Genomic DNA, 121896 nt, shown 5'->3' with positions numbered 1-121896 from the left:
TGTATGCGCATGTGTATAGGTGTGTGTATGCGTGTATGAATATAGGTGAGTATGCATGTGTGCATGCGAGTATGAGTATTGAAGTGAATGTGTGTATGGATGCATTTTTGTGAATGTGTGTCTGTCAGTGTTGGTGTATGAGTGTATGCGGTATGTGTGTGGATGTCTGTGTGCTTGTGTACATGTATGTGGGGTGGGGGGCACTGTACCTGGTGGGGGGATGGGGCACTGTACCTGGTGAGGGGGATTGTGCTTTGCAGGGGTGGAGGGGAGTAATCTGCCAATGATAGGGAAGAAATTGCCTGTCACCTGTAGCCTTTCCGCCAGGGTTTTCGTGACGGTGCTATCGCCGCGGAAACCCTGGTGGAAAGGCGGCTCCTAATATCGCTGGCAGTCTCCTGTGGACCGCCGGGTCGGAGACGGTCATCTCCGGCCCGTTGGTTCACACTGCCCTGGCGGTATGAATGGGGATGTGGCGGGTTGGCAGAGGCCAACCTGTCACACTCATAATTTGGCGGTCTTCACTGCCAGCCTGTTGACAGTGAGACCACCACCATGGCCCTGGCAGTCTTCAGACCGCTAAGGTCATAATGAGGGCCTATATTTTTCTGAGATAGAAACACCAGTTGGGGAGATTCTTTTGGAAGTTTAAGCTTGAACAACCTACAGCATCTATATATAGGTGCTACTTATATAGCTGAGGAGGATATCGCTAATACCATGGGTGTCTCCGTATAAAGTAATTAGGGTGCCTTTAGCACATAATAAGACAGAGATACTTGGGAGATCTGTAAAGTTAGTGCCTATCCAACGTTGGTGGTGCAATGTTGAAGGACTCCCATTGTAAGAACAAGACTGCTGGATTTGGGTGCCAGCACCACTGAGCATGGAGGACTGTGTCTGATTCCACACCGAATGATAGCTGTCTGCCTAACTCTTTCAGCTAGTTAGCAGCACCTGACCAGTACCCCGGAGTAAAGGTGATTTTGTGGCAGCCCATCGCATGACACTCTAAGACTCCTCAGGGAAGTCCTGGTGGAACAGATTATACCCATTTCTCTCAGTTATACACGTCTCATACATGTGAAGACAAACAGAAGCAGGATTTGGTTCAATACGTTTTATTGAAGCAACTGCATTCTACATAAAAAGGCATGCATTGCAGTTTCCAGGATAATAAAACACAGCACTGTAAGAAGCTGTCTCTGTATATACTATACCAAAATGAGGTACAGTGTGCATAGATTCCAGGCGTTCTCCAGGCGCTTAACAGAGACTAAAGTAGATAATACCAATGCTCTCTCTTGTGGTAGTGTGGTCAAGCAGTTAGGCTTATCAGAGGGTAGTGCAAAACATTTGTTGTACACATACAGTCAAGAAATGAGGCACACACTTAATGACTAACTCCAGACCAATTGTTTTTATTTAGTAAAAATATATTTTGTTACTTTATGACTAGAACCAGAAGAACTTTGTTGCAGGTAAGTACAGTTGTAAGTAGGTAGCATGCATATGTATCAAATGTACTTTGTTTGGTTTTAGAAGATAAACCAGTTTATAAGGAGTAGTAATTTCAAAAGTTGTCAGTGCAATATTGTTTTAGGAACCAATGCAGTTCTAGGGGAGGAAAAGTATGAGTATGTTTTGAAGGTAAGTACTTGGCTTACAGTTTCAGTCTCCAGGGCTTAGGATGTCCACAGATCAAAGTTCAAGATGACCCCAAACATGCACCACCAGCAACACCTGGCCAGCTGGGTGCAGAGGTCAAAGTTGATGTCAGGTTTAGAATGGGATCCTATGGAGACGGGGGGCACTTGAAGAAGATCTCCTGGCAGGCAGGTACCTGCATCCTCAGGGAGCAGACCTGGAGGGTTTGGAGGAGCACCGGGTGGGCACAGGTCTACACCAAACCCACACCCACACCCTCAGCGGCATAGAGGCGGCCGGGTGCAGGGTGCAAACACAGAGCTGGGCGCCCAATGCTTTTCAATAGGGGGATCCCGGGGCTCACAAAGGATGCTGCAGGCTGGCTGCAGGGGATCGGTTCCGGGAAACCAAAGGCTGGGCAGGCAGGAGAGGTACCCCCTAGACGTTGCCGGACCATGGGTCAGATTCCCCAAGGCCAGGGGCTGCGGGTGCAGGGGTCTCCTTGGGTGTCGGATATCTTTATCAGATCTGGTAGAGGGGAGCCTCGGGATGGAGGCTTCAGGTGTCGTTGTGTTGGCCAGTGGACTCAAGGTCGGAGTCACCTGGAGACCTTTTCTGGACCGTTGGGCCGCCAGCACTCGGGCCGTGGGTGTTAGATGCAGAGTGAGCAGGGCATGCGGATCCGGGGCAGTTCTGGAGTTCTTTTGGTGACTTCTTCTGGACAGGGCCGCTGACCTCGGGAGTTCTTGGTCCTCTGCTGGACAGGCAGTACTTTTGGGGTTTGTAGAGGTTGCTGGTCCTGCAGGATGAGTTGCCTTCTTGGAGCAGGAGTCTTTGAAGTTGCAGATAGGCCGGTAGGGCTGGGGCCAAGTCAGTCGTCTTCTGGAGGCTTCACTGCTGGGGGTCGGCTTAACAGTCCTTCTTCTTTCTTCTTTCTTCTAAGGTTGCCAGGAACTGGTGAGTAAGGTTCAGGGGAGCCCCTAAATACTAGATTATGGGGTGTTACAGGGTTAAGATTGCACTAGCCAATGGCTACTGTCCCTTAGGGAGGCTAAACCTTTCCTGTGCACACTTCCTTTGGGGAGGCGGGCACATTCCTAACCCTACTGATCCCTTTCTTTCAAACCAAGATGGAGGATTTTGCAAGGAGGGGGGTCACTTCAGCTCTGGACACCTTAGGGGTGGTCTTGGCTAGAGTGGTCACTCCTCCTTGTTTTATCTAAATTTCCCGCCAGACCTGCCGCCAAAAGTGTGGCCTCGTCTGTCCAGGGGTGGAGGGGCATCTCCACTAGCTAGAGTGCCCTGGGGCATTGCATTAAGAGGTGTGAGCCTTTGAGGCTCACCTGCCAAGTATTACAGTTCCTGGCGGAGGGAGGTGTGAAGCACCTCCACCCAGAGCAGGCTGTGTTTCTGACCCCAGAGAGCACAAAGACTCTCACCCCATGGGGTCAAAAACTTGTCTGTTAGTCGCAGGCTGGCACTGACTGGTCAGCCTTGCACTAAAGGTTTGGTTAAAATACAGGGGGCATCTCTAAGATGCCCGCTGTGTGCATTTTATAATAAATCTAACCCTGGCATCAGTGTGGGTTTATTATGCTGAGACGTTTGATACCAAACTTTCCAGTCTTCATTGAAGCTATCATGGAGCTATGGAGTTCATAATGACAAACTCCCAGCCCATGTAATTAATATGGCCAAACTGCACTTACAATGTCTAAGAATAGACTTAGACACTGTAGGAGCATATTGCTCAAGCAGCTATGTCTTCACCTGTGGTATAGTGTACCCTGCCTTAGGGCTGTACGATCTTCCAGAGGGGCGACTTACCTATGCCACAGGCAGTGGTTTGTGGGCATGGCACCCTGAGAGGGGTGCCATGTCGACTTTATCTTTTTCATTTCACCAACACACACAATCTGCAATGGCAGTCTGCATGTGTTTGGTGAGGGGTCCCTTAGGGTGGCATAATACATGCTGCAGACCTTAGGGACCCTCCCTGGTCACCGATCCCTTGGTACCACTGGTACCTTTTACAAGGGACTTAGCTATGTGCCAGGGGTGTGGCAATTGTGGAAACAATGTTACAGTTTAGGGAAAGAACACTGGTGCTGGGGCCTGGTTAGCAGGATCCCAGCAGACACTCAGTCAAGTTAGCATCAGATATCAGGCAAAAAGAGGTGGGTACTGCAAGCAAGGGACCAGTTTCCTAGAAACACCATGGTTGTGGTGACTAGAAAAACGAAACAGAAGAAAAGCCCCACCATACTGTCACAGTAATTATTCTAAAATCCCTACCTGCGCTACTTAGATTCTGGACATCATTATGAACATGGCGGTCTGGTCCGCCATATAATATACATGGGGAGACCTTCACAGGCGGAACTCCACCACCGCCAGGCTTCTGCCGCCAGGCAGCCTGATGATGGCGAAATTCCTTTTCCGAAAGGGCAGCGCTGCAAGCAGCGCTGGCCGGCAGGTAATACAGTGATATGCGTGATGGGTGCTGCTGCACCCGCCGCACTGCTACATTGCCGATGGCTCCATGTGGAGCCATCAGCAATGTACAGGCCCAGCATTCCGCTGGGCGGCTGGCTGAAACACTGTTTCCACCCACCGGCCAAGCGGAATGTTGTTTATTGGGCCGGCGGGTTCTTCAACGTGCTGGCGGTTGTTGTTTCGACCACCAGCACCGAACTCGGCGGGATTTCCTGCCGAGGTCGTAATGAGGGCCTCTGTATGAGAGCAAAAGCAGTGTTAGCCCTAATCTGCCCATCTAGTCCCTAGAAGGAAACCCATCCCTCATACCTGTGCTATAGGTAGAGAAGGTGCTGCTGGGCTGCTGGGAGTCCTCCCACGTGGATGAAGAGAAGATGCAGAGTTTCAGCAGAAACTGCAACAACAACGTGCAGCTTAAGATGGCTGGCTGGCTAGAATGTCCTCTCTAATGTGGTGGGGGCAGTGTGGTGTTTTTATAATAAAACATCTGTTGTTCTAAGAACTGCCCTGATGTGACAACATATATTCTTCTGTGTATCTGTATTGGGTAGACAATGTGCTCTTTGAACCGGCAATACCCGGTAGCCTTGGGTTGAGCACAGGATGAAAATGCAGTGCAAAGAATATCAAATTCTGCATGAAAGGACAACTGATAAAGAATAATAAAACATCTTCACTAAAATGAAGCCTTGCTAAAAAAATAAAAGAAATAATAACAACATGTAAATAGGTGAGAGGGCAGGAGACTCGGGCCCAGAGCTAAACTAATGTGCCTGTGTAAATGCAAAAATAACATCACAACAGTGAGAGCTTCCTACTCATAGAACAGGCACATTGGGGCTTCAGCAGTGCAAGCTTCACTTGCTCATGGAACAGGGCATCAGCAACTTCACACAGAAAAATTACATCAGGGCATCACCAGCGCAAGCTTCCCTCTCACGAAATAGGTACATCAGGGCATCAGCAGTGCAGGCTTCCCTCAATTATAGAACAAGGACATCAGAACATAAGAAGTGCAAGTTCTCCTCACTCACAGAGCAGATATATCAGGGTATCAGCAGTGCAAGCTTCCCACTCACAGAACAGGTATATCAGGGCATCAGCAGTGCAAGCTTCCCACTCACAGAAGAGGTATATCAGGGCATCAGCAGTGCAAGCTTCCCACTCACAGAACAGGTACATCAGGGCATCAGCAGTGCAAGCTTCCCTCACCCACATAAAAGGTAAATCAAGGCATCAGCAGTGCAAGTTTCCCTCACTCACAGAACATGTATACCAGGGCATCAGCAAGGCAAGTTTTCCACTCACAGAACAGGTACACCAGGGCATCAGCAGTGCAAGCTTCCTTCACTCGCAGAACAGGGACATCAGGGCATCAGCAGTGCAAGCTTCCCTCACTCGCAGAACAGGGACATCAGGGCATAAGAAGTGCATGCTTCCCTCTCACAGAACAGGCACATCAGGTAATCATCAGTGCAAACTTCCTTCACTCACAAAACAGGTACATCAAGATATAAGCAGTTCTAGATTCCCTCACGTGCAGAACAGGTACGCTAGGGATATAGCACTGCAATCTTCCCACACTGTCGAAACATGTGCATCATGGCATCAGCAGTGCAAGCTTCCCTCACATGCAGAACAGGTACATCAGGGTTTCAGCTGTACAAGCTTCCCTCATTCACAGAACAGATACATCGGGCATCCGCAATGCAAGCTTCCCTCACTCACAGAAAAGTTACATCAGGGCATCAGCAGACCAAGCTTCCCCCTCACAGAATGGGTACTTCGAGGCATCAGAAGTGCAGCCTTCCCTCTCACAGAACTGGTACATCAGGGCCTCAGCAGTTCAAGCTTCCCTCATAAACAGAACAGGTACACCAGTGCATCAGCAGTGCAAGCTTCCCTCACTCACAGAACCGGTACAACAGGACGTGCAAGCTTCCCTCACAGAACAGGTAAATCAGGGCATCAGCAGTGCAAGCTTCCCTCACTCACAGAACCGGTACAACAGGACATCAGCAGTTCAAGCTTCCCTCATAAACAGAACAGGTACACCAGTGCATCAGCAATGCATGCCTCCCTCTCACAGAACAGGTACAACAGGACATCAGCAGTGCAAGCTTCCCTCACAGAACAGGTACAGCAGGGCATCAGCAGTGCAAGCTTCCCTCACATGCAGAACAGGTACATCAAGACATCAGCAATGCAAATTTCCCTTTCACAAAACAGGTACATCTAGTCATCAGCAGTGCAAGCTTCCTTCACTCACAGAACAGAAACAGCACAGGCAACACTATTGTAAGTGTTCTTTACACACAGAACAGGCAGCAACATATTCTTCCCTAACCTACAAACCTGCTAGTTTACCTGCTTGACCGGTATTGGTCATGGTAAGGCCAGTAAAAACATTGAGAAGTTGGTAATTTTCAGTCTTTGAAACATAAAAATTAAAATAGCAAATACAGGAAGAAAACACTTTAGATTTGATTTTGGAACTGCTTATGCGATTCCTAAACAATTAAAAAAACGAACTTGCAGAATCAGCATGTTAAACATAACACAGGATTTTACAGAGAACAAAAAATCATATTCAAGCTCCAGTTCCGGCACTTATAGAATCTCGAAATAGAACTACATGACGTTTCCATGGTGTGAAATCTGGAGGTAAAACACACACAGCAGAGGAGTCAGTTCCATCCTGCTCTGTGACTGTAACATGAACCAGGAAGTCCCAGCGCACACAGAGACAGGCAGACACACAGACACACCCACTTCACACAGAGAGGCAGACACACAGACACACCCACGTCACACAGAGAGGGGCAGACAAACAGAGAGAGGCAGACACACAGACACACCCACTTCACACAGAGAGGGGCAGGCACCACTTCACACAGAGAGGGGCAGACACACAGACACATCCACTTCACACAGAGAGACGCAGACACACAGAGAGAGGCAGACACACAGACACACCCACTTCACACAGAGTGGGGCAGACACACAGAGAGGGGCAGACACACAGACACACCCACTTCACACAGAGAGGGGCAGACACACCCACTTCACACAGAGAGGGGCAGACACACAGACACACCCACTTCACACAGAGAGGTTCAGAATCACAGACACAACCACTTCACACAGAGAGGGACAGACACACAGAGAGGGGCAGACACACAGGCACATCCACTTCACACAGAAAGGGGCAGACACACAGGCACACCCACTTCACACAGAGAGGGGCAGACACACATGCACACCCACTGCACACAGAGAGGGGAAGACACACAGAGAGAGGCAGACACACCCACTTCACACAGAGAGGGACAGACACACAGAGAGGGGCCGACACACAGACACACCCACTTCACACAGAGAGGGGCAGACACACAGAGGGGGGCAGACACACAGAGAGGGACAGGCACACAGACACACCCACTTCATAGAGAGAGAAAAACTGAAACTTAAGGTTACTTCCTGCATTTCTGAAGCATGGCGGCGGCAGCTCAGCTCGGGAACCTCCAGGAAGAGGCCGCTTGTTCCATCTGTTTGGATTATTTTACTGATCCTGTGTCCATAGAGTGTGGACACAACTTCTGCCGCTCCTGCATCACTCAGAGCTGGGAGGGAAGAGATGACATCTTCCCCTGTCCACAGTGCAGATCAACATCTTCTGGGAAAAACCTTCGACCCAACAGGCAACTGGGAAACATGGTGGAAATTGCAAAACAGCTTCATCTGCCCCCCGTGAAGCCCCCAGAGGTGAATCTGTGTGAGAAACATAACCAGGCACTGCTGCTGTTCTGTGCAGAGGATCAGAGGATGATATGTCTGGTCTGCCGGGAGTCCAAGGAGCATAAAACTCACACAGTAACTCATGTAGAGGAGGCTGCAGAGGAGTACAAGGTATGTCTGTGGGCATTAAGGGATTGCAAAGTCAGACTCTGAGCCCCATTTAGTAAACTGCTGAGGAGCACAGGGTGTGTGGGTTTTTTGTGGAACAAGTGAAGATCACGGGGCGTGTCTGTGGAAATTTAAAGTCCCTCTGTGAACCCCATCAAGGAGACAGCCTGAGAGCACGAGGTGTGTGTGGAAGTGTCCAGAGGTGACACGTCATTCAATGCACCACATAGAGCCGGCTGCAGAAGAGCACACGGTGTATGTGTGGGTGTTCAGGATTTACAGGTGAATGCACTGCCGGAGACTCTCAGAAGATGCGATGTCTCAGGCGTTCACGGATCAAAGGCACCTTGTGGGTCCCATATACATTTTTGTCCAAGAGCACAAGGTATGTCAGTGGGTGTTCAGAGTTTGCTAATGAAGACATGCTTTGAGTCGCTCAAAGGAATACGAGGCATTGAAATCAGATTTGAAGGATCACAGGTTAGTTGGGCCTCATGGAAGGAGCTGGAGAAGAGGGCAAGGTACGTCTGTGATCATTGACGGATCACAGTTCACTCTGTGGGTTCCCGTGGGTCCCTAGATAAGGTTGCCATAAGAAAAAGGTACGTTTGTGAGTTGTAAGTGAGTGTCACAGTGAGACCTATGTAAGAAACTGCAGAAGATCACACTGGGTGTCTGTCAGAGTTCTGAAATCATAGGTTGTGCACCTGGCACCACATAAGCAGTTGCAAAGGATCAGAAGTCACATGTATGTCTGTCTTTTGGGATACAAAGACCTACTCAAAGGGTTTAATGTGATTGTGAAGTGTGTTGTCACATTTGTTGGTGTTAGAAGACAGTGTGACAATGCAGGGTTAGCTTACGAGCTGATATGGTTGTGGTGCACTGCAGGAGACGTGGAGCAGTGCAGGGTGTGGCACACACCCTCTCATGGTGATGGTACACAGCAGAAGAGGTGCAGTAATGCAGGGTGTAACACAAGGGCTCACGTGGTGATGGTACACAGCAGAAGAGGTGCAGCAATGCAGGGTGTGGCACACACCGTCTCATGGTGATGGTACACAGCTGAAGTGGTACAGTAATGCAGGGTGTGACAAATGGGCTCACGTGGTGATAGTACACAGTAGAAGAGGTACAGTAATGCAGGGTGTGGCACACACCGTCTCATGGTGATGGTACACAGCTGAAGTGGTACAGTAATGCAGGGTGTGACAAATGGGCTCACGTGGTGATAGTACACAGCAGAAGAGGTGCAGTAATGCACGGTGCAACACAAGGGCTCATGTGGTGATGGTACACAACAGAAGAGGTGCAGTAATGCAGGGTGTGGCACACGCCATCTCATGGTGATGGTACACAGCAGATGAGGTGCAGTAATGCAGGGTGTGGCACACACCGTCTCATGGTGATGGTACACAGCAGAAGAGGTGCAGTAATGCAGGGTGTGGCACACACCATCTCATGGTGATGGTACACAGCAGAAGAGGTGCAGTAATGCAGGGTGTAACACAAGGGCTAACGTGGTGATGGTACACAGCAGAAGAGGTGCAGTAATGCAGGGTGTAATACAAGGGCTAACGTGGTGATGGTACACAGCAGAAGAGGTGCAGTAATGCAGGGTGTAACACAAGGACTCACGTGGTGATGGTACACAGCAGAAGAGGTGCCGATGAAGAAGTTCAGTAATGCAGGGTGTAACACAAGGGCTCATGTGGTGATGGTACACAACAGAAGAGGTGCAGTAATGCAGGGTGTAACACAAGGGCTCACGTGGTGATAGTACACAACAGAAGAGGTGCAGTAATACAGAAGGTAACACAAGGGCTCACATGGTGATGGTACACAGCAGAAGAGATGCACATGCAGCAGTGCAGTAATACAGGGTGTAACACAGGGGCTCACGTGGTGATGGTACACAGCAGAAGAGGTGCAGTAATGCAGTGTGTAACACAAGGGCTCACGAGGTGATGGTACACAGCAGAAGAGGTGCAGAGGAAGAGGTGCAGTAATGCAGGGTGTAACACAAGGGCTAATGTGGTGATGGTACACAGCAGAAGAGGTGCAGAAATGCAGGGTGTAACACAAGGGCTCACGTGGTGATGGTACACAGCTGAAGAGGAGCAGTAACACAGGGTGTAACACAAGGGCACACGTGGGGGTGGTACACAACAGAAGAGGTGCAGTAATGCAGGGTGTAACACAAGGGCTCACGTGGTGATGGTACACAACAGAAGAGGTGCAGTAATGCAGGGTGTGGCACACACCGTCTCATGGTGATGGTACACAGCAGAATAGGTGCAGTAATGCAGGGTGTGGCACACACCGTGTCATGGTGATAGTACACAGCAGAAGAGGTGCAGTAATGCAGGGTGTGGCACACACCATCTCATGGTGATGGTACACACCAGAAGAGGTGCAGTAATGTGCATGAGGCTGCTGCCTGCTCTCCCTGCGAGTGTCTGTTCTCTGTCACAGACCCTGTGTAAGGCTGGTACTTGCTCTCTCGCTGTGACTGTCTTTTCTCTGTCACAGACCCTGTGTGAGGTCGGTGCCTGCTCTCCCTGTGACTGTCTGTTCTCTGTCACAGACCCTGTGTGAGGCTGGTGCCTGCTCTCCCTGTGACTGTCTGTTCTCTGTCACAGACCCTGTGTGAGGCCAGTGCCTGCTCTCTCCCTGCGACTGTCTGCTCTCTGTCACAGACCCTGTGTGAGGCTAGTGCCTGCTCTCTCGCTGTGACTGTCTGTTCTCTGTCACAGACCCTGTGTGAGGCTGGTGCCTGTTCTCTCGCTGTGACTGTGCTCTGTCACAGACCCTGTGTGAGGCCGGTGCCTGATCTCTCCCTGTGACTGTCTGTTCTCTGTCACAGACCCTGTGTGGTGCCAGTGCCTGCTCTCTCGCTGTGACTGTCTGTTCTCTGTCACAGACCCTGTATGAGGCTGGTGCCTGCTCTCTCGCTTTGGCTGTCTGTTCTCTGTGGTAGACATGCCTGGGACTGGCTCCTACTTTCTTGCTGTTAAGGGGATCTGGACATAACATTTTCTAGACCAATATGGATGTGTGAGGCCTGAACTTACAATCTGGACATCATTTATTTTTAAATAAAAAAATCAATTGTATTAATATATATCAACACCCAATGTCCCATCATGAATGGACATCACTGTATCCCTTAGCAGCTGATTGGAGTCCCCCTAAGCTGGAGGCGATGGGTGAGTACCGACCACCATCAGACAGTACCTCTGATAAGTTCAGTACATTCCATCTGCTTGTCAGCGGTGGGGGGGACCCGAGGGCGGCAATATGTTTGAGGTCTGGTGTGATGATGTGGCCAATGGGTCCCACCAGAGAAGGTCTCTGGGACGCAGCGGTTTCTTATATAAGACTCTAGTGTTCTCTTTTATTTTCCCATATTTTCCTAACTTTCTGTGGCAGCCCCTGGCTGTGTTTACCACCCTTTCCGCCTCCTTACAGGGGTCCTTGTGCAGTATCCATGTGGCCTTGGTGGGGGCCAAGGGGTTTCTCCAGCGTCTTGCTCTGTTCCCTTTGGCTAGGTGAAACCCCGGTGTGTAAAAAAGGGCCTGTCTCCTTGGTAAGTCCACCTCACGGGGATTCCTAGCGGAAGAGACGGGGGCTTCTGGAATGGGCACCCCCGGGGTCTCTGACAGTTCAGTGATGATCCCTTGCCCTCAGCTCTCCATGGACCCCCCACACTGAATGACAGAAGGTACCTTCCCGATCATCCCATCTGTTCTGCTTTCCTCCTCCTATCTCATGACCGAGCTTACAGAATCTCTCTGGAATGCACTTCTGAGTTTAAAGAAGACATTTATTGTTATTATTACTGCACCACGAGGTTCCTGAGAGACGAAATTAGTAGATTGGAAGCACACGTTCAAAAGTAGTCGCAGCAATGAAAGCAAAATATATTAAAGTACTTCTCAGTTGCAATGTACACAGCAAATACATGTGATTATATTATAGCATAACTTCAAAGCAAAGCTTAAAAGTCAAAATTGCATCACCGTAGGGCAAGGCTGTAGGGCCTATAACTCAGCTTCATCTTTCTGGGGCTTTAAGTTGATGACTCCAGTTCAACTGCGAGAAAGAGATTTTCAACACAAACAGGGACAGGCAACTGACGTCTGGTTCCTGTCTGAGGTCAAGATAGTTTTCTATCTAACTCTGTTGTCCAGAGCCACCTCTTAAAAGCAAACTCAGTGTGAGAACCGAAGAAACTTGGAGAGTGGCCTATTCTCCAAGCCTCACTCGTTCTCAGACTGGATTGAGAGGTAAACACTAAGGGGCTGATTCTAACCCCGGCGGTCTTCGACCGCCGGGGCGAGGGTCGGCGGGAGCACCGCCGACAGGCCGGCGGTGCCCCGCAGGGCATTCTGACCGCGGCGCTTTGGCCGCGGTCAGAAAGGGTAAACTGGCGGTCTCCCGCCGGTTTACCGCTGCCCTCAGAATCCCCCATGGCGGCGCAGCTTGCTGCGCCGCCATGGGGGATTCTGACCCCCCCTACCGCCATCCTGTTCATGGCGGGAAAGCCGCCATGAACAGGATGGCGGTAGGGGGGGTCGCGGGGCCCCTGGGGGCCCCTGCCGTGCCCATGCCAATGGCATGGGCACGGCAGGGGCCCCCGTAAGAGGGCCCCGCAAGGTATTTCAGTGTCTGCCTTGCAGACACTGAAATACGCGACGGGTGCTACTGCACCCGTCGCACCTTCCCACTACGCCGGCTCGATTACGAGCCGGCATCCTCGTGGGAAGGGAGTTTTTCCCTGGGCTGGCGGGCGGTCTTTTGGAGACCGCCCGCCAGCCCAGGGAAAAACTCATAATACCCTCCGCGGTCTTCTGACCGCGGAGCGGTATTATGGGGGCGGAATTCTGGCGGGCGGCCTCCGCCGCCCGCCAGAATTATAATCACCCCCTAAATCTATGTGCTCTTATTAGCTAGGGTCTGGTGTGAAAAACACAGCTTTGTCTATCATGTGGAAAAACACAGCTTGGAAAAACACAGCTCATCTGCAATGTCTCAACTGCAATGTCTAACTCCACGTTAAAGCCAATAGGCAGCTAACCTAAATACCAAATGTTGGGGGTGATTCTGACCTTGGCGGTCTTTTCGCAAGACCGCCGAGTTACCGCCGCGGTAAAGACCGCCGACCGCGGCGGTATGCCGCGGCACATATTCCGACCGCTGGGAGCGTTCCGCCGGAAAACCGCCAGCAGCCACACTGGCGGTCGGCGGGAAAGTGGAGACTGGTCAACCTCCACCGCCACGCCATCAGAACACCGCCCACAGAATTACGACCCACATTTCTGTGTGGCGGTCTTCTGTTGGCGGTCTTCTGTTGGCGGTCACGTCCCTATGGCTCCCGTCGCCTCCCGGAGGACCAACGCAAGGTAAGTTGATCGTCCGTGAGGGGAGGGGGTGGGGGGGGTGTTGTGTGATGTGTGCGTGCATGGGGGTGTGTAGAGGGGGTGTGTGAGTGCGTGCATGCGGGCGGGAGGTGCTGCTGTGCCTATGGGCAATGTGTGTAGTTCGGCGGGTGCGCATGTTGGCATGTATGTGTGCGGGTATGTGCCCCCGTTGTGTATGTGTGTGTGTAGGGGGTGTGCATATGTGCATGTTGGGGGTGCGTGCATGTCGGGGTGCGTGTATGTGCATGTCGGGGTGGGGGGGCAGGGGGTTTGTAACATCTCTGGGGGGTGGCAGGGGGTGGAGGGTGTGGGGGGGGGACTCGTGGGGGGTAGTGGGGGGTGGGGGAGACCCCTATCAGTGCCAGGGATGGAATTCCCTGGCCCCGATAGTGCCTACCGCCATGGTTCGCATGGCGGTTCCCGACCGCCAAAAACCGCGGCGGTAAGCAGGGTCATGATGCGGTTGGCGGTCTTGGGTCGACCGCCGGGCCGGAGTGCGCAAACTCCAGCCCGTCGGTCATGACCGCCGTGGCGGTCGGAGTGGGAAAGTGGCGGTCGATCGCGGCGGTGACCGCCGCGGTCAGAATGCCATTTTTTGGACCGCCGGTCTGTTCGCGGTCCGACCGCCGCCTCTCCGCCGACCGCCGGGGTTAGAATCACCCCCGTAATGTCTAATGCCATATCAAAGCCAATAGGCAGCTAAACTAAATACAGAATGTAATGTCTAATGCCATGTCAAAGCCAATAGGGAGCTAACCTAAAAACCAAATGTAATGTCTAATGCCATGTTAAAACAAATAGGCAGCTGACCTGAATACAGAATGTAATGGCTAACTCCATGTTAAAGCCAATAGGCAGCTAAACTGAACACAACATGTAATGTGCTACTGGTGAACATTGAGCAACTAATATGTGCAGTGGTGAAACACAAAGTCATTGGGAAAACACAATTTATAGCATCACACCATCTCAGGCAGTTGGGGGAGGGTCCTCCACATTTTGAACAGTCTGTTCTGTGGTAATGCACCTTGTGTAATGTCTTCCTTTAGCTAAGCCGTGATCTCGCCTTAATCCCTACCTGACGGGGTGGAGTAATGCGGTTTCCCAGTCTACATCTCCCATACTTCCCATATCCAGTCCCCAGTGGACCCTCCTGTTCTGCAGGTTATCAGCAGTGCGTTATTTGTAAAATAATAAGTGCCAGTTGTAGGAAAGTACCATCTTGCCTGGCATGTTACCCCCATTTATGTCAGTTTGTTTTTGCCTGTCTCAACACTTCTAGCCAGGACCCCAGTGCTCATAGTTTGTGGCCTGAATGTGTTCCCTGTGTGGTGCCTAACTGTGTCACTGAGGCTCTGCTAACCAGAACCTCAGTGCTTATGCTCTCTCTGCTTTTAAAATTGTTACTGCAGGCTAGTGACCATTTTTACCAATTCTGATTGGCACACTGGAACACCCTTATAATTCCCTAGTATATGGTATCTAGGTACCCAGGGTATTGGGGTTCCAGGAGATCCCTATGGGCTGCAGCATTTCTTTTGTCACCCATAGGGAGCGCAGACAATTCTTATACAGGACTGCCACTTGAGCCTTAGTGAAATAACCTCCACGTTATTTCACAGCCATTTTACACTGCACTTAAGTAACTTATAAATCACCTATATGTCTAACCCTTACCTAGTGAAGGTTAGGTGTAAAGTTGCTAGGAGTGAGGGTACCCTGGCACTAGCCAAAGTGCCCCCACATGGTTCAGGGCAATTTCCCCGGACTTTGTGAGTGCGGGGACACCATTACACGCGTGCACTACATATAGGTCAATACCTATATGTAGATTCACAATGGTAACTCCGAACATGGCCATGTAACATGTCTAAGATCATAGAATTGTCCCTCCATGCCAAATCTGGTATTGGGGTGCCAATCCCATGCATCCCCGGTGTTCCAGCATAGACCCCGGGTACTGCTAAACTAGCTCTCTGGAGTTTTCACTGCAGCTACTGCTGCTTCCAACCCACAGACAGGCTTCTGCCCTCCTGGGGTCTGGGCATCCTAGTCCCAGGAAGGCAGAATAAAGGATTCCTCTGTGTTACACCCTCTCCCTTTGGAAATAGGTGTGAAGGGCTGGGGAGGAGTAGCCTCCCCCAGCCTCTGGAAATGCTTTGAAGGGCACAGATGGTGCCCTCCTTGCATAAGCCAGTCTACACCGGTTCAGGGATCCCCCAGCCCCTACTCTAGCATGAAACTGGACAAAGGAAAGGGGAGTGACCACTCCCCTGTCCATCACCACCGCAGGGGTGGTCCCCAGAGCTCCTCCAGTGAGTCCCAGACCTCTGCCATCTTGAATGCAGAGGTGTGAGGGCACAATGGAGGCCTCCGAGTGGCCAGTGCCAGCAGGTGATGTCAGAGACCCCTCCTGATAGGTGCTTACTTGGTTAGGTGGCCAATCCTCCACTGAGGGCTATTTAGGGTCTCTCCTGTGGTTTTCTCATCAGATAACGAATGCAAAAGCTCACCAGAGTTCCTCTGCATCTCCCTCTTTGACTTCTGCCAAGGATCGACCGCTGACTGCTCCAAGACACCTGCAAAACCGCAACAAAGTAGCAAGAAGACTACCTGCAACATTGTAGCGCCTAATCCTGCTGGCTTCCTCGACTGTTTCCTGGTGGTGCATGCTCTGAGGGCTGTCTGCCTTCACCCTGCACTTGAAGGAAAGAAGAAATCTCCTGTGGGTCGACGGAATCTTTTCCCTACTACCGCAGGCACCAAACTTCTGCTTCACTGGTCCTCTGGGTCCCCTCTCATCTTGACGTGCGTGGTCCCTGGAACACAGGAGCTGGATCCAAGTGACCCCGACAGTCCAGTAGTCTATCTGTCCAAATTTGGTGGTGGTAAGTCCTTGCTTCCCTCCGCCAGACAGTAATCCTGTCTTCTGCATGAACTGCAGCTGCTAGGGCTTCTGTGCACTTTTGCAAGGAATCTTTCGTGCACAGCAGAGCCCAGGACCCCAGCACTCCGTCCTGCATTGCTCAACTCGCTGAGTTGACCTCCGACTTCGTGGGACCCTCCTTTGTAGTGTTGAGACGACCGCTGTGCTCAGATTTCTTGAACGCCTGTTCAAGTGCTTCTTCGGGTGCTGCCTGCTTCTGCGTGGGCTCTCTGTGCTGCTGAGCGCCTCCTCTGTCTCCTCCTCCAAGGGGCGACTTCCTGGGCCTGGGCAGCACCCATTTTCTTCAACCGCAACCTTTGCAGCTAGCATGGCTTGTTTGCGGTCTTTCTGCTTGGAAACAACTCTGCATCCTCCAGCACACCGTGAGACATCTTCTGTGCAAAGGAGAGGTTCCTGGCATCTTCCGTTGTTGCAGAATCTTCAGCCTTTTCCACCCGAAGGCAGCCATTTTGCACATTCATCCAGGGTTTTTTGGGCTCCTGCCCCCCCTGACCCTTTCGTGACTCTTGGACTTGGTCCCCTTCCTTTGCAGGTCATCAGGTCCAGGAATCCGTCTTCAGTGCTTTGCAGTCAGTTGTTGTCTTTGCAGAATCTCCTATCACGACTTTAGTTTGTCTCTGGGGAAGTAGGGTAACTTTACCCCTACTTTTCAGGGTCTTGGGGTGGGGTATCTTGGAAACCCTTAGTGTTGTCTTACACTCCCAGCGACCCTGTACACACTACACTAGTCCTGGGGTCCCTAAGTGGTTCGCAATCCACTTTCTTAGTATATGTTTTTTTGTTGCCCCTAGGCCTATTGCATCCTATTGTATTCTACAGTGTTTGCACTACTTTTCTAACTGTTTACTTACCTGATTCTGGTTTGTGTGTATATTTTGTGTATTTTACTTACCTCTTAAGGGAGTATATCCTCCGAGATATTTTTGGCACATTGGCACTAAAATAAAGTACCATTATTTTTGGTAACTCTGAGCATTGTGATTCCTATGATATAGTGCTATATGATATAAGTGGCATAGTAGGAGCTTTGCATGTCTCCTAGTTCAGCCTAAGCTGCTCTGCTATAGCTACCTCTATCAGCCTAAGCTGCTAGAACACTACTAATGTACTAATAAGGGATAACTGGACCTGGCGCAAGGTGTAAGTACCATCAGGTACCCACTATAAGCCAGGCCAGCCTCCTACACCGGTGCCCAAAGAGCAGCTCAGACACCTGCTTTGGCGCTATAAAATGTCAGAGTGTGAATAGCAAGGGGGCACAGTCCTGAATCCACCTCAGGCCTCTTTAATTCACTGCCAGGCACCCCCTGCCTGTTATCTCATGCTTACAGATGTCTGCTTTCACCATGGGTGACGGCTTTTCTGTATTTCTTTTCCTTCATCTTTTTGTTTTGTTTGTGTTTCCCTCTGTTAGTCTCCAGATATGTCTGATGTGGAGAATTAAGTGCCGGTCCCCTAAAAGAAGTGACGGTGCCCCCCACTGGCACAAATTATGCAGTGGTTATCAGGCCTATCATTGATGAGAGCACCATATGTGCCTGAGATCGCCTTTTCAGCCACTCCCTCCCTGGTATTCTGCTCTGTACAGGGCGCTCTCTTCTGGGGCCGCCAGTCTATGGTTCTGCTTTTAAGGCATGTCTTAGTTGGAGGCAATGACACCCTTGTGGGGGTCGAATTCATCGCCCACCTGCAGATCCCTAAATGTAATGTTGCCTTCTCGACCTGCCACATTTCCAAGTGTGGAAATACCAACACCTAGTGCCACTTCGTGAATCTGTGAAACTCCTCGTCTGAAGCAATTTGCCCCCTAGCGGGAGTGGCCGGAGTGAGTGTGAGAAAGTAGCCTCTTTCTAGCATGTTTAACCCCACTTTTGGCCTGTGTGTGAGTGTGTGTCAGTATGTTTTTACTGTGTCCCTGGGATCCCGCTAGCCAGGACCCCAGTGTTCATAGATAAAAACCTATATGTCTGTGTGTTTTGCCTGTCTCACTGGGATATTGCTAGCCAGGACCCCAGTGCTCATAGTTTGTGGCCTAATGTGTGTGTTGTCAGTAGTGCTTGACTGTGTCACTGAGGCTCTGCTAACCAGAACCTCAGTGCTTATGCTCTCTCTGCTTTTAAATTTGTCACTATAGGCTAGTGACTTAATTTACCAATTTCAATTTGCACACTGGACCCACCCCCTTATAAGTCCCTGGTATATGGTAGGGCATTGGGGTTCCTCGAGATCCATATGGGCTGCAGTATTTCTTTTGCCACCCATAGGGAGTTCAGACAAACCCTTGCACAGGCCTGCCATTGCAGCCTACGTGAAATAACGCACACGTTATTTCACAGCCATTTTCACTGCACTTAAGTAACTTATAAGTCACCTATATGTCTAACCTTCACTTGCTGAAGGTTAGGTGCAAAGTTACTAAGAGTGAGGGCACCCTTACACTAGCAAAGGTGTCCCCACATAGCTCAGGGCCATTTCCCGGGACTTTGTGAGTGCGGGGACGCCATTACACCTGTGCACTACATATAGGTCAATACCTCTATGTAGCTTCACAATGGTAACTCCGAATATGGCAATGTAACATGTCTAAGATCATGGAATTGCCCCCATTCCCAATCTGGTATTGGGGAGACAATTCCATGCATCCTGGGGGCTCCACCATGGACCCCCAGTACTGCCAAACCAGCTCTCCGAGGCTTGCACTGCAGCTACAGCAGCTGCCACCTCACATGCAGGGTTCTACCCTCCTGGGGTCTGGGCAGCCCAGTACCAGGAAGGCAGAACAAAGCATTTCCTCTGAGAGCAGGGTGTTACACCCTCTCCCTTTAGAAATAGGTGTTACAGGCTGGAGAGGGGTAGCCTCCCCCAGCCTCTGGAAATGCTTTGAAGGGCATAGATGGTGCCCTCCTTGCATAAAGCAGTCTGCACCCGTTCAGAGACCCCTTCTCCCCTGCAATGGCACGAAACTGGACAAAGGAAAGGGGAGTGACCACTCCCCTGTCCATCACCACCCCAGGGGTGGTGCCCAGAGCTCCTCCAGTGTGTCTCAGACTTCAGCCATCTTGCTTTGCTCTGAGTGGCCAGTGCCAGCAGGTGACGTCAGAGGCCCCTCCTGATAGGTCCATACCTGATAAGGTAGCCAATCCCCCTCTCAGGGCTATTTACGGTCTCTCCTGTGGGTTCTCTTCAGATTCTGCTTGCAGGTTTCCTTCAGGAATCCTCTGCAACTACTTCAGCATCCTCTGACCTCGGATCAACCGCAGACTGCTCCAAGAAACACTGTAACAGCAGCAAAGTATCTACAAGAGATTCTTTTCTTCTTCAAACTCAGCTCCAAGTCAGCAACAGCAACTGCAACAGTTTCCGCAGTGTGCATGCTTTGGGGACTCCCAGTCTTCATCCTGCAACAGAAGGACCGAAGAAATCTCCTGTGGAGTGACAAAGTCACTCCCCTCCTCCAGCAGGCACCTTCCAAGACGACAACCAGTACGCTTGGACTCCTCTCACAGCAACGAGCCTGCTTCTAAGGACACAGAGGTTGGACATCCTCGACATAGATTGTCCTGAGGTCCTGCTGACGGAATTTGGAGGAGGTAAGACCTTCCCTTCCCTGACGGCGATGGTACCCCTGTGTACTGTGTCTTCTTCACCTCCTTAGGCCTCTGTACACTATTTGCAAAATTCCTTCGTGCACAGCCTGGTCCAGGTCCCCAGCACTCCATCCTGCGACGCTCAGCTCGCTGAGTTGTTCTCCGGCAGCGTGGGACCTTCTTTTGTTGTGCTGCATCAAGCACGTTTTGCACCTCCTTTGTCCCCAGATCCTGCAGCTCCTGGGGGGGCTGGCTGGCATCCCGAGGGCTCTCTAAAGTGCTGAGAGCCCCCTCTTCCTCCTCACACAGAGTTGAGGCCCCCAGGTCCCTCCTGGGTCCATCCAGCACCATTTTGATGCAAAACGCACTTTTGCCATAGCCAAGGCTTGTTGGTGATTTCCAACACGAAATCACATCTGCAACCATCTTCCCATCATGGGACATCCTTTGCACTATGCAGAACCTGCTGGCATCTTCCTAGGGTGCATTCCTACACTTTTCGACTAACCTGGGACTCCTCTTTTGCACCCTCTTCTGGGTTGGCAGGGGCTCCTGTCCTTCCTGAAACTTCTTTCGACTTCTGGACTTGGTCCCCTTCCTTTGCAGGTTTTCAGGTCCAGGAATCCAGCAGTTGTTGTTTGCAGAGTTGGTTGGTTGTGGCAAAATCCCAATCACACGGTGTAGTGTGTCCTAAGGAAACTTGCAGTACTTTACTCCTGCTTTTCTTGGCTGTGCGGTTGGGTAATTTACTTATCTTTACTGTATTCTTACTCTCCCAGTGATTCTGCACACACTACACTTGTTTAGGGGGGAATTCGTGGTTCACATTCCACTTTCTTAGTATATGGTTTGTGTTGCCCCTAGACCTATTTCTCCCATTGCATTCTATAGCATTTCTTATTGTTTGTATTGTTCTATGACTATTTATTTGTCTAATTTTGGTGTCTAGTGTAGATATTGTGTAGAATACTTACCTTCAGAAGGAGTATTGTCTCTAAGATATTTTTGGTACTGTGTCATCCAAATAAATACCTTTATTTTTGGTAACACTGTGTATTGTCTTTACTTGTGTATAAGTACTTTGTAACTATAAGTGGGATTGCATGAGCTTTGCGGGTTTCCTAGTTCAGCCTAAGCTGCTCTGCTATAGCTACCTCTATCAGCCTAAGCTGCTAGAACACTACTACTTCAGTAATAAGGGATAACTGGACCTGGTATAAGGTGTAAGTACCCAAGGTACCCACTGCAAACCAGGCCAGCCTCCTACAGTGAGCTCATAACAGTTTGTCCTGCCAACGACGTCTATTTTTGTCTTGTCCATGCAGTCAGGGAGACATGGCTGGCTCCAGGAACACGTGTGTGTGTTTTGTCATATATGTGACGTGTGTGTGGTGTAGGAAAGTACCATCTTGCCTGGCATGTTACCCATATTTTTTCACTGTATATATGTTGTTTTAGTTGTATGTGTCACTGGGACCCTGTTCACCAGGGCCCCAGTGCTCATAAGTGTGCCTGAATGTGTTACCTGTGTAGTGACTAACTGTCTCACTGAGGCTCTGCTAATCAGAACCTCAGTGGTTATGCTCTCTCATTTCTTTCTAAATTGTCACTAACAGGCTAGTGACCAATTTTACCAATTCACATTGGCTTACTGGAACACCCTTATAATTCCCTAGTATATGGTACTGAGGTACCCAGGGTATTGGGGTTCCAGGAGATCCCTATGGGCTGCAGCATTTCTTTTGCCACCCATAGGGAACTCTGACAATTCTTACACAGGCCTGCCACTGCAGCCTGAGTGAAATAACGTCCACGTTATTTCACAGCCATTTTACACTGCACTTAAGTAACTTATAAGTCACCTATATGTCTAACCTTTACCTGGTAAAGGTTAGGTGCAAAGTTACTTAGTGTGAGGGCACCCTGGCACTAGCCAAGGTGCCCCCACATTGTTCAGAGCCAATTCCCTGAACTTTGTGAGTGCGGGGACACCATTACACGCGTGCACTACATATAGGTCAATACCTATATGTAGCTTCACAATGGTAACTCCGAATATGGCCATGTAACATGTCTAAGATCATGGAATTGCCCCTTCTATGCCATCCTGGCATTGTTGGCACAATTCGATGATCCCAGTGGTCTGTAGCACAGACCCTGGTACTGCCAAACTGCCTTTCCTGGGGTTTCACTGCAGCTGCTGCTGCTGCCAACCCCTCAGACAGCTTTCTGCCCCCCTGGGGTCAAGCCAGGCTTGTCCCAGGATGGCAGAACAAAGGACTTCCTCTGAGAGAGGGTGTTACACCCTCTCCCTTTGGAAAATGGTGTGAAGGCAGGGGAGGGGTAGCCTCCCCCAGCCTCTGGAAATGCTTTCTTGGGCACAGATGTGCCCAATTCTGCATAAGCCAGTCTACACCGGTTCAGGGACCCCTTAGCCCCTGCTCTGGCATGAAACTGGACAAAGGAAAGGGGAGTGACCACTCCCCTGACCTGCACCTCCCCTGGGAGGTGTCCAGAGCTCCTCCAGTGTGCTCCAGACCTCTGCCATCTTGGAAACAGAGGTGCTGCTGGCACACTGGACTGCTCTGAGTGGCCAGTGCCACCAGGTGACGTCAGAGACTCCTTCTGATAGGCTTCTTCAGGTGTTAGTAGCCTATCCTCTCTCCTAGGTAGCCAAGCCCTCTTTTCTGGCTATTTAGGGTCTCTGTCTCTGGGGAAACTTTAGATAACGAATGCAAGAGCTCATCAGAGTTCCTCTGCATCTCTCTCTTCACCTTCTGCCAAGGAATCGACTGCTGACCGCGCTGGAAGCCTGCAACACTGCAACAAAGTAGCAAAGACGACTACTGCAACTCTGTAATGCTGATCCTGCCGCCTTCTCGACTGTTTTCCTGGTGGTGCATGCTGTGGGGGTAGTCTGCCTTCTCTCTGCACTAGAAGCTCTGAAGAAATCTCCCGTGGGTCGACGGAATCTTCCCCCTGCAACCGCAGGCACCAAAAAGCTGCATTAACGGTCCCTAGGGTCTCCTCTCAGCACGACGAGCGAGGTCCCACGAATCCAGCAACTCTGTCCAAGTGACCCCCACAGTCCAGTGACTCTTCAGTCCAAGTTTGGTGGAGGTAAGTCCTTGCCTCACCTCGCTAGACTGCATTGCTGGGAACTGCGACTTTTGCAGCTACTCCGGCCCCTGTGCACTTCCGGCGGAAATCCTTTGTGCACAGCCAAGCCTGGGTCCACGGCACTCTAACCTGCATTGCACGACTTTCTAAGTTGGTCTCCGGCGACGTGGGACTCCTTTGTGTAACTTCGGGTGAGCACCGTTTCACGCATCCTCGTAGTGCCGGTTTCTGGCACTTCTCCGGGTGCTACCTGCTGCTAAGAGGGCTCCTTGTCTTGCTCTACGTCCCCTCTATCTCCTGGTCCAATTTGCGACCTCCTGGTCCCTCCTGGGCCACAGCAGCATCCAAAAACACTAACCGCATGATTTGCAGCTAGCAAGGCTTGTTGGCATTCTTTCGGCGGGAAAATACTTCTGCACGACTCTTCACGGCGAGAGGGATTCGTCCACCTAAGGGGAAGTCTCTAGCCCTTTTCGTTCCTGCAGAAACCTCAGCTTCTTCTGTCCAGTAGAAGCTTCTTTGCATCCACAGCTGGCATTTCCTGGGCATATGCCCATCTCCGACTTGCTTGTGACTTTTGGACTTGGTCCCCTTGCTCCACAGGTACCCTAGATTGGAAATCCACAGTTGTTGCATTGTTGGTTTGTGTCTTTCCTGCATTATTCCTCTATCACGACTTCTTTGTCTTTGGGGGAACTTTACTGCACTTTGGACTCACTTTTCAGGGTCTTGGGGAGGGCTAATTTTCTAACTCTCACTATTTTCTAATAGTCCCAGCGACCCTCTACAAGGTCACATAGGTTTGGGGTCCATTCGTGGTTCGCATTCCACTTTTGGAGTATATGGTTTGTGTTGCCCCTATCCCTATGTGTCCCCATTGCATCCTATTGTAACTATACATTGTTTGCACTGTTTTCTAAGACTATACTGCATATTTTTGGTATTGTGTACATATATCTTGTGTATATTTCCTATCCTCTCACTGAGGGTACACTCTAAGATACTTTGGCATATTGTCATAAAAATAAAGTACCTTTATTTTTAGTATAACTGTGTATTGTGTTTTTTTATGATATTGTGCAAGTGACACTTGTGGTACTGTAGAAGCTTCACACGTCTCCTAGTTCAGCCTAAGCTGCTCTGCTAAGCTACCATTATCTATCAGCCTATGCTGCTAGACACCCTATACACTAATAAGGGATAACTGGGCCTGGTGCAAGGTGCAAGTACCCCTTGGTACTCACTACAAGCCAGTCCAGCCTCCTACATTGGTGGCAGCGGTGGGATAAGTGCTTTGAGACTACTTACCACTCATGCCATTGTACTTTTCATAAGAGAAAAATATACAAAACAAGTTCAGTGTGTGTACACATAGCTAAAAAGTTTTGCATTTCCTCTTTTCACTGTTTTCAAAGTGCTGAAAAGTACTTCTAAACTTTCAAAAAGTTCTTAAAAGTTTAAAAAGTTTTTTTTCTGTCTTTCCAAAAAGTTCTGAAAACTTTTTTTTTCTTTTCCTATCACTTAAACTCTCTCGAAAAATGTCTGGCACAGGCCAAAATGCTGATCTGTCCAAACTTGCATATGATCACCTTAGCTGGAAGGGAGCAAGGAGTCTCTGCATAGAGAGAGGTTTGAGTGTAGGGAAGAATCCTTCCTTGGAACTGTTAATTAACATGCGTAGAGAACAAGATAAGGCTATAAGTGCCCCATCTGTTGAAAAAGTACCTAATAGTTCCCAATCTGATTCAGGGACTCCCCCAGGAAAAGATTCAGGAAAGAAACTTCCTAGCCTGCCCATTACTAGACAGTCTAGCATAGTTGGTAATGATGATGAGCCACACCATACAAATAGTGCTGTCTCACATCATAGCAAAAGCATGTATTCTCACCATACTGGTAGTGATGTTTCTGTTAGCCAAGCTGTTAGGGTGGCTTCTGTAAGGGACAGGTCTCCTTCTGTTCATTTCCATCATACCTCTGTATCTAGAAATGTCCCTCCCACCAACCCTGATGACAGAATGTTAGAGAGGGAACTCAATAGGTTGAGGGTGGAACAAACCAGACTGAAGCTTAAAAAGCAACAGCTGGATTTGGATAGACAGTCTTTTGAACTAGAGAAGGAAAGACAGAAGTTGGGTTTAGAAACCCATGGTGGCAGCAGCAGTATTCCCCATAGTCATCCTGTAAAAGAGCATGATTCCAGGAATCTGCACAAGATAGTTCCCCCTTATAAGGAGGGGGATGACATTAACAAGTGGTTTGCTGCACTTGAGAGGGCCTGTGTTGTACAGGATGTCCCTCAAAGGCAGTGGGCTGCTATCCTATGGCTATCATTTAGTGGAAAAGGTAGGCATAGGCTCCTTACTGTGAAAGAAAGTGATGCCAATAATTTCCAAGTTCTTAAGAATGCACTCCTGGATGGTTATGGCTTAACCACTGAACAATACAGGATAAAGTTCAGAGGGACCAAAAAGGAGTCTTCACAAGACTGGGTTGATTTCATTGACCATTCAGTGAAGGCCTTGGAGGGGTGGTTACATGGCAGTAAAGTTACTGATTATGACAGCCTGTATAACTTAATCCTGAGAGAGCATATTCTTAATAACTGTGTGTCTGATTTGTTGCACCAATACTTGGTGGACTCTGATCTGACCTCTCCCCAAGAATTGGGAAAGAAGGCAGACAAATGGGTCAGAACAAGAGTGAACAGAAAAGTTCATACAGGGGGTGACAAAGATGGCAACAAAAAGAAGGATGGTAAGTCTTCTGACAAGGGTGGGGACAAATCTAAAAATGAGTCTTCATCAGGCCCACAAAAACACTCTGGTGGGGGTGGTGGCCCCAAATCCTCTTTTAATCAGAACAAGGAAAAGAAACCATGGTGCTATTTATGTAAAATAAAAGGCCATTGGACAACAGATCCCAGTTGTCCAAAGAAAAGCACCAATGCTCCTACCACTACAACCCCTACTGCTACCCCTAGTGTCCCTACTAATAGCAGTGGTGGTGGGAGCAAACCTACTAATAGCCAATCCAGGGGAGTAGCTGGGCTCACTATTGGTAACTTAGTTGGGGTTGGCCTTGTTAGGGAGGCCACAGAGGCTGTGTTAGTCTCTGAGGGGGCTATTGATTTAGCCACCTTAGTTGCTTGTCCCCTTAATATGGATAAGTACAAGCAGCTACCCCTAATAAATGGTGTTGAGGTTCAGGCCTACAGGGACACTGGTGCCAGTGATACTATGGTCATAGAGAAACTGGTCCACCCTGAACAACACCTACTTGGTCACCAGTACCAAGTAACCAATGCTTACAACAACACACTTAGCCACCACATGGCTGTTGTTAATCTCAACTGGGGGGGGGGGGGGGTTACTGGTCCAAAGAAAGTTGTGGTAGCCACAGATTTACCTGTAAACTGTCTACTGGGAAATGATTTGGAGATATCAGCTTGGTCAGATGTGGAGTTGGAGGCCCATGCAGCAATGCTGGGCATTCCAGGGCATATTTTTGCTTTGACAAGGGCTCAGGCCAAAAAGCAAAAAGGACAGGGAAGCTTGGATCCTGGAACAATGGACCAAGTGCTCCCTAAAGCTAGGTCTAGTAGAAGCAAACCACTTCCTACTATCCCTCCCTCTACAGTGGATTCTACTTCTGAGGAAGAAGAATTCCCTCCCTGTGCAGAACCTACACCAGAGGAGCTTGAAGCAGACACTGCTGAGCTTTTGGGTGAAGGGGGGCCTGCCAGAGAGGAGCTGAGTGTGGCACAGCAAACCTGTCCCACATTAGAGGGTCTGAGACAGCAAGCTGTCAAACAGGCTAATGGGGATGTCAGTGACTCTCACAGAGTTTACTGGGAGGACAACCTCTTGTACACTGAGCATAGGGATCCTAAACCTGGAGCTGCCAGGAGATTAGTGATTCCTCAGGAGTACAGAAAGTTCCTCCTAACTCTGGCACACGACATTCCCCTAGCTGGGCATCTAGGACAAATGAAAACTTGGAACAGGCTTGTTCCCTTGTTTCATTGGCCTAGAATGTCTGAGGACACAAAGGAATTTTGTAAGTCCTGTCAAACCTGTCAAGCCAGTGGCAGGACAGGTGGCACTCCAAAGGCACCCCTTATTCCACTGCCTGTGGTTGGGGTTCCCTTTGAAAGGGTAGGGGTTGACATAGTTGGCCCCCTTGACCCTCCTACTGCTTTAGGCAATAGGTTTATCTTGGTGGTAGTGGACCATGCCACAAGATATCCTGAAGCAATTCCTTTAAGGACCACTACAGCACCTGCAGTGGCAAAGGCCCTCCTGGGAATATTTTCCAGGGTGGGCTTCCCAAAGGAAGTAGTATCAGACAGGGGAAGCAATTTCATGTCTGCATACTTAAAGGCCATGTGGAAGGAGTGTGGTTTGACTTATAAGTTCACTACACCCTATCATCCACAAACTAATGGACTGGTAGAGAGATTTAACAAAACTCTCAAAGGCATGATTATGGGTCTCCCTGAAAAACTCCGCAGGAGATGGGATATCCTTCTACCATGCCTCCTTTTTGCCTACAGGGAGGTACCCCAGAAAGGAGTGGGCTTCAGCCCCTTTGAACTTCTTTTTGGACACCCTGTTAGGGGTCCACTAACACTTGTGAAGGAGGGTTGGGAACGACCTTTAAAAGCTCCTAAGCAGGATATTGTGGATTATGTACTTGGCCTCAGTTCAAGGATGGCTGAGTATATGAAAAAGGCCAGTAAAAACCTTCAGGCCAGCCAAGAGCTCCAGAAGCAATGGCATGATCAGAAGGCTGTTTGGGTTCAGTACCAACCAGGGCAGAAAGTGTGGGTCTTGGAGCCTGTGGCCCCAAGAGCACTCCAAGATAAATGGAGTGGTCCCCACACAATTGTTGAGAAAAAGGGTGAAGTCACCTATTTAGTTGACTTAGGCACTGCAAGAAGTCCCCTTAGGGTACTCCATGTAAACCGCCTGAAACCCTACTATGACAGGGCTGATCTCACCCTGCTCATGGCAACTGATGAGGGACAGGAAGAAGACAGTGATCCTCTACCTGATCTCTTATCTTCCACAGAACAAGATGCTCTTGTGGAAGGTAGTTTTGGCTGATTGTCTTACTGCTGAGCAGAAAGATAATTGCATAAATCTCCTAGATCAATTCTCTGAACTCTTCTCTACTGTGCCAGGTACCACTTCTTGGTGTGAGCACACTATAGATACTGGAGACAGCTTGCCTGTCAAAAGTAAGATCTATAGGCAGCCTGACCATGTCAGGGACTGCATAAAGCAAGAGGTCCAGAAAATGTTAGAACTAGGAGTGGTTGAGCACTCTGAAAGTCCATGGGCTTCTCCTGTGGTACTTGTACCAAAACCCCATTCCAAAGATGGAAAGAAGGAAATGCGGTTTTGTGTAGACTACAGAGGTCTCAACCTTGTAACCAAAACTGATGCTCACCCTATACCCAGGGCAGATGAGCTCATAGATACACTGGCATCTGCCAAGTATCTAAGCACTTTTGATTTGACTGCAGGGTATTGGCAGATCAAATTGTCAGAAGATGCTAAACCTAAAACAGCATTTTCAACCATTGGAGGCTATTACCAGTTTACTGTAATGCCTTTTGGCTTGAAAAATGCACCTGCCACTTTTCAGAGGTTGGTGAACACAGTCCTGCAAGGGCTGGAAGCTTTCAGTGCAGCATATTTGGACGATATAGCTGTCTTTAGCTCCAGCTGGGATGATCACCTGGTCCACCTATGGAAAGTTTTGGAGGCCCTGCAAAAGGCAGGCCTCACTATCAAGGCTTCAAAGTGCCAGATAGGGCAGGGTAAGGTGGTTTATCTGGGACACCTTGTTGGTGGGGAACAGATTGCACCACTTCAGGGGAAAATCCAAACAATTATTGATTGGGTTCCCCCTACTACACAGACTCAGGTGAGAGCCTTCCTAGGCCTCACTGGGTATTACAGGAGGTTCATTAAGAACTATGGCTCCATAGCAGCCCCTCTTAACCACTTCGCTGTCAGGCCTTTTCCCCCTCCTGTGCCAGGCCTTTTTTTGCCTATTTGGGGCAGTTCGCGCTTAGGCCCTCATAACTTTTTGTCCACATAAGCTAACCAAGCCAAATTTGGGTCCTTTTTTTCCAACATCCTAGCAATTCTAAAGGTACCCAGACTTTGTGGGTTCCCCTGAAGGAGGCCAAGAAATTGGCCAAAATACAGTGAAAATTTCGTTTTTTTCAAAAAAATTGGAAAAAGGGGCTGCAGAAGAAGGCTTGTGGTTTTTCCCCTGAAAATGGCATCAACAAAGGGTTTGCGGTGCTAAACTCAGCAGCTTCCCAGCTTTCAGGAACAGGCAGACTTGAATCCGAAAACCCAATTTTTCAACACAATTTTGGCATTGTACTGGGGCATACCCCATTTGTGCAATTTTTTGTGCTTTCAGCCTCCTTCCAGTCAGTGACCGGAATGGTCATGAAACCAATGCTGGATCCCAGAAACCTAAACATTTCTGAAAAGTAGACAAAATTCTGAATTCATCAAGGGGTCATTTGTGTAGATCCTACAAGGGTTTCCTACAGAAAATAACAGCTGAAAAAGAAAAATATTGAAATTGAGGTGAAAAAAACATCAATTTTTCTCTACTTTTTACTCTGTAACTTTTCCCTGCAATGTCAGATTATCGAAAGCAATATACCGTTACGTCTGCTGGACTCCTCTGGTTGCGGGGATATATAGGGTTTGTAGGTTCATCAAGAACCCGAGGAACCCAGAGCCAATAAATGAGCTGCACCCTGCAGTGCGTTTTCATTCTATACCGGGTATACAGCAATTCATTTGCTGAAATATAAGGAGTAAAAAATTGCTATCAAGAAAACCTTTGCATTTCCAAAAAGGGCACAAGATAAGGTGTTGAGGAGCAGTGGTTATTTGCACATCTCTGAATTCTGGGGTGACCATAGTAGCATGTGAATTACAGGGAATTTCTCAAATAGATGTCTTTTTTACACACACTCCTATATTTGGAAGGAAAAAATGTAGAGAAAGACAAGGGGCAATAGAACTTGTTTTGCTAATCTATGTTCCCCCAAGTCTCCCGATAAAAATGGTACCTCACTTGTGTGGGTAGGCCTAGCACCCGCGACAGGATATGCCCCAAAACACAACGTGGACACATCACAGAAAACAGAGCTGTTTTTAGCAAAGTGACTACCTGTAGATTTTGGCCTCTAGCTCAGCCGCCACCTAGGGAAACCTACCAAACCTGTGCATTTCTGAAAACTAGAGACCTAGGGGAATCCAAGGAGGGGTGACTTGTGTGGCTCGGACCAGGTTCTGTTACCCAGAATCCTTTGCAAACCTCAAAATTTGGCTAAAAAAACACATGTTCCTCACATTTCTGTGGCAGAAAGTTCAGGAATCTGAGAGGAGCCACAAATTTCCTTCCACCCAGCATTCCCCCACGTCTCCCGATAAAAATGATACCTCACTTGTGTGGGTAGGCCTAGCGCCCGCGACAGGATATGCCCCAAAACACAACGTGGACACATCACAGAAAACAGAGCTGTTTTTAGCAAAGTGACTACCTGTAGATTTTGGCCTCTAGCTCAGCCGCCACCTAGGGAAACCTACCAAACCTGTGCATTTCTGAAAACTAGAGACCTAGGGGAATCCAAGGAGGGGTGACTTGTGTGGCTCGGACCAGGTTCGGTTACCCAGAATCCTTTGCAAACCTCAAAATTTGGCTAAAAAAACACATGTTCCTCACATTTCTGTGGCAGAAAGTTCTGGAATCTGAGAGGAGCCACAAATTTCCTTCCACCTAGCGTTCCCCCACGTATCCCGATAAAAATGATACCTCACTTGTGTGGGTAGGCCTAGCGCCCGCAACAGGATATGCCCCAAAACACAACGTGGACAAATCACAGAAAACAGAGCTGTTTTTAGCAAAGTGACTACCTGTAGATTTTGGCCTCTAGCTCAGCCGCCACCTAGGGAAACCTACCAAACCTGTGCATTTCTGAAAACTAGAGACCTGGGGGGATCCAAGGAGGGGTGACTTGCGGGGCTCGGACCAGGTTCTGTTACCCAGAATCCTTTGCAAACCTCAAAATTTGGCTAAAAAAACACATGTTCCTCACATTTCTGTGGCAGAAAGTTCTGGAATCTGAGAGGAGCCACAAATTTCCTTCCACCCAGCATTCCCCCACGTCTCCCAATAAAAATGATACCTCACTTGTGTGGGTAGGCCTAGCGCCCGCGACAGGATATGCCCCAAAACACAACGTGGACATATCACAGAAAACAGAGCTGTTTTTAGCAAAGTGACTACCTGTAGATTTTGGCCTCTAGCTCAGCCGCCACCTAGGGAAACCTACCAAACCTATGCATTTCTGAAAACTAGAGACCTAGGGGAATCCAAGGAGGGGTGACTTGTGTGGCTCGGACGAGGTTCTGTTACCCAGAATCCTTTGCAAACCTCAAAATTTGGCTAAAAAAACACATGTTCCTCACATTTCTGTGGCAGAAAGTTCTGGAATCTGAGAGGAGCTACAAATTTCCTTCCACCCAGTGTTCCCCCAAGTCTCCCGATAAAAATGATACCTCACTTGCGTGGGTAAGCCTAGCGCCGGCGACAGGAAACACCCCAAAGCGCAACGTGGACACATCCTAAATTTTGGAAAAAAACAGAGGTGTTTTTTGCGAAGTGCCTACCTGTAGATTTTGGCCTCTAGCTCAGCCGGCACCTAGGGAAACCTACCAAACCTGTGCATTTCTGAAAACTAGAGACCTAGGGGAATCCAAGGAGGGGTGACTTGCGGGGCTCGGACCAGGTTCTGTTACCCAGAATCCTTTGCAAACATCAAAATTTGGCTAAAAAAACACATGTTCCTCACATTTCTGTGGCAGAAAGTTCTGGAATCTGAGAGGAGCTACAAATTTCCTTCCACCCAGCGTTCCCCCACGTCTCCCGATAAAAATGATACCTCACTTGTGTGGGTAGGCCTAGCGCCCGCGACAGGATATGCCCCAAAACACAACGTGGACATATCACAGAAAACAGAGCTGTTTTTAGCACAGTGACTACCTGTAGATTTTGGCCTCTAGCTCAGCCGCCACCTAGGGAAACCTACCAAACCTGTGCATTTCTGAAAACTAGAGACCTAGGGGGATCCAAGGAGGGGTGACTTGCGGGGCTCGGACCAGGTTCTGTTACCCAGAATCCTTTGCAAACCTCAAAATTTGGCTAAAAAAACACATGTTCCTCACATTTCTGTGGCAGAAAGTTCTGGAATCTGAGAGGAGCTACAAATTTCCTTCCACCCAGCGTTCCCCCACGTCTCCCGATAAAAATGATACCTCACTTGTGTGGGTAGGCCTAGCGCCCGCGACAGGATATGCCCCAAAACACAACGTGGACATATCACAGAAAACAGAGCTGTTTTTAGCAAAGTGACTACCTGTAGATTTTGGCCTCTAGCTCAGCCGCCACCTAGGGAAACCTACCAAACCTGTGCATTTCTGAAAACTAGAGACCTAGGGGGATCCAAGGAGGGGTGACTTGCGGGGCTCGGACCAGGTTCTGTTACCCAGAATCCTTTGCAAACCTCAAAATTTGGCTAAAAAAACACATGTTCCTCACATTTCTGTGGCAGAAAGTTCTGGAATCTGAGAGGAGCCACAAATTTCCTTCCACCCAGCGTTCCCCCACGTCTCCCGATAAAAATGATACCTGACTTGTGTGGGTAGGCCTAGCGCCCGCGACAGGATATGCCCCAAAACACAACGTGAACATATCACAGAAAACAGAGCTGTTTTTAGCAAAGTGACTACCTGTAGATTTTGGCCTCTAGCTCAGCCGCCACCTAGGGAAACCTACCAAACCTGTGCATTTCTGAAAACTAGAGACCTAGGGGGATCCAAGGAGGGGTGACTTGCGGGGCTCGGACCAGGTTCTGTTACCCAGAATCCTTTGCAAACCTCAAAATTTGGCTAAAAAAACACATGTCCCTCACATTTCTGTGGCAGAAAGTTCTGGAATCTGAGAGGAGCTACAAATTTCCTTCCACCCAGCGTTCCCCCAAGTCTCCCGATAAAAATGATACCTCACTTGCGTGGGTAGGCCTAGCGCCGGCGACAGGAAACACCCCAAAGCGCAACGTGGACACATCCTAAATTTTGGAAAAAAACAGAGGTGTTTTTTGCGAAGTGCCTACCTGTAGATTTTGGCCTCTAGCTCAGCCGCCACCTAGGGAAACCTACCAAACCTGTGCATTTCTGAAAACTAGAGACCTAGGGGAATCCAAGGAGGGGTGACTTGCGGGGCTCGGACCAGGTTCTGTTACCCAGAATCCTTTGCAAACCTCAAAATTTGGCTAAAATAACACATGTTCCTCACATTTCTGTGGCAGAAAGTTCTGGAATCTGAGAGGAGCTACAAATTTCCTTCCACCCAGCGTTCCCCCACGTCTCCCGATAAAAATGATACCTCACTTGTGTGGGTAGGCCTAGCGCCCGCGACAGGATATGCCCCAAAACACAACGTGGACATATCACAGAAAACAGAGCTGTTTTTAGCAAAGTGACTACCTGTAGATTTTGGCCTCTAGCTCAGCTGCCACCTAGGGAAACCTACCAAACCTGTGCATTTCTGAAAACTAGAGACCTAGGGGGATCCAAGGAGGGGTGACTTGCGGGGCTCGGACCAGGTTCTGTTACCCAGAATCCTTTGCAAACCTCAAAATTTGGCTAAAAAAACACATGTTCCTCACATTTCTGTGGCAGAAAGTTCTGGAATCTGAGAGGAGCCACAAATTTCCTTCCACCCAGCGTTCCCCCACGTCTCCCGATAAAAATGATACCTCACTTCTGTGGGTAGGCCTAGCGCCCGCGACAGGATATGCCCCAAAACACAACGTGGACATATCACAGAAAACAGAGCTGTTTTTAGCAAAGTGACTACCTGTAGATTTTGGCCTCTAGCTCAGCCGCCACCTAGGGAAACCTACCAAACCTGTGCATTTCTGAAAACTAGAGACCTAGGGGGATCCAAGGAGGGGTGACTTGCGGGGCTCGGACCAGGTTCTGTTACCCAGAATCCTTTTCAAACCTCAAAATTTGGCTAAAAAAACACATGTTCCTCACATTTCTGTGGCAGAAAGTTCTGGAATCTGAGAGGAGCCACAAATTTCCTTCCACCCAGCGTTCCCCCACGTCTCCCGATAAAAATGATACCTCACTTGTGTGGGTAGGCCTAGCGCCCGCGACAGGATATGCCCCAAAACACAACGTGGACATATCACAGAAAACAGAGCTGTTTTTAGCAAAGTGACTACCTGTAGATTTTGGCCTCTAGCTCAGCCGCCACCTAGGGAAACCTACCAAACCTGTGCATTTCTGAAAACTAGAGACCTAGGGGGATCCAAGGAGGGGTGACTTGCGGGGCTCGGACCAGGTTCTGTTACCCAGAATCCTTTGCAAACCTCAAAATTTGGCTAAAAAAACACATGTCCCTCACATTTCTGTGGCAGAAAGTTCTGGAATCTGAGAGGAGCTACAAATTTCCTTCCACCCAGCGTTCCCCCAAGTCTCCCGATAAAAATGATACCTCACTTGCGTGGGTAGGCCTAGCGCCTGCGACAGGAAACACCCCAAAGCGCAACGTGGACACATCCACAATTTTGGGAGAAAACAGTGCCTACCTGCGGATTTTGGCCTGTAGCTCACCCGGCGCCTAGGGAAACCTACCAAACCAGTGCATTTCTGAAAACTAGAGACCTAGGGGAATCCAAGGAGGGGTGACTTGCGGGGCTCGGACCAGGTTCTGTTACCCAGAATCCTTTGCAAACCTCAAAATTTGGCTAAAAAAACACATGTTCCTCACATTTCTGTGGCAGAAAGTTCTGGAATCTGATAGGAGCCACAAATTTCCTTCCACCCAGCGTTCCCCCAAGTCTCCCGATAAAAATGATACCTCACTTGTGTGGGTGGCCCAGGTGCCTGCAACATAATAAGGCCCAAAACCTGAAGGGATAGAAGGGATAGCACAGCAAGTTTATAAGGGCATATTCTTTTATACATCTTTAGACGGACTCTGCTTTGGGGACCCACATAAGTGAGGTGTCATTTTACTTGGGAGACTGAGGGGAAAACTGGGGAGTAGGAATTTTGTGCTGGAGCGGTGATCCTACTAAGAAAAATCAGGAAAATATGCTTTTTTAGGCAAATTGTGAGGTTTACAGAGGAGTCTGGGTAAGAAAATGTTGGGGGAGCCACACAAGCCACACCTCCCTAGACTCCTTGGGGTGCCTAGTTTTAAAAAGTTTCTGGGTTTTGTAGGTTTCCCTACATGACGGCCGCACCCAGGACCAAAAACATAGGTGGGCCCTCCCCCCCAAACACAGGTATTTTTGGAATATATCACTTTGATGTGTGCACATACGTCCGTGATGTGCCAAACACTAAAATTGTGAAAAGAAACACACTTAGGTTATGTGAAGAAGACCCCTCACCCACCAACCAAGTTGGTGGCATGCTTCATCATCGGGGTCCCACCTGAGGCACCTAGCGTGTCTCAAGTGTGCTGCGACGCCTGATTACAGCGGAGCAGGTTTTGTCATTTGTACCACACATACTGGTTGGATTTGGCACGAGGGTGAGTGATGGTTCAGTAGATCAAATTTTATTAACAAGAGATTTCACAAAAGTGAAATTCACTGGTAATAACTGAAAGGCCAAAAAACTGAACCAATGACTCACAGCTCGTGAGCTGTAAAGCCACGACAAGGCACCAACCGCTTTACAGTCCATTCACACACCTTTCATACATGACATGCACTAGACCATTCACGCCGCCAGCCACGGGCCCAGCACATTACAAGACTCGCATCCACAGACAGCGCCAGTCAAGGGCCCATCACTTTCATACGCCCACATGCCTGATACAGCAATCACACCAGCTGATGAGTGTGTGGACTGGCGTTTGGCCGGCACTGCCAGCCAAGCGCCACCCCACCCACACCACCAGCCAAGCGCCACCCCACACACACCGCCAGCCCAGCACTACCCCACACACACCGCCAGCCCAGCGCCACCCCACACACACCGCCAGCCAAGCGCCACCCCACACACACCGCCAGCCAAGCGCCACCCCACACACACCGCCAGCCAAGCGCCACCACACCCACGCCGCCAGCCAAGCGCCACTCTACACATGCCATCCCCTTTTTTTTGTTTTTAAACAACAAAGAAACCACTAATCATAAATTAGTACAAAACTACAAACACAAAAGCTCTAACTGAATACATGACTAATGCCAACCGTGAAACCGAACATATAAAAATATAAAACACCAGTTTACGCTCACGGAATTTCCCAATAATTCTTCTGTGTGTGGTAGCTCCTGAAACAGCCACCCACACACAGCCCAGGCTTTGAAGGACAATCAGGGCAGTACATCCTAGTCTCCTTCCTGATACCTCTTCGAGCACAGACTCTACATCTCTTAGCAGGAAAGTTTTTTTTGGCCGTGGGAGGAATGTGCTCAGCAAAGTGACGATCTTTCAATCTAGCCACATCCTCCACCACTGCTTCTCTAGGAACTCTTGCCTGTTCCAGCACAACAAGGCTAGCTATGATAGACTCCTGAAATTTCACAAATGTCATCCTTGACTCTGGAGAACTATCCTTAAACACAACAAAAGCATTAAAAGTTGCCAAGTGGAACAAGTGAAGCGCTAATTTCTTATACCACACATAAGACTTACGAGCAGCAGTGTAAGGTTCTAACCTCTGATCTACTCTATCAACACCACCCATGTGCTTATTATAGTCTAAGATGCCCACAGGTTTGCGCACTTCGGCAACCTGACCCCAAACAGCCACAGGTGAAGTACTCTCATCATGGATGGTGCTTAGCATGTATACATCCCTCTTGTCTACAAATTTCAGAGCTAGCAGCTCATCATTCCGCAAGGCACTGCACTGTCCCTTCTCAAGTTTTTTACAGACAAGCTCTTTTGGATAGCCTTTCCGATTAGAGCGGATTGTGCCACAAGCAACAGTGTCCACTCTGAACAACTCCTTGAACAACCGAACTCCAGTGTAGAAGTTATCTACATATAAATGGTGACCTTTGTTAAACAGTCGTCTACCAAGTTCCCACACAATTTTCTCACTAACTCCAAAAGTGGGAGGACAACCAGGGGGGTCAATATTGGAATCCCTACCAGTGTAGACCCGGAAATTATAAACATATCCTGTACTACTTTCTGACAGCATATACAATTTAATTCCATACCGTGCCCTCTTGCTAGGAATGTACTGCCTAAAAACCAAACGACCCTTGAACAGGACCAAAGACTCATCTACAGATATTTCTTTCCCTGGAACATAGATCTCTGAAAACCGATCTACCAAATGATCAAGGACAGGTCTAATCTTAAAAAGACGGTCAGAATCAGGATGATCTCGTGGCAAGGCTAAAGCATTATCTACAAAATGCAACATCCGAAGAAGAAGCTCATACCGGTTACGACTCATGATGGCAGGAAATATAGCAGTTGCCATCAAGGGACTAGTAGACCAATATGAAGACAGCGACGGCTTCCTTATCAGCCCCATCAAAAAAGTTAAACCCAAGAACTTTTTCAACTCTTCCAGATTTGTGGGAATCCACCGGCTAGCTCTAGAGTGTGGCCTAAGTCTGGCAGCGTTGTCCCTCAAAAACTGCTCTGCATACAAATTAGTCTGCTCAACAATCTCTTCCAAAAATATATCGTCCATAAACAACTCAAAAAAGTTGACGGGCAAAAAGTTTTCCGTATTAACTCGACACCCTGGAAAACCAGTAAACGCAGGCAACTGTGGCTGCTCCATGTTTGGTGCAACCCATGCGTCAGGTCTTCCAATGGGAAGCCTTTCAGCCGCTGGCTCCTGCACCATTGGCACATCACTGTCCTCCTCTAAAACAGGCCCTTCATCAGCACTGAGAGTGGCTTCATCATCAGATGATTCATCTCTGACAGAAAATTCACTTCCAGAATCCTGCACTTCCTCCTCTGCCTCAGATGCAGAGTCAGTCTCATATTCATGGTCAGAAGATGACTCAAAAAGCACACTAACAACCTGCTGAGCGGTCATCCTACGGCTGGCCATGATCCTTCCTACTAAAATTAACTGGACAAATACACCACCAACAACCAGCACTGTGTAAGATAAGTAACAAAGTATAGGTTTATCACTAAGAATTATAAACTCAAAAACTATACTGCTCACTTGCCTGAAAAAGCTTGACTCACCAGCAACTACTCTGCACAGCCACAGCAATCACCAACGATATCCCACTAAAAAGAGAAAAAAAAAAGCAAATTAGACATAAGACAACACAATAATCATTGTGCATAACTCTAAGGACAATTTCACACACAATCCTGCATTCAGTACACCACCTACAAACATGTCATTCATGCATTGCAACAATACTCACTTGGAGTAAATTTATTTACTTACCTAAAACATGCAACTACGCAAACCGCAGGACAACTACTGCCAAAACTGCAACAAGCCACAGCAAAGTCAGCAAAAGCTTTGAACTAAAACAAAAAGGAGAAAAACTGTTATTATCATAAAAGTAAATACTTCGCCAGTTGACAAACACTCCGCCACTAACCATTTTTTCATTTTCCCGTGTCTAGTCTTCTCTGCTTGGGGGAAGATGGGCCTAAAAAAAAAATAGGCCAATGTACCCCCAAGGGGAGGGGGCAGAAATCACCCAGATTACATTGCACCATTTGGGGGGGGGCGACCCTTGCCCAAGGTGCCACACCCCCACACAAAGCACACACACACATACATAGTATCCCTGGCGCTATGGGGATTCTGCCCCCCTTGGGGACAGAAAGGCCTAAAAAATAGGCATATCTGCCCCCTAGGGGGGCAGAACTGCCCAAAAATACATGTGGGCCCCTGGGGGCGACCCTTGCCCAAGGGGCCACCCCCCAACACAAAAAATAAAAATCAACAATAAAATCCCTGGTGTCTAGTGGCTTTCTGCCCCCCTTGGGGGCAGATCGGCCTAAAAATAGGGCCAATCTGCCCCCAAGGGGGGCAGAAACGACAATAAATACATTGCGCCCCTGGGGGGAGCGACCCTTGCCCAAGGGGCCACCCCCCAACACAAAGCACACATACATACATACTATTTCTGGCGCTATTGGGATTCTGCCCCCCTTGGGGGCAGAAAGGCCTAAAAAAAATAGGCCTCTCTGCCCCCAAGGGGGGCAGAACTGCCCAAAAATACATGAGGGCCCCTGGGGGCGACCCTTGCCCAAGGGGCCGCCCCCCAACACAAAAAATACACATCAACAATAAAATCCCTGGTGTCTAGTGGCTTTCTGCCCCCCTTGGGGGCAGATCGGCCTAAAAATAGGGCCAATCTGCCCCCAAGGGGGGCAGAAACGACAATAAATACATTGCGCCCCTGGGGGGAGCGACCCTTGCCCAAGGGGCCACCCCCCAACACAAAGCACACATACATACATACTATTTCTGGCGCTATTGGGATTCTGCCCCCCTTGGGGGCAGAAAGGCCTAAAAAAAATGGGCCTCTCTGCCCCCAAGGGGGGCAGAACTGCCCAAAAATACATGAGGGCCCCTGGGGGCGACCCTTGCCCAAGGGGCCGCCCCCCAACACAAAAAATACACATCAACAATAAAATCCCTGGTGTCTAGTGGCTTTCTGCCCCCCTTGGGGGCAGATCGGCCTAAAAATAGGGCCAATCTGCCCCCAAGGGGGGCAGAAACGACAATAAATACATTGCGCCCCTGGGGGGAGCGACCCTTGCCCAAGGGGCCACCCCCCAACACAAAGCACACATACATACATACTATTTCTGGCGCTATTGGGATTCTGCCCCCCTTGGGGGCAGAAAGGCCTAAAAAAAATAGGCCTCTCTGCCCCCAAGGGGGGCAGAACTGCCCAAAAATACATGAGGGCCCCTGGGGGCGACCCTTGCCCAAGGGGCCGCCCCCCAACACAAAAAATACACATCAACAATAAAATCCCTGGTGTCTAGTGGCTTTCTGCCCCCCTTGGGGGCAGATCGGCCTAAAAATAGGGCCAATCTGCCCCCAGGGGGGGCAGAAACGACGTAAAATACATTTGCCCCCAAAGGGGAGCGACCCTTGCCCAAGGGGCCGCCCCCCAACACAAAAAATACAAATCAACAATAAAATCCCTGGTGTCTAGTGGCTTTCTGCCCCCCTTGGGGGCAGATCGGCCTAAAAATAGGGCCAATCTGCCCCCAGGGGGGGCAGAAATGACGTAAAATACATGTGCCCCCAAAGGGGAGCGACCCTTGCCCAAGGGGCCGCCCCCCAACACAAGAAATACACAGCAACAATAAAATCCCTGGTGTCTAGTGGCTTTCTGCCCCCCTTGGGGGCAGATCGGCCTAAAAATAGGGCCAATCTGCCCCCAGGGGGGGCAGAAACGACGTAAAAAGCATGTGCCCCCAAAGGGGAGCGACCCTTGCCCAAGGGGTCGCTCCCCTACACTAATATTCACTCACACACACACATACAGAAATCCCTGGTGTCTAGTGGGCATTCCTGCTGCCCGATCGCATCGCGATCGGGCAGCAGGAATGCTCAAAGAGACATCGAGGGAAAGGAAAACCCTTTCCTTTCCCTCGATGCCTCTCTGAGAGCACCCCCACCCCGCACGAAGGTGAAATACTCACCTTCTCCCTTGACGCGCTGGAAGCAAATGGCTTCCAGCGCGTCATTCCCCGTTTCCATGAAATCAGCGCGCGATCGCGCGCTGACGTCATGGGGGGGGGGGCGGGGGAGGGTGGGCGTGAAAGGGGAAGGGATTCCCCTTTCAGCCCTGGCCTGGGGGTGTTGGGGGGCGGCCCTCGGGGGAAGCGCTAGCGCTTCCCCCGACTGCCAGTCCCTGGACGTAATGGTTACGTCCATGGCGCCACACGGGCGCTGCCATGGACGTAACCATTACGTCCGTGGCGGGGAAGGGGTTAATGACCTCACTTCCAAGAAGATGCCTAAAAAGGTATTATGGACAGCAAACTGTCAGAAAGCTTTTGAGGAGCTGAAGCAGGCCATGTGCTCTGCACCTGTCCTGAAAAGCCCTTGTTACTCTAAAAAATTCTATGTCCAAACTGATGCATCTGAATTAGGAGTAGGGGCAGTCCTATCACAACTTAATTCTGAGGGCCAGGATCAACCTGTTGCTTTTATTAGTAGGAGGTTGACCCCTAGAGAAAAGCGTTGGTCTGCCATAGAGAGGGAGGCCTTTGCTGTGGTCTGGGCTCTGAAGAAGTTGAGGCCATACCTGTTTGGCACTCACTTTATTGTTCAGACAGACCACAAACCTCTACTTTGGCTAAAACAAATGAAAGGTGAAAATCCTAAATTGTTGAGGTGGTCCATATCCCTACAGGGAATGGACTATACAGTGGAACATAGACCTGGGAGTAGCCACTCCAATGCAGATGGACTCTCCAGATATTTCCACTTAGACAATGAAGACTCATCAGGTCATGGCCTTGTCTTATTGTCCTTCGTTTGGGGGGGGGGGGTTGTGTAGGAAAGTACCATCTTGCCTGGCATGTTACCTCTATTTTTTCACTGTATATATGTTGTTTTAGTTGTATGTGTCACTGGGACCCTGCCAGCCAGGGCCCCAGTGCTCATAAGTGTGCCCTGTATGTGTTCACTGTGTGATGACTAACTGTCTCACTGAGGCTCTGCTAACCAGAACCTCAGTGGTTATGCTCTCTCATTTCTTTCCAAATTGTCACTAACAGGCTAGTGACCAATTTTACCAATTCACATTGGCTTACTGGAACACCCTTATAATTCCCTAGTATATGGTACTGAGGTACCCAGGGTATTGGGGTTCCAGGAGATCCCTATGGGCTGCAGCATTTCTTTTGCCACCCATAGGGAACTCTGACAATTCTTAAACAGGCCTGCCACTGCAGCCTGAGTGAAATAACGTCCACGTTATTTCACAGCCATTTTACACTGCACTTAAGTAACTTATAAGTCACCTATATGTCTAACCTTTACCTGGTAAAGGTTAGGTGCAAAGTTACTTAGTGTGAGGGCACCCTGGCACTAGCCAAGGTGCCCCCACATTGTTCAGAGCCAATTCCCTGAACTTTGTGAGTGCGGGGACACCATTACAAGCGTGCACTACATATGGGTCAATACCTATATGTAGCTTCACAATGGTAACTCCGAATATGGCCATGTAACATGTCTAAGATCATGGAATTGCCCCCTCTATGCCATCCTGGCATTGTTGGCACAATTCGATGATCCCAGTGGTCTGTAGCACAGACCCTGGTACTGCCAAACTGCCTTTCCTGGGGTTTCACTGCAGCTGCTGCTGCTGCCAACCCCTCAGACAGGTTTCTGCCCCCCTGGGGTCAAGCCAGGCTTGTCCCAGGATGGCAGAACAAAGGACTTCCTCTGAGAGAGGGTGTTACACCCTCTCCCTTCGGAAAATGGTGTGAAGGCAGGGGAGGGGTAGCCTCCCCCAGCCTCTGGAAATGCTTTCTTGGGCACAGATGTGCCCAATTCTGCATAAGCCAGTCTACACCGGTTCAGGGACCCCTTAGCCCCTGCTCTGGCGCGAAACTGGACAAAGGAAAGGGAAGTGACCACTCCCCTGACCTGCACCTCCCCTGGGAGGTGTCCAGAGCTCCTCCAGTGTGCTCCAGACCTCTGCCATCTTGGAAACAGAGGTGCTGCTGGCACACTGGACTGCTCTGAGTGGCCAGTGCCACCAGGTGACGTCAGAGACTCCTTCTGATAGGCTCCTTCAGGTGTTAGTAGCCTATCCTCTCTCCTAGGTAGCCAAGCCCTCTTTTCTGGCTATATAGGGTCTCTGTCTCTGGGGAAACTTTAGATAACGAATGCAAGAGCTCATCAGAGTTCCTCTGCATCTCTCTCTTCACCTTCTGCCAAGGAATCGACTGCTGACCGCGCTGGAAGCCTGCAACACTGCAACAAAGTAGCAAAGACGACTACTGCAACTCTGTAACGCTGATCCTGCCGCCTTCTCGACTGTTTTCCTGGTGGTGCATGCTGTGGGGGTAGTCTGCCTTCTCTCTGCACTAGAAGCTCCGAAGAAATCTCCCGTGGGTCGACGGAATCTTCCCCCTGCAACCGCAGGCACCAAAAAGCTGCATTACCAGTCCCTTGGGTCTCCTCTCAGCACGACGAGCGAGGTCCCACGAATCCAGCAACTCTGTCCAAGTGACCCCCACAGTCCAGTGACTCTTCAGTCCAAGTTTGGTGGAGGTAAGTCCTTGCCTCACCTCGCTAGACTGCATTGCTGGGAACCGCGACTTTTGCAGCTACTCCGGCCCCTGTGCACTTCCGGCGGAAATCCTTTGTGCACAGCCAAGCCTGGGTCCACGGCACTCTAACCTGCATTGCACGACTTTCTAAGTTGGTCTCCGGCGACGTGGGACTCCTTTGTGTAACTTCGGGTGAGCACCATTTCACGCATCCTTGTAGTGCCAGTTTCTGGCACTTCTCCGGGTGCTACCTGCTGCTAAGAGGGCTCTTTGTCTTGCTCGACGTCCCCTCTATTGCCTGGTCCAATTTGCGACCTCCTGGTCCCTCCTGGGCCACAGCAGCATCCAAAAACGCTAACCGCACTATTTGCAGCTAGCAAGGCTTGTTGGCGTTCTTTCGGCGGGATAATACTTCTGCACAACTCTCCACGGCGAGAGGGATCCGTCCACCAAAGGGGAAGTCTCTAGCCCTTATCGTTCCTGCAGAAACCTCAGCTTCTTCTGTCCAGTAGAAGCTTCTTTGCATCCACAGCTGGCATTTCCTGGGCATATGCCCATCTCCGACTTGCTTGTGACTTTTGGACTTGGTCCCCTTGTTCCACAGGTACCCCAGATTGGAAATCCACAGTTGTTGCATTGTTGGTTTGTGTCTTTCCTGCATTATTCCTCTATCACGACTTCTTTGTCTTTGGGGGAACTTTAGTGCACTTTGCACTCACTTTTCAGGGTCTTGGGGAGGGCTATTTTTCTAACTCTCACTATTTTCTAATAGTCTAAGCGACCCTCTACAAGGTCACATAGGTTTGGGGTCCATTCGTGGTTCGCATTCCACTTTTGGAGTATATGGTTTGTGTTGCCCCTATCCCTATGTGTCCTCATTGCATCCTATTGTAACTATACATTGTTTGCACTGTTTTCTAAGACTATACTGCATATTTTTGGTATTGTGTACATATATCTTGTGTATATTTCCTCTCCTCTCACTGAGGGTACACTCTAAGATACTTTGGCATATTGTCATAAAAATAAAGTACCTTTATTTTTAGTATAACTGTGTATTGTGTTTTCTTATGATATTGTGCATATGACACTAAGTGGTACTGTGGTAGCTTCACACGTCTCCTAGTTCAGCCTAAGCTGCTCTGCTAAGCTACCATTATCTATCAGCCTAAGCTGCTAGACACCCTATACACTAATAAGGGATAACTGGGCCTTGTGCAAGGTGCAAGTACCCCTTGGTACTCACTACAAGCCAGTCCAGCCTCCTACATGTGGGTGCGGGTCTCCATCAGTGGTTGTTGTAGTGTCGCCTCCGCGTCATCTCTGGGGGTGAAACACCCCTCGTTAGTGGCTGCAGTAATGTGCTCTGAGGCCTGGGAGCGTTCTGAGCATTCCTTTGAAGCATGCGCGGGGCTACACGTGGGGTCCCCCCACCCCACAGTAATGTGCGCAGTGTGCCGTCCACGCTCTCAGGGATAGACCAGGGGACATTCTGGAATATATAGAAGAATTTTGGCAGAGTGATCCTCTTGAACACTGAGGCCCTGTCCATGAGTGAAAGATGCTAGCGCCCCCATCTGTTGAAACTTGTGGTACACCATCCCAAACTTTTACTGCAGGAACTGGGGCCGCCACATGTGACCCCAATTTGTAGGTAATAGAACCCTTTGGTAATGAGCTTTATATTCAGAGGGATCGGATGGGATCGCCTCAGTCCACTCTCCCAGGCAGTACAGGATCGATCTGTTGCAGTTGATTTTACAGCCGCATGTCTTCCGAAATTTTCAAAGACTGGCAGTACCCCCGCAGTGACGTCACGGGGTCAAACAGTATGTCGTCAGCATACACTGACACTTTCTCTGGCTCACCTACCACCTATAGGAAACCATCTATAAATCCCATTATTTGCATCCATGACGCCTATGGGTCCATACAGGGAGGAAGCAGCAGGGAGGGCGGAGGGCGCCCATGTGGAGTCCCCCCCTCCAGGGGCAGGAGTCCCCCCCTCCAGGGGCAATGCTCGCGTCATCGTGCCATTCACTTTCACCGTCGTCATCGTGTTCTTGTAGAGTAACAACAGCTGGTGACAGTAAACGGCGTGACATCACAGCCTCCTCAGGACCTGGAAGAGAAGCGCCCAGTCTGTGAGTCAAACGCCTTCTTGGCACCTCGGCCAGGACAGCCCTCGGCTCAGGTCTGTTTCTCACGGTGTCTAGCCAGTGAAGTAGCTGGGGGAGAGTTTGTGGTGTCGTGGGTTGGGCATGAAGCCCACCTTATCTTGGTGTATCGGGAGGTGGGTGTGATGACCAGCTGTGGGACTCCTGGAGCTTCACTTCGTGGTATTCCACAGAGTTACATAAAAAGACCACAGGACTCTGCAGAGTTCCGCCAACGGGGAGAGAATTTGCAGCCGGCGCTGGAATTTAGCGCTGGGAGCCTGAGCAGCGCTGAATATAAATCAGTGCCATGGCACCATGCGTGGCACAAGAGGTCCCTGCCAATCTACTCAACAGCAGCTAATGTCTCGGATGTCACCCCCAGACCGGAAGCGCCCGCATTAGAAAATCACAATAGAGAAGCCAAATCTCACTTGTGCTCACATTTTCTGAAGTCATGCAGGAGAAAAAATTTCCACCACGTGGCAATTGGCGGAATTTGCCTTGAAATCCGCATTAAAGAATAACATGGAATGACCAAAATTCCGCCAATTCCTCGGGTGGAATGAAGCATTCCGCCCACCCCTAGTAATGACCCTCGGCGAGCGGAGCAGCAGCACCTGTGCCAGGATCTTGACTTCCGTCGTTAACAGTGAGATCCGCCTGTAGGAGGCGCACGTGGTGCCGGGTTTCCTTGTTTTGGGAATGACTATTATTGTTTCATGCCTTCAGTCTGGTGGTTCTCCTTTGCTCGTGGATTGACAGGATGCGTTTGTAGAATTGCACTGATATCCCGTTGGTGCCCGGGGTCTTTCCTGTGTACCTCAGCCGCAGCTCTTCAGAGATCTTCTCTAGGGAGAGCTCCCGGTGGAGGTAGATCCGACTGTCAGTCAAGATGGAGGAGTGCCAGCTCCTCCAGGAAGGGCACAATGTCTGCTAAGTGTGGGCAACCAAACCAGAGAGGGCACTGTAAGTGTCTGGAGGTGAAGGGTCATCACCCGGAGTGGTGTAACAGGGCACCCGCTGTCCTGTGAAATCCCCCCTGCCCACTCCATAGAGTAGTCCTGCCCAGTGTGGTACTCACCGTGGCATCAAACGAGGAATAGCCCCAGCAGTCGGGGGCCACGTGGCAGCAGAGGCCCCGCTAAATGCCAGAAAGTCTCTTCGGTGCCACCCAGCGCAGCCTGCAGGCCGGACGTGTGCCCTGGTACGGCAGCTGGCATCACTCTGCCACTGTCGGAGTATTATACAAGAGGATAGTCCGAAGCAGCATCCGCGGCGGGGTCCGGCAAGGAGAAGACACAATAGTGGAAGGCAGGGTGCCATGTGGCAGTAGGGGCACCCCCAGAGCCCCCATAGGATCCACACTGGACTGCCTGGACCAGCGTGCTGGGGGGGCACTGTCATACATGCCAGTATTATACAAGAGTAATGTGGGAGAGTTTTAAAAAGTAATCGGGAGAATGTATTTCTCCCATTGACTTCTATTTGGGTCTGAATCAGGTCTATTGTCATGTATGGAATTTGCAAGTCTGCTGCTGCAGGACTGGACATCAGAAATGCAAATATAGATTTTTTAATTACCTTTCAGAAGCACAGGGAAAGCGCTATGGCAGGCAGAGAGTAGAGCATGACACAAATGTGCAGTGGCTTGCAGGAGCAGGCTACTGGCAGTGCATACTCTGAGTCACACAAGACCAGTTCCTGTTTGCAGAAGCCTGCCAAGGAACTGGGTTTTTACATGCAGGAATCAGGAGGCAGGAGACTAGCCTTGAAACCGCTAGTGTCTGGCCTGAATCGGGAGGGTTGGCATGGATGCTCTGTCCTCTGGTATGCAGCACCCACCATCTTGGACAGTTCACTTGCCCACTGCAGCTCCACTGATCTAGCCCACGACGGCCCCGGTGAAGCCCTAGTGCACCCATGGGCCCTCAGCAGGTGCGGCCTCAGGCACTCAGCAGGTGCGGCCTCAGGCCCTCAGCAGGTGCGGCCTCAGGCCCCCATCAGGTGCAGTCACAGGCCCTCAGCAGGTGCGGCACAAGGAGTCCCCTCTGGGGTGAGATGGATGCAGGCAGGAAAGAGCATTGGCGGACCCGGTGAAGCCTCATTGTGGCCACAGGCCCTCAGCAGGTGCAGCCCAAGAAGTCCCCTCTGGGTCCGAGAGGGATGCAGGCAGGAAACAGAAGTGGCAGCCCCGGTGAGGCCCCAGTGTGGCCATAGGCCCTCAGCAGGTGCGGTCTTGGGCCCTCAGCAGGTGCGGTCTTGGGCCCTCAGCAGGTGGGGCCCCAGGCGTTAAGCAGATGCGGTCACAGGTCCTCAAGCAGGTGTGGCCTCAGGCTCTCAGAAGGTGCGGCCTCAGGCTCTCAGAAGGTGTGGCTACGCGCCCTCAGCTGGTGCAGCCTTTGACCCTCAGCAGGTGCGGCCTGCGGAGTCCCCTCCGGGGTGGGATGGATGGAGGCAGGAAAGAGCGGTGGCGGCCCCGGTGAGGCCCCAGTGCGGCCATGGGCACTCAGCAGGTGTGGCCCCAGGCCATCAGCAGGTGCAGTCTCCGGGCCTCAGCAGGTTCACCACAGGCTCCCAGGGGGTGTGGCCACAGGCCCTCAGCAGGTACGGCCCAAAGGGTCCCCTCTGGAATGAGCTGAATGCAGGTAGGAAGAAAAGTGGCAGTCCTGGTGAAGCCCCATTACAGCCTCAGTCCTCAGCAGGTGCGGTCATGGGTCCTCACCAGGTGTGGCCCCAGGCCCTCAGCAGGTGCAGCCCCAGGCCCTCAGCATGTAAGGCCCCAGGCCCTCAACAGGTGCAGCCACAGACCCTCAGCAGTTGCAGCCACAGACGCTCAGCATGTGAGGCCACAGGCCCTCAGCAGGTGCAGCCTCAGGCCCTCAGCAGGTAAGACCCTAGGCCCTCAGCAGGTGTGGCTCAAGGAGTCCACTCTGGGGCAGAGATGGATGCAGGCAGGAAAGAGCAGTAGCAGCCCCGCAGAAGCCCCAATATGGCCTCCTACCCTCAGCAGGTGCGGTCATGGGTCCTCACCAGGTGTGGCCCCAGGCCCTCAGCAGGTGCAGCCACAGACCCTCAGCATGTGAGGCCACAGGCCCTCAGCAGGTACGGCCACAGGCCCTCAGCAGGTGCAGCCTCAGGCCCTCAGCAGGTAAGACCCTAGGCCCTCAGTAGGTGTGGCTCAAGGAGTCCACTCTGGGACAGAGATGGATGCAGGCAGGAAAGAGCAGTGGCAGCCCCGGGGAAGCCCCAATGTGGCCTCCTGCCCTCAGCAGGTGCGGTCATGGGTCCTCACCAGGTGTGGCCCCAGGCCCTCAGCAGGTGCAGCCACAGACCCTCAGCATGTGAGGCCACAGGCCCTCAGCAGGTGCAGCCTCAGGCCCTCAGCAGGTGCGGCCTCAGGCCCTCAGCAGGTAAGACCCTAGGCCCTCAGCAGGTGTGGCTCAAGGAGTCCACTCTGGGGCAGAGATGGATGCAGGCATGAAAGATCAGTGGCAGCCCCGGAGAAGCCCCAATGTGGCCTCCTGCCCTCAGCAGGTGCAGTCATGGGCCCTCAGCTAGTGTGGTCCAAAGAATCCCCTCCGGGGTGAAATGAATGCAGGCAGGAAAGAGGAGCAGTGGCCATGGTGAAGCCCCTGTGCAGCCTCAGGCCCTCAGCAGGTGCAGCCACAGGTCCTCAGCAGATGCAGCCACAGGTCCTCAGCAGGTGCAGCCTCAGGCCCTCATCAGGTGCAGCCTCAGGCCCTCACCAGGTGCAGCCACAGGCCCTCATCAGGTGCAGCCACAGGCCCTCAGCAGGTGCAGCCACAGGCCCTCAGCAGCGTGCGGCCGCAGGCCCTCAGCAAGTGCAGCCACAGGCCCTCAGCAGGTGCAGCCTCGGGCCATCAGTAGTTGCGGCCCAGGCCTCAGAAGGTGCTGCCACAGGCCCTCAGCAGGTGCAGTCACAGGCCATCAGTAGGTGCAGCCACAGGCCCTCAGTAGGTGCGGCCACGGGCCCTCAGCAGGTGCGGCCTCGGGCCCTCAGGAGCTGCGACCACAGGGTCTAAGCAGGTGCGGCCACAGGCCTTCAGCAGGTGCATCCAGAGGCCCTCAGCAGGTGCACCTCAGGCCCTCAGGAGGTACAGCCTCAGGCCATCAGTAGGTGCAGCCTCAGGCCCTCAGCAGGTGCGGCCACAGGCCCTCAGCAGGTGCGGCCACAGGCCCTCAGTAGGTGAGGCCATGGGCCCTCAGCATCTGCGGCCTCGGACCCTCAGCAGGTGTGTCCTCAGGCCCTCAGCAGGTGCAGCCTCGGGCCCTCAGCAGGTGTGGCCTCGAGCCCTCAGCTGGTGCGGCTTCAGACCCTCAGCAGGTGCGGCCTCGAGCCCTCAGCTGGTGCGGCTTCAGACCCTCAGCAGGTGCGGCTTCAGTCCCTCAGCATCTGCGGCCTCGGACCCTCAGCAGGTGTGTCCTCAGGCCCTCAGCAGGTGCGGCCTCGAGCCCTCAGCTGCTGCGGCTTCAGACCCTCAGCAGGTGTGTCCTCAGGCCCTCAGCAGGTGCGGCCTCGAGCCCTCAGCAGGTGTGTCCTCAGGCCCTCAGCAGGTGCGGCCTCGAGCCCTCAGCATGTGCTCCTTCAGGACCTCAGCAGGTCCGGCCCAAGAAGTCCCCTCCCGGGTGAGATGGATGCAGGCAGCATAGACAGTGGAGGCCCCGGTGAGGGGAGGAGCTCCGATAAGAGCCCCCCCCCCCCCATAAACCCTAATTACACATAATAAAAACACTGTTTCACTTGATTCTGTGGTGTTCCGGATTATTTGACAGTGTTACTCGGACAAAGTTTGTTCATTAAAGTAGTGCCATGCCTAAGTATTGGCATAAAGTGCTGCACAGTGTATTCAAGTAGAAGTAAGTGTCAGTGGTGATGCTAGTGTAGCTGGAGTAGGAATTCTGGCCCCAGGTCCTTCCGGGTCAGAGCAGGTGACACCTTAGACTGTGTCCTTGTCTGTAATACTTGGAGCCGGTACTTACAATCGTGATATGTATGACTGGTACGTGTAATAGGATCACATTTGGTCCATATTTAAAATATTGATGTATGACAGTCTGAGCCTTTGTCGCTGGTTCCTTACTGATTCCATTTTTGGAAGTAAGACCACACTCTACTGATCTACACATATTTCTTGGACTCTCATCTCTGCAGGTAAAACTTCAAGAGTGGCTGCGTCCTCTGAAGAAAGCGGAGGAATATAAGCTGGACTCTAAAGTCAAGGAAGAGGAACAATATAAAGCCATGAGGGTGAGTGGCAGAAGAGAGTGGTGTGTACTTGTCTGTAAATATCTGTGCTTGTGCTGTGAGTGACCTGTCAAGGTCTGAGATGCACAGAAGTCCACGAGTCACTGGATACACCAGGTCGTGGCCCCCAGCAGGTGACACGTAAGTATTCTGATTGGAGTCACTCCCTTGGGTATAGACAGTAAAATCGACCCAAGATTCTTCCTAAAATAAAAAAAATAAAAAATGTACTGTGTAGACTTTTAGGGTAGCCCTCGCAGACTTACATGGTCTGTGTTAGTGTTTATATCACGGTGTGGTATCTTGTTCTTGTGAGTGTTTGTGGGTGTGCGTGTGTGTGTGTGAGTGTTCTGGAGTAATCTGGGAGCGCTTGTATGTGTATGTACCTTTATGTTTTTAGGGAGTGCGCGTGTGTGTGCTAGATGTGTGCATTCGTGTGAGTCTGTGGGTGTGGTATGTATGGTCTGACATTATCCATCTATGAGTGTATCAGTGCATATATGCATCTGTGCGCATTTATGTGTGTCTGTGAGGGTGTGCACGTGTGGGTTCGGTTATGTATGGTCTGACATTATCCATCTATGAGTTTATCAGTGCATATATGCATCTGTGTGCATGTATGTGCGTCTGTGAGAGTGTGCATGTGTGGGTTCGGTTATGTATGGTCTGACATTATCCATCTATGAGTTTATCAGTGCATATATGCATCAGTGTGCATGTCTTAGAGGTAAAAGGCACAGCTACAGCTGAACAGAATGCCCTAGGAGAACAAGTGCACATGGCCCTTCCTCAGGCTCTAAAAAGGGCAGAAGTTAGAACTGACATCCGTGGGGTGGTACTCCCTCAAACTCTTTGCCCTCACTCCCTGATTTTGGCTTTCATGGGTTGCTTGTGTTCCGGTTCAGGGAGGACTTGGCTTGCCAGTTGGGGGCTTCTCACTGGAGCAAGGTGCAGACCGATTTCCATATGGTGGAGCCCAAACTGAGGTGGCATGGTGTGTAACATAATGATGGATTGGGATGTGGCTGAGTGAATACCAGTGGCTGAAATTAATTCAAGCATTCCATCAATCACTTTGTTATATACTCAAGTGTGTCGCCCTGGGTGGGATGAGTATGCTCAGATGAGGGTCTTGTGCTCTGTCACTGGAACAAGCTACTCATGGCTGATGAGCCCTAACTGGGGCAAAACTGGTCCTGGGTTGCTTTCCATTCATCACTTTTTTGTATTCTTTTGTTGGGATCAGTGCTGCAGGCCTGCACAGTGACACTCGCCTTTGAAGGTTGCAGCCTCCGAGGCAGGTTGCACGTGCTTAGTCACAACAGTTGCATCGTCATGGTCGGGTCTTCAGCAGATCGTCTTCTTTGGCAGCTTTGACCTCTAAGGCTGGATCAGTCATTTTGCATCGTTGATGACGGTTCTTTTAGGGCAGTTCTGATGTCAGATTTCCATGCGCATATCAGAGCACTGACAACATGATGTTTATTCTCACTTGAATGGCGTTCCACAGTACAGACCCTACACAGTAACGTTCATGTCAGGCTTTGCTCTGTCAGTCAGCTTTCTGTGGTGTTCTTCATGCTGGGAACACACTTGGCTTCTCTCCTGGACAGCTTCTTCTCCTGCAACACCTGACACCCTCCTCCCTTCTCTCAACAGGCAGGCAGGTTTTTAGATGCTAGGCAGACCGTAAGCTCTTCCAACAAGTAGTACAGACTTCAGATCATGTCCTTTCACGTCTGAGAGGCTGGCTGTCATGCAGACCCTAATTCTGAGCACACAGCCTTCTTTGAATTTGTTAGACCTGACAGCTTTAGGCTGGTCTTCCCACAGATTTTTGTCTACCTTTCTCCATTTTTCTGATCTTGTACTTGCTGTGCACTTTCCCACTGCTAAACAGTGCTAAAGTGCAGTCCTCTCCCCCCTAAACATGGTAACATTGGTTCATCCCCAGTTGGCATAATTTATTTACTTCTACATCCCTAGTAAAGTGCACTTCATGTGTTCTGGGCCTGTAAATTAAAAAAATAAATGCTACTAGTCGACTCCCAGCACTGATTGTACCACCCACATAAGTAGCCCTTTAACCATGTCTCAGGCCTGGCACTGCTGGCTTCCATGTGGAGTTGACTGTTACTTTGACCTGGCATTTAAAACGACTTACCAAAGTTTAAAAAACTCCCCTTTTCTAACACATAGGTCACTCTGAAGGGCAGGGTGCTGAGTAAGTAAAAGTTGGGACATATGGTTTACTTGTCCTGGTAGTGACAAACAGCTACGTTCGTTTTTTACTACTGTAAGGCATGTTCACCTCTGACGTTAACATTGGGGATTCCTTAGTACACTTTTAAGTTGTAATTCTGGTTAGAAAGGAGTAACAATTTCATGTTTTATATCTTTGGAAGGGTACTGATAAGTCTTCCTTATCCTTTAACAATACTGTTTTAGAAATACCACTGTTAGAAAGTGGACATTTCTCTGCACTTATAGCTGTGTGTGTCTTGTAGCATGTCATCAATAAATGTCTGAGGTTGGTGACAGCTACACTTTGGGCATTCCCTCAAGACAGCCACGAACAAAGGAAGGCTAGGTGCATCTGAGTACCCATCTTCATACATCTGCATTCTGATGGGTCTTCCTGAGCAAGAGGGAAGGGAGGAGCTGATATTTACACTTCGATAGGTAGTGTGCTGGCCCCACACAAAGCACTGGTTTGCCCCCCATAGCAAATTTAGAGACAGGGGGGGTTGAAAGGATAGTTGTGCACTTCAAGGACCACTCTTTGAAGTCTCCCCCACTTCATAGGCTCATTGGGGTATCAGTACTCTCTGACCCTACCAAGACAGTACACTTCTGGACCTGTGGCCACTCTATCAAGAAGAAGAGCTGTTGTGCTGTTAAAAGGACTGATGCGCTGTCGGACCACTGCTTTGCAGAACTCTGTCTTGTGGTGCTCTTGCCATGCTTAGCCACCCTGCTGCCTGCTGTTCAACTAACTGGGTGAGATGGACTGGACTCGCATTACTTGAACGCAGAGTGACTCCAAGGGCTTGCTGGCTTGCTTCCTGTTACCACGTCTCAGGGATATCAGAGACTTGAACCACCTGCATCTGCACCTGGACGCTACACTTTGGGAGTCTGTCTTTCAGAGTGGTGCCATCTCAGCCTTGGAGTCTTGGAAGTTAGGGCTTAAGGTGCTCGAACTCCTGAACTCACACTTCCTCATCGAATTCAGCATATCTCTGCACAGTGTTGGTCGGAACCTGCGCACTCTTACAGTTGCGTGTAGTGACTTAGCATACCACTGCAGCTAAGTGGGAGACCCCTATGCATCTCATCCACAGCGTGATCTGTGCAGCCTCGTAGCGACGACATCGCCCAGCGCAAGGTACTTTTGTTCCAGGGACCCAAGGAGGTCCCTGCTGCCGGTCCGTGCTCCTTGTGGGCTCTTGACTTTATCCTCATCTAGTGTGACCCAATAACTCATTTAAGCCTATTGCTTCTAAGCACTCTTCTGATTTTTGATTCCATATAACTTTATACTTCAACGTCTACTGAAAAGATTCTTATTGTTTTTGGTCTTGTTTTATTCATAAAATCATACTTTATTTTTCTAAACTGTTCTTGAGTCTTTTTGTGGTGTTTTCACTGTTTTACTGTCTAATTATTGCTCAAATACTTTACACATTGCCTCTTATGTTAACCCTGACTGCTCTGTGCCAGGCTACGAGAGGGTGAGCACTGGATAATTTAGACTGTGTAGTGAATTACCCTGACTAGGATTGTGGTTCCTGTTTGGACAGGGTGCCTACCTTTGCCAACCAGAAAACTCATTTCTAGCAGAAGTATTTTACAGACCATTCTCTTCCTCGGTCCAGAATGTAGGAGACCGGCCCTCTATGTAGTGCACAAAATTATGTACACTGTGTAGGGGGTCCAGACAACCACACGTTGGTTTCCAGAGGCAAAAACTAGATCACTTAGGCCCTGATTTATACTTTTTGACACAAACCTGCGTTAGCTCAGATTTGCGTCAAAAAGTTTACAGTCGGCTAGCGCCATTCCTGGATGCCAGCTGGACATTATATTTAAAGAATTATGCTAGCCGGCAGTAAGGCCCAGTTAGCGTCAAAATAAATTATGCTAACCAGGTGGGGGAGGAGTAGGGGAAACAGGAGGTTGTGCATCAAAGAATGGCGCTAGTCAGGTTAGAGTCAGAAAAATGACTCTAACCTGACTAGCGTCATTTTTTGACGCACAACCCGTATGGACATGACGCTTAGTAAAGACAGGAGTCATGCCCCCTGCCCAATGGCCATGCCCAGGGGACTTATGTCCCCTGGGCATGGCCATTGGGCACAGTGCCATGTAGGGGGGCCAAGTTAGGCCCCCCTATGGCACTTAAAAAAAAAATTCAAACTTACCTGGACTTACCTGGGATGGGTCCCCCCCATCCTTAGGTGTCCTCCAGGTGTGGGTAGGGGTGGGTGGGGGTGTCCCTGTGGACAGGGAAGGACACCTGTGGGCTGCTTCCATGGTCTCTGAACATGGAAATGAGCCCACAGATCCCCTAACTCCTGCCCTGACCCAGGCGGTAAACAATGGCGCTAAGCAAGCTTAGCGCCATTATTTAAGGACCTCCTCCTCCCGTGCATGATTGTTGCATGGGAGGATAAATAAGGCGCTAAGGGCTTAGAGCAATTTTTCTTATTGACGCAAGGTAGGTTTTCACTGTAAAAAAATGACCTTAACTCCAATATTTTGACACTAGACGGGTCTAGCATCAAAATATAAATATGGGGTTAAGTTTGCGCTGGATTTGCATTAAAAAAAATGATGCAAATCCGCCGCAAACAGAGTATAAATATGCCCCTTAATGCTCTAATTTCTGAAGTAGCTTGGTCGAGCAGTTAGGCTAATCTTGGAGAAGTGCAAAGCATTTGTTGTACTCACAGTTTCAATCATGCAACACACACTCAAAGCAATATCTCGAGCCCAATTTATAAAAATACTTCAGAATTTTAGATACATTTTGAGACCAAGATCGTTATGATTTGTTAAGTACTTTTTATGATATTAATTGTTCAACTTTTAATAAATGCAGTCTTTCTGTGCATAAATACGCATCATATGAATCAATGGAAGTCCACATATAAAAATGCATATAAAATCGTACAGTTGTTTTACGAAGTTCAGCTTTGGCAGGTTGGTCGCAGTCGTCTGTGGGCACGCTGTGCCAACAGGAGAAGTTTGGGCGTTTCCTGGTTTCGGCAGGAGCAGCGTTGGAAAACCTCTTGGAGCTAGTGCAGGGCCACTGCAAGGGAGCACTTGGAAAAGGTCTGCAGGTGCAAGTTCAGTGGTGGTGCTTTGTGGTCCCCTTGTGGTGTTGAGGTTGCAAGGGGTGAGGGACCCTTGGGGCACAGCTGGTTCCTCATTGCAAGGCGAGTTGTTGATCCAAGGGCTGTGCACAAGGATGTCTCTCTGGTCCAGATGCAGGTCGCGGTCAGGGTCACTTGCAGGAGAACGGGACTCTCTGGCAGGAGGTCCAGGGTGTTCCTGAAGTCCCTTGACTGGGGCTTCATTCTGGTCCAGTTGCAGCTCAGGGGGAGCTGTTTTGCTTGGTTTCCGACGTACAATGACCAGTATTCAGAGTACTGACACAACTCGGCAACTGGTGGGTGCAGTGCCACCAGAGATGGCATAGTTGTGGGGTTTGTCCTGGCAGTCTTCGGAGTGTGTCGTCGGGTCCGGCTGCGACTTCCGGTTCAGGAGGTATTGGCGGGTCAGTGAAGTGACCCTCACTGGCTGGTTGGTTTGATGCAGCGTGGCGCCTCCACTCAGAAGGGAGATCTTGGGCGAGTTTGGAAGTCTGGAGGTCCCCTGGATCTCTTTTCTTGGATGCTGCAGGTCCATAGTTCTCTGGCTTTGGATCTTCTTTGGTGCTGGTCTTCTTTGTCCCTTCGAATCTGAAATCTAGGTCCGGGGTGCCCACTAAATACTGAATTTAGGGGGAGTTTTAGGGGGAACCTAGGAGTGTCCAATGGGACACTTACCTGAGGGTGGCTACACCCACTATAGTTACCACTTCCTGTGGAAAGGGCCACTGCCCTAAACCTAATTGGCTTTTTTCCTCTATTCCAAGATGGAGGAAACTGGATGTGAGGGTCCACCTCACAGACAACACCTTAGGGGTGGTGCATGCGGTGAGGCCACTCCTCCTTCGCTTTCTTAGGTTTCCCTCCTTTGCTCCACCAAAAGTGGGGCTTTGTAAAGGGGGATGCTACAGAAATTCACTCCTGGGTAGAGATCATTGTATACTTTACTCTTGAGTGGATATACACCAACACATCATAGAGCAACACAGTCTGGGTGGAGATCACTATACTCTCTACACCGGGGTGGTAAATACACCAACACATCATAGAGCGACACAGTCTGGGTAGAGATCACTCTACTCTCTACACCGGGGTGGTATATACACCAACACATCATAGAGCGACACAGTCTGGGTGGAGATCACTCTACTCTCTACACCGGGGTGGTATATACACCAACACATCATAGCGAGACACACTCCTGGGCAGAGATCACTCTACTCTCTACACCGGGGCGTTAAATACACCAACACATCATAGAGCGACACAGTCTGGGTAGAGATCACTCTACTCTCTACACCGGGGTGGTAAATACACAAACACATCATAGAGCGACACAGTCTGGGTAGAGATCACTCTACTCTCTACACCGGGGTGGTAAATACAGAAACACATCATAGAGCGACACAGTCTGGGTAGAGATCACTATACAATACACCGGGGTAGTAAATACACCAACACATCATTGAGTGACGCAGTCCTGGGCAGAGATCACTATACTCTCTACACCGGGGTGATATATACACCAACACATCATAGCAAGACACACTCTGGGGCAGAGATCACTATACAATACACCGGGGTAGTAAATACACCAACACATCATAGAGCAACACAGTCTGGGTAGAGATCACCCTACTCTCTACACCAGGGTGGTAAATACACCAACACATCATAGCGAGACACACTCCTGGGCAGAGATCACTATACTCTCTACACCGGGGTGGTAAATACACCAATACATCATAGAGCGACACACTCCTGGGCAGAGATCACTATACAATACACCGGGGTAGTAAATACACCAACACATCATAGCGAGACACACTCCTGGGCAGAGATCACTATACTCTCTACACCGGGGTGATATATACACCAACACATCATAGCGAGACACACTCCGGGGTAGAGATCACTATACAATACACCGGGGTAGTAAATACACCAACACATCATAGAGCGACACACTCCTGGGCAGAGATCACTCTTAACTCTCTACACCGGGATGGTATATACACTAATACATCATAGAGTGACTCAGTCCTGGATAGAGATCACTCTACTCTACACTAGGGTGGTATATACACCAATACATCATAGAGTGCCTCAGTCCTGGGTAGAGATCACTCTACTCTCTACACCGGGGTGGTAAATACACCGACACATCATAGAGCGACACACTCCTGAGTAGAGCTCACTCATAACTCTCTACACCGGGGCGTTAAATACACCAACATATCATAGAGTGACACATTCCTGGGCAGAGATCACTCTTAACTCTCTACACCGGGGTGATATATACACCAACACATCATAGAGTGACGGAGTCCTGGACAGAGATCACTCTAAGCTCTCTACACCGAGGTGGTATATGCACTAGCACATCATAGAGCAACGCACTCATGGGCACAGATCACTCTAACTCTCTACAGCGGGGTGGTATATGCACCAACACATCACTGAGTGACTCACGCCTGGGTATAGGTCACTCTTAACTCTCTACAGCGGGGTGGGATATACACCAACACATCATAGAGTGACTCACGCCTGGGTATAGGTCACTCTTAACTCTCTACACAGGGGTGGTATATACACCAACACATCACAGATTGACTCACTCCTGAGCAGAGATCACTCTAAACTCTCTACACCGGGGTGGTATATGCACTAGCACATCACGGAGTGATGCATTCCTGGTAGAGATTACTCAACTCTCTACACCAGGGTGGTATGTACACCAACACATCATAGAGTGACACACTCCTGGGCAGAGATCACTGTACTCTCTAACCTGAGTGGTGAATACACCTTCACATCATAGAGTGACGCACTCCTGGGCATAGATCACTCTTAACTCTCTGCACCGGGGTGGTAAATACACAAACACATCATAGAGTGACGCATTCCTGGTAGAGATCACTCTACTCTCTACACCGGGATGGTATATACACCAACACATCATAGAGTGACTCATTCCTGGATAGAGATCACTCTACTCTCTACACTAGGGTGGTATATACACTAATACATCATAGAGCGACAGACTCCTGAGTAAAGATCACTCTACTCTCTACACCGGCGTGGTAAATACACCAACACATCATAGCGAGACACACTCCTGGGCAGAGATCACTCTACTCTCTACACCGGGGTGGTATATGTACCAACACATCATAGCAAGACACACTCCTGGGCAGAGATCACTCTACTCTCTACACCAGGGTGGTAAATACACCAACACATCATAGAGCGACACACTCCTGGGCATAGATCACTCTTAACTCTCTACACTGGAGTGGGATATACACCAACACATCATAGAGCAACGCATTCCTGGGTAGAGATCACTCTACTCTCTAACCGTGGGTGGTATATACACTAATACATCATAGAGCGACGCACTCCTGGGCAGAGCTCACTCTTAACTCTCTACACCGGGGTAGTAAATACACCAACACATCATAGAGCGACACACTCCTGGGCAGAGCTCACTCTTAACTCTCTACACCGGGGCGTTAAATACACCAACACATCATAGCGAGACACACTCCTGGGCAGAGCTCACTCTTAACTCTCTACACCGGGGTAGTAAATACACCAACACATCATAGAGCGACACACTCCTGGGCAGAGCTCACTCTTAACTCTCTACACCGGGGCGTTAAATACACCAACATATCATAGAGTGACGCATTCCTGGGCAGAGATCACTCTTAACTCTCTACACCGGGGTGGTATATACACTAATACATCATAGAGTGACTCATTCCTGGATAGAGATCACTCTACTCTCTACACTAGGGTGGTATATACACCAATACATCATAGAGCGACACACTCCTGAGTAGAGATCACTCTACTCTCTACACTAGGGTGGTATATACACCAATACATCATAGAGCGACACACTCCTGAGTAGAGCTCACTCATAACTCTCTACACCGGGGCGTTAAATACACCAACATATCATAGAGTGACGCATTCCTGGGCAGAGATCACTCTTAACTCTCTACACGGGATGGTATATACACCATCACATCATAGAGTGCCTCAGTCCTGGATAGAGATCACTGTACTCTCTACACTAGGGTGGTATATACACCAACACATCATAGCGAGACACACTCCTGGGCAGAGATCACTCTACTCTCTACACCGGGGTGGTAAATACACCAACACATCATTGAGTGACGCAGTCCTGGGCAGGGATCACTCTACTCTCTACACCGGGGTGGTATATACACCAACACATCATAGCGAGACACACTCCTGGGCAGAGATCACTCTACTCTCTACACCGGGGCGTTAAATACACCAACATATCATAGCGAGACACACTCCTGGGCAGAGATCACTCTACTCTCTACACCGGGGTGGTAAATACACCAACACATCATAGAGCGACACACTCCTGGGCAGAGCTCACTCATAACTCTCTACACCGGGGCGTTAAATACACCAACATATCATAGCGAGACACACTCCTGGGCAGAGATCACTCTACTCTCTACACCGGGGTGGTAAATACACCAACACATCATAGAGCGACACACTCCTGGGCAGAGCTCACTCATAACTCTCTACACCGGGGCGTTAAATACACCAACATATCATAGCGAGACACACTCCTGGGCAGAGATCACTCTACTCTCTACACCGGGGTGGTAAATACACCAACACATCATAGAGCGACACACTCCTGGGCAGAGCTCACTCATAACTCTCTACACCGGGGCGTTAAATACACCAACATATCATAGCGAGACACACTCCTGGGCAGAGATCACTCTACTCTCTACACCGGGGTGGTAAATACACCAACACATCATAGAGCGACGCACTCATGGGCATAGATCACTGTTAACTCTCTACACCGGGGTGGTATATACACCAACACATCATAGAGCGACACAGTCTGGGTAGAGATCACTCTACTCTCTACACCGTGGTGGTAAATACACCAACACATCATAGAGCGACACACTCCTGGGCAGAGATCACTCTAAGCTCTCTACACAAGGGTGGTAAATACACCAACACATCAGAGAGTGACGCACTCATGGGCATAGATCACTCTACTCTCTACACCGGCGTGGTAAATACACCAACACATCATTGAGTGACACACTCCTGGGTATAGATCACTGTTAACTCTCTACACCGGGGTGGTAAATACACCAACACATCATAGAGTGACTCATTCCTGGATAGAGATCACTCTTAACTCTCTACACCGGGGTGGTATATACACTAACACATCATAGAGTGACTCATTCCTGGATAGAGATCACTCTACTCTCTACACTAGGGTGGTATATACACCAACACATCATAGCGAGACACACTCCTGGGCAGAGATCACTCTTAACTCTCTACTCCGGGGTGGTATATACACTAATACATCATAGAGTGACTCAGTCCTGGATAGAGATCATTCTACTCTCTACACTAGGGTGGTATATACACTAATACATCATAGAGCGATTCACTCCTGGGCAGGGATCACTCTAAACTCTCTACACCGGGGTGGTATATACACCAACACATCAGAGAGTGACGCACTCCTGGGTATAGATCACTCTTAACTCTCTACACCGGGGCGTTAAATACACCAACATATCATAGAGTGACGCATTCCTGGGCAGAGATCACTCTTAACTCTCTACACCGGGGTGGTATATGTACCAACACATCATAGAGCGATTCACTCCTGGGCAGGGATCACTCTTAACTCTCTACACCGGGGTGGTATATACACTAATACATCATAGAGTGACTCAGTCCTGGATAGAGATCACTCTTAACTCTCTACACCGGGGTGGTATATACACCAACACATCATAGAGTGACGCACTCATGGGCATAGATCACTCTACTCTCTACACAGGGGTGGTATATACACCAACACATCAGAGAGTGACGCACTCATGGGCATAGATCACTGTTAACTCTCTACACCGGGGTGGTAAATGCACCAGCACATCATAGAGTGACGCACTCATGGGCATAGATCACTCTTAACTCTCTACACCAGGGTGGTATATAAACCAACACATCACGGAGTGATGCATTCCTGGTAGACATCACTCTACTCTCTACCCTTTGGTGGTATATACACCAACACATCATAGAGCGACACACTCCTGGGCATAGATCACTCTAAACTCTCTACACAGGGGTGGTATATACACCAACACATCATAGAGTGACGCACTCCTGGGCAGAGATCACTTTACTCTCTACACCGGGGTGGTAAATACACCAACACATCATAGAGCGACACACTCCTGGGCAGAGATCACTATACTCTCTACACAGGGGTGGTAAATACACCAACACATCATAGAGCAACACAGTCTGGGTAGAGATCACTCTACTCTCTACACCGGGGTGGTATATACACCAACACATCATAGCGAGACACACTCCTGGGCAGAGATCACTCTACTCTCTACACTGGGGTGGTAAATACACCAACACATCACGGAGTGACGCACTCCTGGGCAGAGATCACTGTTAACTCTCTACACCGGGGTGGTATATACACCAACACATCATAGAGCTACACACTCCTGGGCAGAGATCACTCATAACTCTCTACACCGGGGTAGTAAATACACCAACACATCATAGAGTGACTCATTCTTGGATAGAGATCACTCTACTCTCTACACTAGGGTGGTAAATACACCAACACATCATAGAGTGACCCAATCCTGGGCATAGATCACTGTTAACTCTCTACACCGGGGTGGTAAATACACCAACACATCACGGAGTGATGCACTCCTGGTAGACATCACTCTACGCTCTACCCTTTGGTGGTATATACACCAACACATCATAGAGCGATTTGCATTAGTCATTTCAGGAATGTTTAAAGGATTACAATATGACAAAGGCACTATGCAACTTGCTACATATTTAATATCATTTGCATATAACCAGCATGTGGGATTGAAATAACACAAGTTTAAGTTATTAAACTGAGAATCATATAGTGCACGAACACTGATTATTTTCAATTTCTGTTAAAAACATCCCTTGCTTCTTTTTCATATAATGAAGGGACTCGTGGACTTGCACCAAATTAAACAAAAGGTATCTTGTGAGATCAGGGCTGAGCTTTGTTGCCTCTCCAGAGCTTCCTGTGAGGACAGCATGAGTAAACCTGTGCTTTACTGAATGAGAGGATTTAAAGGAAACTCTTTTCATAGTCACCTTTGAACTCAGTGTCCTCCTCCATGTTGTCAAGGCTGTACATGTTGATGCTGTGAACACATCGGGCTCTTCATCAGCACATGGTTCCTAGTTTTATGGAGCTATTAACATTGTGAAACACTTGAGGGTGGGGGGTCCTCGAACTGACAACAGGACAGGTGGCATGTCAGAAGAACTATGCACACCTCAGCAGAGATCTAGCATGTGCTGCTTCAGGTTCTGTCTATGAAAATGATATTGAAGTAACATCTGGAAGTGGATCTGTATTTCAAGATATGAACAATGTCTGAATGCCTGAGAGCAAACCAAGGCTTGCCTGTGGTAGTTCACACCTCTTCTTAATTTTCAAATGCAGGTGTAGTAATATGACCCTTTATCATCTGTAGTGTTCAAAATTGGGGCATTCAAGTGCAGGTTACGCTGAAAGGAGCAGGGTTTTCTTTTAATATTCTCATATAATTCAAAAGTTTTTATGTTTTACAAGCTTCTGACCACGGTTATACCTTTTATGGATGATCACATCTTTCCTCGAATTCAGCCATGGATATGTAATGAATAAATAGCACTTAGCTGAGACCCTTTAATACAACCAGTGAAAATGGATTTTAAAAGATTAGTCTTTGTAATACTGTTAAAATGTTAATTTTACCAAAATTCTTCTGTTTATTCAGAGTTTTCTTTAAACTATTAAAAAAAAATTCAGAAGAGCACTGAAGTGTTTTAGAATTCCAATAGAGAAAGATGGCTGGACTGTCCCTAATTTTAGGTTTATTATTTCGCTGCAATTCTGAAACATATGGGCTTTCTTATAAATGGTTCCTGTGATACAATCTCATACAAGGCTGGACTTCTACTTATATGTAAGTTAATCCTAGGAAATCAAGCAGAGGAATTGTTAATACAATTTGTAGAGCTGAACTATTATCAAAAATGTACTCAGCGATTGGTGTCAGGAAGATTAGTGTACGGTTGATGGGTATTGTTGCATAAACATTTCTGAGCTCACAGTACTTCAGGTTTACATGCAACATACATGCCAATGATATTACATATGCAGCAAAAGAAGTTGCATATTGTATTGGTTATGGTGTGCTCCTTTAAATAGTAATAATAACTAATGCAAAACTGGTATTGTTAGCCAACGAGTCTGTGTTTCTCTAGAATTTGAATTAATACCACATTGTCGGCGCTGGTGGTCAACTCTCTTGCACGTCTCCTTTTGGTCACTTCACATCATGTATGAAAAGGCAGAAGAACCATCCCTTATCCAGGATTGTACACTAAACCTCCTCATGCTGAATGTGCATCTGCCAGGCACCCTGAGGCTTCTGCCATATATTGCAAATACACTTTTACAAAGAAAATAAACACAAATAAACACCAGTCCCAGCTGGACTTCAAGGAGCTATAACATTACAGTTTCACAGAACACAGGGATAGGCTTCAAGGCTCAAGAAGGCCGGATACATTCTCCCAAATGTCCCCCTCTTCCACTCAGTGTGCACGGATTACAAGAATGGGTAGTGGGCTTCTTCTGTATTAGTAGGACAAGGGTGTGGGTGACCACCCGTCCATCTGGTTGCTCTCCCTGAATGGAACAAAGGTCCGAGCAGCCTCATACGTGTGACCAGAGGGACAGTCTCAGCTGTCGATGGGGTGGAAAGCTATGCCAACACCCCAAGCCAGAGCTACAGTAGGCCCCACCAGAGGATCATGTGCTGGAGCTACATGTGTTGTAGAGTAACTGGGGAGGGGTCCCCTGGTTCTCTGGGTTGAAAAGAACCACCAGGGACCCATGTAAGTGCTCTAGCAGGCCCCGACTGAGGAACCCCAGGACCTGGGGTCCATGTGCAGGCCTGCTGTGTCTGCTGCAGGCCTGGGAAGGGCTAATCTGCTTGAATCGCTCGAGAAGGTCAGAGCTTGGGCTGACCCAGAGGTGGAGTCCGATGGCCCTGGACTTCATTCTTCAGCTTCATGTGTCACAAAGTGCACTGGAAGGTGTTCCTCATGCTTCACGAGGGCTCCCTTGCTTGGCGGGGTTAAGAATCTCTTACAGAGCCCAAAGTCAGAGTCTACACGTGACCTGGGGGTCGAGGCCTCTACCCCTAGGATCCATTCTCCAGCTCGCTATGCCACTTAGAGCCCAGGATGGGATTCTGCTTGCCCAAGTTTGGAAACTGTGGCCGAGCCCACACATCAGCGCTTCGGTTGGCTTAGAAGCCCCCTGCCCTGGGCTCAGTTCTTCAGCCTGCCATGTCACAAAGTGCCCTGGGCAGGATCCTGCAGGCACAGGAATGTCCCCCGTGCTTGGTCTGGTTATGAAGCTTCAACTGGACACCGGATCAGTGCTCCAGCTGGCACTTGGGTGGAAAACTAGGACCCTGGGCCCTATGTTAGAGCCCACCAAGCATCCAAGACAGGGTCTCGCTGGCCCAGAAGGCCTCACCTGATTGGCCGGGCTAAGAAGCTCTGACCAGGCCCTGGGTCATACCTCCAGAGGGCCCAGGGGTGGAGGCCCCTGGTGTTCAGTTCCATTCTCTGGCTAAATGTGTCTTAACTCTAAAGTGCTGGGACGGATCCCACATGCTCCATGAGATTTCCTCTACTTCGCCAGGGAGAAAAGGTGCATCCTGGCTTCGGTTAAGAGCTCTGTGAGGCCCCCACAGGCCTATACCCATGGCCCAGCTCAGCCTTCTAGAATTCGATTTACTGAGTCAATCTGCACCAGCCTGGCCCCTCCAGGGTCAAATAGAATCTGTTTCATAAGACATGGTGTGACCAGATGGCTGGCCTTTCAGCCAGGCCTCCTGATCGCTCTTATACCATATATCTGGTCATACATACCATAGGAGTGCATAGCGCCTAGATTGCTGGGCTGAGCTGGAAGTCCCACTGAGGGATCATTTGACCCTTTGAGCCCAGCCAGGGGCCCCAAGAGGTTGAATACATACTCTTGATTATCTCCCTCTGTCACTGGGTGTGCACAGATTGCAAGAAATGGGAACACCCCCTAGGGCAGGCAATGCTGCAGCCTGCTGGCATGGCTCAGGCCAGTCGCCTACGCTGAGGACTTTGGGCGGCTGGGATTGAGCTCTGGCTCCTACCAGCCCCAGCATGGTGGACTGCCAGTGTGAAGTTGGGGCTACCGTCCCTCATTACCAGGCACCTAGTTGCCCAGTCATGCGTGGGCGAGTTGAGGTCTGAATACTCATGCAGTCCTGTCCAGCAGGACTGGTGGTGGAGCTGCCTGCCTCATCTGCCATGGGAGACACTCGCCCACCTGGAGTGGTGCCTGTTTTTGGCTCTGGGACAGAGTGACTGATATACTCTTTGAATCATCGTGAAGGCCAATTCCCAGAGGGGAAACCAGATAGAGCAGCACATGAACATTCTGCCTTCCGCCTCCCTCTCCTGCTCCCACAGTTGGGCAAACATTGCCTGTAACTCCCATATTAATGACGAATATAGCTAGCTGTGAGAATTAGCGTGACACAGGACACATTAATCATCAACACTTTGAATGCACCTTGCAACCCTGGATTCCCCTAAATGCAACACCTGTATGAGGGTCATTTCTCCTGGGGCTTTCCCATGGTGTGGTTTGGGCTGTCAGAAGGGGCTTTGACCCCTTCTTCCTAACAAGGTCAGAACCTTATTACCTTTTGTAGGACCTCCAGGTCTTGACTTGGATGTACACCATCAGTGCACCTGTCATTCCCCACCTTGGTGGGGCAGACGAGTGTCCACTCCTCCCCGATTGTGAAAAACTAGGGGTGCCTGGGTGTGTTCATCATGTGATGCCCAATGCCTGCCAACGTGACCCATCTTGAGCACCTACTTTTGGCACTAAGAACAGCTCCTACCTGGCCGCAGAAGCTGATTTTAACGCTGACCTCCACTGGCTTCAGTCTCTGTTCTGGAAAACAGTGTGCTGCTGAGACCTTCCCCTCTGAAATAGGAGTCCCGCTTCTACAGCCCAGGGATCAGTCTGGCTTCCCTATGCTTTGGCTTCTGACTACAACCTTAGATCCAATGTGTCAATCCACTGACTTTAAGCATATTACTAAATGGAGGAAAAGAAACTAACCAGGATTCTGTCACTAACTTTGATGGCAGGTGAAGAGCCGAGCTCTGAATTCCCCCCCCAGAAACAAGAGAAGGAAGGCGCATACAGGTGACTGACTCCCCGGCAATGCTCAGAGGGCCAAGTCCTTCTGATCAAGGCTCATCCTGTGGACAAGGTGTGGCTGGTAGTGGCCTCCAGTGTACAAGGACTGGATCTTCTTGGAGCTGGGTTTCTTGAAAATGCGGTCCAAAATGAGTGATAAACTCTATCAAAAGGCTAAATATGAGTGCAAGACTCATATTTAAAAGAACTTTGAAGACAGAGTCCATCTTCTCTACCCGATGCAGGGTGGGGTTGGACTGTGAGTCTGGGGCTCCTGTGGGCTGAATGGTTCCAGTAATCCCCAGTGAGAAGCGAACAAAGCCATAGCTTTTGTCTCGGAGGCCGATCCAGCCGGCTGACAAGTATGGGTGTGCCAACTCAATAAACCACATCACCAGCCAAGCAGGCCTCATTTAAATTTTGCACAGTCCTACCAGGACACGTAACACAACACAGTAGCAAATCCCTTTACCAGGAATGTTGATTCAGTTGGTAGAAGAAAGGACCACAACCCTCTACCAGTATACTGTGACACATCACAGGAGCATAACCCTCTACCTGTGTACTAGTGGCACATCACAGGAGCACAACCCTGTACTTGTATACTAGTGACACATCACAGGAGCACAACCCTCTACCTGTGTACTAGTGACACAGCACAGGAGAACAACACCCTACTTGTATACTAGTGGCACATCACAGGAGCACAACCCTCTACCTGTATACTGGTGACACACACAGGAGCACAACCCTCTACCTATATAATCGTGACACACCACAGGAACACAACCCTCTACCTGTATACTAGTGAGACATCACAGCAGCACAACCCTCTACCTGTATACTAGTGACACATCACAGGAACACAACCCTCTACCTGTATACTAGTGACACATCACAGCAGCACAACCCTCTACCTGTATACTAGTGACACATCACAGGAGCACAACCTGTACTGGCGCCACAACATAAGAGCACAACCTTTCTACGAATATTGATACAAATGCAGAACACAGGAACACAACCTTCGCCACAATAGCTGACACAGAACAGGTGCCTGACCCTCTATCACAACTGGAGGCGTAACTGAGTCCAGTCCTTCTTGGTGAGGCTGGGGAGAGACATTGGTGAGGTTAGGGAGAAACATACCCTTCAAAAGAAGAAACCCTCCTATTGCAGGCTTTAGTGAGACATACCTCACCTGTTAACTCATAGGGGGTCATTCTAACCCTGGCGGTCCAAGACCGCCAGGGCTAAAATGACGGGGGCACCGCCAACAGGCTGGCGGTGCCCCGCTGGGCATTCTGACCGCGGCGGTTCGGCCGCGGTCAGAAGTGGAAAACCGGCGGTCTCCCGCCGGTTTTCCGCTGCCCAAATGAATCCTCCATGGCGGCGCAGCAAGCTGTGCCGCCATGGAGGATTCTGACACCCCATACCGCCATCCTGTTCCTGGCGGTTCTCCCGCCAGGAACAGGATGGCGGTATGGGGTGTCGCGGGGCCCCTGGGGGCCCCTGCATTGCCCATGCCAATGGCATGGGCACTGCATGGGCCCCCGTAAGAGGGCCCCAAAAAGAATTTCAGTGTCTGCTTTGCAGACACTGAAATTCGCGACGGGTGCAACTGCACCCGTCGCACCTTCCCACTCCGCCGGCTCAATTCTGAGCCGGCGTCCTCGTGGGAAGGGTGTTTTGCACTGGGCTGGCGGGCAGCCTTTTGGCGGTCGCCCGCCAGCCCAGTGCAAAACCCAAAATACCCTCAGTGGTCTTTCGACCGCGGAGCGGTATTTTGGAGGGGGAACTGTGGCGGGCGGCCTCCGCCGCCCGCCAGGGTGAGAATCACCCCCATAGTCTCCTATTCCAGGATAGGATGAGGCATACCTCACCTGATGATTCCCTGTTCCAGGTTGGGGTGAAACATAACTCACCTGATAACTCAAACTGTCCTATTCTAGGCTGGGGTGAGACATACCTTACCTGATAACCCACACCCTCCTGTTCCAGGCTAGTGTAAGACATCCCTCGCCTGTTAACTCACACCCTCCTATTCCAGGCTGGGGTCAGACATATGTCACCTGATAAACCAACCTGATAACCCACACCCTCCTGTTCCAGCTGGGGTGAGACATACATCACCTGATAGCCCACACCCTCCTGTTCCAGCTGGGGTGAGACATACATCACCCTATAACCCACACCCTCCTGTTCCAGGCAGGCGTGAGACATACATCACCCGATAACCCATACCCTCCTGTTCCAGGCAGGGGTGAGACATCCCTCACCTGTTAACCCAGACCTTCCTGTTCCAGGCTGGGATGAGACTCCCTCGCCTGCTAACTCACACCCTCCTGTTCCAGCTGGGATGAGACATACCTTACCGGATTACCCACACCCTCTTGTTCCAGGCTAGTGTGAGACATCCCTCACCTTTTAACTCACACACTCCTATTCCAGGCTGGGATGAGACATCCCTCATCTGTTAACTCCCTCCCTCCTATTCCAGGCTGGGGTGAGACTTTCATCATCTGATAACCCACACCCTCCTTTTCCAGGCAGGGGTGAGACATCCCTCACCTGTTAACCCAGACCTTCCTGTTCCAGGCTGGGGTGAGACATACATCACTCGATAACTCATACCCTCCTGTTCCAAGCAGAGGTGAGAAATCCCTCACCTGTTAACTCACACCTTCCTGTCCCAGGCTGGGATGAGACATACATCACCCGATAACCCACACCCTCCTGTTCCAGGCAGGGGTGAGACATCCCTCACCTGTTAACCCAGACCTTCCTGTTCCAAGGTGGGATGAGACATCCCTCACCTGTTAACTCACACCTTCCTGTTCCAGGCTGGGGTGAGACTTCCTCGCCTGATAATTCACACCCTCCTGTTCAAGGCTGGGGTGTGGCATACCTTGCCTCATAATTCACATCCTCCCGTTCCAGGCTGAGGTGAGAAACCCTCACCTGATAACTCACACCCTTCTATTCCAGGCTAGACTGTGGCACACCTTGCCTGATAATTGACACCCTCCCATTCCATGCAGGCGAGAGATATATCTCACCTGGTAATGGACAGCCTCCTGTTCTGGGGTCGGACAACACTTGTGTGACCAACCTATTCGATCATCCATTCCACAGCAGAGTAAAATGTTGAGTGTGAAATTACGCATCAGCAATACTCCATCACTGTTGGGCCGAGGTAGGGTGCTCCCACAGTGTCTCCTTCCCAGGGGACAGATTTAGTGTCCCAGCAACATGGTAGCAGCCCAGCTCTCCAGAATTCATCTGTCTTTTATCTCACGTGCTGGAACTTCCGGTCTACACCGCTTTTGTGTTCTCTGCTGTCAATCACACCCACTCATAAGTGACTTCAGCCAGTCTCTTCACTAAGCCTCACTTTGGGTCTTTGACTGTCTCTGCAAGAGGTGGGTTCTCTCCTGTTGGACTTGGCCCTCTCTGCAGAGCCATCCACAAACTTATTTCCTTCACCCTCCTATTTCCGGAGCCCGTTTATGTTGGCTTGTAGGACTCTGTGCACTTCACCACTGCTCACCACTGCTAAAGTGCTTGTGTCTCTCTTTAAAACATGGTTGGTGAAATTGGCTTATACCCAACTGGCACATATAATTTACTTCTAGGTCCCTAGTAAACTGGTACTGCATGTACCCAGGGCCTGTACATTAAACAATGCCAGTGGGCCTGCAGCACTAATTGTGCCCCTCAGTTAGGTAGCCCTTTAAACATGTCATTCCTGCCATTGCAGCATGTGTGTGCTGTTTTAAACTGCCAATTCGACCTGGCAAAATAATTCTTTTGCCAGACCTAAACCTTCCCTTTTAATACATATGTCACCCCAGGGGTAGGCCCCAAACAGAACATAGGCCAGGGTGGACGTGTACTTTTAAGCTTTACATATCCTGGTAGTACTGCAAGGCCTCCCTCTCCCATGGGAGAGATACTTCTGATTGGTGAAAATCATCGTGAGATACTGAAGGCCGTGCGACTCATACCGTGTTACCAGACACCCCCACGCCAGCTTCATTCACTTTATGCATAATGTCAATACAGCCGATACGATGGTTTGAACAAAATACTTTGGCCAGGGGCACTATGGCCGGGCTGCCATGTGTGCAAGTGAGAGTGTGGTCGTTGAGGATGTATGAACATGTGTGCATATGAATCGAATATATGTGTATGGGAGAGCCTGTGTTGTATGTACTTGTGGCACAGGACATATCTTTCGCCATATGTGGCACCGTTCTGTGTATAACAAAAACACACAACCATGTTTTTAAATGGGAGGAATTTAAAGTGCAGAATTTTTTTTTGCAAAAATTTTCATAATATGGAACATTTTCCTGCACTTTACATTTCTTCCACTTAAAAAAATTAATTCCTGTATTTTCATTTAGAAGTATGACACGTGTCTACCAGCCACTGGGACCAAGATGCCTGCTGTATGTAAATGCAACACTTTGAAATGCTGCCCTGCTGCTTGAAGCCTGCTCTCTTGCCTTGCTCAGAAGGAAGGCTGAACCTGCTCCCTTCATAGGCTTAGTAACTCCGAGGGTCTGCTGACTGATTTGATCTACAGGGACATAAACTCCATAGGCCTCCCTGCATCTGCCCAGCTGACCTGCTGCCTGGACCTTAACTAGACCTGCAACTAGACCTAAAAGTGGAACTGCCTGAGCCCTGCTGGCCTCTGCAAGAGTGAGTCCCTGATCCTCAAGAGGTGCCTTCCCAGGTCCTAGACCCTTGGGTGGCAGCAAAATGATCTCCTCTCACTCAAAAAGGAGAAATCCTGAAGTTCTGGGCTCTCTGCGACGTGAATGGGCCTGTTTACTCCAAGATCTTGCTGTCTGCGGTGACAGCTAATGCCAAGCTCCGATGACCCAATTCTTTGCAGTGACGACCAACAATGTGAGTTCTGCATTTCACTCTAGAGCCTCACCAGCCCATGGAGGGATTGCCAATTTGAATCTCCAGCAATGACAGTCCATGGCGCCCGACAGGATCCTCATGCTACATCGATGACCATCTGCAACCCCAGCCTGCTCTTTGCACTACAGCACGACCATCCGCAACGCTTTGCCTGCTCCTCCCGCCCCCCTTCATCATGAACAGAACTCTTCACGCTGGTCTTTAGAAGTTAACTTTTTAAACGGAACTAACCTGGTCCCTGTTTCTGGACCGTGTTCCATCGCGGTAAACCTGAACTTGAGACTTTCACACAGTCTTGCACAGCTAGATACCGGTGAGTGGCGCTTTGTGCTTTTAGGTGCTATATTTAATTTAAATCTCTGAAATTGCATATTTCTGATTCTACTGGTTGGAATTTTGTCATTTTGATGTCAAAGTAATTTCTTAAATTTTACTGTAAGTTTATAAATTGGTGTGGAATGTTTCTTGTGCTGTGCTTTCAGTTTATTGTTTGAATGCTGCAGAAATACTTTACACATTGCCTGTAAGTTAAGCCTGACTGCTTTTGTGCCAAGCTGCCAGAGGGTTAAGATCAGGTTAATTTAATGACTCTTGTGGTCACCCTGATATGGATTGTGGCTGCTGCTTGAGATGGGCTCACAACCCCTCAACCAACAACCCAATTTCTCACATCTCTTGTGTGCTTTCTCCAAGAATCTAGCTTCAGTGCAACTTTACAAATTCTGAGCTTGTGGTTTGTGAGGTGTCTGAAGGAAGGGAGGCAGGAGTGTGGGAAGGACAGAAGATGGTAGAAGGAAAGGGAGTAAGAGGCTGCAGTTCAGAGATGAGACCGAGCACGCTAGTGTTCTGAGCTTTAAAAGAACCTATCAACTCCTCCACCCTCCGTCCTGACTCCAAGGATGGCAGCGCTTGTAGGCAGCTTCACAACATCTAACCAGCTTTTCTTTGCTTCTTACAGGACAGGTTAAGAACTGAAAAGAAGAATCTGGAATCTGAGTTTGAAATACTGCAGCAACTCCTGAAAGAAAATGAGAAAACACTGAATGAAAAACTGGAGAAGATGGAGAAGAAAATTAATATGGTAGAAAATGCAAATATCACAAAACTGACCAATCAAATCACCTCTCTCAAAGCCCTGATAACAGAGATAGAAAAGAAGTGTGAGGCGTCGGCGTGGGAACTCCTGAAGGTGAGACAGTGTTTGGTAAATTCAACATAAGAAGAAAGGGAAAGATTCATCCAGTGTGTGCAGTGCTACATGTATAAGGGAAACATGCGTGACCTCCTAACAGTATCAATGCACAGTGGCCCCAGGCACTTTCACAGAAACACACAATATACAGAAACCAGTAACTTACATTGCCCCCTTTTTACGCTGTCAGCCAATACAACATACAAACTGAGGCATTTACAGTCACCTCTAACAGTATCAGATGTCAATAACCCATCTCAATGTAGGGCCTAGATATTTTTTATTTCTGTATTTTTTTGTATTTGAGCTTTAGCGACACACCAGGCAGTTCCAGTACAAGGATTAACATAATGGATGCCAGAAGCATAATGTGAAAAGGCAAGATAGGAATAGCACAATGAGAGACACCATCTGAGAGTATTGGGGGTCATGGCACACGAATACCAAAACATAGGGCCAAAGTACGTCATGGATAAACTTACTGCATGTTCTTTTGTGTCCTTATGGTCTCCTTCTTCTTCATACACTTAAGGGCTCAGTCCCCATGCCAAGAATATAGGCTTTCCATATGCCACTTGGATATGAGGACATCTCGCATTGTTGGTGGCAAGAAAATGTATTTTCTCTGAACTTAAAGGGTGAAGTTGAGTATGATCATCCGGGCATCCAGCATCTTGTCCTCATCCAGTGTTCTCAGACATGTAAAGATCTTATTCCAACAGCCTTCAATTTCTTCATGGAAAAAAGATATGAAGCAGCCCATACACATGGTCAAACATTCAAACGGACCCACCTGCCTCGAAGCGGTGGAAGTTGTCTCTCCAACATGTAACTCCGGGTTGAAACCATTTCCTCCATTTTAAATATCATGATGTTCAAAACATTTTTGGGCTGGCCAATTACTATTTTCCTAATGCAGATGGCCACAGACTTTCTCCGTTGACAAGATTGCCTCTTGTAAGGTGACTGGAGTGGTAATAAGTTAGATATCAGGGCCTGATTCACAAAGGTAAAGTTAGAACAAAAGTCTAACTTTAAACCTGAAGTCTGAGTTTAGACCTGAAGTCTAACTTTACACCTGAAATCTAAGTTTAGACCTGAGGTCTAAGTTTATAGCAAAAGCCTAACTTAGATCACAAATCTAACCTTACTACTTTTCGGTATTCACAGAGGTAAGTTACTAGGAGTAACTTTCCTACTAGTAATTTTACTAGTAGTAAAGTTCCTAGTAGTAACTTACTTTAGTGAATACCGAAAAGTAGTAAAGGTAGACTGTGCACACGTTATATTAGTGTGTTGCAGGGCCAAGCAAAATGTCAGGATATCAGTTTCACATGCAGTTGGACACTCAGGCAGGGGGACCATGGACATTCCTGTTCCATCACCCTACGAAGCACCAAAACCATAGCCAGGTGCAAGATACCTTGTTATGGTAGTCATGTTCCCTAAGCTACTCTCTTCTTGTTACACAGTTGCCTGGAAACCCTTTTGGACCCTCCACACATGGGTCACCTTCCCCCAGGGCCTTAACTAAGGTTAGACCCACAAGGACGGTGTCTACACAGGTCACGTGGTCCTCCTGGGCATCTGCCTTTTCACTTCTGGGATATGCATTTGAGGGAACGTCTCCCTGACAAGGGTGGTCTGGAACATTCGGGTACCTCTTTACCTCTGCCCTGGGTGATTGGTGCAGGTGCTCCCGTCTCTTGCAGTCACTGCAGGAAATTGGCAAGAATCTGAATCAGAGCCTCCAAAAGTCTGTAGCTCCACCAGCTCTGCACCCAGTGTAATGTGCTTCTGGAGCATCCAGCTGCACGAGAAGCCCCTACCTTAGAGGTGGCCACGTTCTGTGTTCTTCCTGGATAGCTGCACTCTCCTTGCCCAGACAGATGTTTCCTGCAAGGCGCACTTCATGTACCTTGTGTGCTTGTATCTCCACCTTCAGGGCACTCTGCAAGAACCCTTGCTTCTCATACCTCCTCATGCAGAGCGCTCTTCTCATACCCCTTCTGCTTCTACCTCCTCATGCGGGGCAGACTTCTTGTACCCCATCTACTTGTACCGCCCCATTTAGAGCACTCCTCTTGTACCCCATCTGCTTATACCTCCTCACAGAGAGCGCTCTTCTTATACCCCTTCTGCTTGTACCTCCTCAATTAGGGCACTCCTCTAGTACCCCATCTGCTCATACCTCCTCATGCGGGACAGACTTCTCGTACCCCATCTACTTGTACCCTATTACTCCTCTTGTACTCCATCTGCTTGTACCTCCTCATGCAGAGCACTCCTCTCGTACCCTACCTGCTTGTACAGCCCCATTTAGAGCACTCCACTTATACCCCATCTGCTTGTACCTCCACATGTGGGGCAGACTTCTCATACCCCATCTGCTTGTACCGCCCCATTTAGAGCTCTCCTCTTGTACCCCATCTGCTTGTACTGCCTCATTTAGAGTACTCCACTCGTACCCCATCTAATCGTACGTCCTAATGCAGTGTATGTTGTGTTGCGTGCATGCAGGTGTGTGGTGTGTGGAATGCGTGTGTGCATGCATGGTTGTGAGTGTGAGTGTATGTTGTGTTGTGTCTCTTCTCATTCCCCTTCTGCTTGTACCTCCTTCTCCTGCAGGGCACTGTTCTAGAACCTCGTCTGCCAGTACCTTGTCTTGCAGAGCACTCTTCTTCTACCCCTTCTGCTTGTACCTCCTCATGCAGAGCAGTCCTCCAATGCCCTGTCTGCTTGCACCTTTTTCTCCGCAGGGCAGTCTTCTAGTACCACTTCTGCCAGTACCTCCTTTTGCAGAGTACTCTTCTCGTACCCCATCTGCTTGTACCTCCTCAACCAGGACACTCTTCTTGTACCCTTTTTGCCTGTACATCCTTATACAGGGCGCTCTTCTTGTACCCCTTTTGGTCATACCTCTTCATGTAGGGCACTCTTCTCGTACTCCTTCGCCTCGTACCTCTTCATGCAGGGCACTCTTCTCGTACTCCTTCTGCTTCTATTTCATGCAGGGCACTCTTGTTGTACCCCTTCTGCTTGTACCTCCTCCTGCACAATACTCCTCTCGTTCCCTGTCTGCTTGTACCTCCTCCTGTAGGGTACTCCTCTTGTACCCTGTCTCCTTATACCTACTCATGCAGAGCATTCTTCTTGCACCCCTTCTGCTCGTACCTCCTCATGCACTCCTTCTGCTTGTACCTACTCATGCAGATCATTCTTCTCGTATTCCTTGTGCTTCTACTTCATGCAGGGCACTCCTCTCGTACCCCTTCTGCTTGTACCTCTTCATGCAGGGCACTCATCTCATACCCTGTCTGCTTGTACCTCCTCCTGCAGGTACTCTTCTCGTACTCCTTCTGCTCGTACCTCCTCACGCAGGGCACTCCTCTCATATCCTGTCTGCATGTACCTACTCATGCAGAGCATTCTTCTTGCACCCCTTCCGCTCGTACCTCCTCATGCACTCCTTCTGCTTGCACCTCCTCATGGGCAGCACCCCTCTTGTACCCCTTCTGTTTGTACCTCCTCATGCAGACCACTTCTCCCATAACCTGTATGCTTGTAACTCCTCCTGCAGGGCACTCATCTCGTCCTCCTTCTGCTTGCACATCCTCATGCAGGGAACTTCTCTTGCACTCCTTCTGCTTGTACCTTCTCATGCAGGGCACTCCTCTCGTACTCCTCATGCAGAGCACTCCTCTCGTACTCCTCATGCAGAGCACTCCTCTCGTACTCCTCATGCAGGGCACTCCTCTCGTACTCCTCATGCAGAGCACTCCTCTCGTACTCCTCATGCAGAGCACTCCTCTCGTACTCCTCATGCAGGGCACTCATCTCGTACCCCTTCTGCTTGCACATCCTCATGCAGGGAACTTCTCTTGCACTCCTTCTGCTTGTACCTTCTCATGCAGGGCACTCCTCTCGTACTCCTCATGCAGAGCACTCCTCTCGTACTCCTCATGCAGGGCACTCCTCTCGTACTCCTCATGCAGGGCACTCCTCTCGTACTCCTCATGCAGAGCACTCCTCTCGTACTCCTCATGCAGAGCACTCCTCTCGTACTCCTCATGCAGGGCACTCCTCTCGTACTCCTTCTGCTTGTACCTCCTCATGCAGGGCACTCCTCTCGTACCCCTTCTGCTTGTACCTTCTCATGCAGGGCACTCCTCTCGTACTCCTCATGCAGGGCACTCCTCTCGTACTCCTCATGCAGGGCACTCCTCTCGTACTCCTCATGCAGAGCACTCCTCTCGTACTCCTCATGCAGGGCACTCCTCTCGTACTCCTCATGCAGGGCACTCCTCTCGTACTCCTCATGCAGGGCACTCCTCTCGTACTCCTCATGCAGGGCACTCCTCTCGTACTCCTCATGCAGAGCACTCCTCTCGTACTCCTCATGCAGAGCACTCCTCTCGTACTCCTCATGCAGGGCACTCCTCTCGTACTCCTCATGCAGGGCACTCCTCTCGTACTCCTCATGCAGAGCACTCCTCTCGTACTCCTCATGCAGAGCACTCCTCTCGTACTCCTCATGCAGGGCACTCATCTCGTACCCCTTCTGCTTGCACATCCTCATGCAGGGAACTTCTCTTGCACTCCTTCTGCTTGTACCTTCTCATGCAGGGCACTCCTCTCGTACTCCTCATGCAGAGCACTCCTCTCGTACTCCTCATGCAGGGCACTCCTCTCGTACTCCTCATGCAGGGCACTCCTCTCGTACTCCTCATGCAGAGCACTCCTCTCGTACTCCTCATGCAGAGCACTCCTCTCGTACTCCTCATGCAGGGCACTCCTCTCGTACTCCTTCTGCTTGTACCTCCTCATGCAGGGCACTCCTCTCGTACCCCTTCTGCTTGTACCTTCTCATGCAGGGCACTCCTCTCGTACTCCTCATGCAGGGCACTCCTCTCGTACTCCTCATGCAGGGCACTCCTCTCGTACTCCTCATGCAGAGCACTCCTCTCGTACTCCTCATGCAGAGCACTCCTCTCGTACTCCTCATGCAGGGCACTCCTCTCGTACTCCTCATGCAGGGCACTCCTCTCGTACCCCTTCTGCTTGCACATCCTCATGCAGGGAACTTCTCTTGCACTCCTTCTGCTTGTACCTTCTCATGAAGTGCACTCTTCTTGTACCCCATCTGCTCAGTGAGTTAGACTCTACCCTCAAGGTAGATACAGGGTTAGGAGCCAAGTGCCTTGCACAGCTCCTTAGTCACCAGGCAGCTGTACTGATGGAGAGCTCACAAAGCAGGTTTCTGGGATAATGCTGTCCACCTGCCCCCTATGTCCAGCAGGCAGACCCTGCTCTCTCTAGGCAGTCTACAGCTCTCCTCGCCGGGTTCCTGCCCATGAAGTCACAATCAGGCGTCCTGGCTCTGAAGCTGCAGTATTACTCCTCAGCAGTCTTTATGGTTCTGACAATGGTCAAAGACAAGCCTGGTGCATGGAATTAGTTTTTATCCACGGTTTGCAGACGTGGATGTGGGCTCCAGAGATCCATCTCAGGAGCGGGTTTCAGGCAGTTCCTGATAATGTATTCAGTTGCCCAGAATGGTCAGGCCAAGGTTTTTGTTCCCTCAAGCGTGGCAGAGAGTGGGAGTGGAGGAGGGTGCACCTTGATGGAATCTGAGACAAAGGCACAAAAGAGGGAGAGACCCTGCAACTCAGCAGCTGCACAAACCTGTCCACAACAACCATTCTGGGGAGAATGAGCAGGAAGTGGTCATGGACTCTCCCAGCACATCTAAGTGGCACCTGCCTCCCTCCTTCCTTTCAGAGGAGCCTGGTCAGCCTCAAAGTGCTTTAATACACCCATAACCCACCTCCTTGTTTGGCAGACTCTTTCCATCTTTCTCCTCCTCTGTCTTGGGTCGCACTGACAACCAACAGATACAAAATTCTGTCCCCTTAGGTTAAAGCACGACAGAAATGCTCCACGCTCACCCTAATCCACACATGCAACACTCATAGTGCAGACTCAGGCCTCCATTATGACAACAGTGGTATTGCCCACCTACCGCCGTGGCGACGGCCACCAAAATACCATCGCCACGGCTACCTGCCGTCTGCCATATTATGACCGTAGCCGGAATTCCGCCAAAAGGATGGCAGAATTCCGGCTCCAGCCATGACGGCGGACAGCGGTAAGGTGGCGCTGCTGCAGACCGTATCATGACACATGGCCTGGTGGTATTCTCATGGTGGATGCTGCTGCTGGCAGCAGCTCCCCGTCCCATATCCTACCGGACCCTCTCACAACAGGTAAGTTGGGTGCTCCGACAGGGGATGGGGGTGGAGGATGTGTGTGGGGGGGTGTATGTTTGTGTGTGCGTGCATGCAGGTGTGTGGTGTGTGGAATGCATTCCCCTTCTGCTTGTACCTCCTTCTCCTGCAGGGCACTGTTCTAGAACCTCGTCTGCCAGTACCTTGTCTTGCAGAGCACTCTTCTTCTACCCCTTCTGCTTGTACCTCCTCATGCAGAGCAGTCCTCCAATGCCCTGTCTGCTTGCACCTTTTTCTCCGCAGGGGATGGGGGTGGAGGATGTGTGTGGGGGGGTGTATGTTTGTGTGTGCGTGCATGCAGGTGTGTGGTGTGTGGAATGCATGTGTGCATGCATGGTTGTGAGTGTGAGTGTATGTTGTGTTGTGTGAATGCGTGGGTGCCTGTATGTATGTAAGTGGGTGTGGATGTGTGTGTGAATGGATGAATGCATGCATGGGTGAAAGTGGGTATGAGTGTGTGTATGCGTGTGTATACTTTATACATGTCATCTGCAGCACTCATGGTGCAGACACACTTTATACATGTCTTCTGCAGCACTCACAGTGCATACACAGTCTTCATACATGTCTCCTGCAGCACTCACAGTGCAGACGCACTCTTTATACATGTCTTCTGCAGCACTCGCAGCGCAGACACACTCTTTATACATGTCTTCTACAACACTCACAGTGCAGACACACTCTTTATACATGTCTTCTGCAGCACTCACAGCGCAGAGACACTCTTCATACATGTCTTCTGCAGCACTCACAGTGCAGACACTCTTTATACATGTCTTCTGCAGCACTCACAGTGCAGACGCACTCTTTATACATGTCTTCTGCAACACTCACAGTGCAGACACACTCTTTATACATGTCTTCTGCAGCACTCACAGTGCAGACACACTCTGTATACATGTCTTCTGCAGCGCTCACAGTGCGAACACAGTCTTTATACATGTCTCCTGCAGCACTCACAGCACAGACACACTATACATGTCTTCTGCAGCGCTCACAGTGCGGACACAGTCTTTATACATGTCTCCTGCAGCACTCACAGCACAGACACACTATACATGCCTCCTGCAGCACTCACAGCGCAGACACACTCTTTGTACATGTCTTCTGCGACACTCACAGTGCAGAGACACTCTTTATACATGTCTTCTGCAGCACTCACAGTGCAAACGCACTCTTTATACGTCTTCTGCAGCACTCACAGTGCAGAGACACTCTTTATACATGTCTTCTGCAGCGCTCACAGCCTAGACACAGTCTTTATACGTCTCCTGCAGCACTCACAGTGCAGAAACACTCTTTATACATGTCTCCTGCAGCACTCATGGTGCACAGACACTCTTTATACATGTCTCCTGCAGCACTCACAGTGCAGAGACACTCTTTATACATGTCTTCTGCAGCACTCACAGCGCAGACACACTCTTTATACATGTCTTCTACAGCACTCACGGTGCAGAGACACTCTTTATAGATGTCTCCTGCAGCACTCACGGTGCAGACGCACTCTTTATACATGTCTCCTGCAGCACTCACGGTGCAGACACACTCTTTATACATGTCTCCTGCAGCACTTACAGTGCAGAGACACTCTTTATACATGTCTTCTGCAGCACTCACAGCGCAGACACACTCTTTATACATGTCTTCTGCAGCACTCACAGTGCAGAGACACTCTTTATACATGTCTTCTGCAGCACTCACAGCGCAGAGACACTCTTTGTACATGTCTTCTGCAGCACTCACAGTGCAGAGACACTCTTTATACATGTCTTCTGCAGCACTCACAGTGCAGTCACACTATTTATACATGTCTTCTGCAGCACTCACAGTGCAGACGCACTCTTTATACATGTCTTCTGCAGCACTCACAGTGCAGAGACACTCTTTATACATGTCTTCTGCAGCACTCACAGTGCAGACGCACTCTTTGTACATGTCTTCTGCAGCACTCACAGTGCAGAGACACTCTTTATACATGTCTCCTGCAGCACTCACAGTGCAGTCACACTATTTATACATGTCTTCTGCAGCACTCACGGCGCAGACGCACTCTTTATACATGTCTTCTGCAGCACTCACAACGCAGAGACACTCTTTATACATGTCTTCTGCAGCCTGTCCAGAGCCCCTTACTCTAACCGTTCAAGTGTAGCTGGCCGTATATTAAAAAGCAGGCTCTATAGGGTGCAGCTCATAATTCAATTTTAACAGCAATTACATTGGGGGAGATGTATTTAAGGGGGATTACATCACAGGAGGTGCAAGTACCAGTGTGGAAAAGTGAAAAACGTGGAGTTTTCAGGGGCAGAGACCCTTTTTAAGTTACTTCTAGATCTGTATTCTTAGCTTGTGTGTCATCACCTGTTGGGTCTTGTAAAATGTTGTCTTTATGGGTGGAGATTATTTATAATTTGTAATATTATGTGGAATTCACCATGAGCTGAGCCATGTGATACCGAATAGAATATAACAAACAATGCAGTGTCATGTGACCCCTTTCCAGCTATCATGTGACCTCATTCAGAATATCACAGAGTGTGTAATACAGCCTAATTCAGAATATCACAGACTGGGCTGCTCCATATAATCCCATTCAGAGTATTGCAGGACTATGTCATGTGACTATCAAACTGTTTAATGTAAACTCATTCATAGCATCACAGACTGTTGTGGCAAGAGACCTGGTTCAGAATATCAATGTGTTTTGTGAACCCATTCAGAATATCAGAATGTGCTATGTCATATGATTGCCGTTCAGAATATTACAGATTGTGCTGCGTCATGTGACCCCATTCAGAATATTGCAAACTGTGCTGCGTCATGTGACTCCGTTCAGAATATTACAGATTGTGCTGTGTCATGTTGCCCCTTTCAGAATATTAGAGATTGTGCTGTGTCATGTGACCCCATTCAGAATATTACAGGACTATGTCATGTGACTATCAAACTGTTTAATGTAAACTCATTCATAGCATCACAGACTGTTGTGGGAAGAGACCTGGTTCAGAATATCAATGTGTTTTGTGAACCCATTCAGAATATCAGAATGTGCTATGTCATATGATTGCCGTTCAGAATATTACAGATTGTGCTGCGTCATGTGACCCCATTCAGAATATTGCAAACTGTGCTGCGTCATGTGACTCCGTTCAGAATATTACAGATTGTGCTGTGTCATGTTACCCCTTTCAGAATATTAGAGATTGTGCTGTGTCATGTGACCCCATTCAGAATATTACAGGACTATGTCATGTGACTATCAAACTGTTTAATGTAAACTCATTCATAGCATCACAGACTGTTGTGGGAAGAGACCTGGTTCAGAATATCAATGTGTTTTGTGAACCCTTTCAGAATATCAGAATTTGCTATGTTATATCATTATCGTTCAGAATATTACAGTTTCAGCTGTGTCATGTGACCCCGTTCAGAATATTACAGATTGTGGTGTGTCATGTGACCCCATTTAGAATGCTACAGATTGTGCTGTGTCATGTGACTATCAAACTGTTTAATGTAAACTCATTCATAGCATCACAGACTGTTGTGGGAAGAGACCTGGTTCGGAATATCAATGTGTTTTGTGAACCCATTCAGAATATCAGAATGTGCTATGTTATATCATTGCCGTTCAGAATATTACAGATTGTGCTGCTTCATGTGACCCCATTCAGAATATTACAGATTGTGCTGCGTCATGTGACCCCATTCAGAATATTGCAAACTGTGCTGCGTCATGTGACTCCGTTCAGAATATTACAGATTGTGCTGTGTCATGTGACCCCATTCAGAATATTACAGATTCAGCTGTGTCATGTGACCCCGTTCAGAATATTACAGATTGTGGTGTGTCATGTGACCCCATTCTGAATATTACAGATTGTGCTGTGTCATGTGACCCCATTCAGAATATTACAGATTGTGCTGTGTCATGTGACCCCATTCAGAATATTACAGATTGTGCTGTGTCATGTGACCCCATTCAGAATATTGCAGATTGTGCTGTGTCATGTGACCCCATTCTGAATATTACAGATTGTGCTGTGTCATGTGACCCCATTCAGAATATTACAGATTGTGCTGTGTCATGGGATTTCCATTCAGGATATCACAGTCTGTGTCGACAGAATATCAGACTTGGTACAAGGATGTGGAGGCATCTCTCAATGTCTACTAACTATCAATCAGTCAATCAATCAGTGTGCACTTTATTGGGTTTAAAATTACAAACCATAAGAGTCAATTACAATAACACCAGACAATACACAGAGAATCATTCAGAGGGATACCAGAGCACAAGCAACGCACAAATAATAATAGTCTGAATACGAAAGTAAACAAAATAAATGGTCCATTAATTAAAAAAACAGGTACACACAAAGTCCCAAAGTATTACAAAGGATTGTGAATACACACACAATATTCGGAAAGCAAAAGATTAAATTCTACATTCCTAAGTCTAAAAGCACAATTTAAAAAACAAGCAACAGACCAACAAGCAAAAGCATCACTTAGTAGCTGTAAAAAGTATAGAGCAGCCCTGGCCATTTTGAGTGTCTTCTAACTAGAGATAGTTAGAAGTGTTCAATGAAAGTTAGATTTCCGACCACATTTCACTCCTAAAGTGAAGCCAAAATGTACCATCTTCTGTGGAAACTGATTCCTCTGTGTTTCTTTCTTTGCTTTGCAGGATGTCAGACGCACCCTGAGCAGGTAAGGCTGGTTTACTATCCTCTTCTCAGTGTGTAAGGAGCAGGTCTTGCTGCTGCAGTGTGTAAAGGCCACAGCTGAGCTCACACAAATCACTATCCTGCCAAAGAAATATATCAAAGGACCCCGCATTATACAAAATACAACCCACCTATGTTCCTCAGAAACTCAGGCCCAGTACTTTAAAAGACCCAAACCGTACCAGCACTATTCTCCTCGGTCTCCAAACCCACAGTACATTCACACGTTCTTTCAAATCCTTCATTTTGTTGTAAGAAATCTTCAGATCCTCATAAAACTTCATTGAGATCTCAGAATTCTCTGATGAGTCCCCTGAAAACATCCCTGAGTCCAGGGAATACTCTGGAAACTCGTTTGTTGAAGTAATTTAATGAATCCTCCACAAATGAATGTCTATCTTTATACAACTTCTTTAAAGTTTGTTAGCAGCCACAGATCCTAGAAAAAGTGCCAACAGCCCACAAAAAATGTAATTGTTTTACTGGAAAGCACCCCCAAGGTGCTCCCAGTGTCCCAGGAGACTGGGAGAGAGGGACTCAGAGAAAGGGTGATGGAGGCACCAGGGGACAGGGAGAGAGGGACTGAGACGGAGACTGAGAGAGAGGGTGATGGAAGCACCAGGAGACAGAGAGAGAGGGGCAGAGAAGGAGACTGAGAGAGAGGGTGATGGAAGCTCCAGGAGACAGGGAGAGAGGGACAGAGAAGGAGACTGAGAGAGAGGGTGATGGAAGCACCAGGAGACAGGCAGAGAGGGACTGAGAAGGAGACTGAGAGAGAGGGTGAAGGAAGCACCAGGAGACAGGCAGAGAGGGATTGGGAAGGAGACTGAGAGAGGGTGATGGAAGCACCAGGAGACAAGCAGAGAGGGGAGGAGAAGGAGACTGAGAGAGAGGGTGATAGAAGCACCAGGAGACAGGGAGAGAGGGACTGAGAAGGAGACTGAGAGAGAGGGTGATGGATGCACCAGGAGACAGGGAGGAAGGGACTGAGAAGGAGACAGAGAGAGGGTGATGGAAGCACCAGGAGACAGGGAGAGAGGCACAGAGAAGGAGACTGAGAGAGAGGGTGATGGAAGCACCAGGAGACAGGCAGAGAGGGACTGAGAAGGAGACTGGGAGAGAGGGTGATGGAAGCACCAGGAGACAGGAGGAGAGGGACTGAGAAGGAGACTGAGAGAGAGGGTGATGGAATCACCAGGAAACAGGGAGAGAGGGAGGGAGAAGGAGACTGAGAGAGAGGGTGATGGAAGCACCAGGAGACAGGCAGAGAGGGGCGGAGAAGGAGACAGAGAGGGTGATGGAAGCACCAGGAGACAGGCGGAGAGGGACTGGGAAGGAGACTGAGAGAGAGGGTGATGGAAGCACCAGGAGACAGGGAGAGAGGGGCAGAGAAGGAGACTGAGAGAGAGGGTGATGGAAGCACCAGGAGACAGGAAGAGAGGGACTGAGAAGGAGACTGAGAGAGAGGGTGATGGAAGCACCAGGAGACAGGAAGAGAGGGACTGAGACGGAGACTGAGAGAGAGGGTGATGGAAGCACCAGGAGACAGGGAGAAAGGGACTGAGAAGGAGACTGAGAGAGAGAGGGTGATGGAGGCACCAGGAGACAGGCAGAGAGGGGTGGAGAAGGAGACTGAGAGAGAGGGTGATGGAAGCACAGGGAGACAGGGAGAGAGGGACTGAGAAGGAGACTGAGAGAGAGGGTGATGGAAGCACCAGGAGACAGGAAGAGAGGGACTGAGAAGGGACTGAGAGAGAGGGTGATCGGAGCACCAGGAGACAGGGAGAAAGGGACTGAGAAGGAGACTGAGAGAGAGAGGGTGATGGAGGCACCAGGAGACAGGCAGAGAGGGGTGGAGAAGGAGACTGAGAGAGAGGGTGATGGAAGCACCAGGAGACAGGGAGAGAGGGAGGGAGAAGGAGACTGAGAGAGAGAGGGTGATGGAGGCACCAGGAGACAGGCAGAGAGGGGTGGAGAAGGAGACTGAGAGAGAGGGTGATGGAGGCACCAGGAGACAGGCAGAGAGGAGTGGAGAAGGAGACTGAGAGAGAGGGTGATGGAAGCACCAGGAGACAGGGAGAGAGGGGCAGAGAAGGAGACTGAGAGAGAGAGGGTGATGGAAGCACCAGGAGACAGGAAGAGAGGGACTGAGAAGGAGACTGAGAGAGAGGGTGATGGAAGCACCAGGAGACAGGAAGAGAGGGACTGAGACGGAGACTGAGAGAGAGGGTGATGGAAGCACCAGGAGACAGGGAGAAAGGGACTGAGAAGGAGACTGAGAGAGAGAGGGTGATGGAGGCACCAGGAGACAGGCAGAGAGGGGTGGAGAAGGAGACCGAGAGAGAGGGTGATGGAAGCACCAGGAGGCAGGCAGAGAAGGGCAGAGAAGGAGACTGAGAGAGAGGGTGATGGAAGCACCAGGAGGCAGGCAGAGAAGGGCAGAGAAGGAGACTGAGAGAGAGGGTGATGGAAGCACCAGGAGACAGGGAGAAAGGGACTGAGAAGGAGACTGAGAGAGAGAGGGTGATGGAAGCACCAAGAGACAGGGAGAGAGGGGTGGAGAAGGAGACTGAGAGAGAGAGGGTGATGGAGGCACCAGGAGACAGGCAGAGAGGGGTGGAGAAGGAGACTGAGAGAGAGGGTGATCGAAGCTCCAGGAGACAGGGAGAGAGGGACTGAGAAGGAGACTAAGAGAGAGGGTGATGGAAGCACCAGGAGACAGGCAGAGAGGGGTGGAGAAGGAGACTGAGAGAGAGGGTGATCGAAGCTCCAGGAGACAGGGAGAGAGGGACTGAGAAGGAGACTAAGAGAGAGGGTGATGGAAGCACCAGGAGACAGGCAGAGAGAGTCCACGGCCCCTTCACCATTGCAAGCAGCGTGGCCTGGTTTGTGTGGTTTCTTGCACTTTTAGTGGGGTTGTCACCTGTTATCCTCTCCCAGCCACTGCACAGCAGGTTGTAACTGGGTTGTCATGTGTCACTGGAGCTGTGATTGTTGTGTGTGAATAGTAACACACACTGTGTACTGGTCCACAGGAGCGTCTGTGATTACAGTATTATATTTCTAATAACAGGGTGTATGTGGTGTTCCTTATTTTATCCTGTAAACAGTGTTTGTTCTGTAACACCAGGATGGTTTATGTGCTCTTTCAGGTGTGATAATGTGAAGGTTCAGTGCCCAGAAGTGGTGAAGAGTTATAAAGGTAAATACAATCAGGTTTATTATGCATGTTTGATTCTGTTTATGAAAATAACCTAGTTTGTTATAGTTTTATGATTGATATAGTGCACACACCTGCCAAAGCAGCAAAACATCTAACTATACACACAGCCCAAGAAAAACTGTTAATCCGTCCAACTCAAGAGAGCGGAAGCAAAATAAATTAGAAGTTATTTTTTTAATGACAATATGACTAGATCTCAAATCAGAGTCCAGTTTTTTGGTTCGTATCTCTAGCTTCTAACGTTTCTTTTTCAGAAGTTTTAAAAGACTTTTTGGGATTGCATGACTTTAAAATATTTAGTTTTTTTTTTAACATCTCCACAGTTGATAGATCTGTTGACCTATTTTCTGTATGAATCTTGCTTCCACCCCTTGGATCTTAAGATATTGTACTGTGGTAATTTTGCTCTTGGCAATATTAATACAGTGGAGAATGGTAATTTCAGGCTACACAATTACTGCAGTATTCTGAGATGTTCCCCATGAAAGAGAAAATTTAACTCAGAAATTGTTGTTTTGGAGGGAATAATCACGGACACCTTGTTGTTGTGGTTATATTGCATGTGTTAATGCTGCATGAGGTAATACTGCACGAGGTCATAATGCATGTGGTTATATTGCATGGGCTAACCTGCATGTGGTGATAATGTATGTGCTTATACTGTATGTGGTAATACTACATGTGGTAATGCTGCATGTGGTTATACTGCATGCAGTAATACTGTATGTGGATATACTGCACGTTCTCATACTGCATGTGGTAATACTGCATGTGGATATAGTGCATGTTGTCATATTGCATGTGGTATCTACATGTGGTAATACTGTACGTGATTAGACTGCATGCGGTAATACTGTATGTAGTTAAATATCATGTGGTTATACTGCATGTGGTCATACTCCATGTGGTTATACTGCACGTGGTTATACTGCATGTAGATATGCATGTGGTAATACTGCATATGGTAATGCTGTATGTAGTAAAACTGCATATGGTAATACTTCATGTGATAATGCTGCATGTGGTAATACTGCTTCTTATACTACCTGTGATAATACATGTGGTAATACTGCATGTGGTAATATTGCATGTGGTAACACTGCATGTTATACTACAAGAGATAATAGGGCATGTGGTAATGCTCCTTCTGGTAATACTGCATGTTTGTATACTGTCTGTGGTTATACTTCATGTGGTAATACTGCATGTGGTATTACTGCATGTGGTTATACTGCATTTAGTAATACTGTAAGTGGTTATACCTCATGTGGTAATACTGCATGTGGTTATACTCTCTGTAGTAATACTGCATGTGTAATTCTGCATGTGGTTATACTGCATGCATGTGATAATATTGTATGTAGCAATACTAATGTTGTAATACTATATGTAGTAATACTATAATTCATCTGGTAATCCTGCATGTGGTAACACTGTGTCACTTGGAATACTAATTGGGCAGAAACTCAAATGTCTTGTCAAATTGGTGTTTACACAAAATTTGAAATAGGAATCTTTGGGCTGTGGCTTTCTGACAGGCGGTGGAGATATTCTGACTCAGTCTCTGTAGTGTTTCTACAGGATATCTGGGCCTGAAGCTGTTTGTAAATAACCAGACACCCAAATTGCTACCTTCTAGTAGTTATTTTATTCTGTACCATTTAATGGAGTGTACTGACTACTATGGTTTCCTTCCAGTAGCTCTGTCACTCTGTACCATATAACACAGTGTACTGGCTAGTACAGTATGCCTTCTTGTAGCTCTGTCCCATCTAAAGCAATATACTGACTAGTACAGTTTACCTTGGAGTAACTCTTTTACTCTGTACCATCTTATACAGTGCCCTGACTAGTACTGTGTTCTGACTAGTACAGTATCCCTTCTAGTAGTTTTGTCACTCTGTACCAACCAATGCAGTATACTGACTAGTACAATATTCCTTCTAGTAGCTCTGTCACTTGGTGCCATCTAATAAAGTGTACTGACTAGTTCAGTATAACTTGGAGTAGCTCTGTTACTCTGCACAATTTAATATAGTTTAGTGACTATTACAGTATACCTTTCAGTAGCTAGTTCTGTCATTCTGTATCATCCATTGCAGTGTACTGAATACTACTGTATACATTCTAGTAGCCCTGTCACTCCCTACCCTCTTATAGAGTGTACTGACTGGTAAAGTAAACATAGGAGTCGCTCTGTCACACCAGGCCATCTAATGCAGAGGACTGAATAGTACTGTGCACCTTCTAGTATCTTTGTTACTCTGCACCATCTATTGCAGTATACTGACTAGTACAGTATTCATTCAAGTACAGGTAACTCTCTCACTCTGTACCATCTAACCCTATCACTCTGTACTATGTAATGCAGTGTACTGACAAATACAGTACACCTTCTAGTAGCTCTTTCAATCTGTACCATCTAATGCAGTGCAGTGACTGGTACAGCAGAACTTCGACTACCTCAGTGACTCTGAGCTGTCTACGCCTATCACTCTATAACATCTAATGCAGTGTACTGACAAATACCGAACATCTTGTAGTAGCTCTTTCACTCTGTACTATCTAACGGAGTGCACTGATTCGTACAGTATACCTTTTAGTAGCTCTGTCACTCTGGACCATCTAAGGCAGTGTACTGACTAGTACAGTATACCTTCTAGTAACTCTGTCCCTCTGTACCATCTAACCCTATCACTCTGTACATCTAATGCAGTGTACTGACAACTACAGTACACCTTCTAGAAGCTCTTTCACTCCGTGCCATCTAACACAGTGTACTGACTAGTACAGTATACCTTCTAGTAGCTCTGTCACTCTGTAGAATCTAACCCTATCACTCTGTACATCGAATGTAGTGTAGTGACGTATACAATACACCTTCTAGTAGCTCTGTCACTCTGTACCATTTAATGCAGTGTGCTGACAAGTACAGTATACCTTCTAGTAGCTCTGTCACTCTGTAGAATCTAACCCTATCACTCTGTACATCGAATGCAGTGTAGTGACGTCTACAATACACCTTCTAGTAGCTCTGTCACTCTGTACCATCTAATGCAGTGTGCTGACAAGTACAGTACACCTACTAGTAGTGGTCACTCTGCACCATTTAATGCAGTGTACTGACTAGTACATTATACAGTGGAGTAGCTCTGTCACTCTGTACCATCTAATACAGGGTACCAAGTAGTAGCGTATACCTTCTAGTATCTCTGTCACCTTGTACCATCTAATACAGAATACTGAGTAGTACAGTATACCTTCTAGTAGCTCTGTCACTCTGTACCATCTAATGCAGTGTACTGACAAGTACAGTACACCTACTAGTAGCAGTCACTCTGCACCGTTTAATGCAGTGTACTGACTAGTACATTCTACAGCGGAGTAGCTCTGTTACTCTGTACCATCTAATGCACTGTACTGACTAGTACAGTATAAGTTCTAGTATCTTTTTTACTCTCTGCCGTCTAATGCAGTGTAGTGACGTATACAATACACCTTCTAGTAGCTCTGTCACTCTGTACCGTCTAATACAGTGTACCAAGTAGTAGCGTATACCTTCTAATATCTCTGTCACCTCGTACCGTCTAATACAGAATACTGAGTAGTTCAGTATACCTTTGAGTAGCTCTGTCACTCTGTACCATCTAATGCAGTGTGCTGACAAGTACAGTACACCTACTAGTAGAGGTCACTCTGCACCATCTAATGCAGTGTACTGACTAGTACATTATACAGTGGAGTAGCTCTTTTATTCTATACCATTTAATACGGACTACTGAGTAGTACAGTATACCTTCTAGTAGCTCTGTCCCTCTGTACCATCTAATGCAGTGTATTGATCAGTACAGTATACCTTCTAGTAGTTCTGTTACTCTATACCATCTAATGCAGTGTACTGACCAGTACAGGATACCTTAGGGTAGCTCTGTTACTCTGTACCATTTAGTATGTGTACTGACTAGCACAGTATACCTTCGAGTAGCTCTGTCACTCTGTACCATCCAATGCAGTGCACTGACTAGTACAGTATACCTTAGTGGTGCTCTTTTAATCTGTACGTTCTAATGCAGTGTACTGACTGGTACAGTATACATTCTAGGGGCATTGTTACTCTGCACAATCCAATGTAGTGTACTGACTAGCACAGTATAATTTGGAATAGCGTTGTTAATCTGCACCATCCATTGCAGTGTACTGACTAGTACTGTATACCTTCTAGTTGCTCTATTACTCTGCGTCATCTAATACAATGTAATGACTAGTACAGTATACCTTAGTGTTGCTCTTGTCCTTTGTACCTTCTAATGCAGTGTACAGACTCATACAGTATACCTCTTAGTAGTACTGTCACTCTGTAACATCTAACGCAGTGCACTGACTAGTATTGTGCATTTCTACTAGCTCTGTTACTCTGTACCATCTAATGTAGTATACCAACTAGTACAGTATACTTTCTAATACAGGTAACTCTCTCACACTGTACCATCTAAACCTGTCACTCTGTACTACCTAATGCAGTGTACTGCAAATACAGTTCACCTTCTAGTAGCTCTGTGAATCTGTACCATCTAATTTAGTGTACTGACTAGTACATTAGACCTTCGACTTGCTCTGCCACTCTGTACTATCTGAGCGTATCACTGTATACCATCTAATGTAATGTACTGACAAATACAGTGTACCTTCCAGTAGCTCTGTCACTCTGTACCATCTAATACAGTGTACTGGCTAGTACAGGATACCTTTTAGTAGGTCTGTCACTCTATACCATTTAATAGACTGTACTGACGAGTACTGCATACCTTCTGGTATCTCAGTCACGCTGTACCATCTAAGGCAGTGTACTGGTGAGTACAGTATGCCTTCATGTAGCTCTGTCACTCTGTACCATCTAATGCAGTGTACTGACAAATACAGTACATCTTCCAGTAGCTCGGTCACTCTGTACCATCTAATGCAGTGTACTAGCAAGTACAGTATATCTTGGAGTAGCTATGTTACTTTCTACCATCTAATACAGTGCACTGATTACTACAGTATACCTTCTAGTAACTCTGTCACACTGTGCCATCTAACCCCATAACTCTGCACATATAACGCAGTGTACTGACAAATACAGTACACCTTCTAGAAGCTCTTTCACTCCGTGCCATCTAACACAGTGTACTGATTTGTAATGTATACATTCTAGTAGCGCTGTCACTCTGTACCGTCTAGTACACTGTAATGAGTAGTACTGTGTACCTTCTAGTATCTGTCACCTTGTACCCTCTAATACGGTGTAGTGGGTAGTTCAGTATACCTACTAGTAGCACTGTCACTCTGTACCATCTAATCCTATCACTCTGTACATCTAATGCTGTGCACTGACAAATACCATCTAATGTAATGTACTGACAAATACTGTACACCTTCCAGTAGCTCTATCACTCTGTACTATCTAATGCAGAATACTGACTGGTACAGTACACCTTCCAGTAACTCTGTCACTCTGTGCCATCTAACACAGTGTACTGATTTGTAATGTATAAATTCTAGTAGCGCTGTCACTCTGTACCGTCTAATACACTGTAATGAGTAGTACTGTGTACCTTCTAGTATCTGTCACCTTGTACTCTCTAATACGGTGTACTGAATAGTTCAGTATACCTACTAGTAGCACTGTCACTCTGTACCATCTAATCCTATCACTGTGCCATCTAATGCGGTGTACTGGCAAATACAATATACCTTCTAGAACCTAAGTCTGACCCATCATATGCCTTCTAGAAGCTCTGTTACACTGTACCATCTAATGCAGAGTACTGACTGGTACAGGATACCTTCTAGTAGCCCTGTCACTTTGTACCATCTAATGCAGTGTACTGAATACTACTGTATACTTTCTAATAGCTCTTTTACCCTGTACCATCTAATGCAGAGTACTGACTGGTACAGGATACCTTCAAGTAGCTCTTTCAGTCTGTACCATCTAGTTCACTTGATTGACTAGTACAGTAGCAGTTTGACGAAAGTGGAAAATCGCTTTATGCGTAATTTTCTGCACTTACCAACAAGTACCCCACTCACACCTTTAAGACTGGATTTAGCCTTAAATGAGATCCACAACGAGGCTGCCTTAAGACCCTTTATTTATTGGGTCCGTCTTTGGACATCCAAATACTTGTCCCCCTGCCAAATAGCTGTTGCTGATCTCCTAGCGGATCGCGGTGTGTTAAAAGTTCCCCGGCTTAAATACATTAGAGATACGTGCCAACTTATTAAAATGGATGAGGTGTGGTCAGACCCCCATAGCTTGACGAAGGAAGCAAAGACCCGAATAAGGCGGTGTTACTGGGAGTTCACTTTGATCCAACTTCGGTCCAAAAACGACCATGGTAGTAGGACGTTACAGTTTTTGGATCATAAGTGTAGCCCTAAGTTTGAGGCTTTTATGGATAATATCAATCCCCCTTATGCCAAAACACTTTTTATTAAATTTAGGCTAGGGGTATTGCCTCTTAATACGTTTACTACAAGATGGTGCAGCGAGGTGCATAAATCGAGATTCTGCCACTTCTGTCCTGAGCAATCTGAGATATTGGCCCATTTTATGTTTTTTTGTCCTAGGTATCTGAAGCCCAGGAAGAAGTGGATAATCCCCTTATGTAGATCAATGGGGATAAGGAAACATAGTATATCCTTGCAAATCCTTTCTAGTGACACAAGTGATAAGGTGGTCTTTGCCGTTGTCAAGTACCTACAAAACTCTTGGGCCATAAGAACTAGAGAATACTCTGCTGACTGATTGGATTAGCTATAATTACCCTAGGCCTCTGTTGACCATTATGGGCATGAAACTACAAAGGTTTGTTGCAAAGAAAAAGGAAATTTTATGCTAGTAGCTAGTTTACATTGTTGTTATAACTATGTGTATCAACAGCTTATTTTTGCACAATCTGCCGTAGGAAGAAATAGACTATTTTATGGAATCAATTTTAGGTAGGTTCTTACTTCTATAAAAATTAGACAGTTGTCCGGTAATTGATTTAACAAATGAGCATTATATTTTAATTCAGTATATTTATTGTTCCCCTTTTTAATGTTTTATGTGGAAATTGTGTTTTTTTATCATTTATAATCTCATTGCATGGTAATTGTCTGTTATTTATTGGATACTTTTATGGCTCTCAGCCGAAATAAAGTTATTTATTGAAATTGATATTGACTAGTACAGGACACCTTTTACTAGCCCTGTCACTTTGTACCATCTAATGCAGTGTACTGACTAGTACAGCATGCCTTCTAGTAGCTGCTACTCTGTACCATATAATGCAGTGCACTGAATAATACTGTATACCTTCTAATAGCTCTTGTTCCCTGTACCATCTAATGGAGTGTCATGTGTAGTACTGTATACCATCTAGTAGCGCTCTTACATCTGTACCATCTAATGCAGTGTACTGACTAGTACAGTATCCCTTCTTGAAGCTCTGTTACTGTATACCATCAAATGCAATGTACTGACTAGTACAGTATACTTTCTAGTAGCTGTCAGTCTCTACCATCTAATGCAGTGTACTGACTAGTACTGTATTCCTTTTAGTAGCTATCAGTCTGTACCATCTAATGCAGTGTACTGACTAGTACTGTATACCTTCTAATAGCTTTGTTACTCTACTATCTAATGTAGCGTACTGACTAGTACAGTATACCTTCTAGTAGCTGCCACTCTGTAACATTTAGTGCAGTGTACTGACTAGTACAGTATGCCTTCTGGCAGCTCTGTCACTCTGTAACATCTAATTGTGTACTGACTAGTACCACATAATCTCTAGCAGCTCTGTCACTCTGCACCATCTACTGCAGTGTACTGACTAGTACTTTATACCTTCCAGTTGCTCTGTTACTCCTTACAGTCTAGTACAGTATACCTTCTAGTAGCTGCCACTCTGTACCATCTAGTCCAGTGTAGTGACCAGTTCAGTGCCCTATCTGCTGCAGTGTTTGGTGTCGTACAGTGTGCGGTCTAACACTGTGTGGTGTAGTGTAGTATGCTTCATGTTTGTTAGTGCGGTGTAGTGTAATATGTGTCATGTATGGTAGTGTAGTGTGACTCGTGTAGTGTGGCATGTTGTAGTATAGTTTTTCATGTGTTGTGTAGTGTAGTATGTCTCATCTGTGATATAGTGTAGTATGCTGCATGGCACAGTGTAGTGTGTAGTAGAATGTCCTCTCTGTGTAGTGCAGTGTGATGTTTGGTGCTCTGTAATGTGTAGGAGGATGTCGTCTGTGAAGTACAGTGTGCTGTTTGGTGCAGTGCAATGTGTACTAGAATGCGCTCTCTATGTAGTGCCATGTGCTCTTTTCTGCAGTGTAGTGTGTGGTACAATGTCCTGTCTGCGTAGTACAGTGTGCTGTTTGGTGCAGTGCAGTTTGTGGTAGAATGTCCTCTCTATGTATTGCAGTGTGATGTTTGGTGCAGTGTAGTGTGTAGTAGAATGCCCTCTCTTTGTAGTGTCATGTGCTGTTTGGTGCAGTGCAACGTGTATTGGAATTTCCTGTCTATATAGTGCTGTGTACTATTTGGTGCAGTGTAGTGTGCAGTAGAATGTTCTGTCTATGGAGCACAGTGTGCTGTGTGGTGCAGTGTAGTGTATAGTAGAATGTCATTTCTATGTCGTGCAGTGTTCTGTTTGGTGCAGTGTGTGGAAGACAGTTATGTCTGTGTAGTGTAGTGTGCTGTTTGGTGCAGTGTAGTGTGTAGTACATTGTCCTATGTAGTACCGCATGCTGTTTGATGCTTTTTAGTGTGTGTTGAATGTCCTCACTCTGTAGTGCTGTTTGGTGTAGTACAATGTGTAGTAGAATGTCCTGTCTATTTAGTGCTGTGTGCTGTTTGGTGCAGTCTAGTGTGTAGTAGAATTTCCTGACTATAGAGCGCAGTGTGACGTTTGGTGCAGTGTAGTGTTCAGTAGAATGTTCTCTCTATGTAGTGCTGTGTGCTGTTTCTTGCTGCGTAGTGTGCAGTAGAATGTCCTCTCTATGTAGTGCCATGTGCTGTTTGGTGGAGTGTAATGTGTAGTAGTATGTCCTCTCTCTGTAGTGCTGTGTGCTGTTTGGTGCACTGCAATGTGCAGTTGCATGTCCTGTCTATGTAGTATTGTGTGCTGCTTGGTGCAGTGTAGTGTGTAGTAGAATGCCCTGTCTATAGAGCACAGTGTGCTGTTTGGTGCAGTGTAGTGTGCAGTAGAACGTCCTGTCTATGTAGTGCTGTGTGCTGTTTGGTACTGTTTAGTAGACTGCCCTCTCTCTATAGTGCAGTGTGCTGTTTGGTGCAGTGTAGTGTGTAGTAGACTGTCCTGTTTATGTAGTGCTGTGTGCTGTTTGGTACTGTGTGGTAGAATGCCCTGTCTCTGTAGTTGATTGTGCTTTTTTGGTGCAGTGTAATGTGTAGTAGAATGTCCTGTCCATGTAGTGAGTGTGCTGTTTTGTGCAGTGTAGTAGGGTGCCTTGTCTGTGTAGGGCAGTGTGCTGTTTGGTGCATTACTTTAGGATGTCCTGTCTATGTAGTGCTGTGTGCTGTTTGGTGCTGTGTAGTAGAATGTCCTCTCAGTGTAGTGCTGTGTGCTGTTTGGTGCTGCGTAGTGTGCAGTAGAATATCCTCTCAATGTAGTACTGTGTGCTGTTTGGTGCAGTGTAGTGTGTAGTAGAATATCCTTTCTGTGTAGTGCAATGTGCTGTTTGGTGCAATGTAGTGTGCCATAGCATGTCCTTTCTATGTTGTTTTGTGTGCTGTTTGGTGCTGTATAATGTGTAGTAGACTGTCCTGTCTTTCGTAGTGCTGTGCTGTTTTGTGCTGTGTAGGGTGCAATCGAATATCCTACCTATGTAGTGCCGTGTGCTGTTTGGTGCAGAGTAGTGGGCATTAGAATGTCCTCTCTCTGTAGTGCTGTGTGCTATTTGCTGCAGTGTAGTTTATAGCAAAATGTTCTGTCTGTGTAGTGCTGTGTGCTATTTTGTTCTGTGTAGTGTGCAGTAGAATGTCCTGTTTAAGTAGTGCTGTGTGGTGCAGTGTAGCGTGTAGTAGAATGCTTTCTCTGTGTAGTGCAGTTTGGTGGAGTATAGTGTGCAGTAGAATGCCCTCTTTGTGTACTGCAGTGTGATTTTTGGTGCAGTCTAGTGTGAAGTAGAATGTCCTCTCTTTGTAGTGTCATGTGCTGTTTGGTGCAGTGCAATGTGTAGTGGACTTTCCTGTCTATAAATTGCTGTGTGCTATTTGGTGGAGTGGAGTGGGCAGTAGGATGTTCTGTCTATGTAGTGCAGTGTGTTGTTTGGTACAGTGTAGTGTGCAGTAGAATGTCCTTTGTGTAGTGCAGTTTGCTGTTTGGTGCAGTGTAGTGGAATGTCCTCTCTGTTTAGTGTTGTGTGCTGCTTGGTGCTGTGTAGTGTGCACTAGAATATTCTATGTATAGTACTGTGTGCTGTTTGGTGCAGTGTAGCGTGTAAGTAGAATGTCCTGTCGGTGGAGTGCAGTCTGCTGTTTGCTGTAGTGTAGTGTGCAGTAAAATGTCCTATCTATGTAGTGTCATGTGCTGTTTGGTGCAGTGCAATATGTAGTGGAATTTCTTGTCTATATAGTGCTGTGTGCTATTTGGTGCAGTGTAGTGTGCTTGGAATGTTCTGTCTATGGAGCACAGTGTGCTGTGTGGTGCAGTGTAGTGTATAGTTGAATGACCTTTCTATGTAGTGCAGTGTGCTGTTTGGTGCAGTGTGTAGAAGACACTTCTGTCTATGTAATGCAGTGTGCTGTTTGGTGCAGAGTAGTGTGTAGTAGATAGTCCTGTGTAGAGCTGCATGCTGTTTGGTGCATGGTAGTGTGTGGTAGAATGTCCTCTCTCTCTAGTGCTGTGTGCTGTTTGGTGTATTGCAATGTGTAGTGGAATGTCCTGTCTTTGTAGTGCTGTTTGGTGCAGTGTAGTGTGTAGTAGTATTTCCGGTCTATAGAGCACAGTGTGACATTTGATGCAGTGTAGTGTGCAGTAGAATGTCCTCTTGTAGTAGTTCCATGTGCTGTTTGCTGCTGTGTAATGTGTAATAGAATGTCCTGTATGTGTAGTGCTGTGCTTTTTTGTGCTGTGTAGTGTGCAGTAGAAGGTCCTCTCTATGTACTGCCATGTCCTGTTTGGTGCAATGTAGTGTGTAGTATAATGTCCTCTCTGTATAGTGCTGTGTGCTGTTTGGTGCAGTGAAATGTGTAGTTGAATGTCCTGGCTATGTAGTGCTGTCTGCTGTTTTGTGCAGTGTAGTAGAATGTCCTGTCTATGGAGCGCAGTGTGCTGTTAGCTGCAGTGTAGTGTGCAGTAAACTGTCCTGTCGATGGAGTGCAGTGTGCTATTTGGTGAAGTGTAGTGTGTAGTAGAATGTCCTGTCAATGTAGTGCTGTGTGCTGTTTGGTGCAGTGTAATGTGTAGCAGAATATCCTGTCTGTGTAGTGCAGTGTGCTGTTTTGTGCAAAGTAGTAGGATGCCTTGTCTGTGTGGTGCAGTGTGCTGTTTGGTGCATTATTTTAGTATGTCCTATCAATGTAGTGCTGTGTGCTGTTTGGTGCTGTGTAGTAGAATGTCCTCTCTATTGCAGTGTGCTGTTTCGTGCAGTGCTATGTGTAGTAGAATGTCCTGTCTATGTAGTGCAGTGTGGTATTTGGTGCAGTGTAGTGTGCAGTAGAATATCCTCTATGTATTGCAGTGTGCAGTTTGGTGCAGTGTAGTGAAATGTCCTCTCTGTGTAGTGCTCTGTGCTGCTTGGTGCTGTGTAGTGTGCAGTAGAATATCCCCTATGTAGTACTATGTGCTGTTTGGCGCAGTGTAATGTGTAGTAGAATGTCCTGGCTGTGTAGTGCAGTCAGTGTTGTACTGTTTTGTGCTCTGTAGGGTGCAATAGAATATCCTCTCTGTGTAGTGTCATGTGCTGTTTGGTGCAGTGTAGTGTGCAGTACAATGTCCTCTCTCCGTAGTGCAGTGTGCTATTTGATGCAGTGTCGTGTGTAGGAAAATGTACTGTTTGTGTAGTGGTGTGTGCTGTTTTGTTCTGTGTAGTGTGCCATAGTGTCCTGTCTGTGTAGTGTTGTGTGCTGTTTGGTGCAGTGTAGATTGTAGTAGAATGTTCTCTCTATGTAGTGCTGTGTGCTTTTTTGTGCTATGTAGTGTGCAGTTGAATGTCCTCTCTATGTAGTGCCATGTGCTGTTTGGTGCAGTGTAGTGTGTAGTAGAATGTCCCGTCTGTGTACTGCAGTGTGCTCTTTGGTGCAGTGTGGTGTGTTGTAGAATGTCATCTCTGTGTAGTGCAGTGTGCTATTTGCTGCAGTTCAGTGTGTAGCACAATGTTCTATCTGTGTAGTACTGTGTGTTATTTTGTTCTGTGTAGTGTGCAGTAGAATGTCTTCTCTGTGTAGTGCAATGTGCTGTTTGGTTCAGTATAGTGTGTAGTAGAATGTCCTGTCTGTGTAGTACAGTGTGCTCTTTGGTGCAGTGTAGTGTTTAATAAAATGTCCTGTCTTTGTAGTGCTGTGTGCTGTTTGGGGCAGTGTAGTGTGCAGAAGAATGTCATCTCTGTGTAGTGCAGTGTGCTATTTGCTGCAGTGTAGTGTGTAACAAAATGTTCTGTCTGTGTAGTGCTGTCTGCAGTTTTGTTCTGTGTAGTGTGCAGTAAAATGTATTAACTGTGTATTGCAATGTGCTGTTTGGTTCAGTATAGTGTGAAGCAGAATGTCCTGCTTGTGTAGTAGAGTGTGCTGTTTGGTGCAGTGCAGTTTGTAGTAGAATGCACTCTCTTTGTAGTGTTGTGTGCTGTTTGGTGTTGTTTAGTGTGTAGTAGAATGTTCTCTCTGTGTAGTGACGTGTGCTGTTTGGTGCAGTGCAATGTGTAGTAGAATGTCCTGTTTATGTAGTGCTGTGTGTAGTGCTGTGCTTGTTTGGTGCAGCATGGCATGTAGTAGAATGCCCTCTCTGTGAAGTGCAGTTTGGTGGAGTGCAGTGTGTAGTAGAATGCCCTCTCTCTGTATTGCAATGTAGTAGGATGTCCTGTCTGTGTAGTACAGTGTTCTGTTTGATGCAGTATAGTAGGATGTCCTGTCTATGAAGAGCTGTGTGCTGTTTGGTGCTGTGTAGTAGAATGTCCTCTCTATGCAGTGCAGTGTTCTGTTTCATGCAGTGCAATGTCCTATCTATTTAGTCCAATGTGGTATTTGGTGCAGTGTAGTAGAATGTCCTCTGTGTAGTGCAGTGTGCTGCTTGATGCTGTGTAGTGTGCAGTAGAATATCCTCTTTTTATTAATTGTTTGGTGCAGTGTAGTATGCAGTAGAATATTGTCTCTGTATAGTGCTGTGTGCTGTTTGTTGCACTGTTGAGTGTGGTAGAATGTCCTGCCTGTGTAGTGCAGTGCACTCTTTGGCGCAGTGTAGTGTGCAGTAGAATGTCCTCCCTATGTAGTGTTGGGTGTTGTTTGGTGCTGTGTAGTGGAATGTGTTTCTCTGTATTGCAGTGTGCTGTTTGATGCAGTGCAATGTGAAGTAGAATGTCCTGTCTATGTAGTGCAATGTGGTATTTGGTGTAGTGTAGTGTGCAGTAGAATGTCCTCTGTGTAGTGCAGTTTGCTGTTTGGTGCAGTGTAGTGGAATGTCCTCTCTGTGTAGTGCTGTCTGCTGCTTGGTGCTGTGCAGTGTGCAGTAAAATATCCTCTATGTAGCACTATGTGCTGTTTGGTGCAGTGTAGTGTGTAGTAGAATGTCATGTCTGTGGAGTGCAGTCTGCTGTTTGGTGCTGTGTAATGTGTAGTAGAATGTCCTGTCTTTGTAGTGCTGTACAGTTTTGTGCTGTGTAGAGTGCAGTAGAATATCCTCTCTGTGTACTGCAATGTGTTGTTTGGTGCACTGTTGTGTGTAGTAGAATGTCCTGTCTGTCTAGTCCCGTACACTGTTTGGCACAGTGTACACTGTAGTGTGCAGTCGAATGTCCTGTCTATGTAGTGCTGTGTGCTGTTTGGTGCAGTGTAATGTGTAGCAAAATGTTCTGTCAGTGTAGTGCTGTCTGCTGTTTTGTGCAGCGTAGCATGTAGTACAATGCCCTCTCTGTGTAGTGCAGTTTGGTGCAGTGTAGTGTGTAGTAGAATGCCCTTTCTGTGTATTGCAGTGTGATGTTTGGTGCAGTGTAGTGTGTAGTAGAATATACTCTCTCTGTAGTACCATGTGCTGTTTGGTGCAGTGCAATCTGTAGTGGAATCTCCTGTCTATATAGTGCTGTGTGCTATTTTTTGCAGTGTAGTGTGCAGTAGAATGTTCTGTCTATGGTGCACAGTGTGCTGTTTGGTGCTATATTGTGTATAGTAGATTGTCCTGTCTATGTAGTGCAGTGTGCTGTTTGGTGCAGTGTGTAATAGACAGTTCTGTCTATGTAGTGCAGAATGCTGTTTGGTGCATGGCAGTAAGTGGTAGAATGTCCTCTCTCTGTAGTGCTGTGTGCTGTTTGGTGTAGTGCACTGTGTAGTAGAATGTCCTGTCTATATAGTGCAGTGTGACATTTGGTGCAGTGTAGTGTGCAGTAGAATGTCCTCTCTATGTAGTTCCATGTGCTGTTTGGTGCTGTGTAATGTGTTGTAGAATGTCCTGTTTGTGTAGTGCTGTCCTGTTTTGTGTTGTGTAGTGTGCAGTAGAATGTCCTTTCTATGTAGTGCCATGTGTAACAGAATGTCCTCTATCTGTTGTGATGTGTGCTATTTGGTGCAGTGTGTAGTTGAATGTCCTGTCTATGTAGTGTTGTTTGCTGTGTGGTGCAGTGTAGTGTGAAGTAAAATGTCCTGTATATGGAGCAAAGTGTGCTGTTTGGTGCAGTGCAGTGTGCAGTAGAATGACCTGTTTATAGCGAGCAGTGTGCTCTTTGGTGCAGTGTAGTATGTAGTAGAATGTCCTGGTCATGTAGTGCTATGTGCTATTTGGTGCTGTGTAGTAAAATGCCCTCTGCCTGTAGTACAGTGTGCCATTTGGTGCAGTGTACTGTGTAGTAGAATGTCCTGTCTACGTAGTGCAGTGTGCTGTTTGGTGCAGTGTAGTGGGATGTGCTGTCTGTGTAGTGCAGTGTTCTGTTTGGTTTAGTATAGTAGGATGTCATGTCTATGAAGAGCTGTGTGCTGTTTGATGCTGTGTAGGAGAATGGCCTCTCTCTGCAGTGCCATGTGCTGTTTGATGCAGTGCAATGTGTTGTAGAATGTCCTGTCTATGTAGTGCAATGAGGTTTTTGGTGCAGTGTAGTGTGTAGTAAAATGTCATCTGTGTAGTGCAGTGTGCTGCTTGTGAAGTAGAGTATCCTCTTTTCATTGTCCCATGTTTTGTTTGGTGCTGTGTAGTATGCAGTAGAATATTGTCTCTGTATAGTGCTGTGTGCTGTTTGTTGCACTGTTGTGTGTGGTAGAGTGTCCTGTCTCTGTAGTGTAGTGCACTCTTTGGCGCAGTGTAGTGTGCAGTAGATTGTTCTGTCTATGTAGTTTTGTGTGTTGTTTGGGGGAGTGTAGTGTGTAGTAGAATCCTCTCTCTGTGTAGTGCTGTGTGCTGTTTCATGCTGTGTACTGTGCAGTATAATGTCTTCTCTGTGTAGTGCTGTGTGTTGTTTGGTGCAGTGTAGCATGCAGTAGAATGTCCTCTCTATGTAGTGTCATGTGCTGTTTGGTGCAGTGCAATGTGTAGTAGATGTTCCTGTCTATGTAGTGCTGTGTGCTATTTGGAGCAGTGTAGTGTGCAGTAGAATGTTCTGTCTATGTAGCACAGTGTGCTGTTTTGTGCTATGTATTGTATAGCAGAATGTCCTATCTCTGTAGTGCAGTGTGCTGTTTGGTGCAGTGTGTAGAAGACACTTCTGTCTATGTAGTGCAGTGTGCTGTTTGGTGCAGTGTAGTGTGTAGTAGATTGTTCTCTTTAGTGCTGCATGCTGTTTGGTGCGTGGTAGTATGTGGTAGAATGTCCTCTCTCTGTAGTGCAGTGTGCTGTTTGGTGTAGTGTAGAGTGCAATAAAATATCGTCTCTGTGTAGTGCCATGTGCTGTTTGGTGCAGTGTAGTGTGCAGTACAATGTCCTCTCTCTGTAGTGCAGTGTGCTATTTGATGCAGTGTAGTGTGTAGGGAAATGTTCTGTCTGTGTAGTGCTGTGTGCTGTTTTGTTCTGTGTAGTGTGCTGTAGAATGCCCTCTCTGTGTATTGCAATGTGCTGTTTGGTTCAGTATAGTGTGTAGAAGAATGTCCTGCCTGTGTAGTACAGTATAGTTTTTGGTGCAGTGTAGTGTGCAGTAGAATGTCCTGTCTGTGTAGTGCAGTGTGCTGTTTGCTGCAGTGTAGTGTGTAGTAAAATGTCCTGTATTTGAAGTGCTGTGTGCTGTTTTGTTCTGTGTAGTGTACAGTAGAATGTCCTCTCTGTGTATTGCAATGTGCTGTTTTGTTCAGTGTAGTGTGTAGTAGAATGTCCTGTCTGTGTAGTACAGTGTGCTGTTTGGTGCAGTGCGGTTTGTAGTAGAATGTCATCTCTATGTAGCACAGTGTGCTGTTTGGTGCAGTGCAGTCTGTAGTAGAATGTCCTCTCTATGTAGTGTTGTGTGCTGTTTGGTGCTGTTTAGTGTGTAGTAGAATGTTCTCTCTGTGTAGATTTTTTGTGCTGTTTGGTGCAGTGCAATGTGTAGTAGAATGTCCTTGCAATGCAGTGATGTGTGCAGATTGGTGCAGCGTAGCATGTAGTAGAATGCCCTCTCTGTGTAGTGCAGTTTGGTGCAGTGTAGTGTGTAGTAGAATGCCCTCTCTGTGTATTGCAGTGTGATGTTTGGTGCAGTAGAATATCCTCTCTCTGTAGTTCTGTGTGCTGTTTGGTGCAGTGCAATGTGTAGTGGAATGTCCTGTCTATATCGTGCTGTGTGCTATTTTGTTGCAGTATAGTGTGCAGTAGAATGTCCTGTCTGAGTCGTGCAGTGTGCTGTTTGCTGCAGTGTAGTTTTTAGTAAAATGCCATGTTTTTGTAGTGATGTGTGCTGTTTTGTTTTGTGTAGTGTACAGCAGAATGTCCTTTCTGTGTATTGCAATGTGCTGTTTTGTCTAGTGTAGTTTGTAGTAGAATGTCCTGTCTGCGTAGTACAGTGTGCTGTTTGGTGCAGTAAAGTTTGTAGTAGAATGTCCTCTCTATGTAGTGCCATGTGCTGTCTGGTGCTGTGTAGTAGAATGTCCTTTCTGTGTAATGATGTGTACTGTTTGGTGCAATGCAATGTGTAGTAGAATGCCCTGTCTATTTAGTGCTGTGTGCTGTTTTGTGCAGTGTAATGTGTAGTAGAATGTCCTGTCTATATAGTGCTGTGTGCTATTTTGTTTGCAGTGCAGTAGAATGTTCTGTCTATGGAGCACAGTGTGCTGTTTGGTGCTATGTAGTGTATAGTAGAATGTGCTGTCTATGTAGTGCAGTGTGCTGTTTGGTGCAGTGTGTAGTAGACAGTTCTGTCTATGTAGTGCAGTGTGCTGTTTGGTGTATGGTAGTGTGTGGTAGAATGTCCTCTCTAGTGCTGTGTGCTGTTTGGTGTAGTGCACTGTGTAGTAGAATGTCCTGTCTATGTAGTGCTGTGTGCTGTTTGGTGCAGTGTAGTGTGTAGTAGAATTTCCTGTCTATTGAGCGCAGTGTGACATTTGGTGCAGTGTAGTGTGCAGTAGAATGTCCTCTCTATGTAGTTCCATGTGCTCTTTGGTGCTGTGTAATGTTTTGTAGAATGTCCTGTATGTGTAGTGCTGTGCTGTTTTGTGTTGTGTAGTGTGCAGTAGAATGTCCTGTCTATGTAGTGCCATCTCCTGTTTGGTGCAGTGTAGTGTGTAATGGAATGTCATGTCTATGTAGTGGTATGTGCTATTTGGTGCTGTGTAGTAAAATGCCATTTTCCTATAGTACAGTGTGCCATTTGGTGCAGTGTAGTGTATAGTACAATGTCCTGTCTATGTAGTGTTGTGTGCTGTTTGGTGCAGTGTAGTGTACAGTACAATGTCCTGTTTATGGTGTGCAGTGTGCTGTTTGGTGCAGTGTAGTGTGTAGTAGAATGTCCTGTATATGTAGTGCTATGTGCTATTTGGTGTTGTGTAGTAAAATGCCCTCTCCCTGTAGTACAGTGTGCCAGATGGTGCAGTGTAGTGTATAGTAGAATGTCCTGTCTACGTAGTGCAGTGTGCTGTTTGATGCAGTTTAATAGGATGTCCTGTCTATGTAGTGCAGTGTTCTGTTTGGTGCAGTATAGTAGGATGCCCTGTCTATGAAAAGCTGTGTGCTGTTTGGTGCAGTATAGTAGGATGTCCTGTCTATGAAGAGCTGTGTGCTCTTCGGTGCTGTGTAGTAGAATGTCCTCTCTATGTAGTGCAGTGTGCTGTTTGATGCAGTGCAAGGTGTTGTAGAATGTCCTGTCTATGTAGTGCAATGTGGTATTTGGTGCAGTGTAGTGTGTAGTAGAATGTCTTCTGTATAGTGCAGTGTGCTGCTTGGTGCTGTGTAGTGTGCAGTAGAATATCCTCTTTTTGTTGTACCATGTGTTATTTGGTGCGGTGTAGTATGCAGTAGAATTTTGTCTCTATGTAGTGCTGTCTGCTCTTTATTGCACTCTTGTGTGTGGTAGAATGTCCTGTCTGTGCAGTGCAGTGTACTCTTTAGCACAGTGTAGTGTGCAGTAGAATATCCTGTCTGTGTAGTGTTGTGTGCTGTTTGGTGGAGTGTAGTGTGTAGGAGAATGCTCTATGTCGTGCAGTGTGCTGTTTCGTGCTGTGTACTGTGCAGTGGAATTTCCTCTCTGTGTAGTGCTGTGTGCTCTTTGGTGCAGTCTAGCATGCAGTAGAATGTCCTCTCTATGTAGTGTCATGTGCTGTTTGGTGCAGTGTAATGTGTAGTGGACTTTCCTGTCTATATAGTGCTGTGTGCTATTTGGTGCAGTGTAGTGTGCAGTAGAATGTTCTGTAGATGGAGCACAGTGTGCTGTTTGGTGCCGTGTAGTGTATACTAGAATGTCCTGTGTAGTGCTGCATGCTATTTGGTGCATGGTGATGTGTGGTAGAATGTCCTTTCTCTGTAGTGATGTGTGCTGTTTGGTGTAGTTCAATTTGTAGTAGAATGTCCTGTCTTTGTAGTGCTGTGTGCAGTTTGGTGCAGTGTAGTGTGTAGTAGAATTTCCTGTCTACAGAGCGCAGAGTGACGTTTGGTGCAGTGTAGTGTGCAGTAGAACGTCCTCTCTATGTAGTTCCATGTGCTTTTTGATGCTGTGTAATATGTAATAGAATGTCCTCTATGTGTAGTGCTGTGCTGTTGTGTGCTGTGTATTGTGCAGTAGAAGGTCCTCGCCATGTGCTGCCATGTCCTGTTTGGTGCAGTGTAGTGTGCAGTAGAATGTCCTCTCTGTGTAGTGCCATGTGCTGTTTGGTGCAGTGAAATGTGTAGTTGAATGTCCTGTCTATGTAGTGCTGTGTGCTGTTTGGTGCAGTGTATTACAGTATTCGGTCTATGGAGCACAGTGTGCTGTTTGGTGCCATGTACTGTGCAGTAGAATGTCCTGTCGATGGAGCGCAGTGTGCTGTTTGGTACAGTGTAGTGTGTAGTAGAATGTCCTGTCTATGTAGTGGTGTAAGCTGTTTGGTGCTGTGTAGAAGACTTCCCTCTCTGTAGTGCAGTGTGCTGTTTGGTGCAGTGTAGTGTGTAGTAAAATGTCCTGTATGTGCACTGCAGTGTGCTCTTTTGTGCAGTGTAGTAGTATGCACTGTCTGTGTAGTGCAGTCTAGTGTTTGATGCAGTATAGTAGGATTTCCTGTCTATGAAGTGTTGTGTGCCTTTTGTTGCTGTGTAGTAGAATGTCATTTCTCTGTATTGCAGTGTGCTGTTTGATGCAGTGCAATGTGTAGTAGAATGTCCTGTCTATGTAATGCAATGTGGTATTTGGTGCAGTGTAGTGTGCAGTAGAATGTCCTTTGTGTAGTACAGTTTGCTGTTTGCTGCAGTGTAGTGGAATGTCCTCTCTGTGTAGTGCTGTGTGCTGCTTGGTGCTGTGTAGTGTGCAGTAGAATATCCTCTATGTAGTACTGTGTGCTGTTTGGTGCAGTGTATTGTGTGGTAGACTGTCCTGTCTGTGGAGTGCAGTCTGCTGCTTAGTGAAGTGTAGTGTGCAATAGAATGTCCTCTCTATGTAGTGTCATGTGCTGTTTGGTACAGTGCAATATGTAGTGGATTTCTTTTGTCTATATAGTGCTGTGTGCTTTTTGGTGCAGTGTAGTGTATAGTAGAATGTCCTGTGTAGTGCTGCTTGCTGTTTGGTGAATGGTAGTGTGTGGTAGAATGTCCTGTCTATGTAGTGTGTGTGCAGTTTGGTGCAGTGTAGTGTGTAGTAGAATTTCTTGTCTGCAGAGTGCAGTGTGACGTTTGGTGCAGTGTAATGTGTAATAGAATGTCCTCTATGTGTAGTGCTGTGCTGTTTTGTGCTGTGTAGTGTGCAGTAGAAGGTCCTCTCCATGTGCTGCAATGTCCTGTTTGGTGCAGTGTAGTGTGTAGTAGAATGTCTTCTCTGTGTAGTGCTGTGTGCTGTTTGGTGGAGTGAAATGTGTAGTTAATTGTCCAGTTTATGTAGTGCTGTGTGCTGTTTGGTGCAGTGTATTAGAATGTCCTGTCTATGGAGCACAGTGTCCTGTTTGGTGCAGTGTAGTGTGCAATAGAATGTCCTGTTGATGGAGCGCAGTGTGCTGTTTGGTGCAGTGTAGTAGAATGGCCTGTCTATGTAATGGTGTATGCTGTTTGGTGCTGTGTAGAAGAATGCCCTCTCTGTAGTGCGGTGTGCTGTTTGGTGCAGTGTAGTGTGATGTCGAATTTCCTTTCTATGCACTGTAGTGTGCTGTTGTGTGCAATGTAGTAGTATGCCCTGTCTGTGTAGTGCAGTCTACTGTTTGGTGTAGTATAGTAGGATGTCCTCTCTATGAAGTGCTGTGTGGTGGTTGGTTCTGTGTAGTAGAATGTCCTTTCTCTGTATTGCAGTGTGCAGTTTGATGCAGTGCAATGTGTAGTAGAATGCCCTTTTTATGTAGTGCAATGTGGTATTTGGTGCAGTGTAGTGTGCAGTGAAATGTCCTTTGTGTAGTGCAGTTTTCTGTTTGGTGCAGTGTAGTGGAATGTCCTCTGTGTAGTGCTGTGTGCTGCTTGATGCTGTGTAGTGTGCAGTAGAATATCCTCTATGTAGTACTATGTGCAGTTTGGTGCAGTGTGTTATGTTGTAGAATGTCCTGTATGTGTTGTGCTGTTCTGTTTGGTGCTGTGTAGTGTGCAGTAGAAATATTCTCTCTTTGTTGTAACATGTGTTGTTTGGTGCAGTGTAGTATGCTAGTGGAATGTCCTCTCTCCCTGTAGTGCCGTGTGCTGTTTGGTGCAGTGCAATGTGTAGTGGAATGTCCTGTCTATATAGTGCTGTGTGCTATTTGGTGCAGTGCAGTGTGCAGTAGAATGTTCTGTGTATTGAGCTCAGTGTGCTTTTTGGTGCTATGTAGTGTATACTCGAATGTCCTGTCTATGTAGTGCAGTGTGCTGTTTGGTGCAGTGTGTAGCAGACAGTTCTGTCTCTGTAGTGCAGTGTGCTGTTTGGTGTAGTGCACTGTATAGTAGAATGTCATGTATATGTAGTGCTGTGTGTTGGTTGGTGCAGAGTAGTGTGTAGTAGAATTTCCTATCTGTAGAGCACAGTGTGACATTTGGTGCAGTGTAGTGTCCAGTAGAATGTCCTCTCTATGTAGTTCCATGTGCTGTTTGGTGCTGTTTAATGTGTTGTAGAATGTCCTGTATGTGTATTGCTATTCTGTTTGGTGCTGTGTAGTGTGCAGTAGAATATCCTCTCTTTGTTGTACCATGTGTTGTTTTGTGCAGTGTAGTATGCAGTAGAATGTCTGCTCTCTGTAGTGCCGTGTGCTGTTTGGTGCAGTGTAGTGTACAGCAGAATGTTCTGTCTATGGAGCTCAGTGTGCTGTTTGGTACTATGTAGTGTATACTAGAATGTCCTGTCCACGTAGTGCAGTGTGCTGTGTGGTGCAGTGTGTAGTAGACAGTTCTGTCTCTGTAGTGCTGTGTGCTGTTTGGTGTAGTGCACTGTGTAGTAGAATGTCCTCTCTATGTAGTGCTGTGTGTTGTTTGGTGTAGTGTGTAGTAGAATGTTCTGTCTATAAAGTATGCAGTAGAATGTCCACTCTCTGTGGTGCTGTGTGCTGTTTGGTGCAGTGTAGTGTAGTGTACAGCAGAATGTTCTGTCTATGGAGCTCAGTGTGCTGTTTGGTACTATGTATTGTATACTAGAATGTCCTGTCCATGTAGTGCAGTGTGCTGTGTGGTGCAGTGTGTAGTAGACAGTTCAGTCTCTGTAGTGCAGTGAGACATTTGCTGCAGTGTAGTGTGCAGTAGAATGTCCTCTCTATGTAGTTCCATGTGCTGTTGGTGCTGTGTAATGTGTTGTAGAATGTTCTGTCTGTGTAGTGCTGTCTGCCGTTTTGTTCTTTGTAGTGTGCCGTAGAATGTCCTCTCTGTGTATTGCAATGTGCTGTTTGGTGCACTGTTGTGTGTAGTAGAATGTCCTGTCTGTGTAGTGCCGAGCACTGTTTCGCACAGTGTTGTGTGCAGTTGAATGTCCTGTCTATGTAGTGCTGTGTGCTGTTTGGTGCAGTGTAGTGTGTAGAAAAACGTTCTCTATGTAGTGCTGTGTGCTGCTTTGTGCTGTGTAGTGTGCAGTAGAATGTCCTCTCTGTATAGAGCTGTGAGCTGTTTGGTGCAGTGCAGTTTGTAGTAGAATATCCTCTATGTAATGGCATGTGTTGTTTGGTGCAGTGTAGTGTGTAGCAAAATGTTCTGCCTGTGTAGTGTTGTGTGCTGTTTTGTTCTGTGTAGTGTGCAGTACAAAGTCTTCTCTGTGTATTGCAATGTGCTGTTTGGTTCAGTATAGTGTGTAGCAGAATGTCCTGCCTGTGTAGTACAGTGTGGCGTTTGGTGCAGTGTAGTGTGCAGTAGAATGTCCTCTCTGTAGTTCTATGTGCTGTTTGCTGCTGTGTAATGTGTAATAGAATGTCTTGTATGTGTAGTGCTGTGCTCTTTTGTGCTGTGTAGTGTGCAGTAGAGTGTCCTCTCTATGTACTGCCATGTGATGTTTGGTGCAGTGTGTAGTAGGCTGTCCTCTCTGTGTAGTGCCATGTGCTGTTTGGTGCAGTGAAATGTGTAGTTGAATGTCCTGTCTATGTAGTGCTGCGTGCTGTTTGATGCAGTGTAGTAGAATGTCCTGTCTATGGAGCGCAGTGTGCTGTTTGGTGCAGTGTAGTGTACAGTAGAATGTCCTGTTGATGGAGTGCATTGTGCTGTTTGGTGCTGTGTAGTAGAATGCCCTCTCTGTAGTGCTGTGTGCTGTTTGGGCAGTGTAGTGTGTAGTAGAATGTCCTATGTAGTGCTGTGTGCTGTTTGGGAAGTGTGTGTAGTAGTATGTCCTGTCTATTAGTGATGTGTGCTGTTTGGTGCTGTGTAGTAGAATGCCCTCTCTCTGTAGTGCAGTGTGCTGTTTGGTGCAGTGTAGCGTGCAGTAGAATGCCCTCTCTCTGTAGTGCAGTGTGCTGTTTGGTGCAGTGTAGCGTGCAGGAGGCTGTCCTATCTCTGTAGTGCTGCGTGCTGTGTGTAGTAGATTGTCCTCTCTCTGCAGTGCCACGTGCTGTTTGGTGCAGTGTAATGTATAGTAGGATGTCCTGTCTGTAGTGTTGTGTGCTGTTTAGCACAGTGGAGTGTGTGGTAGAATGTCTTCTCTCTGTAGTGGAGTGTGCTGTTTGGTGCAGTGTAGTGTGTAGTGGATTGTCCTCTCCCTGTGGTGCTGTTCGGTGCAGTGCGTGCTCTAGATGAATGCACTCTTTAGTGCAGTGATCAGTCTAGTGCTGTGCGCTCTCTGGCACAGCTGCTCCTTCCAGATGTGGTGTAAATTAATCATATAAACCATGAAGCAGTAATTACAGCCTTTATTTGTGTCATTAAATCTCTAATTGTGAATCTCTTCTCTGCAGTGATGATGACTCTGGATCCTGACACAGTTCATCCTCGGCTCCTCCTGTCTGAGGGGGGGACACGTGTGAGAGGGACAAGCACAGCACAGCGCCTGCCGGACACCCCCAAGAGATTCACCTACTACTGGCCCTGTGTGCTGGGGAGCGAGGGGTTCACCTCCGGCAGACATTACTGGGAGGTGCAGCTGCTACAGGAGGGGATGGGGTGGGAGGTGGGGGTCGCAGCAGAGACTGTGGAGAGGAAGAGAAGCTTCCCATGGTCACCTGAGGGGGGAGTCTGGGCTGTGCAGGGGTCGTGGGGTCAGTACTCCGCTCTCCCCTCCCCTAAGACCCCTCTGTCTCCTCGAGAGAAGCCCCTGAAGCTGGGGGTGTATCTGGACTACGAGGGGGGGCGGCTGTCCCTGTACAATGCGGACTCCATGGAGCTTCTCTACACCTTCCCTCGGGCCCCCTTCACACAGAGGTTCTTCCCCTTCTTCTGTCTCTGTGGAGGGGGGGAGATGAGGCTTGTGTGAGAGCTGCAGAGAGCTTCAGCCCTTCATCCTTCCCGCCCCCTTCACACAGAGGCTCTTCTCCTTCTTCTATCTCTGGGGACGGGGGGAGATGAGGCTGGTGTGAGGGCTGCAGAGAGCTTCAGCCCTTCATCCTCCCCGCCCCCTTCACACAGAGGCTCTTCCCCTACTTCTATCTGTACTGGGGGGAACTTCAGCCCCTCATCCCTCACCCCCCAGCCCATCCCCTTCTGCAGTGATAACAATGTGACCACACCACAGCAGAGACCCCAACATGACCTTAGAACCATTCCTGCCCCTGCCTGGGGACAGGGCTATTATTAGTGAACTCAGAGGCAAGATAGTGTCACGTGAACCCTGTTTGTAACCCAGAATCAGGGCGGGTTAAGGACAGTGCGACCGGTGCAGCCGCACCCGCACCTGCCTGGGAGAGTCGCTCTGTTCAGAAGTAACTTTGGCTTTAAAAGCAGCTGCTGTTTTCTTGTGTGTTCAGCAGGTTTCAGGCAACAATAAAAATGCTGAGATAATGCAGGTGATTCATGTTTCTGCTGGGAGGAGGTGGCAGTTTTGACTCATCATGAAGGAGCACAGAGGGTTAACGTACCTGCTGCAAAGAACGTGAACGTGCAGATCACAGAAGGTCGATCCTCATTGGATAGTGTAACATTTCCTACAGACTGATCTACAGATGTATTCATTGCCTCTGTATAATGTGTATTTAGACTAAAGTGCTTCGACACCCTAGGGTTAGTATGAGTAGCGCTATAAGATGAAAGTCATGCGTGTGAGACAGGGGCTGTGTAGAGGTGAGTGGCACCATTGGAAGATGGGGGTGAGGGAATCTTTGTAGAAGGTGGCCATGGGGGGGGGGGGGGGCGCAAAAAAAAGATTGTCACACCAGAACCTCTAACTCTAAAGCCGGCCCTGCCCAGATTATTATAGATAAAGCTACGATATAGTCCATTAAATCCACCACAACAGGATTTTGTAGCGCTGGTATTCTAAACTCACAGATGTGAAGATGCTTTTACATGCGATAGTGAAATAAATGGAGGATCGGCAAAGTCAAATATTTGCCTAAAAACACACAATTTGGTAAAGCGGGGAAGGCGGGATTAATCCAGGTTTTCTAGTCTCACTTTGTACAAATCAGCCACTAAATGGTTTCTATCTGACTCTCTTTTTCACCTTAAATGCTGATGCTTTTGTGTTCCATCACCAGTGAATAATGCTGATATTTCTTTGCCAGGGTTTAAAACTTCTTTTCTTGGACAGTGTTTTTGTAACATGTGAACATGGCGGGACCAGTGAAGATATATCACAATACAGAACCATGGACCGGATTTAAGAGAGCCTAGCACCTCCTTGCGATTCACATTAGCGTCATTTTTTTTACGCTGATGTGGCCCAACGAGGCTAAATATGCTGTGACAGGTTTACAAAGTGGCGCAATGCATGCATTGCACCACTTTGTAACCCGTTGCGCCACATTATGCCTGCGCCAGGCATAATGTATGCAAGGGGGGCGTTCCCAAGTTAGTGGGAGTGAAAAAATGGCACAAAGAAATGTAAAAGATTTTTTTGGGCCATTTTTTGAGGCATTTTTTACGCCTGCACCGAGCAAGTGTTAAAAGGAGGCAACCCATTATTTCAAATGGGCCTCAAGGAGCTTTGCAGGATTAGAGCCAAAGTTTTTGACGATAATCCTGCAAAGTGCCAAACTAGCATAACAAATGTTGATGTTGTATTGTATTGTATTGAGTATTTATAAAGCGCCTTCCGGCCCAAGGGCATCGAAGCGCTAACTGAGTGAGGCGGAGGAACTTGGCCGGAGAATTCCCAAACTTATTGGGGGAACAGCCAGGTCTTGACCAGTTTCCTAAATGTTAAATAATTATGTTCTTGCCTTATATTCAGTGGTAGGGAGTTCCAGATTTTAGCAGCTGCAATAGTAAACGCTCTGTCTCCCCATTTTACTTTCTTAGTGCGGGATATTTGAATTTGATAGGCACTAGCCGAGCGCAACAGCCGATTAGGCCTATACCATTGCAACTTGGTGGTAAGTGTTGCAGGCCCAATCCCATGGACAGCCTTGTGAGTGATGCAGAGAGCCTTAAAAGAAAGCCGATGGATAACCGGAAGCCAGTGTAGATCTTTAAGGCACCTCTTAACAGAGGCCCCACGAGGACATTTTAATAACAGCCTGGCAGCAGTATTCTGCATCAGCTGAAGTCTGTGCAAAGATTCTTTATCCAAATTAAGTAAGAGCGCATTTCCATAATCCAATCTGGAAATGACTAGAGCCAGAATGATGGTAGTTCTACAGGTCTGTAGAATAAAAGGAAATATTTTTTTTAATTTCTTCATAGTCCACAGACAGGACTTGATTGTCAGATTGACCTGAGGTTTGAATGACAGTTGCTCATCAAATACTACTCCCAAATTTCTTGAGGTAGACCGTGGAACAGGAAGCGTCCCACACTCCTCAGGCCAGTTCCCTAACTACCGCCATGGTGCTGCGTATCTTAAATACGGCGCACACATGGCGGCGCTAGGGGGCGCTAAGGGCACAAGAGATGTGCGCTGCATTGGATGCACCACCACTTTTCTTAAATCTGCCCTTGTATTGTAAACCATACAGCGCCTACACTGTAAAGATTCCATCGCAATTACAGGCGTCCATGTATACGTTGTTTTCTCGCGAACCATCTGCCTCGCTGCACGAGCCATATTGTAATTTACATAACATGCACTGTGCAAAGGTATGCAGACTCGTGAACAATGTGCAATAATTGTATATTCCAGCACAAATGCAACACAATATCAGCCTCCTGCAGGCATTTCATGACTCCAAAACCATTTCCAGGTTGTGCAGACATATTAGGTCGTTTTAGATTGTTTAAACACATTTTTCCAGATGTTATTGTGTATGTCCAGGCTATCCTGTTTTAAAAGCAGAGTGTTCTTATGTCATGAAACTTTAAGAACACCAGTTATATGTGTGACCCTCGAAGCAAATCTATCTTTCAAACCAACACAGCGTGCATGCTGGGACTGAGATGACAAGGTACTTGGCAGCAAGCAACAAACTACATGTCCCAACATGCAAAGTGCTATTGACACAAATGAATCAGGGCTGGGGTTATCACTTGGAGTAAGGTTTTGACATCAGGACAAACCAACCAGAATTATTTTGCTACAAGTTTTAAATGCTGCTCCTGGGAGAGCAGGAATGACGTGTAACACCGTCACCTCTTAATCCCTTTAGGGGGCTCTGATTCTTAATATCCGAGTCTCTGCTTGATGGAGATTGGTTGTCATTATTTCCTCTTGAGTAAGACTTGGGCTGAGTGTGTTCTCTTTCAGCTTTAGTGTCATGACGTCCTTTTATAGGGTAGCTCAGTAGGTTGAGGCACATCTGCCCATAATCTAGAGGTCTCAGTTTAAAACCCTGACAAGGGCGTCTCCGGCTTTCAAATGATTGCCCTGTATTGTGGCATTTATATAAACCTTCGTGCTGGTACCAGTGGCTGCCAGCTGACATCACTGAGAAATGGGCCTCTAAGTCCTGGACATTCATTTAAGATAATTATGAATTTTGGGAGATTGTGGTCTCGGTTTACTTCAATACAAATATTACATTATCAGATTTAAATGGTTTTGTTGGTGATAAGTTACAGTGAAATATTTTACAAAAAATACTAAACAGATCAATTTCAAATCCTTATAATTGTCGAACTCTTTGCAGGAGTTCGGTGGCTGTCAGGGGTGTCTGGACTCAAGCTGTAAGAAAGAGAGTCTGTTACTGCTGGTGTCCTGGGGCTTCACCTTACTGTGGGGTCCAAGACTGAGCACCAAGGGATCCCCTCATCCCCTGACTCTCAGAGTAGTGAAGCCCAGCACTCCAAGGGTTACTCAAGGAGAAGGTGTGGGATTAGAGACCAAGAACTCAGGAAAGTATAAAACAGTTAAATGATTGTGCAGGCAGGGCTTGTACTTGAACAATGAACAGTACTTTAATCACAAACACATAACTCAGGCCTGTACACAAGAAGTAGAAGGTAGAAAGATGCTCCTGGTTATATTCTAGGAGATGAGAGGGGCTGGTCCATGGGGGGGGGGGCAGCCAGAGATAACCAAGGCTCTCCCTGACTTTTGTAAGTAAGGAGCATTCTGGGGACAGTGAATGTTCAGCAGGACAGTTGTGAAAGAGGACAGTTGTGCAGTAGGACAGTTGTGGAAGAGGACAGTTGTGCAGGAGGACAGTTGTGAAAGAGGATAGTTGTGAAAGAGGACAGTTGTGCAGTAGGACAGTTGTGAAAGAGGACAGTTGTGCAGTAGGACAGTTGTGAAAGAGGACAGTTGTGGAAGTGGACAGTTGTGCAGCAGGACAGTTGTGAAAGAGGACAGTTGTGCAGTAGGACAGTTGTGGAAGAGGACAGTTGTGCAGTAGGACAGTTGTACAATAGGACAGAAGGATGAATAGGACACGGCCCTCAGTCTCTCAGCACTCTCTATGGGTCTGTAGTTCACCCCCTCTCCTTCTCAGATTGGCTGTGGTGGTCCCTTCCTACAAGGTCTCAGTTCACACTGCACCTCACCTGTGGTTTGAAGTAAGTAGAAATAATCACCAGTCGCTGAACACTGGTTCTGGTGTTTATTGGCGGAAGCAGATGTCGACAGACAACCCAGGCTACTCGCAGTCAGTTCCCAGCCGTGTCCCTCACCCACATTCCTAGAATCCACATAACGTGGAGGTGCCACAAGGGGACACAAGAAATGGCCTTAAGGCCACTAGTACTTCAATAACCTTTATTCACACAGTTTTCATGATGAAATATTCCATAGGTCACTAGAGGGTGTTGTCACTGAGTTCAGGGGGCGCCTCTCCACACGTGCACGTGCTCACACACAGCTCCTGGGGGCAGCCAGGCGGACTCTGTGCCCTGCCTTGAGCACTTACTTCCCTGGGTGTCCAGACACACGTGTCTGCAGTCCAGGTGAGGGGGGAGAGAGAGAGGTAGAAGTGATGGTGAAGGAGGAGTAGAGAGAGAGAACGAGAGAGTGGTAAAAGTGGAGGGGAAGAGGAGAGTAAGAGTGATAGAAGTGGAGGGGAGAGATATAAGCGTTAGAGAGAGTGTGTGGGGGAGAAAGAGAATGGGGTGAGAGAGATACACTCTGAGAGCAGGAGAGAGAAAGAAGGGGAGAGAGGTGGAGCGGGGAGAGAAAGAGAGATCGAGTGAGAGGGGAAGTGGTGGGAGAGTGAGTGTGATAGAGAGAGGGAGGAGGTGGAGGGTGAATGTGAGAGAGAGAGAGGTGGGTGGAGAGAGAGAGAGAAAGAGAGAGTGAGAGAGAGAGAGAGAGAGAGAGAGACAGTTAGAAAGGGAGAGAGAAGGGGATAGAGAGAGAGAGAGAGAGAAGGTGATAGAGAGAGAGAGAGTGAAGGGGATAGAGAGAGAGAGAGAGAGAGAGAGAGAGAGAGAGAGAGAGAGAGAGAGAGAGAGAGAGTGAAGGGGATAGAGAGAGAGAGAGAGAGAGAGAGGAGGGGATAGAGAGAGAGAGAGAAAGAGAGAGAAGGAGGAGGTGGAGAGTAACTGTGAGAGAGAAAGAGGGGTGTGGAGGGGGAGAGAGAGAGATCGAGTGAGAGGGGAAGTCGTGGGAGAGTGAGTGTGATAGAGGAAGAGGGAGGAGGTGGAGAGTGAATGTTAGAGAGAAAGAGGGTGGGTGGAGGTAGCGGGGGAGAGAGAGAGAGAGAGAGACTGCCAGCAGTCAGTCTGCAGGGCGAGTGTCTGCTCAGATGAAGGCGCTGCACGTCTGATGGTTGTCCGGCTCCCACCACCTGTTGATGGACTGAGTGACCTGGGCCCTTCACAGCTGCATTAAGAGGACACCATGCTTATGACCCGCCCAGCTAGACCCTATGGGCTAGCAGGGTCCGTAACCTAGCGCCTAGGTGCCCCAGCCTGAGGATCAGGGGAGCCCAGTTAAATTGCATCACAGCGCAGGAGGGTACCCCCAGGTTCCAGTCTGGAGGCCCAGAAGCTTCAATGCTTAAAGTATCATCATGTTCTAGGTGGTTCTAGAATAAGATCCCTAGGGTGAGGTGTTAGCGCTTTGTGCTGTGAAGGGAACCCCTAACTCGTTCCCTTAGAGAGGAGACAGAAGGGAAAGAGTTGAGTGTTTATGTGACTGAACTTTCCCTTTCTGTCACTGTATGAATGAGAGACTTGGACTCTGGGGGCAGAAATGGGACTAATTCACCACAATAAATCCCATATAATGAGGTGAACGTGTCCAGGTCTGTTGAATCCATGTAATAAACGTCCTCTTTGGTTCTCAGGTTCTGCAGCAAGTTAGGATTTTCCTCTTTTTTAATTTGTTTTTACTGTTGTTGTGAGATCATATACACTCAACATTTCACATCTTAGTTCAGTCATAATAACCCCACACATTATTTCTAATATTAACAACATAATGATGCATTTCCCTGGGAAGAAGCAAAGCTGGGGCTGGTGTAGGAGCTGTGACCCCAACCACTTCTGCAGTACTTAAAATGCAACAAGGAGCACAAGCAGAGATGTTTTTAAATAATAATTCACTCCTAGGAGGGGCCAAGTTTTTGGGATGTTTATTTCAGCTTTAAAGGGGCCTCTGTCCCAGTCACCTGCACAGCACCCACAAAAGGCTTCGGGAAATAGGGAGGAGTCCAGGGGTGGGCAGGCTGACAGTGATGGTGAGAGAGAACAGGTGGGGTTCACCACTGGGACACGTGTATTAGCAATATATGGGGGAGGCAGTGAAGATCAGAACAGTGTTTATCTAAAGAGAGTTGTGTTTTACATACAGCTCTGATGAATGTTTCAGTGATGTGATCAGATAGTGAAGATTACACACAGACAGCACCAGGAACTTGTAAAATGTACTCACAGCATAGCTCCTGATCGTGGCTTCTGCGTACTATGTTTAAATAATAACTTTCAGTTATTACAAGTGAAAAAAGAGTGTTCTGATTTTATGCCAGTCTAATGATTATTGGTAAAAAATATGCACTTTTTTCCCAATCTTTTTGTGAATTTTCACCTAAACGTTTAATATATGCCAATGATGCTTTCATTTTATGAATTACATTAAACTTCTAAAGCGTGAAAGTGCAACTGTGTGCGTGAAAGTGAGACTGCGTGCGTGAAAGTGAGACTGCGTGCGTGAAAGCGTGCGTGAAAGCGTGCGTGAAAGTGAGACTGCGTGCGTGAAAGTGAGACTGCGTGCATGAAAGCGTGCGTGAAAGTGAGACTGCGTGCGTGAAAGCGTGCGTGAAAGTGCGACTGTGTGCGTGAAAGTGAGACTGCGTGCGTGAAAGTGAGACTGCGTGCGTGAAAGCGTGCGTGAAAGTGCGACTGTGTGCGTGAAAGTGAGACTGCGTGCGTGAAAGTGAGACTGCGTACGTGAAAGTGAGACTGCGTGCGTGAAAGCGTGCGTGAAAGTGCGACTGTGTGCGTGAAAGTGAGACTGCGTGCGTGAAAGTGAGACTGCGTGCGTGAAAGTGCGACTGTGTGCGTGAAAGTGAGACTGAGTGCGTGAAAGTGAGACTGCGTGCGTGAAAGTGAGACTGCGTGCGTGAAAGTGAGACTGCGTGCGTGAAAGTGAGACTGCGTGCGTGAAAGTGCGACTGTGTGCGTGAAAGTGAGACTGAGTGCGTGAAAGTGAGACTGCGTGCGTGAAAGTGAGACTGCGTGCGTGAAAGTGAGACTGAGTGCGTGAAAGTGAGACTGAGTGCGTGAAAGTGCGAGTGTGAAACTGTGTAGTTCTCTTGCACTAAGTTATGTTTCTATGCAGTTCTGGTCTCATGCCAGCGTTGTGTTCTTCATAGTTCTGTTATAGTTAAGCAGAGTTGTGCCGCCTGACTGTGCTGTCATCCAATCAACGTACTTCAATCTACTGCTTGGATTATTATACTTTGAATACAACATTGGCGACGAGGGAGGAGTGGTACCTTCTACCCTATCTGGCAGCACAGGACTGGTGCCATCTTCAGGAAATGTGGACCCAACTTCTATTCTTCTGAAAACATCAAGGGGACGGTTCTGCTGACTGTGTTCACTGCGTATACTTTTGGAAGCATCTTCTCCGTGATTTATGGTTTGGAGAAAAATCGCGGTTTCAGGGTAATGTTTTAATTATTTTATTTTACAATCGCCAATCTAAGGAGTTGCATCTTTCCACTTGGAGCTACACTCGCGCAGTCCTACCTCATCCACGGGGGCGCGAGCTCCATCGCTCTTGCAGGTAGAAGACAGGACTCGGCCACATCACTCCCCTCCATCGCACGTAGCACTTTGTCCCATAGCGCCGCGGGCGCCATCTTTAACTGGGCGCATCGGGTACCATCCTCATGAAGAACGCGGCTGCGCATCGACAAGGCTTCTTCTGCTAGTGGGAGCCTCGCGATGCGCACGGGGCAGCATTTAAATAAATCCGCATAAGTGCTCTGCACATAAAATGAAAAGATATGAGGAGAAAAGGGGAGGCGGGTGAAGGAAGGTGACATCTGTATTTCCTGTCCTCTGTATGTCCTTCTGCAGTGCGGTATCACGGCCATCTGGTATTAAAAGGTTCATTTTCCTGTGTGCAACAGTGAAACGCACACTTATCTATATCCAGCTCTCTCACATATGCAGACCTAACGAAACAGTTTTGTGAATTATCTGTGTATTACTTTCATAATGATGTTAAGTTTTAGGAATTACATTTGTGGAACAGCTTTTACAATGAAGTTTGAACCGCCTGCTAAATTTGTACAAACTAAGGGGCATATTTATACCTTTTGATGCAAAACTGCACTAACGCAGTTTGGCATCAAACAGTTTAGCATCAGCTTGCACCATCCCTGAGCGCCATAAATTACATTATCCGGGTGGGGGTGGCCGTATGGGAGAAGGTGGTTTTGCACCAAAAAATGTCATTACACTGGTTAGAGTAAACCCAAATGACTCTAACCAGCCCAGCGTCACTTTCTGGTGCAAAACCATCCATACCACATGGCTGCTCTCTTAGAAAAGACAGGAGTCATGCCCACCACCCCAATGGCCAGCACAGAGGACCAGTGTCCCCTGGGCATGGCCACTGCACCGTGCCATGCAGGGAGCACCAAGTTGGCATTTTAATTTTTTTAAAAATAATACTTACGTGTACTTATCCTACTTACCTGGGATGGGGTCCCCTATCCTCCGGTGTCCCTCTGGTATGGGTGGGGGTGTTCCTGGGGCTTGGGGAGTGTACCTGTGGACCCG

At 48.1% G+C, this 121896-nt stretch overlaps 1 protein-coding gene across 2 annotated transcripts; it reads left to right on the top strand.

Moving 5' to 3' along the window:
• The first annotated feature begins 7055 nt into the window (after window positions 1-7055).
• On the top strand, window positions 7056-113445 carry LOC138301385 (E3 ubiquitin-protein ligase TRIM39-like). Of its 2 annotated transcripts, none has more exons than XM_069241820.1 (6): window positions 7056-8052; window positions 50786-50881; window positions 73542-73772; window positions 84756-84778; window positions 87948-87997; window positions 112098-113445. In XM_069241820.1, the coding sequence occupies exons 1-6, from the start codon at window positions 7639-7641 to the stop codon at window positions 112610-112612; spliced, it is 1329 nt and encodes a 442-aa protein (XP_069097921.1). In that variant the 5' UTR covers window positions 7056-7638; the 3' UTR covers window positions 112613-113445. The 2 variants fall into 2 exon arrangements, with proteins under 2 accessions (XP_069097921.1, XP_069097922.1); XM_069241821.1 differs by lacking the exon at window positions 7056-8052 and adding an exon at window positions 8227-8434.
• Window positions 113446-121896: the final 8451 nt, after the last annotated feature.

This window comes from Pleurodeles waltl, chromosome 6, assembly GCF_031143425.1.
Source record: "Pleurodeles waltl isolate 20211129_DDA chromosome 6, aPleWal1.hap1.20221129, whole genome shotgun sequence".
Taxonomy (NCBI): Eukaryota; Metazoa; Chordata; class Amphibia; order Caudata; family Salamandridae; genus Pleurodeles; species Pleurodeles waltl.
This window is presented reverse-complemented; position numbering and strand designations above follow the sequence as displayed.

What these genes read in the sequence shown, in the direction of transcription:
- LOC138301385 (XM_069241820.1), top strand. Translation starts at nt 7,639, where the DNA reads ATGGCGGCGGCAGCTCAGCTCGGGAACCTCCAGGAAGAGGCCGCTTGT. An exon ending in AACAATATAAAGCCATGAGG is followed by an intron (nt 50,882 to 73,541) that starts GTGAGTGGCAGA and finishes TGCTTCTTACAG; the next exon opens with GACAGGTTAAGAACTGAAAA. An exon ending in GTCAGACGCACCCTGAGCAG is followed by an intron (nt 84,779 to 87,947) that starts GTAAGGCTGGTT and finishes GTGCTCTTTCAG; the next exon opens with GTGTGATAATGTGAAGGTTC.